We start from the raw sequence: 128,340 nt of genomic DNA, 5'->3' as shown, positions 1-128,340 counted from the left end.
ATGTGCAGTTTTTTGCGCTATTGGGGGTCTGGGGACCCAGAACCGGTCAGTATCTGGTGTGACCACCATTTGCCTCATGCAGTGCAACACATCGTCGCATGGAGTCTATCAGATTGTCAATTGTGGCCTGTGGAATGTTGGTCCACTCCACTTCAATGGCTGTGCGAGGTTGTTGGATATTCGTGGGAACTGGTACACGCTGTCGTATACGCCGGTCAAGCACATCCCGAACATGCTCAATGGGTGACATGTCCGGTGAGTATGCTGGCCATGCAAGAACTGGGACATTCTCAGCTGCCATCTGCCCTGAACAATGTGAACCATGATTCATCCGTGAAGCGCACACCTCTCCAACGTGCCAGACGCCATCAAATGTGAGCATTTGCCCACACAAGTCTGTTACGGCGACGAGCTGGAGTCAGGTCAAGACCCCGATGAGGACGACGGGCATGCAGTTGAGCGTCCCTGAGACGGTTTCTGACAGTTTGTGCAGAAATTGTTTGGTTGTGCAAACCAATTGTTCCAGCAGCTGTCTGGGTGGCTGGTCTCAGACGATCTTGGAGGTGAACCTGCTGGATGTGGAGGTCCTGGGCTGGTGTGGTTACACGAGGTCTGCGGTTGTGAGGCCGGTTGGATGTGCTGCCATATTCTCTGAAACGCCTGTGGAGACGGCTTATGGTTGAGAAATGAACATTCAATGCACGGGCGACAGATCTGGTTGACATTCCTGCTGTCAGCATGCCAATTGCACGCTCCCTCATTGCTTGTGGCATCTGTGGCATTTTGCTGTGAGACAAAACTGCACATTCCAGGGTGGCCTTTTGTTGTGGGCAGTCTGAGGTACACCTGTGCACTACTCATGATGTCAGATCAGCATCCTGATGTGGCACACCTGTGAGGTGGGATGGATTATCTCAATATAGCAGATGTGCCCACTACCACACATTTGGACTGATTTGTGACCACTGTTTGGGAGGGATGGTTATATTGTGTATCTGGGATGAATTTTAGGTCTCTACGTCCATCCCATGGGGAATGGGAGCAGTAACAAAGGTGTTGCGTTTATATTTTTGTTGAGTGTATATATACACTCTTGCAAAAATATCTACATTGTGCAGTTTTAATCAACTTATTGTCTTCTTCTTTGGCCCATTGCTCCATTATTACTGCAACAAGAGCATTAAAACTCCACCTGTGGTCAAAACCTCCCACAATATAGCTTCAATTGTTAAATTGGTATTTGTAGGTTTAAAAGGGCCCTGCTCGAGTAAACGAAAGGTCACCACAGTTATATAACACCAGTGTGTGTGTGTGAGAGAGAAAAACAGAGACACCTTGTACCTTGGGGTGGGACACCATCCGTAAAGTGATATGTGGAAGGAGAAAAGAAGAATGAGAAGGGATAAGGAAGGGGAGCAGAGAGGGAAGAAATGATAGCTAAGGAAAAAAGCAGGAAAAAAGGAAAACCAGAGTCAGGTGAAAGAAGCCTGGAGAGTAAGAGATCATTACATAACAAACTATTGTTTGAAATGGAACATAAAACAAACACAGAAATACCTGATGATAATCAGTGTGGTCCATTCTGAAGAGCACATGTCTCTTAACCTCCACCACACCCTTTGCAATGACCTCAATATGAACAATACATCACGTTTAAACACTGTCCTAAATCTGTGCTGATAATCCTCAGGGCCCCATGAAGTTCTGGTGAGTTATCATTTTCATGAAGGACAAATCCTCATTTGGGTTCAAAAACAATCCAAACAACACTGGAAATGTACTAAATTGCTGACCTGTTATATTCAGCTTTCGCTTTCTATCAATTATAAAGGCTGATGCGTATAAGGCAGTAGTCACTGCGTGGATAGGGGCCAAATCTGACTTGAGGTCTGGGGAGTGTACCCTCAAAAAACATTGTATTGTATTATAGTGCTCTGTTTGTTTGCAGTTTCAATGGCAGATTTTGTTTCAGATTGGTATGGGATTTTTGAATGCTGCAGTCTTAAATATGATCAATCTATCAAATTAATGGGCTGCATACCACAGGTCTTTAAACGTGTCAGTATTCCATTCCAGTGATCCATTACTTAGAAAAACATCACTTGACCCAGTTGTTTTAGGTAATTATAGGTCAATCTCCAAATTTCCTTTAATCTCAAAAAGTCTTAAGAGAGTCAGAAGAGGGATGGTTTATTTGAAGAGTTTCAGCTGGAATTCAGAGCACATCACAGTTCAGAAACAGCTTTAGTGAAGGTTACAAATGATCTTCTTATGGCCCCTGGCTGTGGACTCATCTATGTGCTTGTCCTGCTTGACCTCAGCACAGCACTCAGTACTGTTGACCATAACAGTTTATTAAAGACATTAGAGCATGCTGTAGAAATTGAAGGTATTTAACAGACTTATGACACGCTACGGTTAATTATGGCGTTCCACAGGGTTCTGTGCCGGGACCAATTCTATTTACGCTATACATGCTTCCCTTAGGCAGTATCAATAGAAGGCATAGTATACATTTTCACTGCTATGCAGATGATACCCAGCTTTATCTAACCATTAAGCCAGATAACACACATCAATTAGTTAAACTGCAAGAATTTCTTAAAGACATAAAGACTTGTTAACCTCTAATTTTCTGCTTCTAAATTCAGATAAAACTGAGGTTATTGTACTCAGGCCTAAAAGTCTTAGAACCATGGTGTGTAACCCAATGCTTACTCTGGATGACATTACTTTGGCCCTCAGTAATACTGTGGGGAATCTTGGAGTCGTTTATGACCAGGATATGTCCTTCAATGCACATATTAAACAAACGTGTAGCACTGCTTTCTTGCATTTGGACAATACCTCTAAAATTAGAAACATCCTGTCACAGAGAGATGCTAAAAACTAGTTCATGCATTTATGGGCTACTGAAATTTATTATTATAAGGTTGTCCTAAAAACAACCATCACAATCCATACAATAGCTGTAGAGACATCACACACAAAAACACTTTCACTAACGTCGGTCGGCTTTATTGTTATGCCAATTTAAAAGGCGTTTTGAGATATTTTTAGGTGAATCTAAATCATGGATGACCAAGCAGTCCATAGGGCATTTAACCATAACAACTACTACTACTACTACTGGTACTAATCCTACAAAACAGATGACATGCTGGGTTCACTTACAGTTTTTTCTGATTACTTAAGCCCTTTTTTTGCAACTATTGGCTAATTTTGCAAAACTCTTCACACAAATAAGAAAACCTGTCACCCAATCATCAAAACATTGTAGTTCTCTTGCAAAAGCAAACACAGCTGGATTACAGTTTTTTCTGAATGCTTAAACCCTAACTGTGATTCCTGTAGCACAATCTCTAAAACTATTCAGACTTATAGCAAAACCACTCACTGAGTTTGCAAAACTAAAAGCACAAAAACTGCTTTGCACTCAGTTTGCAATTTTGTAACACACACTTTGCAAAACTGTAGGCACAATTCACTGCACAACACTCAATTACCAAATTTCCAGCACACTCCTAGCAAAAGTATACACATGTATGGCTATCATTAACACTAATTTGCCAACTGTCTGGCACACTTTCACATGTCAAAACTTTCTTAGATAATTCGTTCACTTTGCAATCAGCCTAAGCACTATAATACAGGTAAGCTGTGTGTGCGGAGTACAATGGAGCGAGCAGAAAGAGTGAGAAGTAGAGGAGGCCGAGGAAGAGGACGTGGAGGTGAAGAAGTAGGATGAAGAGGACGACAAGGACAAGGAGGAGCAAGAGGAAGACGAGGAGGGGGGAGAGGAAGATGAGGAGGGGGGAGAGGAAGGGTAGGAAGAGTAAGAAATAGAATTGCTGATGACATCAGAGCTACAATAGTGGACCATGTCATCAACCGTGGAATGACCCTGAGGGTAGCTGGCCAACGGGTCCAGCCTAACTCGAGCCGCTACACTGTAGCAAGTACCATAAGGACATCTTGAAATGAGAATCGGTTAGTACAGTCACTTTGCACAAAGATTTGTAGCACTGCCATATGCCAATGAGAAACACACCAATACCATTGATGTAAAAATACTGAAATTGTTACTTTACAGAATTGCTAGATGACCAGATGCTGGGGGCAGAGGAAGCATGTTCACTGCAGACCAAGTAACCCATATAGTCATTATGGCGATTGCAAATAATCCTATACTTGGAAATAAACACTTGTGTTTGTTTTGATGTGTTTGAATAAACACCAGTACTTGAAGTTTGGATCCCTCTATGCTTATGGATCTATGACAGAAGTATGAGCTCAAACTGACATAGCCTACCTTGTGCACAGAGAAAGCAAAAGCCAGATGTGTTTTGTATTCATACCATCAGTGTGTAGTTGGCGCATTGTGTGCTTAGTAGATGATGGCTTGTGTGTACTGTTTGATATGGAAACACCATTTTTACGAAGGTGTGAAGAGTTAATCTAGCTGTGTTCGCTTTTGCAAGAGAACTACAATGTTTTGATGATTGGGTGACAGGTTTTCTTATTTGTGTGAAGAGTTTTGCAAAATTAGCCAATAGTTACAAAAAATGTGCTTAAGCAATCAGAAAAAACTGTAACTCTTCACACCTTTGTAAAAATGGTGTTTCCGTATCAAACAGTACACACAAGCCATCATCTACTAAGCACACAATGCGCCAACTGCACACTGATGGTATGAATACAAAACACATCTGGCGTTTGCTTTCCCTGTGCACAAGGTAGGCTATGTCAGTTTGAGCTCATACTTCTGTCATAGATCCATAAGCATAGAGGGATCCAAACTTCAAGTACTGGTGTTTATTCAAACACATCAAAACAAACACAAGTGTTTATTTCCAAGTATAGGATTATTTGCAATTGCCATAATGACTATATGGGTTACGTGGTCTGCAGTGAACATGCTTCCTCTGCCCCCTCCTCGTCTTCCTCTTGCTCCTCCTTGTCCTTGTCGTCCTCTTCATCCTACTTCTTCACCTCCACGTCCTCTTCCTCGGCCTCCTCTACTTCTCACTCTTTCTGCTCCCTCCATTGTACTCCGCACACACAGCGTACCTGTATTATAGTGCTTGGGCTGATTGCAAAGTGAACGAATTATCTAAGAAAGTTTTCACATGTGAAAGTGTGCCAGACAGTTGGCAAATTAGTGTTAATGATAGCCATACATGTGTATACTTTTGCCAGGAGTGTGTTGGAAATGTGGAAATTGAGTGTTGTGCAGTGAATTGTGCCTACAGTTTTGCAAAGTGTGTGTTACGAAATTGCAAACTGAGTGCAAAGCAGTTTTTGTGCTTTTGGTTTTGCAAACTCAGTGAGTGGTTTTGCTATAAGTCTGAATAGTTTTAGGAATTGTGCTACAGGAATCACAGTTTGGGTTTAGGCATTCGGAAAAAACTGTAAAATCTAGCCAGATCGTGGGACAGGTCGGAGTTGCAGCACACACACATTGTGCACCTCTGAAACAATGAACAGGGTTTCTCTTGCCATGCTGTATTTCAATCTGTGTCTTAGAGGAGAAACAATCTGGGACAGAATGAGAGGGATGAAATGAGACAGGCGAGCCTGAGCAATCATGGTGGAGTGAAGAGAAATATCTGTTTCATTCCCACTTTGTGTGTGTGTGTGTGTGTGTGTGTGTGTGTGTGTGTGTGTGTGTGTGTGTGTGTGTGTGTGTGTGTGTGTGTGTGTGTGTGTGTGTGTGTGATAGCCGCAGGGAGTATCTTGAGGTGTCAAAACAGTCTTTATAGTCACTTGTCTTTTTCCCAGTTTCATCTCCACAAAAATACACATTCTGAAAGATAGGCCTGAATCTCTGCATGTATTTCATGCTCAAAGATGTCTGCAGGTGGATCATATACTGTGTGTGCTGTTTGTTTATTGATACTGAAGCTGCGTATATTCACAGAACTTTCATGGATCTTAAAATAAGTGCATAATAACTCAGTTAGATGTAAATTGGGTAATATTACAGATTCTATTTAGTGAAAAGGATTTCACTTACTCTAGCTGGCCCTCTGGATCAGCCTGTTCAGTCTCTTCCTGTCCCCAGCAGAGATGCTGCCACCCCAGCAGACCACACTGTAAAATATAGCTGAGGCCACCACAAAATCATAGCAGATCGTCAGGAGTGGGCCCTTCACTCCAAAAGACCTGGGTCTCCGCAGCAGGTACAGCTTGCTCTGCCCTTTTCTGTAGCAGGCATCTGAATTATGAGTCCAGTCCAATTTATTGTTCAGATAAACAGGTACCTGTAGCTGTCCACAGCCTCAGTGTCCATACCTTGAATGTTTAGTGGTTGCAGTGGAGGATGTTTGTGCCTGCGGAAGTCTACCACCAGCTCCTTGGTTTTACTAGTGTTGATCTGGAGGTAGTTCTGCTGGCACCAGTCCACAAAGTCATGGGTAAGTTCTCTGTACTCCTTGTCGTCCCCATCAGTGATGAGGCCGACTATTGCAGAGTCACCAGAGAACTATATATATATATATGTATATATATGTATATATATATATTAGAGATGGACCGATCCGATATTACGTATCGGTATCGGTCCGATACTGACCTAAATTACTGGATCGGATATCGGAGAAAAATAAAAAATGTAATCCGATCCATTAAATATCACGAAAGCACCTCACAAAACTTGCAACACGCCGTAACTCACCTCAGAACGTTAGCACGTCGGAGCAGTATGCATCACGTGATAGAGCGGCTGTGGCATGCAGGACCTGTCGATGGTCTGGATAGCATTTGGAGCTTCGCTAGCAACCCGGCATTTCATCTCCGACAAAGTTATCCCGAGAGAAGTAAAGCAAGTGTGTAAGTCCATCTCTGAATGTTTGTAAAGCATTCCTGCGTTAAGCTTAACAAACGATATATGGAGCGACTGCCTCTTCTTGCTGCTACTTCAATCATGAAACTGCTTAACGATCAGCTGATCGGCTTTTCTGTCGCTAGTCCGTGTCTCTAGTTTGCTTTTGGCTCACTTTGCACCAGAAAGAGGAAACCAGCGGCTGAACAACAGCAGCACGTTTAAGCTTGATCAGCTGTTGTTAGAATGTATTTAATATTACTTTCTACTCGAGGATCTTTTTCTACGTAGCTGACGCTGGTAACTGTTAGTAGTTTTGTTTTTTGTTTTGTGTATTTTATGTTCAATATAGGTATTTGTTGTGCCTGAAAATGAATAAATAAATGAATGAATGAATGAATGAAACTGTGCAGGGGCGGATCTAGCAAAGTTTAGCCAGGGGGGCTGATAGGGCATTAACAGGGAAAAGGGGGCACAAAGACATACTTTTCTTTCTTATTCTCATTTAAAATGTCTAGCTTTTAATAAATAATTATCTGACACCCAAAGTTTTAATTTGATGTAAAATGAATAGAAGTCAATTACTGTATATAGTAACTATTAAGTCTAATATATATACCCTAGTAAGCTATAGTACTTTTTCCTTTGGGAAGGTACCATCTGTGCAGTCTGCAATTTTGTTGAAGAAAGATGTTGAATCTATTTAATATTTCTTGAAAAATAATTGATTTCTGTGCATTTTTTTTCACACTGCATCAAATTAAGGTTGATTACGTCGATTAAGCATCATGAGGTGGAGCGTGAGGGGTGGTTCCCTATTTTTTATTTATTTATTTTTGTTGTTGCTGGGAGTTGGAACCCTATTAGTTAGGTTGCTTAATATTTATGCTAAGTACTCTTTAAAATACCAGAATAGGGAGGATGGTGTAGGTTTAAGTTTATTAGATTGATCAGTATTGCTGAACTATGAAATATTTTTTTTTGCATACAGGTATAACAGAATAGCTTTAGTGTAGTTGTTGTTTTAAACTTGAGTATGAACTTATACAAAATGCAGCAAGATATTTAAAAAACAGTTTTGTTGATTAAAAAACACTATATCGGATTCATATCGGTATCGGCAGATATCCAAATTTATGATATCGGTATCGGTATCGGACATAAAAAAGTGGTATCGTGCCATCTCTAATATATATATATATATATATATATATATATATATATATATATATATATATATATATATATATATATATATATGTATATGTGTATATATATGTATGTATGTATGTATGTATGTATGTGTATATATATACATATATATATATATATATATATATATATATATATATATATATATATATATATATATATATATATATATATATATATCTCATCAGCAACATCAGGAAGAAGGAACACGAGAAGCTCGAGAAATACCAAAGCCTCAGAGAAGAGCTCGAGAGGATGTGGAGGGTGAAGGTAATGGTGGTCCCCGTGGTAATCGGAGCACTAGGTGCGGTGACTCCCAAGCTAGGCGAGTGGCTCCAGCAGATCCCGGGAATAACATCGGAGATCTCTGTCCAGAAGAGCGCAGTCCTGGGAACAGCTAAGATACTGCGCAGGACCCTCAAGCTCCCAGGACCCGAGCTTGAAGGATAAACCGCCCACAGGGGCGTGCTGGGTGTTGTTTTATATATATATATATATATATATATATATATATATATATATATATATATATATATATATATATATATATATATATATATATATATATATATATTGTGTGTGTGTGTGTACTTAATTACTGTGGTGTAGTATGTATGGCAACTGAGGAGGTCTTTATCAGTAGTAAAACTTTCACATTTTCTGCAGCCATCCAGTGGGCCAGATTGGAGTCTGTGTTGGGCCACTTCTGGACCCCAGACCTTATGTTTGACACCCCAGATCTAAAGCCCTAAATGGGTCGCGTAGTCTTCTTCTTTTCTTCCTTTTTGTTAATGAGCGAATAACAGACTACAACTTTGTTTTGTGGGCGCGTTCTTTTTTTTTTTTGGACGTCACGTGGGCGGGGCTTCTCTGAATATTCATCAGCGAGTGGCTGAGGCGGCGCACGCGAGGAGAGAGCTGGAAGAAGCGCCGACGTCTCAGCGACACGCAACTGGAGGAGGATGTGAAAATTTGACATTTGTCAGCGCTGAACAGTGAGAGAGAGAGAGAGCAGCAGCAGCTGGAGTCACACACAGGCGGCGCGAGGCCGTGTGAAAACAAACTGCCCGCTTTTTAATGGTCTGACTTAAAGACGCGCACAGCTGTCCATCCGTCCGGTGAGCTGCAGACAGACGCAGGCAGTCATGATGGACTCTATCTTAGACAGTTTAACAGCGGAGAAACTCTATCCGTCCGGAGGGACCAACCTGTTGGACCTGGAGGAACTCAGCGACGGAGATTTTCTCACTAATGTGGTGAGGCTTTTTTTTTTATTACATTTTTATCACCGCAAACTCTTAGTGCTCTTTCTCTTTCTATCTTTTTTTTTCTTGCCATCTACGTTAAAATCAAACGCACCTACACTGCCTGTTCCGCCCGGAGCCGGACCTCAGGAGGGCGGTGTAGCTGTTAGATCCTGACAGACATCCGGGGCTCGTAACCTGTGCTCATAACCCCATGTGTGTACGTGTGTAGGGGTGTGTGTGTGTGTGTTTAATTGTGTAAACTAATGTGTTTACGAGATCGGGAACACACACAGGCTGGGGTGTTACTGGTTAACTTGCGTGTGTGTGTGTTCAGCTGGCAGATGTTGCAGCATTCACCAGCACACCTGACTATTAATTTAGTTTGTGTGAGTGTGTCAGTGTACTAGCTCTTTCACTACAATCTCAAGTGTTTTTATTTCATTAAATCTGAATCATTTTATAAAGAAAAAAGAAAATAGTCTTTAATCCCTCCTTTATTGTAATCTACCTAATTATTGTATTTATCTCTTGATGGCTTCATCCGATTTCCAATCTGTCTTTTTATGCAACCTTGTGGAGTCATCAGTGATAACCCTAACCCCAATTCTGTGCTATCACTATATTTTTTACTTGTATTGTTATTTTATTTATTTAATTTTTTGGCAATCTTTCTGATTTAAAAAAAAAAAAACCCAAACAAACATTTTTTGCTTCTCAGAAACATGGGGTTAGGATTGGGGCTGGTCATCATCACTCATGGCGACTTAAACCCCCGCACACCTGCGAGTCCAACGGCACCTGTTTCCCTCGGTGCTCTGAGCACATCCCCATCCTTGCAGAGACACCTCGTCTGTCACTATTACAAACAACAGGATGTGGCTGTGTAGAATCATGGTTGTTCATCAGTAGCACCAACAGTAGATTTCTTGATATAGCAAAAGTGCTGCAACAGCAAGCCAGGATTTGATAAAGAATCAAGGGTTCAAATTGCTCCATGAATAGTGAGTCATTGTTATGTGGAGATTGTCTGTTTAACGCTGGCAGCCGAGCTCGTGTTTCTGGTTCTGCACTTTTTTTTTTAGCCACACTGTTGAATGTAAACACAGTCAGAGTTAATAGTGATGAGAGGATCGATAAAAGCCTGTGAGCATGGCGGGACGCGTTCATCCTCGCCAAGTACAGTGAATGTGCGCCGTGCTCCAGAGAGTTCCTGCACCCTTCTCTTTAGGGACTTAATTGCTGCAAACCACAGAGGGCAGACTCTGTTAAGAGCAGCATCTTTTGTCTTTGTTTCCCTTCATTCGCTCACTCTTTTTCCACTTTGTGTCATCCCCACTTTTCTTTTTTTAAACGCCACAGGTTTTTTAGGCAGACCTCTATTCTAGTCGGTGAGTCAGCCGAGCAGTCTGCTCGTGGTTTAAAACCCCACAACACTGTTCTAAATAAAGTAGTCCACTCTGCTGTGAAGCCACTAGGCTGGGCTGCACCACAGAGGACATGGGAAAGGATGGCTGATTAACTGAAATTTCAGTCTCTCTCAAGTCTGCAGCATGAGCTGAGAGTTCTGCATGCCGTTGGTTCATTTTTCCTTTTATTTATTTATTTTTTTTCAGGTGTATATAACTCTATTACTTTTCTGTAATAAATGAGTTCTTATTTAAACCCACAGTAATGTGCTTTTTTTGTTGTTGTTGTTTTTTTTTTTTTGCTTTCCTACTAACCATAGTAGGAAATTGCATATTTACTCCTTTTTGGCTCCATTTTAGTCTCAACCAACTTAGTTGCAGTTAACAAGTCTTTCATGTTACTTGTTGTCTTTTTATTCTCATTTAAAATAAAAATTACAATTCTTCTATGTTTATGTACAGAATTGTTTGAGATTGTGGTTTGTGCAGAGATGAGCAGAGAACTCTGTTTATATATATATATATATATATATATATATATATATATATATATATATATATATATATATATATATATATATATATATATATATATATATTTAAGTGGCATTTATTACCACAATGGACAAGTTTTTAATAATGTGTTAAAAGCTGGAAGGCTCACTGCTTGGATGCAGGGAGACCTCAGCTCTTTGGTTTTTAATAGGCTGTGCACTGTGGTCCAGTCCAGCAGGGGTTTAAACATTTTTTGTTCTGCTTTTTATTTACCTTTTTACAGTATATAGCTTTTCATAGCCAGTGGGTACAAGAAATAGGTGTGGGCAGCAAGACAAAACAAAAATCAATTGTCAGCTAATGGGACAATTTACTGCAAATTACTGCCCGTGAAATGAATTTGCCGGGCCTGACAAAGAGCAGAGTGCGACCAAATATGAGCACAGATGTGGAGTTTTATTGATTTATCATTTTGAACTCATATAATGCGATCGTGACGCAAGCAAATTCCTCAAATTTCCAAACATAAGGTGTTTGTACAAGAAACCCTCCTCAGCTCTTCGTCTGATGACTACTGAATAATAACAAGAAAGAAAAATTAAGACACACGTAAGCATTAAGCGCGAATCACTTTAAAAACACAAGAGGCACGGTTAAACGGGAGTGTCCTTCGGCTACTGTTAAACCTTTACAGATGCTTTGATCATGCGTAGAGAGCACCAAATTACCACCTGCCAGCAACTCATAAATGTTCTCCTTAATCCTAAAGGAAATGAGATTGGAGGCACAGCTAATTATTTTCTCAGAATGGATTAATGTGCCTTTTATTTTATTTCGTAGTCATATGACCCACAGCTACATAACGCAGGGGTAACGAAGTTGTAACTATGGCAACAACAATGCAGCCTGTTAACAACTTCAAGTATGAATAAAGAGAAGTAAAGCCATTGAAGTTTTTTTTTTTTTTTACTATGTCTGCTTAATAAAATAAAAATGATTGATTAATTTTTAAAATCTTTTGCTTATAAATTGTTCAAAAGGCAAGATGAAAAATTTCTAGTATACATCCTGGTTAATCCACTAACCCTAAACTCAAATGTATCCAGATTACTCTCACACATGTCAACAGAAGAAACAAGTGCTCACTTTGACGATGCTGTTTAACTTTATCACTTAAAATATTACAAAACTAAAATGAGTAATGGATAAACTGACATAGAAATCACTATATACACTACATGTGTGTGTGTGTATATATATATATATATATATATATATATATATATATATATATATATATATATATATATATATATATTATTAGTATGACATGCTGTTTTTTCAAGTTGAAAATCACACAAATTGAGCTCAAGCAGTAACACTGTTAAATATTTAGGCTGTAAAGCTTCTTTCTGCTCTAGTCTTTTCACCTTCCTCTCCATCCACACTCAATTCTTTTTTATTATTTATTTTATTTTATTCTATTCTACTCTCCATTCAGACCCTGTACTCCAGCTTTAAAAGGACACGCCCAACTTATTTGCGTACTGGCTGCCCATTGGCCGCTCAGCTGCCAGAAGGAATGTGTGCAGGCATGCAGCAAAGTGTGTGTGTTTGTGTGAGAAGAGAAGGAAAAATACTCTTCTGCTGTTTTATTGAGAACTATAGCTCATTTCATGTCTGTCTCACAGACAGACACACACACACACACACACACACACACACACACACACACACACACACACACACACACACACACACACACACACACACACACACACACAATAACCACAGCTCCCTTTTCTCTTGCTCACAAATGTAGTTCAAGTGAGGCCAAATCCAGCCAACCCACTGCAGCCACACATCACCACATGAAGCCAAATACAGTAGAGAACATTACCATTTTCTTATCTGCGGCAGCCAGCGTTACAGGATAATGACATGATGTTTCCAGGTCTCTCAAAAATGCAGTTTCATTTTACACACAAAAAAAAGGTCTAGGGCAGTCATTCAGTATTTTACTGAATTTTAAAACCTGTTTGAAAACTCTACCAGTGCAGTGAAGGATAATTTCACCTGTTTCGTGATAAAGATGGAAGAAATTCCTTTAATCTAGGAAATATCTCCTACAGACTGGAGCAACCAGGAATTTTTTGGTATTTCTTTTTTCTTTTTTTTTTAAGCATGCAAAATAATCCCTGCTTTTATGTAAGGGAAAAAAAATCAAGGCTTAAATCAGAGAAAGCTAAACATAGACTAGACACATGAAACACACGTGCGGCTCATATAACTCATTTATAGGAAACACTTTAAGCAAATGCATCAGGAAGAAATTTATTTCTTCACTTTGTCTGGATTTTTTTCTTATTTTTTTGAAGGCATAAGTCATGCGCATGGTCGGGTATGAGAACCAGATTTATTTCACTGTGGGATTCATTATAATGGACCTTAGTCCTGCAGGGTTTTGGACCTAAAACTGTCCAGGTTACTGCCAGCAATTATGTGAGCGTTTGAGCTAATGCTAACAACCGTTGCTGAGGCAGTGGCACAGAAGTGCATAATCAGAGAGGAGGTCTGCGTAATACAGGGAGTGCAGAATTATTAGGCAAGTTGTATTTTTGAGGAATAATTTTATTATTGAACAACAACCATGTTCTCAATGAATCCAAAAAACTCATTGATATCAAAGCTGAATGTTTGTGGAAGTAGTTTTTAGTTTGTTTTTAGTTTTAGCTATTTTAGGGGGATATCTGTGTGTGCAGGTGACTATTACTGTGCATAATTATTAGGCAACTTAACAAAAAACAAATATATACCCATTTCAATTATTTATTTTTACCAGTGAAACCAATATAACATCTCCACATTCACAAATATACATTTCTGACATTCAAAAACAAAACAAAAACAAATCAGCGACCAATATAGCCACCTTTCTTTGCAAGGACACTCAAAAGCCTGCCATCCATGGATTCTGTCAGTGTTTTGATCTGTTCACCATCAACATTGTGTGCAGCAGCAATCACAGCCTCCCAGACACTGTTCAGAGAGGTGTACTGTTTTCCCTCCTTGTAAATCTCACATTTGATGATGGACCACAGGTTCTCAATGGGGTTCAGATCAGGTGAACAAGGTGGCCATGTCATTAGTTTTTCTTCTTTTATACCCTTTCCTGCCAGCCACGCTGTGGAGTACTTGGACGCGTGTGATGGAGCATTGTCCTGCATGAAAATCATGTTTTTCTTGAAGGATGCAGACTTCTTCCTGTACCACTGCTTGAAGAAGGTGTCTTCCAGAAACTGGCAGTAGGACTGGGAGTTGAGCTTGACTCCATCCTCAACCCGAAAAGGCCCCACAAGCTCATCTTTGATGATACCAGCCCAAACCAGTACTCCACCTCCACCTTGCTGGCGTCTGAGTCGGACTGGAGCTCTCTGCCCTTTACCAATCCAGCCACGGGCCCATCCATCTGGCCCATCAAGACTCACTCTCATTTCATCAGTCCATAAAACCTTAGAAAAATCGGTCTTGAGATATTTCTTGGCCCAGTCTTGACGTTTCAGCTTGTGTGTCTTGTTCAGTGGTGGTCGTCTTTCAGCCTTTCTTACCTTGGCCATGTCTCTGAGTATTGCACACCTTGTGCTTTTGGGCACTCCAGTGATGTTGCAGCTCTGAAATATGGCCAAACTGGTGGCAAGTGGCATCTTGGCAGCTGCACGCTTGACTTTTCCCAGTTCATGGGCAGTTATTTTGCGCCTTGGTTTTTCCACACGCTTCTTGCGACCCTTTTGACTATTTTGAATGAAACGCTTGATTGTTCGATGATCACGCTTCAGAAGCTTTGCAATTTTGAGACTGCTGCATCCCTCTGCAAGATATCTCACTATTTTTGACTTTTCTGAGCCTGTCAAGTCCTTCTTTTGACCCGTTTTGCCAAAGGAAAGGACGTTGCCTAATAATTATGCACACCTGATATAGGGTGTTGATGTCATTAGACCACACCCCTTCTCATTACAGAGATGCACATCACCTAATATGCTTAATTGGTAGTAGGCTTTCGAGCCTATACAGCTTGGAGTAAGACAACATGCATGAAGAGGATGATGTGGACAAAATACTCATTTGCCTAATAATTCTGCACTCCCTGTATCCCTGCAGAATGCAGCAGGTTTGATACATTTAATAGTAGTTGTATTACTTCATGATTAGCTAAAGCATGGATTAATGAAGTCTGGAAGCTTTGATTACAAGTAGTCATTATGTTTTACCTATTAATTTACTTATGATACACAAGAAATACTTTCTTGCATAGGCCATTATAAACATTATTCATCAAATCCAAGTGCCAATTTTATATGTGTGTATGTATGAATTGATTGATTTGTTTATGGCTTGAGGACCCGAAGACAATTTTCCATTGATGTGGATAATAAAGTTATTCTATTCTATTCAAACCTCGAGACTTAAAAGTCGAGCCATCACAGATGGCCACTTGAGGTTGGTACAGGATGTGACTTTCCATAGACTTCCTTTTTAAAATGTCCAAATTTAGAGCAGAAATAAACATGTTTACAGTAAAAAATAAGATTTTTCTCTCTCTTGCTGAATTCCCCCTTCAGGACAACTGAATGGAAGTGAATTTCAATATAACATCCATCTATCTATCCATTCCATTCTGCCACTCATCTGGGTCTGGGTCGTGGGGGTTGCAGTCTAGGTAGAGACTCCCAGCCTTCCCTCTCCCCAGCCACCTTTTCCACCTTATCTGGGAGACACTAAGTTGTTCCCAGGAAAGCTAAGAGATATAATCCCCCCAGCGTGTTGTAGGTTTGCCCCGGGACCTCCTCCCAGTAAGACATGCCCCAACCACCTCGTCCAGGAAATGTCCATGTGAAATACCCAGACCACCTCAACTGGCTCCCTTCAATGTGGAGAAGCATCGACTTTCTCTCAATTGACCAAGTTCCTTACACTATCTCAGTCTTCATAAAAGTGTGGTCCGGCTCTCTCTGGTGGTATGTGGGAAATCTCCAATTTTTTTTAAGATGAAATAATATACCATTGTGAAGGTATGCAAAGACGACACGAGAGTTCCCGAGGCTCTTCTGGGAGCCGGAGTCAACTCCCTGAGCATGAGTTCTCTATGAAGAGTAGCCTTTCCTTATCCCCAGCGGTCACGGCCGCTACAGAGCGCTGGCGGACTAGTTTCCCTCGGCCTTAAAACTGCAAAGGCACGCTGGTGCCACCATCCCAGCCACCATCGATGAGTCGTTGAGAATCGGTGGGGGCGCGGGAGATGCCATCGGTGAGTCAGGAACTATTGCTTGGATGCCGAACCTCCTAGTAGCCAGGAGAATGCGATCCGCTTCTTCTGCAAGTGAGTGGTAATCCTTCACAGCCAGAAGCGGGGAGTTGGCGAGGCCAGCTCGCACCGGCAACTGTCGGAGGAAGACGTGTGAAGAGGAATCTGCCGTCATCCGTTCCTAGCAAGGACGGTGTGCTCTCCATAAGCTTGAGTGCGGTACCATCATCCAGGCACGAGAGAGGGATTCTCGGGCAGCTCTGCATTTGAGAGGGAGTAGCACAACAGCAGCAGCGCCTTGAGAGCGGTGTATTTCCTTTGGGTGGGGGGATCCTGGAGGAGGGTCATCACACAGCAGGTGGACAGCGGATCCAGCGAGGCCACCACATGATGATATTTCGTGTCGACGGCTGAATTATCAGCGCCGGAGAAACGCCCGATAAGACATCGTGAACGCTTCCTGGCCATCCGGTGAAACTGCTGGGAAGACAACGTTGGAGAAACGTTAACATTTTATTTGTACTGCATAATCTGCAGATTCTGACAGAAATCTGCAACTATCCTTTCATCAGGCCATCACTTAAAGACCGGATATCCCACCTGCTGTGAATGTTTTAATGCCGTACAGTTGTTATTATTATCACTTGAACCACTCCAGTGTGAGCTCACCACCTCTATATGACTTGTGCATTTAACTTAATGAGTAGCGTGGCCCACTTGATTGACAGGTGGCTGCAGTTGTGAGCTGTAGCTTCGCTAATTTGAATCAATGAACAGGACTACAGACTGTGGTGCTGGTGAATTTGAATGCAATTATCTAGTAAATTAAAGGGCTTAAGCTTTCAAAACATTCCTTTTATAAAGTAAGTAAATCTCCTTTGTCAACATTAATAGCAGGTATCAGTCTCTGTGTCTCTTGCACCTTGCTAAACAAGTTTACTAAAGTTAGCAGAAACGTAGCGCTCCACCATTTCATCTAAATTTCATGGTGACAGCCAGTATGCTTGATGGGAGGCCTCAACACAGTAGTCCACAAACCGCTGGGGGACGTCACAGCGGCTACATCCAACTTTTATTTGAAGCCTGTGATCAAATCCACATGATTGTCAGTGACAGTTTACAAGGCTACATGACTTCATAAAGATATTTTTCTTTCAGTGTATTTTCCTTTGGCCTTTTACATGTTGTTCTGAAGATTTTTACGATACTTTCCACTGCTGTATTCCCTCCATAATGACATACAGTTTTTGGCCTCAGTGATCCAAGTCTGTGCTTTCAGTCCTCGTAAAGATATAGGAGGTGGTTCTTCTTGCCTGTGAACTCTACTACCGCTGACTAGTGGCTAGGCAGTTTAGTCCATTTTTTTTCTGCCATCTTCACCTGAACCAGCGAGGTAGCTGAATGAAAGAGAGAAGAGAGAGATGTGTTAAGACTCCACACGGTTAATTACAGGCATAGCAGAGCTGCTCTCTACATTTATAATTACCCCATACCTCTGTCTTTCCCAGTTCTCTTTGTGTGGTTTATCTCTCAGCTTTGTCCCCTCTAATGACACATCAGCCCTGAAATGAGCTATAAAACTTGTCAACTGCTTTTTAACACTGTTTTCTTCTCTAAAGTGGATCTTTTCCCAGCAGAGAGGGGAAGCGTTTCAGGTAATAACAGGTTCAGACTTTGGCTCCTCCATTCACGGATGCAGATTTTTGAGGATCGAGTATCGAACCCGAAGACACTCTGTGTTTATTAAGCTCCCCAATAATAAAAGTATTCTTCTAGTGTGGCTGCGCTACACAGGGTGTTCTCGGTACAGATGATAAAACAGTTCATTGCGATAATAAATTAATTGCAAAGAAGGCAGTTCTAGGAATGGGAAATGTTGCCGGTGCGTTTGCCATTTGAATGTCAGGTAGTGCAGGTGTGATGCAGATTAGCATCGGTGCATTTAGCTCAGAGAAATTGTCAACTGAATATTGACCTTTAGTCTGAAAACGGATTGGTGGGGCACAAAAACATTGCTTTATCTGCGTGCATAAATTTACTTGTGGCCCACAAGTTAACTCTGTAGCTGCCACAACAACAGCTTGGCTTTCTCCATAGAGTCTTATTTGTGTCAGCAGCTCTTCACATGGTGGTGTGAGGGATGATTGATTGTAAAGGAGGTTGTTGCTGCTGCTGCTGTGTTGAGATGCAGGGACTTTTGGCAGCATCTGATTATTTCAGTTATTACATTTGGCTCAGTATTGTGGTGTATACATCTACACTCTACACAAACTGGAAAAACATTTATTAACATTAAAATGAAAGATTTCTTAAGTTGTCATCGCCACACCCCTCTTGCAGCATATTCCATTGCACGTGAAATTCACCCTCCAGGTTTTTTTTACCTTTAAGGTTTACCTGGAAGGATGAAACTTAGCCGAGTCTTGAAACTGCAGATTTCCCATTGTTTTTCTAGTGAAAGGAGTCTGCACATGTCCAGCCACAAGAGGAAAAAGGCTTATCAGCCAGAATACTTGAATGTGCAGGATGCAGGGGGGGAAAAAAGTCAGCGTGGCCGCGCATACATCAACCCAATGCCAGGTGATGGATAAGCAAAAGATTAACCTCACACAGGATTGTGCTTGTATTGGGTGAGAGCTGCATCGAAGGCTCCAGGTGTGTTGGAGGTAAGCAAGTGGAAAACAAACCAACCCCCCAAAAATAGAGTCGCTCTTCCAGCTGAATGCAAAACTGAAGCCAAATGTAGACAAATATGAAGTAAAACCCAACACAGTATAGCAGAATAAAGAGAAAACCACATATTGGCTGCACTGTTGAGCTAATGCAGCTACTAGAACTAATTTTAGATGCATAATGCTTCAATTATGGACCTTTCTCTGCTTTTTCTCTGTCCCTCTCTCTACATCACTCCCATTATGACCGCAATTAGGAAACTTTTCTCGATTTGTTTTTGAATAGGGTGGTTTTAAATGTGACCTATATTCCCTAATGGAGCGGTATTATAGGGGCAGTGTCGAGGTTACTTAAACGGATATTTTGATGGCATTTAGTGCAACAGGGCTTCTCTTGTCACGATGCATATGCTATTCCTGTATGTGTGTATGAATGGGCGAGTATGCACATGTGAAAGAGGATCACTGAGTGTATGCTAGACTGATACTAAGATATGAGCTAATATCTGGTCATTTTGGATTACTGTATACATGAGTTATATTCAAAAGGGAAAATGATGAGATGACTGCACCTTCTGCATTGTATTTCACCACTGAGTTAGGTTCACACTAGAGGGTGTTTTGGACCATCCATGTCAAAAGAGCAACCGCCAGGCCCTGCTAAACACAGTCCTTTACCGCAGGAGGTCTGCAGTGAAAGACTTTGCACCTCGGGAAAACTGCACAAAAGCCACAGGGAGGACGACGGGTGGCCAAGACCCCGCAGGTTCACTGCTACAGAAACCTTGACTTTACTTCTTGTTCATAGATGTTTTTGACCTGAGGCTTGGCTTATGCTGTCTTGGCTTCAACTGCACTAAGCAGCGACTGCGTTTTTATTGGAATTTGCATGACTATAAACAGAAGGAGTTTGCTGAGTTTATAATAGGCAGCACAGTCATGTAGTGGTTAGCACTGTCTCCCTGTAGCTAGAAGGTTCTGGGTTCATGTCTGCCTTTCTGGCAACCTGTCCAGGGTTTACCCAGTCGTTTGCCTTAGGATAGGGCAAACCCAGAGGTGGATAGGTAGTAAAGGAAGTGAAAGTATGGATGAATTCAAAACACAAGATTAAAAGAGAGCGACATTGAGAATGTGAATATGGAACAGAAAGCTTTTTATTTGATGGAGCCACCGTCCTGGACAAACTGCGCTGTTGTTTGCACGCTGATTTGGAACCAACTAAACTTTTCATATCATAGCGTGAGCTATATATCATTCGGGTTCTTGCGTATGTACACACTTCTTTTTTGCCTGGAGGTTCAGTGAGCCTTGAGGTTCAGGTACAAAAATTGATCTGGTTCATGGACTTCCTTTTATCTTTTTTTTTTTTACTCCAGCGGACCATGACTCACACATGCGTAGGTGGGTTTAAAAGATGCATGTGTTGATATAGGACAGAAATACATATAATTACAGTTGCCGTTGTGTGCAGGACTATTTCCTGGCTTACTGTCAAGGCCACCCGGAGCACCTCAGTGTAGCAGAGATCTTTAAAATTTTCATTTGCACCTGTACATCTGCTGCATGTCTGCTGAACCTCCAAATCCCGAACCTTCCTCCCTACTTCCAAACCTAACTGTCCCCCTGTGAAAAAAGTAACTTCCCTCATTGTTAAATCATGAATTAACAGTTATTAACCACATTTTTCTTAGAAACTTGAGTTTAATGTCACCAGTCACACTCCGTCCTGATTGCTGCCAGTCCTCTTGAGTCACGAAATCATTTAAATACAACATGTCTGATAAAGTGAAATAGGCTTGATCTAAAGAAACAGATAAGAAACAAAGTTATTGACATCTATCATTCTGAAAAGGCTTATAAAGTAATTTCTATGGCTTTGGGACTCCAGTGAACCACAGTGACAGCCATTATCCACAAATGGAGAATACCTGGATCAGTGGTGAACCTTCCCAGGAGATGACTGCTTAACAAAATGACTTCAAGAGTGCATCGACGACTCATCCAGGAGCTCACAAAAGAACCCAGAACAAGATCTAAGGAACTGCAGGTCTCACTTGCATCAGTTAAGGTCAAAGTTCATGATTCATCTTGAAAAAAATCCTGATCGTCTGAGAGACTATTCTGATGATTCAAAAGTTGGACTTTTTGAAAGGTTTGAGTCCCGTAACGTCTGCATAAAACTAACACAGCATTTCATAAAAGGAACACCATAACAACAGTTAAACATGGTGGTGGTAGTGTGATCGTCCACAGCTGCTTTGTTGCTTCCGGATGACTTGCTGTAATTGATGCAACCACGAATTCTGCGCTTTACCAGAAAATCCTGAAGGAGGATGTCCGTTCATCAGTACATACCCCGAAGTTCAAATACACTTGGTCAAAAGAGCTTGCAAAGAAAAGCGTCTGGACTTCTTTAAGTTGCTTGAAGACGTTTCACCTCTCATCCGAGAAGCTTCTTCAGTTCTAAGGTCAAATGGTGGAGAGTCCCAGATATAAACCTAGTGGGAGTGACCCCCCACAGAGGGACAAAAGGACCCCCTGATGATCCTCTAATCGCCTGAGCCAAGGTGTGAAACTGGGTGTGGGTCCCAATCAGCCAGAGTTTCGGGTGTGTTCATTGTGAAACCTGGCCCCACCTTATCATGCAAATTCCTGAGGTCAGATGGCCCAGGATGTGAGTGGGCGTTAAGGCGTCTGGGAAGGGATCTCAAAACTGGATTATAGATGGCAGAGAGTTGGTGTCGTAAACCCCCGCCTCTGTTCAAAGATGGTCGCTCACAGTGGACATAGATGACTTCTTTCACTCCTCTTTCAAACCATCTGTCCTCTCTGTCCAAAATGTGAACATTGGCATCCTCGAAAGAGTGTCCTTTATCCTTAACCCTTGTGTGGTGTTCGTATTTTTGTTACTCAGCCAGTGTTCATGGGTCTGGTGGACCCGCTAGAGTTTTGGCTTTCCAAATTAACACTATCAAACAATTTTATGTTAAATTACTCAACAGATGTTTACTTCATCCCAATTACAAGACATATGAACAGCAAACATGGTTAATTTTTTCCCTTTACCTTTGTTAGATCACATTTATGAATTAATGTGCTTCTCGTTTTTCTTTTATATAAAATGTTATAAATAAATCAGTTATAATCAAGTGGAGTGAGTGGAAAGACACAACACATTTACACGTGAAAAAATAATTAATTGTTTAATTTTTCTTTTGAAAAAAACTGAACACGGGTCTCACAGACCCGAACACCATACAAGGGTTAAGATGCAGATGGACTGCTGAGTCTTGTCCTGTGGAGGTGGCTCTTCTGTGTTGTGCCATGCGCTTGTGAAGTGGCTGTTTGGTCTCTCCAATGTAGAGGTCTGAGCATTCCTCGCTGCACTGTACAGCATACAGTTGTATGCTGTACAGTGCTGTACAGTGCAGTGCTGTACAGTGCAGCGAGGAATGCTCAGAACTGAAGAAGCTTCTCGGATGAGAGGTGAAACGTCTTCAAGCAACTTAAAGAAGTCCAGACGCTTTTCTTTGCAAGCTCCTTTGACTACGATGACCTGGATGACTGAGAACCTTCACAGACATTCAAATACACTTCCACCCCCACTTTCAAATGCAGTCATGGTTATTAAGCGAGCTCTGCAGAGTTTTTTTTTTTAATGTTTTTTGATGGATACATTCAGCAACATTTGAATAAAGCCAATTAATAAAAGTCAGATATACTTTTGAAGAGGTTAAATCTGTTAAAAGTAAATTGCTCATGTGAGCTCTATCTGATAGTATTAATTCACAGGGGGAAAAAAAATTCCCCCATAATAGACAGACACGGGAATCTAATCATAACAGGAACGCTTAGAAAGTAATGTTTACCTATCAAATTTAAAATGTGCTCTAAAACTTAGTGTTTATGTCAGCTCCGTTGGTAGCCCTCAGTCGGTTTCTTACAGTTCTTACAAGCCCTTTCCCTCCGTGCATATGATCCATTGTTAGTATTTGAAATATTGAGGTAAGCCTTGTATTTATTGTCCCAATCATGTCTTTATTGTTGCTCCTGGACTGATTTTATCTGTTGTGACACTTCTGGCAGTTCTGGGAGCCTCGCTTAAGCTAATTTCCAGGAATAAAACATGTAAATCAACTTTTGTGTTTCTTGCTAATTAAATCAAGTTATTTCTGTCACTGTGTCTGAAGAGCCTCCAAGCAGTGTGTTGATGGGTTTCCAACCAACCCATGTGTATGTGCGCATAGGCTTTGGTTCAGCTTTTCCCATGTTTTCTGAAGACCAGGGTGACTCATATCGTGTGTGTGTGTGTGTGTGTGTGTGTGTGCGTATTTATGTGTGCATAAACCAGTGAAATCAGAGCACCGTGCTGTCCCTTGCTTCCAGAACACCGTCTCTCTCTGCTCAGTGACTCATTCATCCAGACTAGAGGATTAATCTGTCAATGCTGTTTCCCATTGACTGACTCTTCGTGTCATCAACACAGCCTATGTTGTCTTGTTTCTGACACTGAGAGATAAGTCTGTCGTAGAACTGAAACTATAGGTCCATTATTTGATGAGTCGATTTGCAGAAAATGAAGTAATTTTCCAGCTATTTTCTTGTCCCAGCTTATCTAAGGTTGCCACTTTTGTCTTTTTTATATCACTGAAAGCTGGATGTTTTCAGATTTGCACTGTTGGTTGGAGAAAGAAAAGCATTTGAGCGCCATACCTTGAGCCCATCTTCCCTTGTCTTTATCCTTGTGCTTTTCATTGAACGTTGAATTGCATGAGGTTCATTGTACCAGAGTGGTTTTATAAAGTAACGTCAGCTAAATACTCCTTTGTCTGTGTCTGTTTCTGTATATGTTTTCCAGCCTTTCTCGGGTGACCAGATGGACGACTTCAGCAGTGAATTATTTAACAGTTTCTTCGACGACCATGTATTAGAGCGACCCCTACTGGCAGAAAGACCTTCATTTTTACACATTGACATGGACAGCAGCCCAGGTGAGCTCCTCTTGTTTTATTATGAGAGATAATCCAAATCCACCTGTCACACCCACCCACACACAGCTCCTTATGGCTGGGCTTTTTTTGCTCCGTATCATCCCTTTTAGTTGTTTAGTTCTCACTTGTTTTCCGTAATCACCAGTAATTCCAGGAGCACTGATTGATCCTTGGATCGAATACACATGGGTACAGCACCAGGTTGGACTTACGTATGCTGGTATGATGACAATAGCTATTGAACTGTAAGCTAAGGCCAGTTGCTGCAATTCATTTGCTGTGTGTTTCTATTCTTTGTACTCTTCTTTGGCGCAGTAATAACAGATGTCTGGAGCCGCGACTCAAGAGAGCACCGCAGTTCTTTTTTTGTTGGTCTTTGTTCATTGAGGGCAGCCCAGAACTGTACATTTACCTCTTTTTCACCAATGAAGCACCAATCCTGGTGCCTACTCTAGAACCAGTTTCATGCATTTTCACCAAATGACTGGCGCCAGGGCCAGAATTGCTGGGCACAAGTTAGAAAGTTGGAACCAGAGGTGGGACCAAGTCATTGTTTTGCAAGTCTCAAGTAAGTCTCAAGTCTTTATCCTCAAGTCTCAAGTCAAGTCTCAAGTAATGTCAGGCAAGTCAGAGTCGAGTCTCAAGTCACTGGTGTAAAAGTCCGAGTCAAGTCACAAGTCTGAAACTTTGAATTTCAAGTCCTTTCGAGTCATTAAAAAAAAAAACAACGAAAAAATAATGTTGCAGTTATGCTAAATGTAAATATTAGACCATGTAATTTTAAATCTGTGTTTTTCTCAACACATGACAAAAGTGAACGTAGAAAATATACACAAATTGTGAAATTGCACCTCTTTAAAATGCAGCTCAATTAAACCTAGCTCCAAGAATAATTTTCACCGACAGTTCTGAGATAAGCTGCATGTTATTCTTGGATGCGGTTGTAGGACCGGCTTTAAAATCGCATGACAAAAATATCATACACATTAAAAAAAACTGTTTCACCAACGTAGCCTGGAAAACATTTGCTAGTTAGATGAAGTCAGCTATCTCATCGTAGCATATTTATATGCATATTTATAATCATACGGTTCTTGGAGTGAGTGCATACACTCATGAAGTTTAGTAACTTCAGGTCACTGCAACAAGCCCAGGTACAGTTTACCGACGGATGGGTGCAGGACCTTGAAATGCACCGTGTAGAAAGTAAAGACCATCGTACGTATCATAAGTTTACCAGTCTCACAAATTGTCGTCATAAATACACATTCGTTAACCGTTTATTAATAGGACCTTTGAGCTCAACGGTAATTAATTAGCAGTGGAAATAATTTCTGGTAGCATCACAGAAATGTAGCAGTGACAATAATACTGTATGCTGTAATCGTACTGGGCAATTAGTGATACAAAACAACTGTTTTATCCTGTGAATAAAAGTATATGTTTTTGTCAATGTACCATAATAACAGAAGCGAAACGCAATATTGTGTCAGGACAATTCACTATTTATGCACAATAAATAAAGGAGCATAGCGCGACCATTTCTGTTCAGCGCCAGACTTGCTTGTAACCTATATCACCAATTATGTTATGAAAATGACGTATTAACTACTAAAAAACACTAAACACTGACCTTCGTGTAAATGCTTGGAGCAGACTAACCTGTGAGCTGGAGTGTTCTGGGACGTTATATTTGCTCTTTGAATGGCTGCAATCCAGTCGCGTCTTTGTTACTTCGGAAACATGGCTGAACAATTTCTCTTCAACCGATCTCTTTACCCGTCGGCTTCCCGTGGCTGTCATGCGACCGGCTATTGCAGTTAATAATACAACAGCTTCTTGCCATTTTTGTGTTTCTTTTTATCGCTGTGTAACTGATTTTAATTGAAAGCCTGCGTGCGCTAGTACCGCTTGCCACGAGTTCCCAGAATCCTTTGCGGTTCTACCCGTGAATGACGTCACATTTTCAATCTCTATATAATATGCATGTTAAATTTTATATTTGGGGTAAAATATCAAGTCTTTTCAAGTAAACCGGTTCAAGTCCAATTCAAGTCCCAAGTCATTGGTGTAAAAGTCCAAGTCAAGTCACAAGTCTTAGAACATTTTTTCAAGTCAAGTCTAAAGTCATAAAATTAATGACTCGAGTCTGACTCGAGTCCAAGTCATGTGACTCGAGTCCACACCTCTGGTTGGAACCAGTCACATCTGTGGTTATGGGAAAAGCCACTGTAAGAAGTTCACCGTTCAAACCTGTCTAAAGGTCAGAACTAGCTCAACTGTGGCAACCATATCATTGCTTTAGCCAACCTTTGGGGAGAAAAGTCCCCAGTCTCATTACTTGGGTTGAATCAAAAGCCTTCTCTGACATCAGCGCTGGCTCCTTCTGTGCCCAAGAGTTCAAATTTCATGATATGAGAGCCAGCTTTTGTTGCCAAAGTCTGACTTCCAGAACTCCTGCCTGCGGAACGGAACAGATTAAACTCACTTGTTACTGGATCTTGTTTATCAGCTCAAAATTATTGCAAAATAGGCGCTCACAGCCTGTGGAAGCTGTCATCAGCTCATCACTTGAGACAAATGAGTGTCACTGTTAGTCGTTGCCATTAGGGGTGGGTTTTTATAATCGATTCATTGATTAAAATCGATTCTGGCTTGGATAACGTAAAATCGATTAATTAAAATCCTGAATCGATTTTTTTAATATAAATTTATTTTGCCCGAAATGCCAGAATCTCTGGTGACATCTCACAAAATTTCAAGAACCACCAAACAGCTAAGACAGTAAATGAGAGCAGGAACACGGATTCTGCACAAAGACTTAAACACACAGCGCGACCCGCGGATCAGAATCATTTAGATGTCGCCTTTCTCACCCGACGGCACGGACACGGTCGGGGCTGAAAGCCGACAGCTCACTGATTCTGATCTGTCGGCGGGTCCGCGCTTTGTGTTCACGCCCTTTATGCGCTGATTCTAAAGCTGTTAGTTTGATCTCTTTCCAAACAATATTGACCGAACCAGCAGCAAAAGAAGATTCACATAAACATCGTCATGAATTCACTCTGACTTTTACTGTTTTGCTTCCACCGCGATGCACAGCTCTCTCTCTCTGTCTCTCTGTCTCTCTCTCTCGCCCTCTCTCTCTCTCTGTCTCTCTCTCTCTCGCCCTCTCTCTCTCTCTGTCTCTCTCTCTCTCTGTCTCTCTCTCGCCCTCTCTCTCTCTCTGTGTACTTCAAGAACAGTTTCCCTTTCTTCATTATTCGCTTGCTTGTTACGCACAAGTCTACCGTTGTTTACAGCGCTGTCGGCCGCTGTTTTTTTCCCTTTTACATTCTTCCGAAAAGAAAACCTCATTTCTGCTGTTCAATACTGAACAAATTTAAACTTTTTAAAATTATTCAAAATGCAAAACGCTTAACCATGTCTCTAATAAAACCGCTGTAACTTCAGAGGTAATGTTCATATGTTGATTAATGGTTTTCTTTCGTTTTTGATGTACTGCAGAATATTTTTATAAAATCCCAGGCCAGGAAAACCACCTTCATGTTTTTCTGTGTTTTATCTTCAGCTACTTTGACACAAAGGCATCTGCTGTGATGCTTACACCTTTGATAAAGTCTTGCGTGTGTCAGCTTCCTTTTTATTGATACAAAAATATGTAAATGTACTGATCTGAATTATAATATTTCTGACTGTCAAAATTTCCCAGATTTAAATCGAATCGAATCGAATTAAATCGAATCGTGGATCGAATCGATTCGGGACCTTGTGAATCGGAATTGAATCGATTCTAGAAATCAGTGACGATACCCAGCCCTAGTTGCCATAGTCACAAAGTCATTAGAATGATTAGAAGAAAGGACAAAAAGCAGGATGTTATGTTATTATCATGTCTCAAGAACGCCTGAGTCACTTTTACATTAAAGTCTTAACAGCACTCTCACTATGTATGGACATATGTATATGTACTACATGTGGATATGTACATAGCATCATGAATGTATACATTTATCCAGAAAATAGTACTTTTAGTACTCTGGAAAAGTTTATTCTAATGAGTTTGGTAGTCACTATTTGGCATGACCACCTTTATTCTGAACTCTTTTAGTCAGCTTTCCTTTAATTTCTTTAAGTAGTCTTCAGGAATAGTTCTCAAGGCTTGTTGAAGGACATTCAAACCTCTTCTTTGAACGTTGGCTGCCTTTTCCCTCTGTCCTCTGTCAAGATGTTCCCACACAGTTTCAGTAATGTTGAGGCCTGAGCTCTGGGGAGGTCAATCCATGACTGGTACTGTATGCTTTTACTGCATTGATAGTGTGTTTTGCATCATTGTCATACTGAACAATGAAGCTGTTCCTGATTAGTTGCTTTTCAGATGGTATTGCATTGTGAATCACAATCTGATGGTGCATTTCTGTGGTCATAATTGCATCAGTTTCGGCAGGAACTCCAGCACCACTGGTTGAAATTCAGCCCCAAACCATGATAGGGCCTCCACCGTGTTTTACAGATGACTGTAGACACTCACTGTTGTACCTCTCTCATAACCTCTTCCACATATCCTGACAATGATTCTAACCACATTTGAATTCATCACTCCATCAGACCTGTTGCCACTGATTTTCAGTCCAGTTCTTGTGTAATTTGGCATATGTCAGCCTTTTCTCCTCATTTCTCTTTCTTAAGAATGACTTCCTTGTTATCCTTCCACTGAGACAATTTGTAATGAGCCTTCGCTGAACAATAGCTGATCACCTAAAAGTTCAGTATCATCTCTCAGGTCCTGTGTCAGGTCTTTGCTGGATTTTTCCTGTTTCCTACGGACATGAGTTGCAGATACTGTTCATCCAAAGTGATTTTTTTTAGGTCTGCTTCTTCTTCTTTTGTTCTCAATTATTTCCTCAAGATTTTAAGGATACACTCAACTTCATGTTGAGATATGGCAAATTTTCAGCTAATACCTCTTTGGGAATCAGCTTGTTGGTGCAACAATACTTTTTTAATCCTGTGTTATTGTTGACATTCTTCATAGATTTAACTATGAAGAAATGGGAACAAATGATGTGTTTTTGTGACAGTCTCCTAGCAACAAAGTGCCTAAAGATACAATTTAAAATGGGTTCTTTGCTACATTTTTTTTTATTTGTAGGATCAACACTGGTTCATCCTTTGAGTTGTTACATGGCTTAATAAACAAAACATTCCTGTGACAATAGTCATGACTGGACTGATAATAGGTCAAAAGGGAGCCAAAGGGAAATTGTTGAAAGACCTTGGAGAACTATCGCTCCTTGGAAGCAAACTATAAAGAAATGATAGGTAGCTCGAGACTTATGCACAGCACTGGGAGTAATTGTGAGAGTCTTAAACCTTGGACATCATGAAGTTCCCAGCAGATTTTTCTGTCTAATTAAAGAAAATCATGAATATTGAGGGGCAGCATTCATGAGGAACCCGTGCTCTCATGATCATCATCGATTAAGGCCTTAATGACAAGATATGTCTTAATAGCTATCACTGATGCAGCCAAGAGACCGGAAGAGCACTGCAGTGACACCGCTCATTCATGAGGTGTCGGGCTCTGAACTGGCTTTGTGGCTTCCTTCTGTAATCGTGCTGTCATGTTATAACTTCGTATTTACATGACAGAGAGTGTGACTGAAATCTTTTTAAAAATTGGAACTGAAAACAATTGACTCAGAAGATGAGAAAGCTCTCAAATATGCACACACAGAGCTTGCACTGCTACATTTTCCATCCTTGTGAGACGGCCTTGTTAATCTCACAGATATTCAAGCAGAGCACAGCTACTCCTTGAGTGAAGACTCAGCCCCCCAGAGCCCAGCCCTGTCAGTCAAAATGGACCAAGACTCTGGTAAGTTTGATCTTTTCATTATTTCTTAGCCTTGGCTTCTTTTTAAACCGCTCAGAGCCAAGCAAAGCTCTCCTGCTGATGTTTAGTCTGGCTCTTTATCACGCTGGCTGTCCCCTGGTTATCTGGTTGGCTCAGGTTTCTGCCTGATATAACACATAGCAGGCAGCCTGACCCTCTCTGCTGCCTGTCAACTGTCGTGCACTTCGATTGGCTCAATCCTGTCATATATAATCAATGGCTTAATGATCCACTTGCACTTTGTGTGCAAGTTGAGGAGAAATGTTGCATATTCTGAGTCCTGCTTTCTTCACCTTCCTCTGTCTATTCCTGACTCATCTTCCTCATTATCCCTACCCTCCCTGTCTGCGTCTCTACCTGTCTCGCTCTCGCGCCGTCTGTCTGGGTGCTGTCTGTTCTCCGTTTGTCCCGGGGATCCTGCTGTATGAACCCAGTATGAGCAGCTTTCCTCCAGCTAAGCCCTGCCCACCTAACACACACAGACACACACACACACACACACACAGACACACGCACACACACACACAGACGCACACAACACTATGACAAGCGTATGGTTTTAAATCTGCAGCTTTAGCCGGAGCCAGCGGAAACTCTCTCTCTCTCTCTTCTGTCAGGTTATCTCTCTCGTTCTCTCTCCTTTTCTCTGTCTCTCTGATGCCTGTTTATCTTCTTTTGCTTCTCTGTCTCCTGTAATCCAATAAAATCCACTTCATTCGTATAAATATCAAATTATCTGCACTGCCAAAATGCCACAATTTCTTGAAAAAAAAAAGCACAATCCTTGATGGACAGATAATACTTTGCTCCTGAGAGAGAGAAAGAGAGAGGGACAAAGGATGAAGTCATATCAGGCTGAATAAATCAGTTTACAGTGACAGTCACTCCGGTCGGTCCAAACTTCAAACAAAATATGAATATCTGCACAGTGATTCAAACCCAAACAGGAAAATGGAAAAGAAATACAGCATTAAATATTTGATATTGCACAATTAAAAAAATTGCTTAGTTGTGATTTCATGGTACTTTGTGGATATTCTTTTCTTTATTTCTTCACTGTGCAGTTGGAGCACTATCAGTTCACATATGGTGCACACACACACACATTGACAAACCCACGTTGTATGCATTTGTTATTGGACATGTGCATGCATGCATTTTACAACCCGCATCTGCTGCATGGTGCCTTAATATTTCACTCTAGAGGCAGCGTTCGAAAGTTTTAAAGGGAAATGGTACAATATCGCTTAACCAACTGTGCCCTAACATGCCTTTTCCGCTTGTACACTGGCACAAAAATAAGACGCTGCAAGACTATGTTAATGTTGCTTTGCTTTTCTTTTAGGACGACAACATCTTGTCTTCTTCTCTGCTTTTGCATGAATGTTAAAAAGTTCTCCAAAGCGTCTCTGGCAAGCAAATGGCAAACCCAGCAATGTGTTATAAATAATCATAAAACGGATTTAGTCCCTGTTTTCCAGCATTTCCTTTTAACCTTAACGTGGTTATACTGGAGAGGATGACCAAAAGGGGTTTTACTGTGTGCAGCGGCGGTGAAAGAAAACTGTCTTGCATGCAGCTGGTTGTACATGTTGTCTCAGCGGTTTAAGAAGCTTTTAAGAAGTTTTTTTTTAGCATTAGCTACTATATTAGGCTCTGTTTTATGCACAGTGCTGTGCCTGTTGAATAAAGAGCTGCATGTCAGATTAGGCCACTTGTTGAATGCTCAATTTTCACTTCTAGATTTGACACTTTTCACAATGACAGATAAGTTGTGGCACTCCTGGACTATTAGCTGTCATATTGGCATGTAGCAGTGTTTTGACAAGACTGCTGCATCTGAGAAGTTCTGCGGTATCGCTGCATGAATGACTTTTCAGGGTTGGACTTCTGCGCACAGTTCCATTGCTGTGTGTTATTGCTTATGCAGTTTGGAGAAGGGGACTTTGATAATAATAATAAAAAAAATGCACATGTGGTCACAGCACATGTCTTGTGAGATTCCAGGCCATTTAGCGTGCATGCTAAAATGTTTCTGAGACGGCAAGTCTTGGTCATAAATCCTAGTATCTCAGTTCCCAGAATCAAACTCTAATCCTTGCAGCCTTGCCAAAGATGCGCACATCCTTGCAGGCCTTTCCAGCTTCAAACGAGAGCACGGCAGTAGAGCAGCTGCTTGTTTGTCACGATGAGTCAGGTTAATTAAGCACCAAGAGGTGTTAGACGTTTTTGACCTTTCAGAAAGCACGTCAGTTCTGAATGAAGGGATTTGTGGATCTTAGTGTGCTTTGTTGGACAAGAAGGTCCTGTCCAATTAGAATTACAATGATGGGTAAAACAGTGGATGCAAGGATCATGTAGCACTCACAGACAAGATCAGACTTATTTGACACCCACTGCTGGGCTGTTTATACGAGAAGCGTCCTGATAAACACCCAGAAAAAGTTGCCCCTATTGCCCCAGCAAGTATCACCCATGTTGCATTGCTTGAATTGCACAGTGGTTGATAAAAGTGAGATCAGATATTAGCCTGATGAACTGCATCCAGGCCACTTTTGTCTTAAAGTACCCATCACATACAGTGAACACAGCACACAATAGATGGAAGGTCATTACGGTTTATATGGAAATCAAGAAATCAGTTAGTGCTTACTTAGCCTCAGTCTACAACAGCAACGTATCACTGTAACAATAAAAGATTATGATGTCCTCCTATTTGGGCGGTTCCCAACAAATCAAGTCAGTTCAATCCTATTTTATTTATATAGCACCAAATTGCAACAGCAGTCACCTCAAACTCATTTTACATCACGGCCCACTTTGATTTTAGGTGAGGCACACTGGGGAAACTGCCCTCTCTATTAGTGTAAAGAAGTTTAACTTCAATTTAATCTCCCAGTTATCTCAATGTAAGAAACAGAAGTGCGATTTCACCAGCACATTTTTAGTTTTTGTGATAAAGAAATGTTGCTGTAGTAAACAAAAGAAATCTGTCAGCACGACTGTTTGGGCTTAAACTGTAAGAAATAAATGTGTAAAATTACAGCCAAAGTTTTGGCAGCTGACTGCCCAGACTGTTAATTCACAAAAATGTCCTGTTTTATTTATTTATTTATTTATTGCACTGTGAACACAGTGTAAAAATTCAAAATTTATGTAGCCCACGGTGAAAAAAAATCATTTTTTCTGTCATTTAATTGTTTATCTGAATGGCTGTGGTGGACAGAGAGGCAGAGATTAATAATAACTAATGATTAACTTATAAACACAGAGAGAGTTAAAAGAGGTGAGTGAAGAAGAACCACTCAATGCATCATGGGAAGTCTCCAGCAGCTTAGGGCTATTGGAACATCAATAAGGGAGGATTCAGGGTCACCTGATCCAGCCCTAACTACAAGCTTTGTCAAAAAGGAAAGTTTTAAGCCTAATCTTAAAAGTAGAGACGGTGTCTGTCTCCTGAATCTAAACTGGGAGTTGGTTCCATAGAAGAGGGGCCTGAAAGTTGAAGGCTCTGCTGCTTAAAATCAGTAGTGATCAAATGTGGTTTGGTGGTTTCTGGAGGTCTTCAAGGGTCACTTGGCTGCCTTGCTTTGTTGTTACTGCAGGACTCACACTGCTTCCAGCAGAACACAACAGCGTACAGATTGTCTGTGGTCATTTTAAACTTTCTTTCTTCCTCTCAGCGTGTGGTCTTTGTTGCTGTTGTTGTGCCTCTTATTCGGTTAAAGAGAAGCTGCGTGTTTTACTGCAGCTCCTTTTTGCGCTGATCCATTGAATGTTTTAATGCTACTGCTGCCCCGCTGAGATCAAACACAGCAACCACCTCGCCTCCATTAACCCCCCGTGGTGACTGCCAGGAGCCATTTGGTCATTAACGCCGGATTTCTTACCTGAGCTTACAGCAATTTACCCACACAGGAAGACCTTTAAAGCTTTCTTTCTTTTTTTTAATTAACAACATTCAACGAAATTCCAAAACGTGGAGAGTGAAACAATTGGTTTTACTTGTCCTAAACCTTACATTTACATTTAGACAAGTGTGTCACTGTGATGTCAGTGGAAATATCACAGTGGCCTCTCCGTGTTCAGGACCATTTTCTTATGCATTGGCTAACAGCTAAGAGCTTCTGGTATTCATTAAAAAAAACAGTGTTAGAGGACTTAACGAGGGCAGGAGGCTTAACGAGACTCAGGCGAGCAGCAGGACTGGCCTCATTAAGGAGAGGACTCTTTCTGATAGGCAGGATGTGTGGCATAGGTAAATGTCGGATCCACCCCCAAAACTGGATTCCTGTCTTCCTCCTGATGCCTTTTGTGCGCTCATTGATTTCCTAAAACATTTCAGGCTCACGTTGCTAATCAGCAACATTAGCGGCGAATGATATTTTTCACAGGTAGCTGAGCCGTAATGAGTGTGAGATCATGCAGGAGTCGGGGCAGCATGGAAAAAAATACTGAAGTGGGACTAATGAGCTGTTTGGGGTGGGGTCCTCGCACTGCCAGTGGAGGTTTTTATCCAGCTACATTATCATTATCATCACTTCTATGGCAGTTACGCTTGCTAAAGGGACGTCTATTACAGTGATGCCGTGGCGTGGAAAAATGCGATTAACTGATTAGGCATTTGCTTTTTGCTTCACTGCAGTCAGTTAAAAACCAAAAAATGTTAGGATTTCCTGCTTTTAACTGTTTTTTTCTGACTTTTGAGGAGTTGGGGGCCTGTTGATGGGACAAAACAAGATATTTTGAGATGTCACCTCAACCTTCAGGAAGTAATAACAGGGATGTTTTTCATCAATTCGCAGACCTAAGGACCTTTTTTGTGTAGAATAATTGAATAAATTAGGAATAAAAGCGCAGCGATTGTTAGCTGCAGCCTTGGACTTAAGCTCTTCCAGCTCAAGGGGGAAGTGCTGCGGTTGGACTTATTAAGCCCAATTTTCTACGCTCATGTACTACCTACTGATGTACAAACTCAGATAATGCACAGTCCATTGATGGCAATAATTCGTCCCTCTATTGCCTGCATCGCTTTGAACATTCAGTCAAGTATAGGCTAAAAGGCAGATTTTTATAGGGTTGAGAGACCCTTGTGATTTCAGAAGCAAATGGCTATCCATGTTTGTGCCCACTGTGATTGAACTATTGGGTTCAAATAATCAGCAGCAAGTAGATTTAGATATATTGTAGCTCATAATGCTTCTTATCATTGTTTTTCACTGCCCTGAGGTGTTTATTCCTCACATGGCTGCTGACTTTGGGCGTTACCCACACGCCCAAAGTCAGCAGCCATGTGATTTATTCTCTCTCTGCTGTAGTGATGGACAGGATACAGACACAAAAGCACGCAAGCAGCTGTCTGATTGGGAATACACCTCCGTCCCCCCTCTTTGCTCTCACCAATCACGCACACACTCACGGCTTGTAAACTTCAGTCCGTTTTTTACCAGCACAATGTTGCTAGGAAACCAGGATGTGATTAACGTGACGTTCACACACACAGACGCACGCACGAAAAAGCAAAAGCCCTCTTTCAATGCACCAGGGGAGCCTTTAGGATGCGTGTTTGATGCGACAAACATCAAAGTCACTGGCGTGGCGTTCGTGTGTCAGTGCTGACATAATGAAACATCCTCACTCCTCCCTGTCTGCGCGCAGTTAACTCTTTAAAAGTTGTGTCGTGGTTTCGCTTTTAACGTTGTAGGAAGAAAACTTTTAATGCGTGACTTTTGCCTAATTATGCCCCGTGGAGCAGCTCACCTTTAAAGGGCCTTAATTCAAAGCATGTGCAGCTGACCCTTTAATTCTGGTTAGACATACTCGTATGTCCCAGGGTTATAAGCGCTGTTCAAATAAACAGGACAGTTGTATTGAAAATTTCCATTTGAAAGCTCGCGGAGCCTTTTAGACTTTAACTTTTAGACCTTCACTCACTCTTAGGAGTAGATTCAGAAATAGGTACATTAGAGGGACAGTTCAGGTTTGAGCAGTTTGGAGACAAAGTTAAAGAGGCACAAGATGGTGCGGGCAGGTGCAGAGGTGAAGATAAAGGAAGAAGCCACAACTAGGACCTGTCTTCTAAGGCTAAGAAATACTTCCTAAGCACTGATCAGCCTCCTGAGAACTAGGGAGGCCAGGAGGTCGCTGTCACCAATGCATCCATTCTGAGACATTAGGTGAAATAAAAGGCGACAAAACTTTTCTTTCTTTCTTTCTTTCTTTCTTTCTTTCTTTCTTTCTTTCTTTCTTTCTTTCTTTCTTTCTTTCTTTCTTTCTTTCTTTCTTTCTTTCTCTCCTTCATAAGCTGAGGTGTGGCATTTGGCATGTGTAGTTGGCATTCTTCCAGTGACTGTGTGGGTTCTCTCCAGGTACTCTGCTTCCTCCCACAGTTCAAAGACATGCACTTAGTGGGGTTAGGTTAACTGGTGATTCTAAATTGCCCATAGGTGTTAATGTGAGTGCGAATGGTTGTTTGTCTCTCTGTGTTAGCATCAGATCGGCCATCTGTCGGGCGTGTACCTCGCCTCTCACCCTGTGTTAGCTGCCAACTTGCCATACAATTGTGAATGAGAGAAACAGAAGACAGTGGATTGATTGAGTGGCTCCATTTTTTTTTTTTCAATCTAAACATTCAATTGACGATTGGATTTCTCTTTCATCAACCACAGTGTCACATGACTTATAAATTATTGCACACCACTTTCAAGGACAGTTTCTTTTAACCAGTGCCTCAACTTGGCTTGACTCGGGTTTTGTTTGGTTTTCCGTTATATTTAAGTACCACCTCAATGTTTTCCATTTAAACGTTTGCCCACACACACACACACACACACACACACACACACACACACACACACACACACACACACACACACACACACACACACACACACACACACACACACACACTTCTGAGATGAATCTGGCACAATTGCCTCTAATGCAGAGTAAACTGAACTCCATGTGCAAAATTGGTGGAACGCTACTTTAAAGCCACCTATTTGGAAAGGTCAGAGTTGAGTTGCAAGAAATAGACCACCGAGTAATGTATCTATGGATTAGATGACGCTGTTGATTGCAGCATCTGGATTCTGACTCGCAAACAGGAATCTTGTTAGTTGGATAGAGCAGCTTGGAAAATCTGGAACCAACCAAATCTGTAACCAAACAAAACAGCTGTTTGAGGTTTTGTTCTGTGCAGTTATCCAGCTAACTTGGTCATTTTGTTTTGTGAGACAGGCTTCAGGAGACACGACACTTTCTTGTGGATTTTCCTCCGACCCTCTTTCAGGGACAAAATATCTCCAGAGGGCTACTGTGCTGTGTGGGAGTTAGCAGAACTTGTGCTTAGAAAAGGCTTTAAAAATAAAAGTCAACGTCTATTTTAGATCGTCTTGCTTCAGGTACCGGTAAGAATGTGAAATCTGGTCCCGGGGGTGCAAACGTGAGGAACAGGTCGATGAGGTTACAGCTGTTTATCTATTTATCCTTTCCACTCGTCGTTCTTCTCTTCCCAGGATCCTTCTGACTCAGCACCCCTCATGAGTCATGGCAGTATCTAACAAAGCTTCCAGTGAATTTTTTCTTGTCGTCTGAAGACAGTCTTGTCAAGCCCCTTTTCTTAAGATCACTCAAAATCTTCAATGTTTAGTTAAAACAGTCTCAGAGGTTTGAATGCTGCTTTCATGCCACTGTTTAAGAAGTTTTAGACAAAAGAAACAGTCCAGCAAAGATATGAGGCTTGTCAGAGTGGAAAGAAAGAAGTTCCTCATTAGCTGTCATCAGTCACTAACAAGCAGCACGATGTTAGTCAGGCTTTGTCAGCTTTGTCTTGCCTCAGGTCGTTTCAGGAGGTTGGATGCACTGGCATCTCTGCAGACACACTAAAACTTCCTAAAAATACTTTCTGGATTTCAAAGCAGACTAAACAACGATTTACCTGTGCTCCTCTAGAAATATACCCACATCGTGTTTAGGTGAACCCTCCTTTGAAATTGCACTCTCGCCTCATTGCCGGGTCACTCAATTATGCATATTTTCAGTGTTTAAAGGCGGCGACTGTTTCTCTTCCCAGGAAGCATAATGAGGGCGAGTTGCTGGTTCAGCCCATCTTTTATTTCAGGGTATATACACCAGCTGGAGGGAAATTATGCACCGCAGTTGCCAGAACGACATTGTCCAGCCTTGTCAGGAAGAGCTCAGATATTTTGAGCTCCTTCAAAGTGTGATTTGGAAGCTGTCAATTACTTCCCGTTGGAAGACCTACAGCAAAGCCTCCCTGAAGAGAAATAAGGTCAACTTTGCTCAAGTTTCTCAGTTAACTAGAACCTTCTTTTCTAAAGAATAGGAACACTTTTCTTGAATTCTTGAGACTTTTTGTTGTTGCTGGTGGTTTTTCATTATTGCCACTGGTATTTCATTTGATAGTTGAAAGAAGGAGTTAGCGATTGAACCTTAAGTTGGGATTGTCTGTTCCAATACACAATAACACTGTGGCCTTTAATTGTGAATGCAAAAGTCAGGGCCATATAGTCGGGGTACAATTGTGGTTGTATGTATATGGTTGTATTGGAGTCATGGGGGTTAGGGTTAGGGTTTGCCAGGGTTTGTGTAGATGGGACGGTGTTCCCATGTTGCACTGCTATGACATCAAAACAATGTGATTGCCCGTTCCCCCCTTCCCCTTGTGACACATGGAAAACATCTGCAGGTATTTCTGCAGTTTTTTGCTCTGCTTTAGCTTTTTCTTTGTGTTTTTGTTGTTCTCACACATCAAACCATTTGGTTCAGATTAAATACTTCAGTATAAGAAAGCTGAGGATGACTTTAGGGGAGCATGATCGTGTGGTGGTTAGCATCGTTCTTTCACAGGAAGACGGCCTTTCTGTGTGAAATATTCTCTCCAGGTACTCTGGCTTCCTCCCACAGTCCAAAGAGATGCCTTGGGTTTAGGTTAGTTGGTGATTCAGTATTGGCCGTAGGTGTTAATGGTTGCCTGTCACTATGTGTTCGCCTGCGACAGATTGGCAGTCTGTCCCGGGTGTATTCTACCTCTCACCATGTGATAAATGGGATAGACTCCAGCCCCTTGTGACCCTGCCTGTGTCTGTGGTGTCTTTTCTGTAGAGTTTGAGTGGAGCTTCAGCCAGGACCTGTCAGCTATCTTGGTGAAGCAGGAGGAGCCTGATGTTGGCCAAAGGTTAGATCCTCAGCCTTTGGAAGCCCCGCCTCTCATATTAAGCCCTGCCCCTCCACACAGAGGCTCACCATGGAAACACACGGTTAGCATCCATCTGTCCTTTGCCTCAGTGATGAAACATTTAAAAAAATAAAATGAGTGGTGTTTTTGATGTCAGGTACGTTTGTTGTTTCTACAGGAGTGCAGTCAAGAGGATATGAAGCTCATTGCTATAAAAGATGAACCCAGAGAGATTGGACAGTACCTCAGCCTGCCCAGCGGTAACAGACACACTCACAGTGCTATAGTGGTTTGTCTGACTCAGATTATTTTAATGTTAGAAGTGGCTTCCTAGTGTAGTGGTTAAGACATTTACCTAACATCCCTGGTTTGAAACCAGAAGGAGACACAAATCCCTGGGAGGGCTGAGTCAGGAAGGTCATCTGGTCTAAAAAATCTGTGCCAAATCAAATATGTGGATCCACCCATTGTGGTGACCCCTTGTGAAGGAAGTGAGCAGCTGAATGAGTTAGTTAGTGCACATTTTCACCTAAAGTATTACAAAATAAATTACCTCAAACATCTGTTGGAACAAAAGCCTTCACTTTAAATATGATGAGGGCTTAACCACCCCAGCGTTAGAGGCACTACTACCTTGCAGACCATAATCAGGGCAAAAATACTCGCCGAGCTGTCTCTGCATATGCCACAATAATCACAGCAGTATAATATTTGGGGTCTGGGAGAATGGACTTACATTAGCTATGAATATCTTCAGTGGTCATTTGTTTAAAGTAGAAGCACTGATTCCTTTCACGTGCTGTGCTCCTTTTTAGATGATGCTCTCCAGCTGCCGCCCACCCCTCCCAGCAGTAACCACGGCGACAGTGATGGCTCACTGCCCCCCTCCTCCCCACACCTCCCTCTGCCGCCGTCTTCCCCTCAACCACAACAGAGGCCAGGAGGTCGCGCCTCGTCCTCATCCTCATCTTCTTCGGCCATCTCCTCTTCGCCCCTCCTCACCGCGCCGCATGTGAGTTAAAGAGCCCCTACCCTCTGTGCCCTCTGTTGTTTTTTTCCCTCTCCGTGCCCGTTCTGCAGCGCATGTGGGGGATTTAATGTGTCAGTGGTTTGGTGTTTGCTATAAGAAATGTTCAAATGACTGTGTCCTTATATAGCGCTGTGAGTTTCATAGGCTGCCCTTCTGTTGTGAAAGCAGACACTGTAGAGTTGGGATTTTTGATCTGTAAATCAGCTTAATTTGGGGTTAAATACATCCCATAATTTGCTGAAAGAACAGAAAGTCAGAAAATCCGTCCGTCTGGAATGTTGTTTGTCTGATTCAGCAGCTTTTCTTAGAATAAATGAATCTTCAGTGGCCTTCTGAGGCCATCGTGACCCAATCTTGTTTACTCACAATTGTTCAGTGTCAGCAACATTTTTCTTTTTTCTTTTTTTCATTTTTATTAATGAAACACGTGAACAGCTAAACCATCGCACAAACTCCAACAGTGTTGTTCTCGGGTGTAATGCAATGTAAGAGAGATGTGAGATTTTGGTGTGCTCGCTGTCAACATGCAAATTAAAAGCAGACCGACATAAATAAGAGACTGAATTATGAGAGCTTATTAGCATTATGCGCTGATGAAGTGCTTGTTTCACTGTGCAGAAACTGCAGGGTTCGGGACCCCTCATGCTGACAGAAGAAGAGAAGAGGACCCTGGTTGCGGAGGGTTACCCGGTACCTAACAAACTTCCTCTCACGAAGAGTGAAGAGAAGGCACTGAAGAGAGTCAGACGAAAGATCAAAAATAAGGTAAGCAGGCACTGCACCTTTTTGTCTTCTGTTAGTGTGCACGGCTGAACTGAACATTTAATTAACCAAAAAAACAAAAACGTGAGCTATTCCCAGAATCTTGGACTGCCTTGTGTTACTATTTCAAACAGAAATAGTAACACATTTACCAAAAATTTTGCTCCAATTAGAAATGTGGTTTTGTGGTGGAGCAATGATTGGTTTTGTGCCCGTTTCTCCAGATCTCAGCTCAGGAGAGTCGGAGGAAGAAGAAAGAGTATGTGGAATGTCTGGAGAAAAAGTAAGGCTGGAAAAAATGTTATCTTTCCGCTCCATGCACATTTCTTTTGGTTTACATTCGTAACTGTCGTCTGTGCTTTCCAAAGCCTTTAAAAAATAATAAGAATTGTAGTTTCCTTAAAATTATATTAAGAGCATTGTTGTCATTGTTTAGAAGACTTTCACACCTTAAACTGCTGACTCGACTCAACTGCTGACTGCTGTTGTCATGCCAGCCCAGCAGCTGTGCATGACTCTCCTAGACTGGCTTAGCATGATTCACAGTTCAAAACAAGAGCACTCAGAGAGTGCAGCTTCCTTCGAAGGGCAAGGGCTTTACTAAAACTTTTATTTTTACAAAGTTTTTATTACAAAATGACGTCAGCCTGTTAAGGCGTCACTGTGAAATCACAGGGCGTCGTATTGAACTGCTCTCTCCATCCTCTTTAATATAATGTATTCTTATTTGACCTTGAGCCCTAACAATGAAGGTCAAACACTTAGCTAACCTACAGTAGGTACTCATATTCCCCAAGGCCTCGTTTATTGTTGTGAAGTTTGAAGACGATCCATAAGAAGCTGTGGCTAATACAAAGTTTTTAATGAGATTCACATGGTGTGACCTTGACCCGATTTTTACCACAATTAAATCAGCTCAAGCTGTTTTTGGTATCCACCATCACACAAAATTTGAAAATGATAACGTGAAAACTGTGCACGCTAGACTTCTAACAAACAGACAGGCAGACAAACAAATGGATACGATTACCTTCTACCTCCCTTTGGGGGAAGAATAATCCTTAGTAATGTTAAGCCAGCCCTTGGTGCAGCACCTCAATTCACTCTTTGAGTAAAACAAGACCTTTTACTTCTCTTTCCCCTTCTCTTTCTAATCATTGGCTTCCCCTTGTAAACAGAAGGTTTTAACGCCAGATGCACCAGGCTTCTGTGGCCATGGCTAGAGCTGTATGTGATCCCCTCTCTATGACATCGCAGAGAGCCGAGAAAAGAAAAAGCCATGTGAAACCAAAAGTTTTATTATTTGAAATGTTAGAATCGTGTAAATTACAGAAAATTAGCACAAGCACAATAGGCTCCCTTTGAACGGTTAGTTAGAGCAACATCTAACCAGAATCTTCCACGTCTTTCACCTTACAATGTATTTGAGAGTGTTAAAGAGCTTTGTAGGGTTTTATTCCCAAGATGACTCTCACCACATGTCTCTTTATGCAAAATCTTGTCTTTGGTCATTGCATGCATGACTGGCAAAGAAAAAAAACCCAGAAAAATTCAGGGGCCCAAAGAGAAAACACTGAAGTGAGCTTGGTAGTTGCAGTTTAGTCAAGAGCCAGATTTCTTTTTTTTCGCATTTAGAGGTTTCCCTAACTGCTTTGGAGCTGAGCGCAGTAACAGATGCAAGAGCTCTGCCAGTGAATGGGAGGCAAATGCAGGTCCTTGTGAGGTCAGAGATAGATAGATAGATAGATAGATAGATAGATAGATAGATAGATAGATAGATAGATAGATAGATAGATAGATAGATAGATAGATAGATAGATAGATAGAAAGATAGATAGATAGATAGATAGATAGAGAGAGAGAGATCTATCTATCTATATCTATATCTATATATATATATATATATATCTATATCTATATATATATATATATATATATATATATATATATATATATATATATATATCTTTGTGTCTGATAGAGAATTTAAAAAAAGCAAAACGCACAAAGCATTTCTTCAGCACTCGTCTCCTCCACTGTGATTCACTGAAGAACAGCAAAACTTAACAGAGACTGCTTTTCTCTCCTCTCTACTTTCCATTATTCCAGCCATTCCTTGCTATGGCAGGACTCCAATAACCTGCTTAACACATGGGCCAGATTCACTGACTTTCCTGACAGTGGCAGTGAAATAGAGTTGAAAATATGGGTTTTCTTTTACACAGCTTCCACTGCGACAAATACAAGTGCCAACAAAGATTTGTACAGGTATACAAAATGCCCCATTAATCCCATTAGAGCGAGGGGAGAGAGGTGTGTCAGAGTGCAGCCTCTTTTAACTGAATCAAAGCAACCAAAGCAGCAGAGACATAAGAGGACGTGCATAAAAACAGAAATCCATCTCCTTCTATTTTTTTTTTTTCGGACATGAGGAGGGGATTATTGGACGAACCTTTAAAAAAGAAAACAGCGGGATGCTTTCCTCAAAGGAGTGTGCATGAATGAGTTATATTCCAAGCAACACACAGCGGGACATCGGGAGGATTAAAGGAAGCGAGAGATTAGCGAGACGTTACCCTGATAATGGAGATCAGTAGGATTAGTAGAAGACAGACAGAGGAGGAAAACGGGGTAGGGAGAAACTCTTGCAAGTGAGGCATTTTTCTTAAACTTTGTAACAGATTTGTGTTCTCAAAGATGCTAGTTTGACACTGTGCAAAGTAAAAAAAAAATGGTGTTGACATTACTGGGACCCACGGAGTGGTTAAAGTACATCTGAGCCGAGCAAAGGATTCTTTTCTTGTGAAATGATGAGCTGGTTAAATGAATTTGAGAGGCTTTGTCAGTTACGATAAACTTATTGACCTCATAGTTCTGAATTAGGACCTTCATGTTTTGCATCATGTAGTTTTTTCAAAGATCCAGCTGTTAGCGCAGTAACTTAGAAAAGCTGGTATGAATCAGCAATCGGCTGTTCACCTCCTTTTAAGTCAGGTTAGCTGATTAGGCTAGGTTAAATCATGTCGTAGCTACAGACTGTACCTAAAAGATGACTGCCCATTGCTTTAATTGGGGCATATTTGGATCCAAGGATGGAGAGCCAAATTTATCAGATTACCAAGAGTTCAGTCACTAAAATGAGCAATGAAGGGAAGCTCAGGAGCTCAACAGCCATGGCTAGTAGGGGAACTGCAGCTTTTGGCACTTGTGCATTGCCTTCATTTGTCAGCTATGAAGTTTGTCACTTGATGATCCACAGTCACTCTTCCTACTACAACCTTCAACCACCTACAGAGGCCAAGCTGAGATGGTCTGGATAAACAGAGGCAGGATAGTGGCTATATTGCTCAAAGTATATTGAAGATAGAGATGCCAGGCAGGAGGAAAAGAGGAAACCCACATAGAAGATTCATGGTTGCATCTTCCATTGTCCTCCAGTGGAGCTAGTTTCACTCATTGTGCATGTACTGTTTAAAAGGTTGCAGAAACCTTCAGTCAGCTGAGACTGAAGACGTCACTAGGATGAGTGACAAAACATTTCTCCCAGTGAACACACTATGTCCAGGTGAACACAATTAACCTTTTAGGATCCATGGATGTAGTGTAGAAGGACATGCAGGGGGTTGGTGTGTCGGGATAGGGTTAAATGGAAGCAGCTGACCTGAAAGGGAGCAGTCTAGAGAAGAAAAAGAAGTTTTTCACTTGGCAGAAGATTTTAGTTTTTGTGCCTCCTCAACAATAACAGATAATTACCGGTCAAAATGTTGTGGATTAGTGGTCAAAATGTACCGTTCATGGTACTCCAGCCTTTGGGGATAACACTGTTTTTCATTAGAGCAACATATGCAGGGATAAGACAATAAAAACAATGTGTGTATCTCTGACTGTGTGTGTATCAGGGTGGAGAATTACACGTCAGAAAACAGCGACCTGTGGAGAAAAGTAGAACACCTGGAGACAGCCAACAGGTGAGGTTTTCACTCACATGCACGCACACGTGTGCCAGCATACTTTACTTTATCTTCCAGCTTTGAACAGACTGAAGCTGTTTTATGCTGGCTCCACACACCAGTAATACAAACCCACCATTCATGTAATGATGTTTGGATTGCGATCACTGAGAGCAGCAAGTGTGCAAAGAATGCAGCCTGGTAAACTGAGAGCCGGACGAGCTGCAGAAGGCCTTACGAAGATGGTTCTCATTTTTCACCCAGAGAGAATGAAGATGCAAAACTACAAACAGGACTGTAGCTTATACACAAGCGTATGCACACACACACACACACTCACACGCGCTCTGTGGGTAAAACCTTTACGGGATTTTAATATCTATGCAGCGTGAGAGAATTAAAGGGGTCTGAAGTGAAATTTATCTGTGCTCTATAAGCAAAGCGTAGACTCACCGAGGTGCCGCTGTCTCCTCTGTTATTATAACAATATGAAACCAATCTGCTATTATCCTGGAGTGGGTGGTTAGAAGGGTGGGTGGGTGTGGAGGGTTGGATGGCTGAGGAGGAGGGGGTAGGAGAGTCTGTCTGTCTGTCTGACTGTGGCACACTCAGCCTGTCATTAAAGTGGCGAGTTAACAGCAGCTTTCATCATGGAAGGCAGCCCCCTCCCTTCCAGCCACACACACACACACATGCACACCGATGAATATGTTAAACCACTGCAGGGAGGAACAATGAATTGGCGCAAACTGGGAAACGTGAGTCAACACGCAGCCCCGTTCACTCTCATAAGAGTAAATGTGAGTTTAAAAAAAGGCTTTAAACAAACGCACTAAATTTAAGCTCCCAGTTCCTAAAAGTGTCCCAGATGCAGTTATTAGTGGTCATTTTGTTCCCCTGTGCTGTTTTCTTTCCGTCTAGTCGGATCCACGCAGGACTTGGTTAGGACTACCGGTTTGTTAGTTGTGTAACTCACACTCGGGGTTGGATTTGGATTAGCGTCTGCATATCCACATCAGACAAACGTTTAGGATATGTTTCGTTTAGCTTAGCTTCCAGCACTGAATTTTAATTACCTGACAATCGTTTCCATTGTCCTTGTTGCTTTTTTCACACACGTTTACTCGCTCACTGCCGTGTATTTTAAGCTGCAATAACTTGAGGTTTTACATCAAAGACTCGTGCGAGTGATGCAGGTCAGCATCATTCCTACATGAGTTTACTACAGCTGACAGGTCGCGTTTCCCTGCTCTATTCTGGGGCCTGTCATTGATTTCAGCATGGAAATTTGAAACTATAAAAGCAGCAACAGATGACTAAGCGTCTGACTTTTTAAACGTTTAACTGACTTTCTGGTTTGCATTGCGCGCGTGTGTGTGTTTGTGTGTCAGAAACTTGATCTCTGTCTCCACTTAGTGGTCAGAGTGTGTCCTCACAGCCACAGACAGCTCATACCATCAGAGCCCTGCTCCCCAGATCCCACTAATGTGCTGTTTTCTAGTGGTTTTATTCATGCACTCTATTCATCTTAGCTTTGCTCTCTGCTTGTTTTGTTGGACACGGAAAACAAAAGTAAATCAGGTGGTTAGAGTTCTCTTTGATGTAGAATAAACCCGATAATGAGAGCCGTGCATCTTTCGGCTGAAACAAACTGTACGTCTGAGTTTGTGTGTGTGAGACCTTTGTTGTGGGTTGGGTGGAGATCGAAGCCATGCATGCACGTTGTGGGTGCAGCCATATACATATTATAGAGATTGAAATTCCCAAACGCTCTGAGGCCACAACCTGTGAGAGTCAAAGTCTTCTCTGTACACTAAATAATGACTACTGCCCTTCTTGTTCTTTAATCCCTGCCTCTGTTCCTGTCTCCAGGTCTCTCCTACAGCAGCTCCAGAAGCTTCAGTCGCTGATTTCAGGGAAGGTCATCCCCCGTTCGTGTAAAATGGCCTCAACTCAGACAGGAACATGCCTCATGGTAAATACTACTGCCGCTGTTGCTGTTCACACACATTTATGTTAATATTTTTGTTGTAATTGAGGTGATTTTATTTGCTTTTGGACAGCATTTGGATTTATTATAACTGTATAAATATTACAATTAATATGTCTCTATGATGTTAGCCTACCTGCCTCCCATTTGAAGTTTAGAAGATGCATTCTCGTTTGGCTAAATCATCTTAAAGCGGTCAATGATAATGATTGGCTCCTATCACTATATGTATGCTAAGCACAACTGTAGTGGTCATATTACTCATATCAAGCAAACTCATATTGATGATGGAGCAAGTATCTCACATGCATCTCCTCTTTTCCATCAGTCTCTGTTGAATGGATCCATTTTTCCTCCTTTTTCCTTTTGCCGTCTAAGAAGTTTAAAAAAATGTTTTTTGGTTCTTTTTTCTTTTCTTAATTTGGAATATGCACTGAAATTCAGAATTCAATAAGTTTGAAGTGTCTGCATGAGCCCAATACATCACGAGCATCACAGTCTGAGCGCTCTCGTGATTATTATTAACACGAGTGTTATGTTCCCCTCTCTCCGCAGATGATGGCCCTGTGTTTTGTCTTGGTGTTGGGCTCCTTCTCTCCCTGCATTTCTCCCCTCTCCCTGGTCAGTCACACCTCCTCTTTGCCCTCCTCCCCCGCTTCTTCTCAGTCCTCCCCCTCTTCTCATTCTTCTCCATCGGCGGACCTCTACACCACCAGTCAGGGTAGGTCTAGAAATATGTTCAGTATTTAGCATCTTAGTGTTTATGGCAGATTTGTCATCATCAAAAGGTGTCTATCCTTTGCTGAAGTTTCCTTTTGTAGCTCCAGTCTAATGCATTCAATGCATTTACAGTTATTAGACAGAGCAAAGAGCGGCATCACATTTTAGAAATATAATTTTCTCCATCTTCTCATATATACTGTTACAATTTTCTTCAAAATGAAAGCCCATTTGGAAAGTGGATACAGGTTTTGATTTTCCTTCCGAGCTGTTTTGCACTTCCCTATAAATTCACTTCCTTTAACAACTCACTCCTGGGAAAGCCCTACTGAAACCAGAAGTTAGGCTGTCATCAAATTAAGTGCAACTTCCTTCTGCCAGCAACCATCCTCTGAGTGGTGAGGTTTAATAAGCTCTAACCCCCTAAAATTGACCAGATTCCTCTGCAACTGTCCAGGGAGAGAAAGGCACAGTTATATGTTCCCCATACAAATAATTAAAAGTGGAAAACACATAAGTTAATAATTAAAAACAAAACTGGAGTCACAAGAATTCTGTATCTGGACTGTTTTCAATTCAGTGTTAAGAGTTGTGGTCATATTAGATTTTCTCCTCTGCTCCCTGTTTCACCACACGTGTGTAAGCCCCTCCCACCAAACACAGAACCGAGCAGTCAACCAATAGGAATCAGCTTTTAGCAAAAAATATGAGAAAAGCTCATCCAGTTGACTTTAAACTCAGCATAGAATTTCCTTTGTTTCACAGTTGTTGGAAAGTTTATATATGATCATTTCTGATGGGTCAGGGTCTTATAGTCAGGCCCTGACCCTTACTATGAGAAAGAACTAAAAAATGTAACTGGGATGTTGTTCGAAATGGGAGATATTTTGAAATATGTACAAAAAGCTTTTGGTTTCACATAATTAAAAGCAACGATGGCTCACAAGGGATGTCCAGTGAACGGTGCATGTTTCTGTGTCGTAGTCCGCTCCCGCAGCCTGCTCTTCTACAACGAAGAGGCTCCACTGGAGGAGAGTTTAGCGACATCAGAAGGAGAGAGGCTACAGTCAGAAGGCCACTCCCACAACCAGATCAGCCGATACACAGCTGACGGCCACAGCAACCAGACAAGCGGGTCCAAGATAGAGCAGAGGTACAAACAAACTCCACTGTATGCTGCAATATTTACACGCCACTTGTCAAACATTAACCAGCCGTCTCTGCCTTTCTCCTCTCCTCAGAGAAACAAAACCAGATGGAGACTCTGAGTTTTTCTGACACAGCTCAGCCTCTCCTCATCTAACTTCTCAGCCCTGAATCCCTCCAAAGGACCCCAATGCTCCAGGTTGCTGAAATCAACATCCAGCTGGACCAAAAAACGTTTTCTGTTAGTTTGTTAGAAAATCCATTATCATCATCTCCTCTAGTGAGCTTAGATTACGGCTCCCATCCTGCACCTCTGTTACCATGCCTTTATCTACAGCGTCACTTCTCTGCTTTGACAGACTCTGTTGTACTTGAACATTCTCGATTTTAAACAGACCTTCGTGCTGGAATCTCCATTGTTATGCACAAAAAAGAATCTTGCATCATTTTAAATACTCAACGAATCTTTTTTTATATGTAGTTATTAAAAAATAGTTTATAACTCACAAAACATTAAAAACACAGTCGCCTTACTAAACTTTAAAGAACCTGCAGTCAGAGCTTATAGATTTGACTGGCTTAAACAGGCCATGAGCACAAAATAGCCACAGCTGCCAAAATGAAAGGCATATATGAGTCACTTATGCTGTGATCACGCGTAAAGACCTTTTGTGTTACTTTGTTAGACAGCCCTAAAGATGACCATCTAAAACAGTTGTTTCCCGTTTCCAGAAATATATTTAATTCCTCCCCAAAACAAATGAAGTGTAGCGTTCCTGTTCAGAGCAAAGCAACGCGGTCTTTTTGCAAGAGCAAACAGAAAGAATTATGGGAATGTGGCTGAAAGAAATGTAAAAAAAAAGGCAGTGTGCATTTAAAAACAGTGAAAACGTGACGTCCACTGTGGGATTCTAGTTTTTATCATGTAGTTCTTGTACTTTTATTCCAAGATGCTCCTGATGTGCCACATTAGGTTGGTGAACAAAGCACGAAGGGCTGCATCTGCTTAATATGTCATCAATGTGTATTTTTTCCGCAGTATGAGCCTCTGTTGTGTTTTTAGGTCATCTCTCCTCTGCTCTCTGTTTCCCCGTATACGTGAAAGCCCTTCCTGTACACACAGAGTGGAGCAGAGCAGTTGACCTAATAGGAACATTTGTAACAGGAAACACTTTTAAGCCAAGTGTGAAATAGATAACAGCATGTGTAAGCACCAACACCAACTAGGCATCAACATATGCTTTTGGAAGCCGTGCCATTCTGAAAGTGCCTTCCACTTCGCTCAGTTGAATATGACCAACTTGGCCTTACACCTAAAGTCCCACATGGAAACACAGGCCTGAAAATGTTCCTCGAACTAAACGATTTGTTTATTCTGTTGCAGAAAATGGATGAATCATCTTTTTTTAAATCTGGGTGAAACCTTTTTATTTCACATTCCTTTACACATTTGAGATCACAACAGTCGCAACTTGTTTGACAAAGATCTCTCTTACAGATCCAAAAAAAGTTTCGCTTAGCGCAATCAACACAGGGTGTGGATCTTTTATCTGGCTTTAAGAAAAAAATTATTTCCATTACGCTTCAGCTTTTTTAATAATAATTATGAATAATTTTTTCCAGCTCTGACCAAAATTCTGCTCTGTTTCTTTTGGGAGGGAGATCATATTTTCATACCGAGGGATCATAAAGAGGTTGGGGAAACATGACAAAAGTATTTTTATGAAATTATAAAATGTATATGTAATATATTTGCAGCATTAAAAAAAGAGCATATTTAATTTATGCATCAAAAAAAAGTTACTTTATCTTATTGTCTCCATTTTTTTTAAAAATAACGTTTAAAAAAAGCATAAAAATACAACTTATAATATATTCTGAGCATCAAAAAAAGAGCATATTTATTTTATGCACAAAAAAAAGGAAACAAGGAAATAGTGCTACGTTGTGTTTTGGCATTTAGGATGATGTAACGTTTTACATGCTGATTCATCAGGTGTAAAGCTTTGACATGATCTGTTTCTGTCTTTTAACTGTAATACAGTGTTTATGTTCCACTGCTGTCGCATGAAAATCTCTGAGGGTTCCTCGCAGTAATTTGACCAAAAATAATCTCCAGAATATAAGAAAACAAAATATTTGGGAAAAAAGTTTAATTTCTATATATATTTTTTTGGTAATTAAATGTAAAAAGTAAACTTTGAATAAACTACACAAAAAGTATAGCAATCCTGATATAAAAATGTGGTCATGCGACAGCAGTGTATGTTGTATTTATTCCTGTTTGTAGAAAGTTTGTATATATTGATGAAGCCATTTAAATGACTAATACATTCCAGGCAGTAAAACACCACTAGTTTTGTTAATTACATAACTTGATTGAAAACTGACCAAAAAAAAACAAACACTTTTTGACAAGGTTCAAGAAACAGTGGGAAAAAAACACCCTTAATGACCGGTATTCCTTCAAAATAAAAGCCTTATTCATTATTTAAATCCTTTAAGAACGTTCTGCCACTTCAAAATCAATTTTAAGCGCCAAAAATTTAGCTACCACAGATTTTCTGCTTTTCTTACTCACGTCGTCTGTATCTGTTTCACGTTGTGACTGTTCCGTCATGCCGCACATGCTCCAAAAAAAAGAAAAAAAGAAGAAAATCATGTGACTGCAGCCTGTCATTTTCACCCGTGAGTCTTAATGCACCGATGTACATAAAAAAAAAAAGACAACTTAACTTGTGCAGTTGTTGTAAATAAGGGTCTTGTTTTTGTATTGTGACATAGTCCAAGATCTTAACCTGTGGAATCTAATGGGGAAAAGAAAATTAGAGGGGTGGGATTTAAAAAAATAAATAATGGGGTGGGTGATTTTTTTTTTCAACTTGTAAAGAAACCTGGATGACGAAGCAGCTGCACAGTTTGAATAGTTGTCAAACACCAGGAGGTGCTTGATTATTCCAACCACTCCATGAAGATTTGGAATCTATTTGAATGTCCTGAGGGAATAATCAAGCATTTCCAGGGAGTTCACTTATTTGAAATGTGTATGGATATGTCGCCTTGGTTTGTTGTATAGCGTCTTGCATGTTTCTCCATACATAAATATATCTATGTTATCTTAGTATAGTCAGTAGAGTAGAATCCAGCAAAATATTAAAAAACTGCATCAGCAACAGCGTGTCGGTGAACGTTCTTGCTTTAAATGTGTTTCTTGTGATATTGAGCTTTGCACTGGTCCCAATCTTCGTCCCCTTTAACCCCCACAGCTTCAGCTGAAGTGTTTGAATATGAGCTGCCTTCGAAGATCCTCTGCCTGGCTGTCACGGTCCTCGGGTCTCTGGTTGAGGCTCTTTGGCTGCTCGAGAGGCTCTGTTCTTTCCAGAGTCCAGGCGTCTAATCCAGACTGCAAGGAGGCGTTGTGGAGAACGCAGCAGGCCAGCAGGATGGATGAACTCCTCTCTGGAGAGTACTGTAAACAGGAGAGGAGGGGTAGCGGCTACAGATGCAAAAACCAACTCATTACTGGCAATACTACGCCAGATGCATTGCTATATTTCACTCACAAATAAGGTAAAGGTCTCATTTTCGGTTATGACCGTGGCCTGTTTGACTCTGGTACTGATGGTGTATCATTCTAATACCGTGAACTCAGCAGATTGTCAGATGTTATCAGCAGATATCACCTATTTGCCGATCTATCAGTATTGGCTTTTATGACATCTGATAAATAAAAAAAATAAAGAGGACACTGGAGAAACATCCTTCAGCTTTTTAGTTTGTCCACCAGAGGGCACTCTGCTGGGCAGAACGTGAACAAATAAATACACTGTTTGGAGGTTAAAAATGTCTCATGGTTTATTTCTACTAAAATGTTTGGGCCTGATTATTGGCTGTGACACATTTGCCATACCTGTAAGTATCCTTTGGTGCCATCTAAACATCTGAATCTGGTTTGGATGGCTCTGAAGGTTCGATCCACGATCTCACGTGTAGCCGCGTGGGCCAGATTGTATCGAAACTCTGCAGGGGATTCTGGGCAGTCAACTGGCGTCATCAGCCATTTCCTCAAAGGGTAACGGCTGTCACCTGAAAATCGGAAAACTTATAACCTCTGACTCCAACGCCACAAGCTAACTTCTAATAAGGAATAAAAAGTCCAGAGCTCACCCAGCAGCCAGCCCTGCTCTGTGTCCTGCAGCTGTTTGTAAAGAGCAGATCTTTCTAGAACAACAGTGTCTTGGAGTCCACCTGCCCAGTGCGTTTCTGCGCTAAGTAACAGTCCCCGGGGATCACAAACCAGCTGACAGGCCACAGAGTGAAAGCCCTTCTTATTCACATATGAGGAGTCTTCGCTGTTTGGTGCTTTGATGGCCACCTGGAAATTAAATTAAAGTAAGAGAGATGATTAGGTTACCCCTGTAAAAACAAATGAGTGCATGAGCGTGCATGCACATAAACACACACACTAATTACACAATGTCATATAATGAACCTGAACACAGTCCAGCACCCCCAGGACTCCAGGAAATCCTGCGACCCTCTGAAACTCCCGGAAGGACTGCTCTACGGTGGATAAATCTCTGTTTGGAAAACATCATTATTATTATTCAAGTGAGATTTTCTTTTACTTCTTTTGAAGTAAAAACAAGTTTCTGGGAACACAAAGTTACAGTTTCAAATTTTTTTGTCATTCCTGCCTGACATCAAGTGGCATAACATCATCGTACCTGTTGAACGTGATGAACTGAGGTGCTTTCTCCACCAGGGCTCTCGTCACATTGGACACACATCTCGACATTGACGCCTGGCTTATACCGATCGTATCCCCCATAGATGTCTGGAATGAACCTGATGTGTAGAAACCCAGTGCGGCCAGCACCTGGACCTCAGGACTGATGGCTCTGGAGCGCTGGGTTCGCCTGCATAGACCCTGGAACACAACAGAGTAGTGTTTGCATATTTCATAAAGACAAAGTTAAATTGATCTCTTAACATGACATGAAGGCCCACAAACCTCTCTGAGTAATTCCACCAGATACAAGATAAAGTCTCTGGGGAAGCCAAACTGCGTGATGAGGAAACTGTCTGAGACTGAGTCCAGGTCAAAGCGGTCAAGGGTCTTGTGGCCTCGACCATGCAGGAGTAGATCACAGTCCAAGATGGCTATAGGGATGGCCATGCTGAGGATAAGAAAACGTTTCCTTTTAATTGCTAATAAGTGCAACTCAATTTAAATACTTGCTATAGCCTTATTTCCTCAAACCTGGGAGGAATTTTACATACAGATTAATCTGCAGCATATATTATTCCACTAAACATTGCTACAATTATTAATGTGCTATTTTGCTGATATTATATTTTCGCTAATAAGGAAAACCACGTTCACGTTCTTTGTATACAAGAACCCATTAAATACCGAGAGTTTAATACTAGGCGGGAATGTCCTGATGTTTTAAACGTTATTATCAGCAAGCCATCATTAGCTTTAGGGATAGCTCCAGTACATGTGAGCCAAGTCAAGCCAGCGTGCTAACGTGCTACCCTAGCTTGCGTTTATTATTATTTTTTTTTTTCTTTGCTCACTTGAGATGACAACTTTGCTGTCATGTAGTAGTGGGACAGTTGCAAATCGAATTGAAAGCACTGATAAATAATTTTTGCACGATTAAGGACAATACTCTTACCTTCAGATAAAAAAATAAAGCATTTATGGACCCAAAAAACAAGTCATTGAAATAGCTAACGTTAACCTGCGGCTCTGAATTCGCAGATTCGCCACACAGACTGGCGTTTATGTTTTAGATATAAGTTCAGTGTGGTTATAATTTTTTTTCAAATCGCGTAAAAATACTTCCTGATTATTTTGTCAAAAACTTGTTTTTTTTACTCTAAATGTAGCAGTTTTGTATTTTAACGAAAACGCCGCGGTGAACACGCCGCTACACAAACACGTCGACATGGAGAAGATAAACAGAAAAGTGGCACAGCAGCTGCTGACGTTGTGTACATCTCAAATGGGCGTATAAAATGTCTGTGTGACACAGCTCTGGATCTCGCTTGCATTAAACTGGCTTGCATTTTATTGAAGCTCCGTTGTTAAGGTCACAGCTAATGTAAGTACTGTTGTTTCGCGATCAAGTTAAAGTACGTTATTGAGCTGGGCAGCTAGTGTTAGCTGCAGGCTAACGGCAGCTGCTCCGTGGGTCAGTATCCTCATGCTTCACAGATTCGGCTTTGCGAACCTTAAACCTTTCGTAGTTGTCCAAAAAAAGACGGTACTGTAGAATTTGAATTTACCATCGGTTGTTGTGTAAAGAGTAATAAGGCTGTCAGGCTTTTTTTGTTTTCTAACATGACCTCTAACTATAATTTGGACAATTTCAACGTGGAGGCCTAACCTGCTAGCCTGCTTTTATTATTATTATTTTGTAGTCCACTGTTGTTTGGAGGGCTAAGACCACGGTGATAGTTTTCCTTTTATTTATTACTATATTGTCCACGTTTTTCAGTTAAAACGCTAAACTGTTGCCAGTGTGGTGAAAAATGCTTATTTTGTTAAAGTAATTGAAATATTTTCTTAGGAACTGTAGTCCTGAAATGGGAAAGTGAAAACCCCCCAACACGTGGACAATGGGGAGATAATGGGGGTTGAATTCAGCTTTTCCCCAGTATTTAGGTTTTTCAGTCACTTTTACTTAAACACATGTAATTGCGCATGCACATGTATGTACATGAATAGTTTACGTTTTGTTTCTCACTCTTGTTTGGTTGAATGTATACACCATAAATCTGTTTTAAAAAGCTGTAAGAAGGTGTATTTTTGTATTTTACCCTCTTGCAGCTGTTTCTTAGATTTATAGTGCACATATTACTTATTAATTATTTTATTTGTTAATGTAATTTGCACTACTTGTGCAATTTCAGTCTTATCTTTTACTTTCTTTGTGTTTATCATTGTTTTACATGTAAAGGTTTTGCACTCCCACAGTTTAGGGCCCTCACTGTGCTTTTACACTTTTACTGTAACTATCCTCCTTATTTGTTGTGGGCTGTATTATTTTTATTGTGTTATAACACAATAATTTCCCTTGTTTCCTCAATAAGTTTCCATTGATCATCTATCTTGCAGGGTTGTAACAATATGGAGAGTGACCTGAAGCCCCAGGATCAAAAGGACTTAGACAAGTTTATTAAGTTCTTTGCACTTAAGGTGAGACACTAACATAACTTTTTCTATACATCTGTAATTGCAGGTTTCTAAATGGACATTTGAGGCTTCAGAAGTGAATAAATAAATAAACAATGGAAAGCCAGGTTTTTATTAGTGTGGCTCAAAGCACTGGAATTAAAACAATCTTTTCCAACATATGTCTCTTTCATAAAAGTGCCTGTTATATTTTGGACAGGCTTGTCAGCAATTTTCTATGGATTGTTTCTGTAAAACCAGCTCATTGTTTGAGCAGCCTGTTTCTGTATCTGTAGACTGTCCAGGTGATAGTCCAAGCCAGGCTGGGAGAGAAGATCTGCACTCGCTCGTCATCATCGCCTACTGGATCTGACTGGGTAAAACAACGTAGTCATTCTCTGTCATGATTGTTTGGCTTTCAAGTTAACTGTGGATCTTTTCATGGCATGGATTATGGATATTCAGGTTAATATTCCTTCTAGTTTAATTTGGCCATCAAAGACATCCCAGAGGTTACCCATGAAGCCAAAAAGGCACTGGCTGGCCAGCTTCCAGGCATCGGGCGCTCCATGTGTGTTGAGATCTCTCTGAAGACATCAGAGGTAAAAAAACAAAAAACAAAAAACCTGCATCCTGTTTTCTTGTTTTGTAAAAACTGGGCTTTGGGATTTATCATTGTTTTACACATTTGCAACACCAGCCAGACCACATCATTAACTAAATATGCAGCCTCTTTAATGTAACTGTGTTCGTTAGTTTTTCTTTGCTTTGTCTTCCTTCAGGGGGACTCGATGGAGTTAGAGACTTGGTGCCTGGAGATGAATGAAAAGTGAGTGAATTTTGTTTTTGCTTTAGTAAAAGTCTTCTGTAGGCCATGTGGTTCAGGGTTGCTGATTTTGCTTCTCCATGTTTGCACAGTATCAGCCAGCAGGACCACAAATCTTTTAACTATAGTATCTGAATCAGTACTGTTACTGATTTTCTCTGCCAAAACTTAGCTGTCAGACACCCGTACTAAACGTAGAGCTTTGTGAGCATCCAAGTCATGAAGAAGCTCAGAAATGCAGTAATAACCAGCAGTTTGAGTAAAATAATTTGTATATAAACAATTGGACATCACCCACTTTAATGGACAATGAGGTCCTATCCTCAAGCCTCAAGCTGAGAATTTTGACCCTCACCTTCTTGGTGTCTTGAAGCTTATTTCATTGTAGGAACTTGTAAATCAGAAGGGAGTTCTCTGTAAGTGTACTCTGGTCTATGGCTGTTTTTTTTTCTCTAATGAGAACCGTAATTTAAAATAAACGAGTGTCTTGCTGTATTCAGTGAGATGTGAAGTCAGTGATTGAGCCCATAAACACATCAGTAAAGTGGGTCAGTGACGAGTGGCATTAGCTTCTCTTAAACCTCTTTAAAATCAGACTTCTTTTAAAACTAGAAGAGTCGAATGATAATTTGACCTAACTGCTGAAGTGTTTCCGTTTGAAAACTGTGTCTGAACTATTTTGTTTCTGTAGGTGGTAAAGTGAGCCTGTCGGCACCCTGTCAGGTCCACCAGCACTGTACAAAACACTGTTTTAATTTTGGTATTACTCTGTGCACCTGTGCTTTTGAAAGTACAGTCAAAATGATCAGTAATGGTCTCCATTCCCCAAGCACCACACTGCTTTATTCATACAAGATAAATTTAGAGAGGGGTATCAAAGAAAGGTAGTCGGCGAGAAGCAGACCTGGAAACACGAAAACGAGCTGCCTTGCAGAGATATTTTTAAAATCCCCTTAAGCTGCTGTATTGTAACACATCACCGTGTTTTCTGTCTGCTGCAGGTGCGATAAGGAAATCAAGGTGTCATATGCAGTCTATAACCGTCTGTCTGTCCTCTTGAAGTCTCTGCTGGCCATCACCAGAGTCACGCCTGCTTATAAACTGTCCAGAAAGCAGGGACACGACTATGTCATACTCTACAGGTGATTTGTCCTCACTTCCAGAATGCATCATCTCACTCCTTTTTATCTTTGTGCTGTTTTCAGTCCATTCTTCTAAACTGCGTGTTGCTTCTTCTGTCTAGGATCTACTTCGGGGAGGTCCAGCTGAGTGGATTAGGAGAAGGTAAGTTTAAGACCTGATTTAAGCTTCTGTGAAAAAGCTTTGTAGAGCCTACAACTGTTAAATATTCCTTATATTGAGACAATGATTGCTGTTCTTTCTCTGATAAATTCAAAACTGCGTTGACAAAGTAGCTGTAAATGCCCCGGAGGAGTTGATGGTGCTAAACAGGCCATTCACAGTAGTTGTAGACTGCAACCTGATATGTAATGACCCTTTTTTCAGACTCATGTGATGAGGCACATGATCAATAGTGGGTCAGCGATCCTTTTAAGGGACAACAACATTAGGGCTTCAATACCTGGGACTAGAGCTGGGCGATATGAGATTTTTTCATATCACGATATGTTTTTTTCATTTCAGGCGATAACGATATCTATCACGATATAAGCCAAATAACTATATTTGTAAGATTTAAATGTGCCGTTGCTCACAAGTAAAATGTGAAATAATCAGCAGCTTGTTTTTATTTAAATATTTATTTCCCATAATAAGTTCAACATGGTAGATGTACTTAAGGAACATGAGACTTTTTCAGATAAATAAAGGCAAATATTGCAAACTACACAAAAGGCAGCCGCTAAAGCGTTTAAGTTTCAAAACAGAACAAACGAAACAGACTAAATTGTCAATTCCACTTAGAAACAAAATATAAATTCTAAAAATAAATCTTAGTTTGTTTTACAGAAGAACAGACAAAACTGACTAACTTTTGTCAATATCAAATAAACTGAGAACTAAAAGGAAATTCTCAATCTCTCCTTGTTGTATAGCTGAGCTTTTCAAACAGTTTTAACAGTTACTTTAGTCTGACAAAAGCCGAATGACGAATTAGCGCTTCCAGTCAGAGACTGAGGCTACGTCCACACGTACACGGGTATTTTTGAAAACGGAGATTTTCCGTTTTCGTTTTAAAAAATAATCCCGTCCACACATAAAGGCAGAAATGAAGGAAAACGCTGCTATGAACATGCCAAAGCAGCAGGTGGCGCTAGATTCCTAACCGTGTAGAGATGTTGGCCAATCAGAAGTCTAGAAGCCTCGGTGGGAAAAAGTAAACAAAGCTGGGGCATAGAAGCAGAACCGAGTCGTATGTGTGGACGGACAGTAACTGTGTGTATATGTAAGCATTTAAACACTGCAGAGAGTAGAATTAACAGTATTGTAGAAATTCATTTCACCGAAACAATAACGTGGCGCACAGTGTGACGCATGCACCAGTTTATTGTATTTCCAGACTTGCTTTCGGCACAATTTACAGTGCACGCTACTCTGTTTTTTGTCAGACTTGAAATAGCCGAAATACCTTCACACTACGGAACTTCTATGGCTCTTCCGTTCGACAATCTCTCCGGCGTTGGAACCATCATCTGTTTTCTCTTCGGTCACGCTCGGTTGATTTTTCTAGTCGGCACACTCATTTCCTCCATTACCCGCTGGCTGCTTCCCAAACAAACACACGTGCGGCTTGGCACTTGTGCTGTACGTAACAAGTCACGCGACGTGACGCTGCGGCTGTGATTGGTTCGGCTCTGCGCTACTTAATTTGGATTGGCTGACCTTTTCTTTTTTTTTTCTTTTTTTTAAAAGAGGACAAGAGCGGCGAGGTCTATCGCGATAGCTTAATTTCTCTATCGAGTAAAAGTTATATCGCGATACATATCGTTATCGTTCTATCGCCCAGCTCTACCTGGGACTCGCCACCGTTTGCTCTTAGAACTGAAGAAGCTTCTCGGATGAGAGGTGGAAACGTCTTCAAGAAACTTCAAGTCCAGTCGCTTTTCTTTCCAAGCTCCTTAGATTACTATGACCTGGATGACCGACAACCTGACATGTAGTTAAATTTCTAGGGAGGTGTGCGCCAGGTTATGTTGTACTTTCTGTTGTTCAGAGGTGTTTGTGGTTGTGCCATATGTCGCAGTGTTTTCCAACTGAAGCATCACCAATTTATGCTTCACTGGGAAATCTATGATGAAAACTGACGTGCACTTCCAGAGATACATAAGGAACAATAGTCACAGCGTCAACATAAGGACTCGTGGTAATTAACACGTAATGCACCCGCACAAGCATAAAAGTCTGCAACGACATCAGCCAGTCACATAGGTTGCGATGTGGGCTCTGCAATGGTGTACCACAGAAGTCTAAATCAGGACCAACTCGGCTCCATGACTGACATTTGTTAAATCAATACAGAAACACTGAACAACACACATCTCTCCATGTTTTCTGCTCCAGTTTGACACAGCAGTTTGATTTGCTTGTACTGTAAACATTTTTTCAAAAGTAAGCTTTCATCACTACTGTATTGCATTAAGTACTTTCACACTATAGGGCTGGTTTACATTTGCTTATGTTGTGCTTGTTTTTAAGGTTTCCAAACGGTGCGCGTTGGAGTTGTTGGCACCCCTATCGGTACAATCACGCTTTCGTGCGCCTACCGCACCAATCTGGCATTCATGTCTAACAGGTAACCAACAAATCAAAGCCACAACAGCTGTTCTTCAGAGAAGGTTCTTGTATATTTATTCCAATGGGAAACGCATCTTATGAGCAGTTTAACTGTCCTCCTCTTCAGGCAATTCGAAAGGTCGGCTCCCATCATGGGGATCATCGTGGATCACTTTGTGGATCCTCCCTGCAGCAGCCAGCGTCCGGCAAACATGGGCCATCCCTGCAACTACAGGTAGCTTCGCCACTCAGTCTGGTTTTGTCTCCCACAACTGCAGAGAAGTTTAAATGACCTCCAAGTGCAGAAGTTGAGTAGTCAGATTCAAGGTGATGCAATCCATCATTCTGAGGTCACACTTTATCTCCCTGTCCTTTATCTCCATGAGAGTCGAATCGGTGTATCAGAAGGAAAACATACAGTGTCTTAATCTAATATCACTCTGTGTCATTTGACCTCAGGCTTTCTGTTATCTTTCAGTAAAAGAAACAAATGTATACATGTCTGCCATCAGCTCAGAACTTCAACTACAAATATCTCTGTGTGTGCAGGGCTCCCGATGAAGAGGACGGAGGGCAGTTTGCAGGCGTTCAGGACTCACAGGAGGTCTGCGCCACCTCCTTCTCCACCTCCCCTCCCTCTCAGGTTAGCGTACGCTCCCTCACCCCTCGTCGTCATCTCTTTCTTTAACCTGTGGATTCTTCTCTCCATTTTCACTCCTGTTTTTCATTTCGCTTTCTCTTTTTCTCTCCTTGTCTTTTTTTTTCTCTTTTCCTGTTGTCTTGTTGTGTGTGTGTGTGTGTGTGTGTGTGTGTGTGTGTGTGTGTGTGTGTGTGTGTGTGTGTGTGTGTGCGCGCGCCTGCTTTGGCTCAGTGTGTGTGTACGCTGAGCCCGTCTCCCTCTAAACTGCCCAAGCCCCTCCCGCTGGATAGTCTGCAGCTCCCATTGGCTCCTGGACTTGTCACTCACACTGTGAGTCTATACTGACCATTGGGAGGGAGTGTGACTCTTTGTGTTTTTGTGAGACACATCCTGATTCTGCACTGAACAGATCTGTTTTCTCAGACTTAACATTTGCTTTTGGGCGTGTGTTCATCTAATCCTGTTCTTTCCATCTTCTGTTTAAATTTCCACTACTTTGTTCAGTGCACAGCTTCAGTTTGTTGCTGATCACTAGACATGTTTGATCATCCACATCACATGGCAGCACCTCAGTAAATCTATCATTGTGATTGCTCAGCATGTCCCTTAAAAGTCACACAGTATATGATAAACCTGAACTCCTCCATGCTTAATCGTTCCTCCTGTGTCTCTTCCTGTTCAGCTGTACGCCTCCAGGTTATCCTACCAGCCGACAGCTTTAACAGGAGCTGCAGAGTTTTGTCACCCTGCTTCCAATCCAAACCAGGTGATAACGCCATTCACACCATCAGCAGTTAATTATGTTTTATGCCCAGAGTTTATTTTTCTCTTCACAAGAACACAATAGGAAGACAGAAACAACAGAACTCAATTAAACAAGAATCACCAGCGGCTACAATGATCTGAAGAAGTGTCAGAAAATAAAGGTTTAAGATCCGAGGCAGCCGTGGAAAGACATCAAAGCTCTCAGCTCAGTAGTTTGTGATGGAAGAGGTCAGGCATACTTTTTACACTAAACAAAAAGCTGTGTTTTATTTTAAATTTTTGAGCCAGCTGTTGAACAAGAATCTTCCAACTTCATATTTGTAGGTCATAGTAAGAGGACCTTCTTGCTGCAAGGCTATCACCGCAACATTTTAAAACTATGATTAAAGTGTTAATAAGTTCATAAAATTAGTTCCACATAAAAAGAAAACTGACACTGAAACACTGACTAGAAATAAACATGATTAGAAAGAAACGGCAGTGGACTAAGAATCAAACCCTGTGGAACTCCATTTCTGAGGTGATTGCAGGAATGCATAAAACGTCCCACTTATGATGAGGACGATGCGATCAGTGAAGCAAAGACTTCTGACTGTTATAAATAATGATGTTATGGTGGTTTATTCTCATAGTTTGATATTCTGTTTTCCAGAAAGCCTAATGAAGGACTGCAGTTATGATTTCTTCTATTTACTGATTAACATTCTTATTTCCTAATTAGCTTCTTAAATAACTAAACAATGTCCATCAAGATTCTTGTTTATGTCCTCTCATAACCCTGCCATTGCTTCTTCTCTAGGTCTTGCATGCTGGGAAGGAAGGCGGGGCTCTGTTGATGCCTCCTCATGGAGCAGATGTTCATCTGACAGTAGAGCATGCCCCCAACACACCGAGCAGCAGGTGATTGTCCGCTGGCTTTGCATTAACCAGTGAAAACTGTAACCTATTTTTACTCCCTGAACTCCAGTGTTGGTCCGTAGTTCCGTTAAATCATTTTGAAATTTAAACTTCCTGTCTTGTCCCTCTCTCTCCTCTCAGTGGCGATGATGACGGCTTGTCGCAGAGCGGAGAAAGACGCAAAGAAGAAGGGCGGAGGAGCGTTTCTCCCTCGGACCCTGTGGAGTCGCTCAATGCATTCACAAGGAAGGTCGGAGCCTTTGTTAATAAACCCAGCACACAGGTACGTCATCTTAAGCTGCTTTTTACACCGATTTTAGTTTCTCACCCACCACACTGAACCCTGCTCTGTGTGTATCTATGTAGATAACAGCAGCCAGTCTGGACCTGCCATTTGCGGCGTTTGCTCCTCGAGGCCTGGACTCAGAGGAGAATGATCCTATGGTAACTTCAGTGTTATGGTGGACAAAAATAATGCTCCCAAATGTCTTGTCTTGCACAACAAGTACAGTTGAGGTTCACTTTAAGGCTGACGCCTTTTCTGCTGTGCGTGTGCGTTTGTGTTCAGGTTCACCCTCCAGATTCTCCTCCCTGCCCGTCTCCCCTGCAGGGCAGCCTTCATTCTCAGGGCTCAGAGGGGTCAGGGCAGCAGGACGACTTCGTCATGGTTGATTTTGTATGTAGTTATTTTTTTTATTAGGGGAAAAAAAAACAGTGCACAGCTGGGTTCAAACAAAAAAAAAAAGTCCAATTTAAAGCAAAACAAGATTCCAGGTGTTTTATTATGAAGCTGAAGTGGTTTCTCTTCCCGTCTACCTAGCGTCCGGCCTTCTCTAAAGACGACTTGCTGCCGATGGATCTGGGCACCTTCTACAGAGAGTTTCAGAATCCTCCACAACTGGCCAGTCTCTCACTTCACATCAGTTCCCAATCGATGGCCGACGACCTGGTAAATACCTTCTTATTTGCAATTGTGTTGACGGCGAAGCTTTCGGCGCCTACAGAATTGACAGCACGGAAATGAATCTCAGTAGTCACGTGAGTTTGCGTTCTCCCTCCGCAGGACTCGCTGCCGGAGAAGCTGCGCGTCTATGAGAAAAACATAGACGAGTTCGACGCCTTCGTGGACATGCTTCAGTAGGCGAGGAGTGAGGGGGGCGAAGGCTGAAAGTAGAGAAGGACTTCCTGAGGAGACAAAGACAAAGAAATGGACACTGAAAAATGAATGAAAGGGAGAAGCAGACTGGAGGCTCCTCTGGTTGTTTGTCCTGTGGAAATTACTCTGACTTAATCACCGTGTTTCAATGTGAAATTTCCCTCTCCTTCCTGTCAAGCACACTTAACAGCTTGTACATCTTCACTGTAAATACTATGTTATCTCCTGTGACACTGACACACACACCCCTTTGTGGTCCGGTAGGGTTGATCCAACTCAAAGGTCTTCATTTTCTCTGTGGCGTAAATCGGCTCTCATCTTCAGTGTTTAATCAAATCAGATGATCGTGGCGTTTTCAGTCACTTCAGACAACCACCCACATCCGAGGACAGGCTACCTGCATTCTTGAGAACTGTAGCTCACCGCCGAACACTAAAATCACCTTGCTGATCATATCTGAGCTGAAGCTGACGGATCTACAAGTCGAATGAGTACGTTTCACATTATGAGTTTTCTCTTTAAAGCCAGTCTGGACAAATAAAGTTGCACATGGCCTTGTAAGAGGATTTCTGTGCTCGGCTTTACAGCGAAGGCGGCGCTCGCTTCAATGTCCCTCAGCAGGTTTTCCCAGCTGGTCTGGGGATTTAAACTGCCAACTTCAGCATTTGCAAATGTCCCCAGTGGAATGTAAAGTGAATTAACTGCTGTACAGAAAACATTTCCACGCTTCAGTTTGCTTTGCAACAACACTCAGTTGCCAGTTAAACCACGTACTCCTAGCTGAAACTAATACAACATCCCACCCCTGCGATAACACGTCGGTTTTTGTTGAAACTTAACGATCATTTTGAAGGTTGGTAATTGTGAATCAAGGGGAATAATGACCCCCCCAGTTCAATAAAATTTACCACCATCTTAAATCGCAGCCTTGAAAATGACCATGAGGTTTAACCAGCCCCAGTTTAATCAAGAAGTCAACATAACCTGCGTGGATACTGGATTTTATTGCAGGATGTTAGTTTGAGCTTTCCAGTAGCCTGGTGTTTACCGTGCGCTCTTCGACATGCTTATGTTTATTTTGATCTTTTTTTGATTAAAAGAGGGAACCATTTCCAGTTGTCTTCAGAGGGTAACATCCATGACTGTTCAGTTTGGTTGAAAGCTTTAAACTTTTCTTTTGGTGTAGATGTCCCAATAAAGCTCTGTACAAACTACATGGCAAACCTGTGACTCGTGTCTTCAGTGGCTGGGATGTTTTACCAGGATCCAGAATTACCCAATAATTCATAATTTAAAACTTTATATATTTTTAAAAATATATACATGTATAAATATAAGTGCGTAATATAATAGACACTTAAAAAAAAATTCTTTTTAAGCGTAGCAGTTATATCTTGCCATTTTAGTGTAACAGTGTAAACACACTGCAAGAATTTGAGTTGTGACAAAGTATCCTGAATTTCCCAGAAGTACAACCTCAAGAGGAGCTTTCAAAACCTCTGAGACAAGATGGGGAGAAAATTTTAAAATTGATTTTTAGTTCTGCCATCCAGGAGGGGCTCAGAGTAGAGCAGCTGCTGCTCCACATCGAAAGGAGCCAGCTGAGGTGGTTCGGGCATCTGACAAGGATGCCCCCTGGGCGCCTCCTGGGTGAGATGTTCCAGGCATGTCCCACCGGGAGGAGGCCCCGGGGCAGACCCAGGACACGCTGGAGAGATGATATCTCTCGGCTGGCCTGGGAACGCCTTGGTATTCCCCCGGATAAGCTGGAGGAGGTGGCTGGGGAGAGGGAGGTCTGGGCCTCTTTGCTTAGGCTGCTTCCCCCGCGACCCGGCCTCGGATAAAGCGGATGAAGATGGATGGATGATTTTTTTATACAGAAACTACTTTCAGCTGTGCCACATGTTTGAACACTTTAATCCTGGCTGTAAACACTACTTTGGGTTAGAATTGAACTGAATTTCAGCTTACAGAACATGTTAATCAGGATGGCACTGGCAGAATCAACATCTTATGTGTTGCGAAATTAAAGCCAGTTTAGACAAAGCTTCAAAATATGCGCGTGTAGACATGTGATGACAGTTTCCCCTGGTTGTCCAAGATGCCGAATGACTGGAAGTTGCAAGCAGAAAATGAAGACCACTTTTTCAGAATTCTCAAATGTAGTTTTATTCTTGGTAGTTTCTGGATTTCCATCACATACCTGCAGGACTGCAAAGGGTCAGAACTGTAAAGTTAAGAGTAAGGTAGTACTTAAACAAATACATTTCATTCTACACTTCATATTTCACCAACGCGCCACAGGCTTTACAGCTGTGACCAACTTCTTAGAGAGCACCGAGTCGTTATGCTGCTACCTAAAAAGGGCCCTTAACCGTTCAAATGCTTCACTTCCTGTGAACAGCTGTCTGGAAGGCTATGGAGGAAAGCTGCTCAAGTCGATATCAACTCTCCCAGACAACAATGACGTAAATTTCCTAACGATGAATATTTTCTAGGGTTAGCCACTTAAACATGCCATTACTTTTGAAAGCTCTGAGCTGCAGTAGTCAGAGGACATTTCCCCCCAGGAAATGCTAGGGTGAAACGAGAAAAGAATAAAAATAAAAATACAAAAAAATAAAATAATAATTTCACAGGAGACAGGCAGTGATTGCCCAGTGTGCATTTCCACCTCGTTCAGTTGCTCAGTCCACTAGAATTGTCCTGTCCCCACGTCCCCCCCCCCCCACTGTAGCTCCTCCTGAGCCCGACTGTCCAATGAGTTTGTGTAGGGCGACTTGGTGATTGAGTCTGGGCGCGACGAGACCGGTCACATGTCTGGGAATGGTTGGGAAAAAAATAAAAACATCCGAGTAGAAGACGTGTAACGGTGATGAGACAAAACCTTTTACTCTTATCCCACTCCCGTCAATACAGGTAAAAAGTCTTTAAAGCAGATGGCCAGAGTCCTCCTTCGTCATTCATATCCAACCTGCTCCAAGTCAGTTGAATGTAGGTGGAGTAATGTAGTTGGTAGGGGGTTGTGGTTGGGGTGAAGCCAGCATCCATATGCACTACAGATCAGAGCAGGAGGAAGAAGAGGGAGTGTTTGGAGGAGGTTCAGGAGTTCAACTTTTCTTAATGGGCTTGATTTTTAATTTTTAAAGAGAAGGGAGGTGACGGAGGCGAGGTTCAGGCAGTACTCAGAAGGTCCTGTATGGCTTTCTGCTGCGTCTCATTGAGTGTCGATATGCACTGTGTCCACAATCCTGCTGAGGTCTGGAAGATATGACAAGAATATGTTTAAATGCTTTGCAGATTACCCAAAGTAGATTTGAGGGCTGTGTCTACATTTCTGGGCTTACCTGCACTTGACGGATCACGTTAGCGAGCCGCTTGCTGCACGCGTCTTCGCTCTTGATAGATTCATTTGAGACGCCGTCGGCTATGATGAAGAAAATTTTAGGAAGATTTGCGTTCTCTGGTCCGAGGACAATCGGGTTGTTGCTGTGGAGAAAGGATTGAGAGGTCAGGTGTGCAGGGTGGAGGTGGTTCATAGACAGTCAGGAAAATGAAGTCTCGGTACCCTACCTCTCAATGAGGTCACAGAGGAAGTCAAAAGTGTGGACCGCCTCCTCTTTGTCCTCTTTGAGCGGTAGCCAGCTGAGCCAGTGGGGAAGGACCTCGTTAACGTTGACGCACTCTGGTCGGAACCTCATGAGCTTTCCCACAGCAGAGACGCAGTTCTCTGTAGCGTTGACGTTTTCCTTTGAGCGCGAGTCAGCTGCCTGGATGACTCTGACCAGCAGGGGGAGGGCCTCTGTGACGAAGAAGAAAGACCAGAGCACATCATGTAGGTGTCGCTAAACAACTGAACTGCCAGCAGGTAAAGTAAAGACCAGGTCATACCTGTGCAGAAGGGGCGGTAGTTCTCGCCTCCGAACTGAGCCATGACGCCGACGCCGTAGGCAGCTGCCTGCCGGACCTCGGGGCTCGTGTCGCAGAGTGACTGGATCATCGGCCGCAAGAAATATTCTGCGTATTTGAACGAGGAGGGGCTGCAGTGCTCCACCACATCGTCAAAGATGCACAGACCCCACTGTCTGTCAGCCCAGGGCCTGTTAGGACACTGAAGACAAGTGAGACAGTTTAGTAGTATTCATTTCCAGTTTCCATGTACATATGATACTAAAAACAGTGCTCAACAATCACTCACTATTAGCTGGACAATGAGCTGCAGCAGCTGCTCAAACCAAGGCAGCACCTTCTCTTTGTAACTGCTGAACACCGAGTGCAGGATGTCAGATACTTTGGTCAGAATGTACACATCGTTCTCATCCTGGGAGAAGACAAACACCATGATGGCTTGGAGTGTCTTGCATCATCATCATCATCATTTTTGAAGGTTAACACACAAAGCAAAAATATTTACCTCATCTTGTAGTGTTTCCTCTACCTGCTCATCATAATCTTCATCCTGTCTCTTAGCTGGATAACACAAGTATGTGTTAGGATTTTGTACCAGCATTTAAAATAATCATGCCCTCATGGTATTTGTGATGTATCATTTGTCATGGGTAAAATATTTGTGTTTCTGAAGTCTCACCCTGCCTGAGCTCCTGGTTCTTAAAGTGCTCCTCCAGCTTCCCCTTCAGGATGCCCCCTAGCTCCTCAAAATGCTCGCTGTTCAGACAGCCGTCTCCCATCAGCTCTATGCACTTTAACAAACACACTTTTGTCAGTGCACAAAATAACATGGCTCACGGGGAGAGAAGGGAAAAAAAAAAAAAAAAAAAAAAAAAAGCCCAAAATGTAGCTACCTTGGCAAACGAATGCATGATTTCTGACAGGACATCCGAGTCTGGCTCTGTGCCGATGGCCTTGATGAGGGCGTCGCACATGAAGTGCCACATCTGGGTGAGGTATTCTGGTCCTCGAACCCGGGCACACTCAAGCAGCAGGGGCATGGACTCAGCTGCTGCCACCCGCACACGTGAGACAGTTAAGGCCAACGTCACCTGTATTTTCACTTAATCTGAACAGTGGAACCATCAGAGACGTTCATGCTGAAGTCTTTAACATCTAAACATGGAATCTGATCGTGCTGCCTCCTCCTGAATGTTTGAATCCAGCTAAACTATTTTAAAGGTTGAATGCCCCTGCCCCCCCAAAATCATGCAGCACTGAGTGCCCTGGAAGAATAGGAAATTGCTATATAAGAATCAGACCATTCAATTATACTGAAGTTTAAAATGTCATAACAAGAGGATATCATCATGAAAGTAGAACTTGAGCAGAGGAACCATGAGTTTCACCACCTGCTCTGTGTACTCAACAAAACCTTCCTTCAGCTCTTTGGCATAACACACCTGAGAAAAAGAAAGAAGAGGAAGAGTGAGTGATGACCACATCCACAGCTTCTCAGGACAGTCTTGAGTCTCATTTTCTTCTCACCAGCATCTGACAGGCAGTAGCCTTCTCCTCCAGGCCAGCTGTCTTGATTCCAAAACTCTGCTGGTCTCCCAGGTTGACAAACTCCCAGCCATCATCCTCTGATATGTTCTCCATGTCCTGGGCTTTAAAAGGAGAAAAGTGAAAGAGTTTTAAGTGAATCCTTTACATTACACATACAAGAATCACATATAGAAGTCCCAGCAGGCAGCACATTACTGCAATATTAAATATGAACACGTGACAGTGAGCAGATATTCTTCAGAGATTTGTGACTATTAATCTACGGACACTGATTCGTTGCAATATGGGTAAAGGTACATGGCTGCAGCCTTTATTCACCACTGGATTGATCAGGTTTAAAGCATGCTTTGGTAACTGATCATTTGAATGCCTGCAGACTTTCATTTCAGGCTTATAGAACAAACTGGACACGCATCAGAAGTCAGTGCAGGAGGCACAGGCGGCAGCTGTCTGTTACTTACTGTCAAGCAGGGCCACCTCAGGCTTGATGGAGGCAGTCTTCATCAGGGGGCCCATCACCACCGGCAGATACTGCTGGAACTCCTTCCCCAGAATCTTGCACATTCTCGCCCAGGCTGAGATCATGTAGGAGATCTAAACCGAGAACAAACCATAGCAGCTGACTGTGTGTGACCACCACCTTGAACTAGATAGTTTTAAGTTTTGTTCAAGTCGTCCTACCTGGGGATCATCATCCTCCAGATCGTTGAAGTCAGTCTGGGTCTTGAGGAGCAGCTGCATTACAGCCGATGCATCTGGCATGAACTAGAAGGGCAGAGAGAAAGATGTGCGAATATGAGGGTTAAAGCTTAATTTAAAGGGAATAACCTTGAATTAGGATCTTGGCACATGGTATGCTTTGATGGTCAAAGTATACCTTCTCCTTGCCGACAGCCAGGCCGATGAGACTGATGCACTCTATGGTCTTGCCGCGCAGCAGCCGGAGCTCCTTCTGCACGGCGTTTTCTACAATGTGTTTGAGCGAGGGCATGAACATGTCGTAATATGGCACAAACTTCTCCTCTGCGGTGTCGGCCACTGAGGCGATGGATGTCACCACCTGCTCCAGCACCAGCTTCGTGCCCTTCTGGATCAGCTGAAGGTTGAAGAAATGATTTGTATGAAACAGACCACACACACACACACACCGACTTTGTGAATGCACGGTCTCCTCGAACACTTTACTGTACCTCCTGCAGCTTGGCAACCATGATGACATGAAGGTGCTGCACCAAGTTGTCCAGATAAAGGATGAGCAGCGATTTAGGACAGTCCTCTGTAAAGTTTATGAGGGCGGCGGCGGCATGGGCCTGCACCCGAGGGTTACTCTGGTCCTCCATGGTCTGCAGCAGGGCTGAGATCACCTAAAACGAATAAACAAACTGTCTTTGTAGCCATGAAGAAAATGAAAATGCTTGCACAGCTGTTTAAGTCACTTCAGATACCTTATCATGGAATTTCTTTTGGAAGGTGGGGGCAAAGTCTGTGGCCATTTGTCCAATAGCATTGCAGGCGGCATACCGCACCCTTGGGTGCTAGGAAGGAGAGAAAAAAAAAAAAAAAAAAAAAAAAAAAAAAAAGTGTAAATGATTAAGAAATGGGAAATGATGCGACTAAACATTGATCAACCAACCATTAAGACAGTTAAGTAAACTGAGTGGCACTTTTGTACAACGGCTGCCGTTTCCTTACAGGGTCGGCGCAGAACAGGAGGACAAAGCTGACGATCTCTTGGAGGATGGCCTCCATCTGCTGGTGGCAACCCTCACCGATGGCCGACAGCGCCATTAACCCAGCATGGCGATACTTCCAGTCAGCTAGCAGGAAACACATAATTGACACAAATTTAAGCACTTTAGTACCAAAGCAGCTGTTAATTTTGCTGTATGAAAAAAAAAAAAAGGTAGCTTAATTAAAGTTAAATCAGTGCTGCAGTAATGTGCAGCTTTACTTACGATTCTGCAGCATCTGCATGATATGCTGTTTGATCATGGGAAGAATGATCTTCCCTCCCAGACCACAGGCAATTCGATCGAGCGCGCTCTCCCCAGCCACAGCGTTACTGGTGAAGCACAAGAAACATCCAGGAACTTATGGACACGCACACATCTACTGAACTTCAGAGTACTTTAAGAAGTAGGGGACGCAGATGCTGTACCGACCCTCAAAGATGGAAATAGGACGTACCTGTCAAAGTCTTCATCTTCCAGCTCATCTGCCATCGCCCACTCATCATCATCCTCGAGATCCACCATCATAGCCAGCATCTGAGGCACTAATAAACATAACAGACTTCTATCAAAACTACTCCACTCATCTTATTTGGGCACATCATTATAGAGGCCGCTGAATCAAGCTCTTACCACTCTGTGCTACAATGGCCGTGTGTTTTCTTAGCATGGCCGCTGCCGTCTCTGATAACGTGACGATGACTTCCAATGCCAGCTGCCGTTGCATATTTGTAAGGTTGGTATCAGCGCACAGCTGAGGAGACAGGACAATTGCACATGAAACGATGCCTCGAGTCTTGATCAGTGGTAAAGAGATATTCACCATTTAGAGGTTGCAGCTTACCCTCAGACAGAGCTGCAGTGTTTCCTCCAAGTTGGGTCTCAAGTATTTGGGTGCCGTGTCTGCAATTTCCACCAGAGACTTGAGCACAGAGTCATCTCCCTGGTAGCATGACTCATTCACTGCCTGATGGGTAAATCAAACAAACAGGTAGGTTTGTAATGCAAATATATTCAACAGGTGTGGCAAAGTTAATGCCACATTCTGTCCTGACTTCCTCTTCCACCTTTATGAGTCAAACACAAAATATGCTACTGCAATAGAAGATTTGCTACAGGATCCAAGATGCCCAATATTTCATAATGATGCTGCATTATTATAACCTGCAGGAACAAACGCTACCAAACACTTGCATGTGTATTTGCTTTCACATGACTTCAATAACCTCTCAATGCAGAGACTGTCGTCAGAATCGATCATAACAGTATGAAAACATCATGTCACTCCGAGTAAGCAGTAGACCATTTACTTTGAAGTTCCAGCCTCCATTTGCAGATATCCAACATTAAACTTTAATTAATAGATCTTAAATGACTGATGCTCTTAGTGCTCAGAAGCCATTACCGGTGCAAAAACATAAGTACTGACGGGTTCCGTATCTACAGTACAAAGTGATCCGATCTGAAATCACAAACACACCAATGTGTTATAGCTTACCTGCAGGATTCCCGGCAGGAGATCAGCAAAGTGTTTCAGCAGAGCTGTGTTGCTTTCATTGGACAGAACAAAAGATGCTGCAGCCCGAGCCGCCAGGGTACGAATCTGTGAGATTAATTTAAATACATAAAAGCAGCTAAGAAAGGGAACTGAGAGGTGTGTGATATGAAAGAAAGATCCACACAAAGTTAAATGACATCACGTTTCAGCTACCAGGCCATGCCCCATCCTAAAACCTTACCTGTGGGTTTGCCTGGTCCTGCATGCACTGAACAAGCATGCGCTTGATAACTTCCATATAATGCTGCTGCTGGTTGCCAAAGATTCCTGGAAAGTTCCTAGAAAGATATCATTGGAAGACATCAGTCAGCCATCAGTGCATCCGCCTGAGTAAGAGTTTGAATTCATCATGCAACATGAGCTCACCAGAATATGTGCAAGGCAGCTTCTCGGAGGCCGACATTCTCAGCGTTGACAGAATCAAACAGAAACTTGAGCACCTCTGGCCACTGGTTATTCCCATCGTCATCTACATTAAACAAAAACACCAAACATTCCTCAGTAATTTCCACTTTGAATGTTATTTGATCAACATCTGAGAATTTCATTAATGACCCATGAGAATGTTTGCCCATTATTCCTGCATAACATGGGAAATACTGAGTCATGGCTTATCCATAGCGTTTAATTAACAGCCACCAGAAGAGAGTGAGAGAGAAAAAATAAATAAATATAAAAATCACCGATCAGGTTCCGGGACAGCTCGGCTGCAATGTCGCAGATCTTCTTGCGGATGGTTGGGGAAGTCTCTTGTTGGATGCCCGTCAGCAGCTCTGTTTTGATGGCTGTCTGCATCTCCACGGTCAGGCCTGGGTAGATCTCCTCAAAAGAGGAAGACAGCAGCCGCCGCAGCAGCACTGCTGCCATCTGTTTGACCTGTGGGGGCAAAAAAAATTATTAAATACAATGCTGCTTTCAACATGACGTCATACCTAAACAGTCATGTCAGACACCCATACACAAGTGTTCCTTTTTCAGTTTAGTTGGGCAGTTGGCTTACTGGACCAGCTAGTTTTATAGTTTATGCTCTCTATTTAACAAGTGTTGTGAAACAAATCGTTTCCTTCTGCAAAGACATGTTACGGTTTTGGTTTACCAAACGGGTAACCAAAACCTTTAGAGTGAGTGGTCATTAAGGGGAATAAAAAAAAAAACAAAAACAAAACCAGACCGAGTGTCTTAGAATGGCAGAGTCACTCTCCCTGGGCCAAGCACCTCTCTGCCTGCTCCCATTTCAAGCCTCTAAAAATATCAGCCTTGAGGTAAAGTAAAGCAGAGGAAGCATGAGGACCCAAGCAGCTGGTGGATTCAGAGTAAACATGACTGCCTGAATGCCAGAACTGACTCACAACAAGCCGTAGTCAGGCAGCGCCGAGGCCTCACATGTGATAGCCGGACTACATACTTGAAATGCCAGCAATGTTGCATCTTTTAGAGATAAAAGGTATTGCAGGCTTCAGTGTCACGCATTGCATCACTCTTTCCCATGTGTACTGCCATCTGAATGGGTAATAATTACGACAGATAGACATATATAAGAATATTTGGATTTAATATTTCACCATCCTTTTATTAGATTCTGACAGAGGCTGGAGCGCATCCCTGATTACTTTGGATGATGTTTTTCCAAGTTATTGTGTGTATTAAAACCCACTCAGTACATTATTCATATAGGGCAAAAATGCACATAATCCATTTATTTAGCATGTAATGTCTCATATTAACTGTGACACAGCACCCGAAAAACCCACGGAGATGTGAACGAGTGAAAAACAAATTTCATACACAACATTTGTTGACAACTTAAGATTTTAAAGGTGAAAGAATTACGTCAACTTTGTCTGACCTTTGGCCTAAATGGTCCGTTTTTGGGTGTGTCAAGACTTTATTGAGCACAATACAACAGATCATAAATGTCTCAGATGGGCTCTTAAGTGGCCAAGTTTTTGAAGTTCCCCTGCTTCAGGCTGAAAAAATTCACCATGTCATGCCACAGATATGTTCACAATCCGTGTACAAACCTCCTCTGCAGCAGACGCATCTCTGACAGCTTGTAGCAAGAATGTGATCTTATTCTGGCCTGGAATATTGTCGTAGGTCTCCTGAAAAGAAAATGAAAGCACCGCGGTTAGGATCAGACAGGCCATGCACAACATGAATTTCTACTGCTAATACAGCATCATGTTCCCTTTACTGCAGTTACAAAGAAAACCAAAAAAAAAAAACCCAAAACAAAACACTCAAGCTTAAACAGATGCTGTGGTCAAAATAATAAGGACTGTCCAGTGAGGTCATATCAGGGATTACCTGAAATATAAAGGCAGGACTGAATATTCACTTTTCCCATTTTTACTGAGGGTTAAGCTACAGAAGCATGAATATATTTTCCTTATAAAAATGGCAAAAAAAAAAAAAAAAAAAAAAAAAAAACCCACAGGAAAATACATAGACATCTGTCAGGTAAGGTAACACTCTGCCTCAACTCACATTGTGTTTCTTTGCATAATCGCACCCCAAATGTCCAGTTCTGAGCCAGGAAAAACCCTGTACATCACTGATGTTTGCTATAAAGACAATCAGTATTTTAATGAGCAGTAAAAGTGTGACATTTGTGCAAGTGTACCGAATATGGCTATAAACTGAACATGAGCCCTAATGGGCTCATACACAAGAGCCACCCATTTATTTTACCACTGTTATGCTGGTTTACCCAAGTTAAATGAGACTCCACAGGGATACAGTGAAACCTCTGGTGTGCGCTCTGGTAAAAGTCACTATGTGCATGTAGTTTCAGCATCCCCATCATGTGGAAGGATCGAATACAAACTCTTAACACAACTGCACGGGAGAGCCACCTTCAATGATTCCCAAACTGACAAAATGAGACAGGGAGGAGCACAGATGTGCCAACGGCTGGGCTAAAATCAAATCCCAAACAATTAGAATCAGAATGACCAAGCGCTCAGGTTGAGCAACCCTTGAATTACCTGCAAATCAATCTGCAAAGTCCACTCCTCTTATAACCTGACTTGAACTACTGCACTAATCCATTTGTCCACCTAAAGCCTAAATGAGTTTGGTTGCCACACAAATTCAAATGCACTTCATGGCTTCTCACAATACCACCACTTGGATGAACTAGTGATGGGATTAACTACAAAAAAATTAAAATAAAATAAAGGGTGACTAACTGTATCTTTCAACTGTTAAAATGTGAGTTTAGGTCCCATACAGGTGGATCAATTCCTATTATGCGAGTAAAAGAGAACGGGAGGAGTTCCTATAAAGGATGAATTCCAGTGAGCTTAGCATCCCGGCAGACAGTCTGAGTTTATCAAAGAAAAACGCTGACTGGTAGAGAGAGGCGGTGTGTGATAAGATTCAACCACCTCATCCAAAAGTCGGGGTGCCGGAGAGGGAGGGGGACGCTGGTAACAATGCTCTGCGGCGACAAGAGGCTAATAATGGTGGTTGTGAGGGGGGGGAGAGTGAATAGACGAGCTAGACACAGCCTAAACAAATCCTCTGAGAGAAACTAATCCGAGGAGACGAGCCTAGCTACTGACGTGTCTGAAACTGAGATGATCAACTTCACGAAGGGAAACACGGCTGCTAGTTTAAAACTGTCTGGTTAAGACTTGACTTTTAGTTAACACGACCGGAGGCCATTGCATAAGTAATCGCCCCTTTGAATGAACTACCTCACCATCTACAGCCTATCCCTTTGATGGTTTGTTTATCACCGCAGCAGTAACTCAGCATATGTGCCACGTTCAGTCTCAATATTCCGCTTTAATATTTTAGCAAGCCAATGTGCTGAACCCTAGCGTGCTAGCTAACAAACCTAGCAGCACTGTGGGTAGCTCATTAGCTTGCTGCTACTTCCTGTACTCTACAGGCGCCACTGTCAGCTGGAGGTTTGGAGGCTGGTTCCGACAAACGGGTCCGTTCACTTTTTACCGAACAGCCCGAGCTTTGCCGAGACACGTACGGCTACATGGTGTCATGACAGCGCTGGTATCTGTGACATCGAAATTATGTCCACGTATAACTACGCAACATGGTGATAGTTAGCGTTAGCTGACTAGTACTCGGCTTCACAGCGCACGTGGGCTACCGAGCTTGACGTGAGAGGCTGCGCGCGGCCAGGATGGACAGCTAAGTGGTTAGCTTCTGCTAACTTGGCCACACGACTTCCAGCATTCGCCGAACTTGTCAGCCACTAAAAACTGTTTTTTTCCTCGTCTTACCTCTGCCTGTTTCCTGACGTTGTTGTCAGGGCTCATCAAGTTACCCAGCAAGAGGTAGAACTGCTGCTGTTCCGCCATTGCAGTGAGATCCAAAAAGAGCAGCCGGGTGGAGGAGCGGCGAAATGAACCCGGCAGACCCTGCCTCGGTCACACAATACTGCTAGCGTCTTATTGGCTAGCTTTATCGACCTTACTCAGGGGTCATTGGATCGAAGACCTTAGGCATGCGCTCGCCATTGGCTGGCACGCACTCTCTGTGTCTATTGGTTGAAATCGACACAGGGAACGTGAATGCGTTGTTTCTATTAGCTACCGGTGAATTACTAAAGCGCGGGAGTTTATTGCGTCATGGCTGAGAAAATAGAAACAATCAGAGCAACAGTTCATCAACACGTTATCACAGCTAAAAAAGCAAACAGGTTTACTCAGTTGGATATACTAAAAACTGCGATTAGATAGGACTGAACGATGAATCAATTCCCCTTTATTTTCTAAATAACAAGATTGAAGTAGAGCTTTGAGTGAAGACTTTAGAAATGGCATGATTTGGTAATTTTACAAAAGAAATTAAACTTAATGCTTTCTCAGTCACTGCATATTGTTAGAATTAACCACATGAAGCCAAATGCATCATAGTTCATACAGGAGTTTTTGAGACCTGTGATTTTTTTCTTCTTCATGAAAGCCTAAATAAATTGCACAACAATGCCAGATGCAGATTATAACTCATAAATGCAAAGTAATATTTAATTCATTTTTTTTATTAGTCAGAAGGTTCAAGGAACAGTCCAGTTTTTTTTAAAAAAAATACCATAAACAAATAAATAATTTTCTGGCAATTATTTTATGGTTCAGGCTTTATTTATTACGTTGTAATTTCAGGAAAAAAGTGCTATAATATGATGATGATGATGATTAGTATTATATGCAGATCATAAAGAATGAGAAGAAGAAGAGGCAGAAAAACAATACACTTGTTGCCCTATTAGATTTGTAGCTGATTTGTCGTTGTTTAGTTTTTTGTTCTGTCATGTTTCCCAACATTCATTCATTCATTTAGTTATGTCATATGCTCACATGCTTTTTTATGTTGAACATCTACCATTACAAGTCCAAAAGCATTCACATCTTGCAAGTAGAAATAGGTAAGAAAGAAATAATTCTAGATTTAAAGCCAAACTATGGTTGAAAATTGCATTTTTATATTTATAGTGTATATAGAAGAAACACCTGAATACAGATTGCAAGGTAAATTGTCTCATTTTTTTAATCTTACATTAACTGTATTATATGTTGAACTTGTTCTATTTCTGACTGAGTTTTTATGTGTTTATGTTTTCAAATCAAATCAAATCACTTTTATTGTCACATCACATGTGCAGGTACACTGGTACAGCACATGTGAGTGAAATTCTTGTGTACAAGCTTCACAAGCAACAGAGGCGTGCAAAATACAATACAATAACGTAAGAACAAACAAAATATAAGAATGGGTAAATCTGAGGATTATAACAATAAATATATGTACAAATATAAAGTGTATGCACATTACTGAATATGTATAGTATATATGTATATCTACGTGTGTGCATGTACATACATATATATATAAAATTAAATAAAAATAAAATACACAGAGGTCGTAATTGATTATTTTAATTGAAAAACGTGTTTGAGGCTTTTGGAAATATTCATAACTTATCTGAAATGCAAACTGCAGTGCTTTAGATACAGTCATTGTTTACATAGAGTACATGATTAGGTTAATGTTTTGCAGTGGGATTGCGTAATGTTCTCCCGCTAGGTGGCAGCCAAGCTTTGCTCAGTGGTTTCTTGATTGTATTTTTCTTTTTCTCAATGAGCTCATCCATGTGCCAGTAATAAGTGGCACATGCCTTCTATCAAGAAAGAGAAGGCAACCCTTGGACAATCCATAGCCAAGACTAATTTTAGCACAACCTTCCTGACTAAGTGGATCCACTTTTTTTGTAAAGTTTTTAAAGTTTCTTTAAAAAGCGAGGTTTGTCTTACTGGAGAAAATGTTCTGCAATACAGTGTCACAGACTCACACTGGCTATCGGCTCTGGGAAGTCATAATGACTCAATACGGGCCTGAGACTGACTTTTATAAAAAACAAAAAAGCAACATAACTTCTTGTTTTCTTTCTCTTTTTGTTTTCCGTCATGCATAAAGACGCCTGTCAAATCACACTTATTGCGGTATTAAACGTAGAAACCACTCAGTTTATCACACAGCGCCCCTAGTGGTCTGAGCCTGCCTCGCCCTGCCATCACAGGGCTGCAGCAGAGTGCACAGCTGTGGACGGCGGGTCTGCAGCGAGTCCTGCATCTGTCTCTGAGCCCGCATAACTCCCCTCACCGTGAATCCTGTGATGACCCAAAGGTGAGAGGTAAGCTCGCGCTTCCATTAACATTGTTTTCTTTTTTTGTTCCATTTTTAAACTTTATTTCATAGACAAGCTCGTGGAATTCATCAGCCCGTCTGTGGTTAATGCGTTGAACGAATTAGCGCCGAACTCCATTTACAAATGTAAAATTTGTATTGCCTGGAAAGCTGGAAAGCATATTTCAGTTTAAAACCGTGAAGTATCCTTTAGTTGGAGTTCCCCCTCAAATTCGGCTCTAATATTTTCTTATTTAAATCACATGTTGGAAGCATTAAGTACTAAAGCTTTGAAGTTGACAGTTTGATGAAATTATTTGTTCTGTAAGTCAGAACTTCTTAACACTGCATCACGTGCTGTGAATGCATTTTAATATCTTTAGAAAGATTAGTAAAATTAGACAGTGTCGTCGGTGCAGGATTTATTTGTAACCGGTTAACCAAACTTTAGAAGTAGACTACATTCCTGGTGGACTGATGTGCAACGGTAAAGCTACAGTGACTGTACTGCAAGTGGATAACATGATGGATTGGCTTCACATCAGCCCGTAATTTTCCTCCAGGTGTTCAGTCAGTATACACCTCGGACTGTGAACCTGGTGCCTGTAGATGATATAGTGAGTGAATATTTTCCTTTTAGGACACTGACAAATGGGTTTTGCTTCAGAGTGTATCCAGCTTTCTGAAAGTAGTTGATTTGTGCAAAAGTACCCGCCAAACAAACTGCAGACAACTGCAAACCACTGCAAAGATACATTAAAACAACTTTTGTAGCACCGTCTTGGGCGGAGAGCACACCATGACTTCCGTCTTCCCTGCACTATTGCTGTTGTTGTTGTTGTTGCTGTCATTGAAGATGGGGCAGAAACACAAGGTGGTTATTGTATTGTTATTGTTATAAGGTCAGGTTATAGGACTGCTTTTTTAAAAAAATTTGCACAGTATCTCTAAAACTTCTGTTTCAGAGTGATGCTGAAAAACTTGTTCATGTGCCTGATTCTGCCAATGGTTTCTTCCTGTTAAAAGGGAGTTTTTGCTTCCCACTGTCACCAAGCGTTTGCTCCTAGGGGGTTGTCTGATTGTTGGGGTTTTCTCTGTGTTATTGTAGGGTCTTTACCTTACAATACAAAGCACGTTGAGGCAACTGTTGTTGTGATTTGGAGCTATGAATAAAACTGAATTGAACTGAATTGAAGAGATCCATGTGATAGAAGAAGGAAAAAAGGCCGAGAACTTAACAGATATTTCCTTCAGACAGACTGTTCAGACTCTAAGTTTACCATACTTTAACTGGTAAACATGAACGTGCTGCTATCATTATTATGATTATTCCTCGGTTAAATGTGTGACTGACAGCAGGCAGTGGAGTCAAACATGTCAAATCTATGACAAGCTTTACAGTTAGACTGTGCAGGAAGTATTAAATGTGTTTATTCCTATATAATACTCAAATAAATAACAGTTTTAGTTGCAATTAATTTTTCTTTCTGCCTCAGCACTAAATAGAGACAGGGCTTCTCAGAGCCCTGACTATATGCAACAGCCCTTCTGCTGCTAATGTATAACCCCTGAAATGGAAGTGGCATTCAGTCATTAAACTGGATTCCTGAATGTGTTACCCACAGACCTCCACAGTGTCATGAGGTTGGGCTGGAGTGGAAAAAGAGCAAATGAGCAAGTTTATTCCCGAGGCCCTGATGGACAGACTGAGACTGTGTCTGTGTGCCTAACCTTTATTTATTTAAATAACCTTGGTACAAATCTCTGCATTTTGTGCCTTGCATTGTAGGACAATGGTGGTAATTATGAGGAAGAGCAGAAAGCTTTCTGGAAATGAAAAGCAGCGACCTTCGGATGGCATGTGAATTTTGGTAAGAGATTTCGTGCTGCTGTGCGAGATGCTTACCCTCCCGAAGTTTACCCGATAAACAGCAAAAAAAAAGTTTGCAGCTGCTAAAACCATCTCTCATTTTTGCATTTCTATTTCTGCACAAGTAAATAAACAAGATATGAAGAGTAAACATGATATTTTAAAAGCTGCCAGACTCTAGTTTTGACAGAACAAGACCAGCTGCATGCTATAGGTTGGACCCAAACATGACTTATGCAAATCTACATGTTTGAGATCTGATTTTAGCAAATTTCCCAGAATGTTGCTCAGTGACTCACCGTAAGTGTCTGTGGGCTTCTTCTCTAACCTCTAAACTGGACCTAGCCCCTGTTTCTTCTTGTGTGTGTGAGTCTTTTTTTTATAGCTCCAGTAGAAAGGTAAACCTCAGTGACTGCAGGGTTTTCGAAAATCAACACAGCCAGTGTTTAAAGCAGAACGAACTGAATGTTTGAAGTGTTTAACATCAATATTTCTTTGTGACACGCAGACGTGCTTCACAGTGGAGCCCTATGTGCTGCACAAGGAGTCCATTGAAGGCGGTGACGTGGGTGGTGGTGGCGCTGGTTTTGGGGGTTAAGAGTTGTTGGGCTACCACTGTAGCCCTCCTCTGCAGCTGGTCTGTGATTAATGGAGCCCATTGGGGATTGGCTGGTGTGTTTGGATTAATTGATTGTGACAATATTAGAGTGTTGATATTGTGATATTCAGTAATAATATTTGCTAATAAGTTTGGAGGAAATGTGATCATAGGCAAATTTAGTTTTGCTCCGTGATAGATTTCTTATCAACAAAATGGTCAATAAGTTGATTTTGAACATAACTCGCAGTTTAATTGACACTGAAAATAATGCTTTCTAATACCTCAGACAAGCTGCGGGACAGATGTCAGTGTGCATGACTGGAAAATAAGTTTGCTAGTTCAAGTCTGAGCTGCTGAAGTTGATTTTACTAAATGTAACCAACGCCAAGATCTAATTTCCAAGAGTTCATCTACAAGTGCCACAAGTCACATAAACACAGGAGTGGATAACGAGTGCATAAAAGCAAATTGATTCAGAAACACAAGTTTAAAAAAGTTGTGTAATATTTAAACAAAAACTTACATTTTCTGAGATTAACTTCGCAAATTCACAAAGAAAAAAAGTCCTGGAGCTGCCCTGATATTAATGTGGTGCAAAAATGTAATATTGTCTAATATTATGAAGTTAAAATATGAGCAAATAATACAAAATCAATTTGTAAGAAGAGAATCTGAAAATATTCTGAGATTAAAGACACAAAAACATGGAAAAAATTGGTTTTTTATTTTGTTATCGAACCATTTTTCTTGACTTCACAAGCGCAGATGACGCCTCTAAAAGGGGACGTCAGAAATATTTTGACATGATGATGCCAGAATTTCCAAATATGGGATAAATAAAGTACTTCTAAACTTATGAGCGCATATTTATCCAACAGTAAACAGAGTGGCACTTATATCCTACTCAGTTTGAGCATTCAAAGTCTCATTCACCCAAGCTTTTATCGAACATTCACACACGCACACGCACACACACACACACACACACACACACACACACACACACACACACACACACACACTCAGATGGATGCATCTAGGGCAGGGGTAGGCAACTCCTGGCCTCAAGTGCCGGTGTCCTGCATGTTTTAGATATCACCCTGTGTCCACATACCTGAATCAAATCATTAGTTCATTCCCAGGTCTCTGGAGAACTTCAAGACATGTTGAGGAGGTAATTTAGCCGTTTGAATCAGCTGTGTTGGATCAAGGACACATCTAAAACCTGCAGGACACTGGCCCTCGAGGCTGGAGTTCAACACCTGTGGTCTATGGTAATGTAATAAATTGTATAAGCCTGTATCTCGTATTAAGTGAACAGTTATGTATACTCTCCGGTAGGGCAGGGCAATATGGCCAAAAATATTTATCATGATATATATTATCATTACTCTATAATGTTCCGAGCTGGTTGTTTTTCACCGGTGCTGCTTCGGCTTGCGCTGAGGCTCCCCTGCCGCCTCACCGTGCCTGCAATCTTTCAGCCTCAGCGCTGACAGGAGGGGCAGCAAAAACACAGCCGGAGGAGGTCATCCTGAAGTTTGCACAGGAGCGAGCCATTCATCCTCTCAGGGGGTGGGGTGGTGGTGGTGGTGGTAGTGGTGGGGGGTTTGGTTCTCCGCTGTGGTGAGACTGAGGCTGGGAGAGATGAATATCCTGCCCTGTTAAAGTTGGGGATGAGACTGGACAGTGTTATTTGTCTCTTAGGCTCCGCCGGGCCCACGAGAAGCTAAACGAGCCTGTCGTTTTTCAGTGTGTTTGATTTATCGGTGCCATTAATTTCTGAACAGGAGGTCACCCCTTCGCCTTATCAGATTGGCAGCCACTTGTACAGCCGCGCCTGGCTGCTGTTTCTGTCAACAGTGTGAGGAGCTGTCATATTTCCTGCTTGCTGGCTTGACAGATATGATGGTGTGCATCCATAGGAGAGCTATTTGATCTTAGTCCGTCATACAGCCCGCTGATCAGGCTCATTACAGCCAGAAGATTTCTGTATTTATCATTTTAACGACAGAAACAGTATTTGCGATCATTTATGCCTTTTTGCATTCCATTTATTAGTCCTTAAATTTCATGATGCACTTAGATATGCCCAGAATTCTTATGGTGGGTGAGTTTCGGCCTTTCCTGTACTCAGCAGTGGTCAGTGGCAGCACGGTGCAAGCTGTCCATAGCATGCCAGCAGCTGTGTTCGCTTGCTTAAGCAAATATCACACATGTATAAGGAAGCAAAAAACCTTTCAGGAATGACAGAAAGAATGTGATTATGCTTCTAAGTTTGAAGGAACCTGGACGGGCAAAGATCATAAAGCACACAGCGGTGGAGAGTGGAACATCAAAGATATTAGATGTAAATTAATACAACAGAAAGATTGGACTGCATTGCCATTTCTAAGGTTGTAATTTAAAGACGCCGCGTGTTGAATTGGAAAATGTATATCTTATTTCCTGCACTGGATGTAGATTTCTGCATTTTTATTCAAACAAATACCCTTACCTCTTTTTATTTCTTTGAGTATTTCCCAGTAAAGACACAAGCAAATACACACACACACGCAGCATACTGATTTTCCCCATTCAAAAATGCCATTAAAATGCCGGGATCTCTCAAATATATTGAGTCTCATATCACCGAGAAGCCTCAGTCTCTCTAGATGCAACATATTTACAATTCTTCCCATCCAAAGCTCAAATGTGAGTGCAGAGTCTTTTTTTTCTCACCCGACTGTCGTACTATTAACTTTCTTGCAATTGCCATTCCAAAGTGGATTGCAATCTGTTCATACTTATTAACACACGTCAAATCACTGGTCACCCCAAGGATAGCTGTAAATGCGTCTGGTTCCCAGCTCTTTCCAAATGCTTCAGAGTAACAGTAAAAATGCTCTTCCAATAACTACATGACCAGAAAGAATAAGTCAAATTACCAGTGGTGGATTTGCATTGATGACAGACAGGTGGAATATCAGGGGAGAGAGTGTGTAGCTGATAGTCTATGGCAGGGGTGTCGAACTCCAGGCCTCGAGGGCCGGTGTCCTGCAGGTTTTAGATCTCACCCTGGGTCAACACACCTGAATCACATGATTAGTTAATTACCAGCCCTCTGGAGAACTTCAAGACATGTTGAGGAGGTAATTTAGCCATTTAAATCAGCTGTGATGGATCAAGGACACATCTAAAACCTGCAGGACACTGGCCCTCGAGGCTGGAGTTCAACACCTGTGGTCTATGGTAATGTAATAAATGGTATAAGCCTGTATCTCGTATTAAGTGAACAGTTATGTATACTCTCCGGTAGGGCAGGGCAATATGGCCAAAAATATTTATCATGATATATATTTAAAAATTTGTGATAACAAGATAACTGACGATACAATTGACTTCTCTTTCCACATGCTGAATGAGCATCATATCCCTGGCTAAACAATGCATCACTGCATTAGTTAGTTCCTCCCAGCGTTTACTACTTTTGTCATTAGAGATGCAGTAGGACTGGGCGATATGACCCAAAATTCATATCTCGATATTCTTTAGCTGGATGGCGATATACGATATATATCTCGATATTTTTTAAAGCCATAAAGTAAGAACAAAAAGAGAGTTCTTAGTCACACTGTGTCCCAAATCTCACACAGGCACTTTTATTAACATACAGCATAGATGTACAAGAAAAAATTACTCAGAAATAAATGATCAGCATTTATTAAATAATAATGCTCCATAAATAAAATAAAACAATGTTGTTTTTGTGCATAACAAAAAGCTCACAATTGTGCAGTCAAAATGTAAACTAACAGACGCTGAGCATAATAACAAGCAGCTGCTCTGTTCCCAGGTTCTACTGCGTGACTGACAGCCTGGAGTTTGAAATCCTCTTTGTAACCGTGTCTCTGAACAGGTGCCATTTATGGTCCTTATACACACAGTAAGGTAATATTACGTTGAAGCAGAGTACGTATCACTCCGCGAGGCTCCTTGGTAGCTATAATGCTCCAACAGTCCTTTAAGCAGTGCAGCTTTCGTAGCTTACCAAAGTCGTACCAAAACACTTTTTGAAAGGTTTCTGAGCACTGTGTACCACATAAAATCGGTTTGCGGTCAGTAAGCACAACAAGAATTCATACATAAGGCACACTGTCGACATTTTGAGAAAATGAAAGGATTTTAGGTGTCAACGCGTTAGCCCGGTTAGCTTGTTAACACGTTGACGCCGTTCAGCCTCATGCACGGGGCGATGCGCGGTAACTCGTTAACAGATATTTGCCCCGTTAATGTAGTTATGGCGTTAACGTCACGCTGACAGCACTAAAATAGTAATCTCCAAATGTTTTCTTTTTACCGACCAGCTCCTCTGTGATAGCTGCCGTGTCCATCTTGTCGTTGCCTGCAGGTGAAGCGATGGGGGCGGAGGAGCTGTGTTCAGTGAAGGAGAGAGGCGAGGCAGAGTAACGTTGCGTAGAGACACAGTGGACGAAAGAGAGGAAAACTTGCGGCTCCACAAGTATAGTTATAACGTAACGTAGACTACATCGATATATAAACGATATTGTCACATCTCATATCTCGTATAAAACTGTGTCGATATATTTAAAAACTCGATATATTGCCCAGTCCTAGCGTGCAGCTATTTAAAGCTACTCCAATTGTTTGTTGAGTCAGCTTCTTTGGTCTCACCACCGTGCTAGTTGAAGCGGACGTTTCTTCACGTGCTGAAACAGCTTTGCTGTACTCCAACAAGTGCTTCTGGTTCGAATGATGAAATAGGTTTGTGGTGTTTCCTCCCTTTGCCCCCATGGACCGCTTCCATGTTCTACAAAATTTTTTGCTTTGGTGGGTGTCTGACGGATGAAAACCAAACCAGTTCCAAACCACTGAAGTTGCAGCATTTTTACAAACCAATTTTGGTTCATCTGATTCATTCGACAATCCGCTTTCGCCCTTCTCATTCTCCGTCGCCGCCATGCCTGTTCGCCATGTGCATATAAGCGTATGAAAACAAAGGCACTGCGCATGCATGTTTTACCCATATTCTAGCATGATATTTCATTTTCTTATCGTTGCCTAACATTATACCGGTATTACCGTGAAAGGTATAATATGGCCCAGCCCTACTCTCCGGACATTCCTCCCACCCCTCATTGCTTACTTCCATGTTCATTTGATCTGCCAAAGGCATGTGTAATTACCAGGTATCCACTAGTGATACTCTGGTATTGATCTGATACCAAGTTACTGTCTAACTAACAAGTAACTAACAAAAAAGGTTCAGATATTTTTCACAGAGTGTGTTCAGGGTATGATAAGCATCAATCTAATCGCACTGGTATCAATCTGATACCAGTGACAACAAGATACCAGTGGTATCGACTAGGGCTGGGCTATATCATACCATTCACGCTAATACCGGTGTAATTTTGGGCAACGATAAGAAAATGAAATATCGCGATAGAATATGGGTAAAACGTGCATGCGCAGTGCCTGTGTTTACATACGCACATGGCGGTGACGCAGAATGAGAAGAGCGAAAGCGGATCGTTAAATGAAACGGATGAACCAGAATTGGTTTGTAAAAATGCTGCAACTTCAGTTTGGCTTTCGTCCGTCAGATACACAACAAAGCACTATTTTTGGTAGAGCATGCTAGCGGGCCGTTGTTATTACCATGTTTTTTGGAAAATACGGCACACTTAAAATCAATCCTTTGATTTTTCTGAAAATTGACAGTGGTTGTAAATAGAAAATAAAAGTCTAATGATACTGTAAAGATACTGCTTTCTATAATCCTGTGTGCCTTATGTATGAATTCTGGTTGTGTTTACTGACCTCGAAACAATTTTATGTACACGGCGCTCGAAAATCTGTCAAATGTTTTAGTACGACTTTGCTGAGCTACGAAGCCGCACCGCTTGATGGATTGTTGGAGCATTACGGCTATCGTAGGCAGGCGCCTCGCGGAGTGATACGTACTGTGCTTCAACATAATATTACCGTATTGTGTGTGTATAACCTCTTTTTAAGTTTAGTGGATATTATACATGGTTATGCTGAGGATATGTCGGCCAATTTCCACTGGAAATGACTTTTGGTTAAACTGTCAGCGAGGAATTTGCACTGTTACGTTTTTATATAACTTTAATGCACATAAAAAACAGCTGCTTGTTTAAGTGAAAATACATTGATGGGGTTTTTTGCACTAATAAACTTGTGGAGTTGTAAAGTATTTTGTCTAGTGTCAATTATATCGTCAGTTATATCGTTATCGCAAATTTTCAAATGTATATCGTGATAAATATTTTTGGTCATATCGCCCTGCTCTAGTATCGACTATCAATATTTGGATTGATCCACCCGCCTCTAACATCCACTGGATGAAGTTTCTGTAAAGCCTGATGGGAAAACCAGGCTGGCTCACAGCTGTCAATATTAAATTTATTCACTGCATCAAGAGTTAAAGAGTTAGACTCATGTTTTCTGACATGATCTCTAATTATTCTACAGCTAACACAAAAATCCACAGCTAGTTTCTTTAGGGTATTTAAAGTATTCGTATTCAGTTGTAAAAGTACTCGTGCTTGTGTTTGAACTTTTTTGCCCTTAATGGGTCACAGTCAGTTAAATTTATTAGCGGATGTTATCACAGTTTTCTGCTGGGCATCGGGTCTCTCAAGAGGGAAGTCTGAATTTCTTTGTTTAGGCAAACGAAATGTTTGTCTGAACTAATGGAATTTGGTGTTGACTCTGTCTCCTGATTCATTTACACATCGGTGCTACTGCAGCTGTGTTCAACCAACACCAAGTCTTACTTTAGTATCCAGATGATTTCAGATGTAGCTGAGAGCACTTAACCTCTTTTTTGTCTGCCTTTGTGCCTGCTGATTAAAGCGTAAATAGTTAGTTTGAGAGTTCGTGCATCACTGTGTTTTAATTCTTAGCACTAATGTTAAAGGTTTTGCCATAAACACAACATTTTCTTTTACTTCAGAATGCTTCTCAGATAGAAGTGACATTTTCCTATCATCCATTATCTATCTGCTGCTGATTGTTTTTGCCACACTATATAATATAGCAAACCCAGCAACACTTGGTGCGTGTTTAAGGTGGTTTCAAACCATGTTAAAATGCTCAAATTTACAGCAATAAAAGGGCATTTTTTAAATAACTTATCCACCTTCATAACTGAGTTACGGGTGTGGTCACTGGAAGTCTCACTCCATCTGTCTTGTAACTCAAGCTTCGCTGTTAGCGTTTTGGTAGTACCAGGGACGTGTTAGTCCCTCCCTGTGGTGGCCTTTCTCATGGTTATAAGAGTGTGAAAGAGAAAGCGAAAGTTAAATGTTAAACCACCCCTCCACCTCCGCCAAAAAAAACAAATAATTCAGTACACAATCCTTTTTTTATATTGTTTTTTGTCAATTGCCTTTATTTGATAATGATAGTAGCGACAGACAGGAAAGTGAAGAAAGTGGCAGGGCAAAGCTCCACAGGTTAGATTGGAACCTAGGTTGCTGCCGTCTGGAAATTGAGCACTTGGTTACCTGCTCACCCTTTATGTGCAGCTTTTTCATCTGATTTCCGTGCTTATGTTTTGCTGCTCTCCTCTGCTCGCTGTTTCACCACGTGTATCTCCTCTGCTCCACTGAGCACACATGAAAGAGGGCAAAGGAGAGAAGTGCAACTTATCTCTTGAGCACTCCTAGTGTTTTAAGTGCTCAAAAGGGCTTTGAGTGCTCAGTTAAAGGAAAGAAGAGCTTTGTAAGTACCAGTCCATTTACTATTGATCACGATGGTGGGCTCACGCACAGCTTTCTCATTGCTTGTTTTGTCCTTTTAATGTATTTTTCCAATACTAACTGGGAATCATGATTTTCACCAGCTTTTGAGTTATTTGTGCTTGTGTGATAAGATGATCGATTGATTTGGCGTATGGCTGCTTTGATCCAAAGCCAGCCCCTTTAGCTCAAGATTAAAGGTGTCCCCTTAAATGCCATTTGCTTTAGCTTGAGATTATAGACTGAATAAAACATGCACGTAGCTTCCAAGTCTGAAAAGTGAAGCCAAAGTGGAATCTGCCTTAAAACCAGAGGACAGTGTTTCTGGTTGGTCCACTGCTGAACAAAACATCAAGTACATTTAGTAAATTATGGTTATTACTAGAGCCAGAAAGGAGGTTTATCCCGGGCATGCTCATTGGCTAACGACGTGCCCATCGCAACTCAAGCGGCGTTTTCATTTTCACAGTCAGCTTCAAAAAGCTTAAACACTCCCCGCTGTTGTTAATCAACAGGTGACACCACAGTGATGATGTCTATATTTTATATACACTCTATGCTCAAGATGCTAGCTCTGATTATTCTTTAGGACTCATAAAAAGGTGTCGGTCAGCAGTTACTTTGCCTGCTAATCAGCTACTCTTCATCAGTGCATCAGTCTGAGGTGACTATAAGTGAATAACAGGACATGTCGATAAGTCATCAGTCTTAAATGCAGTGCAAAAGCACAGCAATACTGAGCTTGTAACAAACCACAACTAATTCAAACGCTCAAGCTGGCTCCCGCCATACTGTGACCTAATTCTTTAACAGAATCTAAAACTGGATCTCACACAGGGCAGAACATCTCTGTCTATTGAGTTAACAGTTTGCTCTGCACAGATAGAAATTCTTTGCCCCCCTCCCTTATTTTCCCCATCACAAACACACACACACACTCACACACCCCTTTACCTCCCCTCACCTCCCTGCACACTCTCTGGTCAGCGTACCACTGTGTGCCGATGTGTAACAAGTTCTCCCTCTCTTGTTTTTCATACCTTCCTTTCTCTCTCTCTCTCTCTGTCTCTCTGTCTCGCTCTCTCCCACCATGTGAAGCGCCGGGATCTGTGCCACGCTCGTTCATCTGCCGAATCTGTCTGGTGCTGATGGTGAACTAGTAAGTTTATTTTCTTCTGTGTGATATTTGTGCGGCGTGTGTGCGTTGCTTTCACATATCCCATGCGGAGATTGGCTGCATCAGTGCAACTGCTTATTCTTTTGTGTTGTCCTGTCCATTCTGTCTTTGTGTCTACTTTTTTCTGCCTGTTTTTTTCCTTCTGCCTGCCTGTCAGTTTTCGTGTCACTGCAGGCTCATTTCTTCTCTAATCATCTATAATATGACCCTTCACCTACCCCTCCTCTTTTTCCCCCTCGCTCGTCTTCAGCGTACATCACCCTAGCTGTGACTTTGGAGACTACATGTGGGGATGTGTTTGTGTAACGTGTAGTGGATGTTTCCTTTGTTCTGGTTAAAGCATAAGTGCTAAAACTGACAGAGGAATGGGGTGGAGAGAAGCATGGGAGACAGAGGAAACTCCCAGCCCTGGATCAATACTCCTAGTCTGGGTTATTATGTCTGAATGTGTGCGTGGGTTTTTTTTTTTCCCCACTTAAGTAATGAAGCCTTTCTGAAGCAAAAGCCACATGTTGCACGTGTGCAAGTGTAATGTTCCTGTTTGATGTTTTCCCACAGAGCAGCATGCTTATTTATTTCTATTTTTAAAATTGCAAAGAGTCGCCTTTTACTCTTCAATTAATTACTGACATCATGCTGTAATCTAGTTAATCACAGCACCAACAGTTTGCTGATTAATGTCTTCGGGGTGTTTTTACACTATGAGCATGATTTATGGAAATTAGTCGTTGGTGGAAAATAGTAGCCATGATCATTTTTTCTGGTGGGTTATAAGGACCAGGTCTTATGAGATTTTTCATGACAGCAGCATCGGTTATGTGCAGTGGATTAGTAATTAAAATGCTCAGACTGTCAGCCACCCAAGAAATTCAAAACCCAAGACAATCATATTTGGAATGATAATATTAACTCAGTTTGTATTTGCCGTGCACAGTTTTGGGGAGTAAGACATTTACGAGTCATTTTAATCAGTTACTATGAATGAAATTAAAGCTGATAATCGGAAGGTTGCCCATTCGGACAGTCTCGGCCGTTGTGTTCTTGGGCAAGACACTTCACCTACCGCCTACTGGTGTTGGCCAGAGGGGCCGATGGCGCGATATGGCAGCCTCGCTTCTGTCAGTCTGCCCCAGGGCAGCTGTGGCTACAACTGTAGCTGCCTCCACCAGTGTATGAATGTGAGAGTGAATGAATAGTGGCATTGTAAAGTGCTTTATTATTAGTAGTAAAGGGCTTATATGTAGAACACAGTAGCCTTGACAATATAGGGCTTTTAGGACCAATATCAGAAGTTGGTGATTTAAAAGTCAGATATAACAGGCAATTCTGTAGGTCACATGAAACACAAACAGATTTCCCTAAAATTATTGTGTAGTTATTTATTTACTCGTTTAGGAGTTCAGCATGTCTCTCTGCAGACTGTAGGGAGTTACAGGCTGCCCGTCTACCTGCAGAGATCGTCTCTTCTCAGATGGAGGCAGTGTCCCAAGTTTGTGGTACAACAAGGGCTACTCTTGCTTGTGCTGTTGTTGTACCATTGGTCAGCCATGGAGAAGAGCAAGGTTATAACGAACAAAGTCAAACCCGTCTTTGATGTTTTTTCACGCTTCTCCTGTCACTCCTTTGGCTTGTCAACCAATCAGCTTTTGACTGACATAGAGTTGAGCTACTCAAGCGTTACACTCTGCCCAACTCTGGTCAGATGATCTGGTTATTGTGTTTGTGGCGTTCCAATCACGTGTGTTACCAACAGGGTAGTTCTCAGAGTGCCCTCTGGTGGACAAACTATGCAACATCAATCCTCATAATATGGTTAAAGTTTCTTATATCTCTTCTTTACTTTTTAAATTTCATTTCATTTGTTGGCTAATATCGGCCCATTCATTCAAGACATAAAATTAATTTCGTTATTTTACATCTTTTGACCATAAAGGCTGGCTGTCCTTTGGTATTTCGTGACAGCATGAATAAGAATTTTTTTGGGGAAAAATTTGAGTGGATTGGGATTTTTATTAGTTTGCCAACATATCGTTGTGCACCATCTGTCGTCTACCAGTCAAATCACTAGGCATTGCTTGGAAGAGTCTGACAGTAGTTTGTTTTGACTGCACTTATGGCCATGTCTTGATGCATTCTCAATCATCCAGGAAAGTAAATCTCCAAAAGTTGATTCTGTTCATCCGGACGTAGCGTTTTCGTCACTCATCCAGGTGACTTCTTCAGTCTCAGCTGACTGCAGGTTTCCCCAATCTTATAAACAGTACGTTTGCATAATGACTGAAATCAGCCCACTGAACAATGGCCTGGGAGGTCAGTTCCTTAATCTTGATTATGCAAATCGTCATGACCATTGATCAACAACCACTGATCAAAGACCACTGATCAATGGCCATGAGCACCATTCACAGATAGTTGGGGAATGGCTACAATCACAGCATTGTAAGATGGCGAAAGATGTACCCTTAGGCCCGTCCTCGATTCAGAGATGGTCTTTCCCTTTTCACGTAAGTCAACTTTTGGAGACTTATGGCCATGGTGTCTACAATTCCTACTACTACTACCAGTACTGTACAAATCTCCTCCAACCAGGCCAGAAATAGTATAATAACAACAACTATAGCTCTGTGACCAGCAGTCTGCTTCAGTCCTGGTAGACCTGTTGGGCAAGATTGGTTTTCAGTGCTGGAAGTTCACCAAAAAATGTTCTTTCTGAAATTCTTTCTGAATTTTTTCTATGCCTGAATACTGCTCTTTGTTCCTTCACATACTGTTCAGTATGTGAAGGAACTCTTAATACAGATTAGAGAGGTGTGGATTGATCTCTATGATTTGTTTTGGCAGCTGCACTTTGTAATCTAAACCGTGTTAGCACTTGAGTTTAAAGTTCATCTTGGCGGATCAGATCAAAAGTGGACAGTGGTCAATACAAATGTAAACAAGCGCTAAGACTCTTTAATACCAAATGTTAAAACACTCATAAAGGATGTGTACAATTTAACACATCGGCGTTGTCTGCGCTCTTATAACATGTGAATTAATGTATTTCTGTTCTTTATGGGAGGACTTTTGTTGAATGCATCCATCTTCTGCCTTCCAAATTCAGGGTGTCCCAGAGGTCACAGAGCAAGAGGCAGGGTACACCCTGGCCAGCTCACCACTTTGTCACAGGCCTAACAAAGACGCCCACATTCAAGCCTAGATGTAATTTAGAATCACAAATTGACTTAACATGCAGCTGAATACCCCAGTTGTGCGGTGGTTAGCACTCATGGCACAGTTTGGCACCTTTGTAAACCATCTCCTCCATATCAAGAGTGTTTGTAGCTTCTGCACAGCTCCTTAAATATTGATTATCAGTCTTGCCTTGAAGTGAAACACAACTACTGTCTTTTAAAAATTTTAGATCAATGCAAGCATTAGAGCGCAGCTCGGTCTCTGCATCATCCACTCTGAGATAATCATTAGCAGTCATGCATACTACATGAACTGTTACTAACGTTTTTGCCATTCAGAGCTAAGTAAGTAAAAATACATCTGTTGATAGAGCAGATGACATTAGGGTTGGCATTAAAGTAGCTATAGGCTGTAAATTAACCAATTATTGATATAAACATCTTGATCAGTGACACCACAACTCTTCAACAACTGCTTAATGGATAAAACTAAAAGTTTGATGCATAAAAATGTTAAATAAATTGTTGTTGTGGTACCGTTCAAGCGTAGCTAAGGCCATTGGATGTTTGTTTTTTGTGATTTTTCCATCACCCTGGCTTCACATTGAAATTCATGTTACAGGGAATGAGCTGTCCAACCAGTAATCTTCAATCATGTCTACTGACAGAGCGGCTCCCTTCAAGTGGGGCAGCGGGTATTGACAGAGAGTGATTGCAGCTGTACGTGTTTGGTTATACATCCCAGTCGTGTCATCTGGCAAAAAAGCAAAGCGAAAGAAATGGAGATCATGATAAGAGGACGGAGGGAGACGGGGAGGAGCGAGGAGAGAGATAGGAAGAGAGGGATCAGTGCAGCTGTGTGCCTCTTTAGGATTCCTGCTCTCTACCTCCTCTCGCCCGGGCCAAACCGGCATCATTAGGTTTGGCAAATTACCCGGGCGGCCATTGTGGCGCAGCCATGGCACGTTAGTGTGTCTTTTTAACTGTGGCTAAACTCAGTCTATTCACTTGTAAAAGAGAGCAGCCATTGGCAGATAGTTGGCAGGTTGCACAGAGAGGCCATTCACCCCGGTAGGAAGGAGCTGAGAACACTGCCTCGGAAATGGTCCTCTCTGAATATTTTGATGGAGGGACTTTGGGTGCCCTCTCAGTGTCCATTTGCTCCAGCTAACAAATCTCCATCAACTGACTTCATTGGTAATCAATATCAGTGCTCCTTATAGGTGAGGGCGAGCAGGAGCTGCGGTCAGAAAGAGAATTTTAGCAATTTGATTCAGTGTTGTTTTGATGTTGTCTTTTCTTCCTTTTTTTACTCAAGGAGGAATTTGGAGTTTGGAATCCAGTTTTTTTTGTAGTGGGGTGTAGTGGGGTGGGGGGTTGGTGTTCACTCTGTCTTTTCATGATAGTTGGACGCTGTCCAAAAACTCGGGTGGAGAGAGTTTAGACAAGAGGCTGATATACAAGGGTCAGATGCTGGACTCCCTCCTTTTATTTTTGATGCCACGCAGGAACAAATTATAGGGCTTCTGAATGAAGAAATAATTACTCGTTATTAATTTCGCTGTCATAGAGTTCCTCCGTGAAGAGGACATGTCTGGATTTTAATGAAGCACACTTAACACGCGCACCCAGTGTTGTCGGGTGCTCGGTTTGTAGCTGGTGTGGCGGAAGTGCTAAAAAGCAGTTTCAAGGTCTTCTGTAGTGCGTCTTTTTGTAGGCAGATCACGACATGGATAATTACCTATAATAGCTGTTTTGCAAGAAATGAGGGAAGAGGTTACTCATGCTGACAGAAAAGGAAACGGCCCCTTCACAGTTGCCGAGCTGACGTATTAAAGCTTAATAACCTGCCGGTCACATGGCTCACAAAAGAGGTTCATCCATGCCTTTTTTTTTTACTTAGAGTCAACTCAAGCCCTCGGACCACACTCCATAAAGGGGCCATCTCTTTGGCCTCTATCAGAGTCCTCCTAAGTTCTCTGGGATATGCTTGTTTAGTTCTTCTAAGAGGAAAAAGTCAAAGTGAGCTTGCATGGTTCCTCAAATAGAGGCGGGGGGAAGTTCCATGTTTCTTAAATTTTGCATGAACATCACTGTGAATCACTCTGGCATCAGCAGAAGTAGTTGACACTCAGAGACAGAAAAAAAGTTGTTGTCAAGAAATCTCACAAACTTGAAGGAAAAAAAAAAGCAGCAGGGAAAGAGTCCAGAAAGAAAAATGGAGGATTTGACAAAGGCCTCTGCTGTGTGAAGTTTGTACAACTGTGACAAAGTGCTGCAGAGGCACTGCTGCTCTGTCCAAACACTTGTCAGTGTGTCACTACACACATTTCCACTTAAATGTTAAACCAGGGGAGAAACGTCAGCGGCTTCTACTTGTGTAGCTGTAGCGTGTAAGGGGAAGGAGAACAGGGGGGGAAAAAGCTTTTTTTTTTATACTTTTCCTGACTTTTCTAAGGAGTCGATGGATCATTTTTACATGTTCAAACAACCAACAACGAAAGAAAACAAACTGTCTGGCTTCTGAAGACATGACACAGCCTCTTTTTGAAGGTTTGTAATAATGCCCTGTGTGGGTCACTTCTGCAAAGTTGTTGATCCCCCCCCCTTCTCATGGCTTACAGGTTGCATTTATGCAAGTACCTGTTGCAGTAAATGAAAGAAATCTGTCAACACAACACTTTGATGTTAAATTACTTTACTTAATTGGGGGGAGGGGTGTCTTTATCAGTAGGAAAACTTAAAAAAAAAGCATAGTCAAAGTCTGAAATTTAGCCTCCTTCACATTTAGAAGGAATTTATTTCCAACATTTTTCACTCTGAACATGGCATGGTCATTCTGAGTATGAGTGGGAGGTCTCTGGGTGAAAATGCCTTGCTGATGTCAGAGGTCAGAGGAGAGTAGCCAGACTGCTTTAACCTGAAAGGAAAGCAACAGTAACTCAAATAACCTAGAGCTGCGCGATTGTGATTATCACTATTATTCTGATTGATATTAAGATTACAGTTAAGTTTAGTTATTTATCCTTTCATTTTAATGACAGAAATGTTTTAATTGTACTGTTATGTAAACACTGCTTTCACATTCATGTTCCTCTACGATCCTGCTGATGTACAATACCAAAATTATGTAAATACAATTAACTTTACTAAAACTTAACATGAAATTAAATCAGCAAGGCACTACTTTCATTTTTACATTGTGCTGCACTTCTTGGTTAGTCAGTTAGTTAAAACACCTTCACAAAATCCCATTTTTACTTGACCTGCACTGATGATTGAGTGCATCCTAGAAGCAAAATATAAAGTCTTCCACTCCATTTTTTTTCCAAACCATTATGATAGTTTGTGTACAATGTCGGTTTTGCCAATTTAGAAAATTAATTGCATGAGGGGAAAACATCTTTTGTCCACGATGATCCTTCATTACTCACCATGTTTAGTGGACACATATCTTTGGCCAAAAAGCATGCGATTGCCTCGATGATTTCAATAGGTCTTTGTGTGCTGGACGGATATGCAGACACGCATACAGGCTCGCTTTTATGGACGCCTGAGTGCACGGCGGATGATTCACTTTTGCAAATATTGCGTTGTTTCTCTTGTCCTTCATGCGTTAATAATCCTGCAGTTTGTGGTGCGTTTTCAAGCAGTTGTAATAAATTATCGTGCAGACGCTGTAACTTATTATTAGTTAACATCACTTGCCCTAAATCCAAAGTATTTCCAAACGTGTGATGATTTGCTCTGAGGGACAAGCTCTTGGTCTTCTGCTGTGCCAGACATTTGATTTTTGTTGTGTATCTGTCTGTTAATGTTGCGGTACTCATCTAGACTACAGCAGAAGAAAAGGAAACTGAGGCTACAGTTTGCACGGTCTCACCAGAATTGGACAACAGAAGATTGGAAAAATGTTGCTTGGTCTGCTTTGACATTTGGACGGTAGACTCAAACAAACGAAAGCATGGATCCATCCTTCTATCAGTGCTGTAATGGTGCATGGGCACACTCTAACCGAGCACTGTTTATCCACCACAACCTGTTTGAGTATTGTTGCTGATCATCACTTTATGACCACAGGGTACCCATCTTCTGATGGCTGGAAGCACCTCAAAAGCTCAAATCACCTGTTGAACATGACAATGAGTTCACTGCACATCAATGGCCTTCATACTCCTGACACACACCAGCTCTCAATCCAGTAGAGCACCTTTTGGATGTGGTAGAATGGGGGATTCCCATCATGGACGTGCAGCCAACAAATAAGCAGCACCTGTGTGATGCTGCTGTGTTAATATGGAGTGTTTCCAGCACCTTGTTGAATCTGTGCCGTGAAGAATTAAGTTTGTTCTGGAACCAACAGTGGTAAGAGTGTGGCTCCAACCAAGATATACCGATTAAAGTGGCCTGCATATATCATGATAGATTTTAATATAAGAATCAAACTATCTGTACTGCAGGAAAAGTTCAAGCACATTTAAGCTCTGTATTGACTCTGAGTGCCATTTGGTGTGAATGTGTAAGGGGAATTAGTTTAACCTTTTTTGCCAAGTAAAGCTGTTTTTTTTTTTTTAGCTTAAGAAACTTCTACAACTCAAGTGCGGCAATAAATGTCAAAGTAAATTACAATGGCAGATAAAGAGTCTATATATGGGCACAGATGTGAAAGTGGAAGGTAGCCATGAGCTGATTCTGTTTGCAGGGTTGGTTTACATCGCAGGACGTGATGGACAACAGACCCGTCTCCCAGGCTAGTGCTGCTAATGACTCTGAGGCCACTTGTAGTGACTACTTTGGTCAGGAGAAGTTACTTTCAAAGTCACATTTGCTAGTAACGAGCACAATCCTTAACCGCTTGTTTGGATCCATATAGATGCTCACGTGATAACACAGTAAATGCTTAATTGCATTGCTGTGTATCTCCTTTAAATATTTAACAGATGCAATTTCATTCAGTCTTGCCTCAACAAGCTGCAGAACAATCAATACAGTAGTTTGCAATTGTGAAACAATTCCAGAGCAAATCTAATCTACCAAAACATCTATGTTTAAAAGGCATCCCAATAAAATGAAAAGCATACAGAAAAAATATTCAGCCTTAAATACTGCTGCAAAATTTGAGTAGAGGTTACAGTTTAATGTCTTTGTGTGAGGTTTTGGAGTTGCTGCAGGAACATGAAGTTATCTTCATGTTTCAGCAGACGCACAAGCATCTTAGATTTGTAGTGTGTAGTTTTGTCTGCAAGATGTTTGAATCAGCTTTCGCTGTTGCAGAGGAATCACATGGAGAGGCACCAGTGAAGTAGGAGAGACAAATTGGCAGGCAGCAGGGGTTTGAGTATACACCTGTCATGCTTAGCTGTGTTGATACAGGGCGGCCCAGTCCTCAGCTTTATTTACTGACATGGCCCTGCCTTAAAATCTTGGCCGTGTTGCTCCAGTGTGGTGGTCACATGTTCACTTTGTGTTCCCGGGTGATTTTTTTTCCCCACACAGTCCAAACACGGACCAGTCACATGAATTGCAGACTCTGTCTTTCTAATCCCATCACAAGTTGTTATTTCTTTAAGGTGTTTTTCTATCGCAGCCAGCTACACGAGTGAATGAATGTTCAGACACGCTCCGTCTCTGGGAAAACAGCTCTCTGATTTTATTTTTGAAGCAATTTATTTCCAACTTTCTATAACAAATTCAAAGACTGTAGCTCAGGTCCGTCTGCCACTGTCGGGTCCATAATATTACATCGAATCACTCAAGCCACATTTAGAAGCATCACACGACCATCTACTTATTTTATGTGTAACATATGTCCTCTGTACTGATGCGGTCATTTGCTTACTTCAGATTTCAATTAAATTCAGCTAATCCAATGTTTTTTATATACTGCCAAATCACAACAGTCTCCTTAAGGCGCTTTATATTTATAAGGTAAAGACCCTGAAACAATACAGAAAAAACACCAACAGTCAGAGCACCCCCTATGAGCAAGCACTTGGCGACAGTGGGAAGGAAAACTACCATTTAAACAGGAAACCTCCTGCAGAACCAGGCTCAGGGAGGGGCAGCAATCTGCCCTACCTTTTTTTTCAGATTATATTAAATTCATATGACTTATGTTGAAACATTTCAGGAAAAAAAGTATTTTTTGTTTGTTTAGATACAGTATTGAATAAAAGCCTTTAGCCACCCCTCATTTCTACTCATTCCTTTATATTTTTCAGGAAAATTGGGGAAGAGGTGCCCTGATTTACTAAATATTACAGTATACATTTACAGTATATAAGACACAGAAGGAATCTGTACAGTCAATATTTGGTATGGCCACCTTTTGTAGCTGTCAAAATGTTGGTGCAGCAACAGTCTGTAACCTGGCAGTGCAAGGAATATAAGTTTCATTAGCAATGTGTTGTTATAGTTCACAAAGACGGTTGGACACACAGCAATGATGTTGGAGATTGCAATACTCAAATAAGACTAATGAAAGTCAACCAGCTGACAGCATCATACTGTAAAGCTTATATTCTACACAGTACTAAAAGTTTTGTTGTGGATACCAGCTTACTGTAAAACCTTCAGGGTATTTCTGGAAAGAACTTATCAAATTTCCCTGTTACAGGGTAAGATGTGTGAAAAGGACAAGTATAAAGGCACAGCCATACAGCTTTGGGAGGCAGTACTTAGAAATAGCGTTGGCGACAAGTGAACTTTCATGGTCATATTAGAGGTGACTACCTTCTCTCAGAAGCAAAGAAGGGAGCACAATGCTTTTGTTAATGCACAGTTAAAAACATTCAAGAAAAACATCAGTGCAGATAGTTGGGCTCACAGTGTGTCTAAAGAGTTTGTGTGTTACTTGACTAAACTTAACCAAACCATAAAGAGGTCCTAGCACACTTTGTCATGTAGACAGAGGATGATGAATATGCGCTCTTTGTCTTTAACTAACGCTAATCACCAAGGGAGAGCCTGCGTCCACACATTTCCTACTGCCCCCGAAGAATCTGACTGACGTCCACTGTCGCTCCCCCTCGTTGGGCTGAATAGACAAATCCCAGAACATTAGGCCTCTCACTGGCCAGCCTTTGCGCGGTGAGAGGACCGTGGCCCCGTAACAAAGGCGAGGCCAGCGGTGGAGGCTCTGCTCCTGTCGCTTCATTAAGCAGCAATGTAAGACCCAGCAGGCTGAAAAACCTCTGCCTCCACACGTATTCAGTCCTCCCAGTGAGCAGTAGACAGGCAGACATTCACCGCCTCCATTCTTTGTAGTGCGTAGCAGCTGCACTGAAACTGGTTTAAGGGTTAAAGAAAAAGACGCCGCTGTGAATGGGCAAGAAATATGCTGCCCTGTAGTGTTGAGGATGTTCAAGTTTTCAATACATAGTTGGAACATTATGGCCTTTTCCATAAACTCATTTATCACTCAGCTCAGACATTTTCAGAGTCAAATTTGTGCTCTAGTCCCGCCTAACCCTCAGGCGACAGTGTAGCTAGATTCAGGCATTTCACGTGCTCTCATGGTGAAGGTGTCTCCTGTAGTTAGTCTTCAGCTACTTAAACGCTTGCTCACATCTGAATGGTTCACTGGCCAGTACAGGAGTGGAGCTTAAAACAGAAATTTATTAGATGATTCAAAAGACATTTTTTTCCATTTCAGAGCTCATACATAGAGTCATTTCACATGCAAAAACATTTAAAGGTCTTTATCCTTGTTTGCATCCACATTTTTTTTAATTTAGCAAACTTTAAATATCTTGGTGAATGCATGCAGCCAATGAAAAGTGATAGTAACATCCTTTATTGGTGGGTGTCACTCTGTCCTGTCCTGCTCTGTTTCCAGTCTGTGAATTTCTAAATAAATGAGAAAATGTAGCCCCACAGAAGTGTGCGTGAAAACACAAAGACCCAACACATTTGGATTAGACGTTAGCCTGTAACTAACTTGCCAGCGTCAGTATGTATGCTACAGCTAGTATGTGGCTGCATTTACTCTACCAAACAGAGTATCTTGAACGCTGCCTCCCTCTGTGTGCTGCACGTGAGAAAGCAAAAGTCTGATACTTGTCTGACGCAGCTGGATGGAAATTTGTAAACTACATAAAAGAGCCTTTGATCTTTGTGCCTAAAGTCACCATCAGATCATCACCTTTGAGCAGATTCTGATTCATATAAAATGAATTCGACCCTTCATGTGGCACACCCTCCTGTTTGGCTCTGTGCCCGGGGCTCATCTCTGAATGGATCCCCTCAGTCAGAAAGAGGCACCCAAAGTTTGAGAGCTGGCGTTAGTGAAGATTGGCGGCTCTGGCCTTTTGAGGTGAATTAGCCATGACCGAGTCCTGCTGACACTGAGGCGATGGACACCAAAAGCAGACAGACTGAAAGTGAGGAGGGACAGCGGGGCCGGTCGACTGGCAAAATTAATTTAGATGAATGGGCAGGAGGACGGAGAGAAGAGAGTGTGTGCAAGTGTGAGCTATTACTGAGTGGATATGGATTTTTAGAGTCCAGCACTGATGTATTGAGTTTTCTAGAGTGATTATCTAAATGCCAAAAAATATAAGGATATTTATTTGTCACAAGGCTGATTGGTTTACTCTCCCTGCCATTACTGTCTGGTTGATTGACAGATATCACTTCTGCTCCGACAGGTGATTCCTGAGGACCTGATAGAAGACTGGATGTGGTTGTAACTATGGTAACATCAGGGTGGGGGGTATGGGCCCTCTCCCCCTGTGGCCTTGTGCTGGTCATCTGTTTATCCATGTGTCTGTCAGAGGAGCCTCACATCAAGCCTGCCGACTGCAGCAGAAAGGAACATCCTGTTGTTTCCTACCAAGGTGAGCAAAGAAACACACCACTGATAGAGTGGGGAGGAGGGCCACGAATGAAGTTAGGGCTCAAAAATGAAGGCACGCTTGCAAGATCAGGAACTTTGTACATTTTAATCACTTTAGTTTAGGCCCACCCCATCGTAGCAACTTATGTGCACATGCCAAACTGAACAAAGGCTCCAACCTAGCACCAAAGTTCATGCTGAAGGGAGACACTTTTTTAGCTGAAATAAGAGACTGTGTTGCTTGCACATTTACCCATTGTGAAAAGAGGACAACGTATTTATTTTCCACAAGACAATTTCTGTTTTCAAACAACATAATTTGTGTTGTTTTTTTTATGTAAGAGTACACACACAAATATATGAGAAAGTCGGCGAATTTAAAAGAGTCACGCACACAAAGGCCGTGTTTCTTTGAGCCCACTTTCAAAGTGATGATTTTCACATGCAGCCGGTTAGTCCACGTACCCAACATCAAGATCAGAGATCTTAACCTTGTCACACAACGATCGGGTTGTCATGCTGATGTTGACAATTAGGCAAACTTGTAGACATGCATGCGTTTCCTAGACTGTCTACAGTTCTCAAATTCAGGCTCTTTAAGCAGGTTGTTGTGAGCGAGCAGTGTGGTAGCCTTATTGTAAAATGGTAATCAAAATGCATCTTTTGCTTGAATAAGTGACGTAAAGGCTTTGGATTAAGGGTTGTATGAGGACCAACTGTATGCAAAAGGCTACATAAGATATACATTTTCGATTTAAATTAAAGTATAAAAAAACTGTATATGTCTGCCCCTTCTGATTTTATCACCCTACATTTTGATCATACTCTCATGTCAAACCATGGCTGCTAAACAGTGCTTTACTCCAGTGCTTCACTGAATAAGAACGTACATGGTATCTTTGTGAAGGAGCTTTGGTTGGGTCACAAACATTTTATGGTCCTTTGTAAAGTTAAATAACGATTGCATAATTGTATAACAATCTTCACTTATCCACCAACTTTAAATCAATGCCATCTCTCAACATTTCATTCGCCGCTCTTTAAAAACTGATTTTCGTTGGGTTTGTATATTCAGCTATAACCACCACAGCAACAGCGATTGATTAGTTTGCATTCAAAAAATGCTCTCATGAAAATTTATCAGCACAGCAACCTGGGTGCTTGCACAAAAGTCTTGTCCAAATCCATAAAAGCTTTAAACGTTTAGAATGTCATTTCATCTACTTTTGTTGCTCTAATCACTGCTGTCTAAACGCTGTTGCACGGCTTGTTCTATTGCTCTCACAGCCATATTGTAACCAACCATAAAACCCACAACAGTCTACAGCTTTTGAGAAATTATGTTTGTTAAATGCCACTGGAAATGGAAATAGACAAGGAACAGCAATAATAAATAATAATTATTTTTATCCTGGACAAGTTATGTTTCCGTCTGAAAAGAAGAGAAAAACACAGGACACAGAATGAAGATGATATAACAAGCAAAAGGTGAGTTTTAACTGATATAGAAATTGTAAAAATCATTAAAGAAACCAAAAAGGAACAACTGACAAAGGGAGACACAAAAAGCCACCATGTATAGCAAGGTAAAACGATAACAGCTGGAAGCAATCAGGGCATTGTAGTGGTGGAAAAAGACAAAGACAAGAGGTAAATAGAACACAAGAAAACAACAAACAATAAAATAAAGCAGGAAATGACACAAGAGCAGACAAGGAAGCACAGAATACACAGGAAATACACAGTAAATCTGAAGAAACGGACCAAAGAAACCAAGCATCTGAATTGGGAAGAAAGATGATTGAGAAAGATGATTATTTCAGAAACTGCTGATCTGCTGGATTTTCCCAAATAGGTATGCAGAACAGCATCTTTGCACCCTTGGAAGCACTCAGCTCTGCTGCAGCAGCAGAAGACCACACTGGGCAGTCAGCTAAGAACAGGAAACTGAGGTTACAATTATCACCAAAGTTAACAATGGGTCAGACTGGTGGTGGTATAATGGTGTGGCACACTTAATACCAGTCGATTGTTTAAACTCCGCAGCCTACCTGAGTCTTGCTGCTCACCATGTCTGTCCTTGTATAACCACAGTAGACCCATCGTCTGATGGCTGCTCCCAGCAGGATAAAGCTCATATCATCTGACACTGACTTCAAATCTAGCAACTGCGTGACTCTATCACATCCAAAATCTGCGAGGAACGTTTCCAGCATCTTGTTCAATTTATGCCATTAAGAATTCAAGTTCTTCTGGTGCCAAGAGCAGGTCTGACCTGACATCAGCAAGGTATCCCTAATATAGGATCCAGGTCCAGTAATAACAATGATCATTGCTGTAATCTTATTTTCTTTCCTGTGCTCATTTTGTTAAATAAAATTGCTAAAATGCAAAGAAGTTTACAAGCAGCAGACGGCAACTTACATAATGCAAAGTGTAGACAGTTCTGCAATCTGAAATGAAACTAGACGCTCTTAGTTAATTGGCTCTTTTGTTGCAAGAATGAGTGTCGATTTCTGATTCCCTGTAGTTAACTAATTTCTTCTTAAAAGAGAAAGTCCAAGAAACAAGTCGCTTCTCCTTGTCAGCTGTCAGATTGGTATTTTGAATGAGAGACTTAGACTGCCTGCCCTTGTCCGCTTTGCAGCAGCTCATTATGTACACAGGGAAGTGCACAAAAGCAATTTGGATTCAATAGCTCTCCGAAAATCACTGCTGTTCAAGTGATGGTTTGTATTCATGTTGTTTTGTTGCCCTCTTTCAGAGCTATTCAAAGCAGAACTGAGACCAGACAAGAATGATAGTTCAGTTTCTAATAAGCATCTTGACACGCTGGTGCTCATAACCTTTCAATTTGTTGTTTTATGTGACATTAATTGAGATTAACCAATACAAAGTGTGAAGCGTGACTTTAATATAAGGTTGTGAAATCTGGCAGCACTATGAACTCTTAGTTGGAATTAATTTGCATTCATAAGGATTTGTTGGAATTGTGTTTATCTCATGCATCGAGGCTTACAAAAGACACGTTGAAAGTTGAAACTGTGCTTGGCAATTTCTGCAAAAAAATTGAATGTAAAGATTTATGTGAAATTAATAAAGGTGTTGATGTTGTGTCTGCAGCATGGCCTCATTAAATGCTCTTCTTCAGCTGTCTAATGACTGTGAAAGGGCCTTTGATGTCATTATTTTGACTGGATGTCAGTTTACATTCAGCTCAAAGTGTTTGCCTGGCAAACCGTGCTGCTTTTGTTGTTGATACATTTTTTTTCCCACAAGCTGGCTATCAAATGAGAGGAACAGGCATTTAGTCCTGAGAGGCAGCAGTAATTTGCTCTGAAACATTGCGGGAAGCATTCATTTGTATGTGGTTTGTTCGCCCTCCCCGAAGCTCATGTAAAACAGCTAAAGCAACTTTATTTACCGTTCAGTTCTGATTGGCTGTCATACTGCTCAGGTGGTGGTTTTCAATTAAGGGCATGTAATATCAACCATGATAGACTAAAGTTATAAAGAAACTTTCAAAACAAAGTTCTTGATAAGATGGAAAAGTCTTAAGCCACCCCTCATTTCTTTATATTTTGCTTAAAGGGAGGCAGACATACTTATCTTTTAAATTGGTTTTGAGCAATGTTTCTTCAGGATTGGATGTTGTCTTTTTCACATGTTTTTAGCCCAGTCCTTGTACTTGACCTGGCAAAAAAGGCACCTTACTCAAGCGATGAACCAGTGTTGGGTCTACACACAATGGACAACTTAGGAAAGATCAAAATTTTAATTGGTTCTTTGTGTATCTTTAGGCACTTTGCGACTAGCAACCCGTTACAAAACAAATAATTTGTTCCCATTTGTTTAATAGAAAGACATAAAATTGTAGGTGTGTCCCAAAGAGCTACAATGTAAAGGTCTGTAATATCTCAGTATGGTATGCAATGTGTCCTTAAAAAAATCTGAGACAACTGCACAAGTTGAGAGAAAAAAGTAAAGACCTGACAGATATACCTTACTTATCTTATTACTTTGACATTGAACAGTCTTATGTAATGGTAAATTTATGTTGTTGAATTCAAGATAAATTATTTCAAGAGATTGCTAATTAATTAGAACAAGTAATATAATATGAAAATTGGGAGACTTCCAGATCTTTATTTCCTACCCTATAATTTTGGAAAATAAATCAGTACTTTCAGTCTGTTTAAAAGCCTCCTTTCTGGTCTTAGGCCCTACGATTAAAGATGAGTTGTAAAGTTGGCAAAAGGCAAACACTGGATAATGGATCTTTTTCATCTTCTTCTCTTGTCTCTCATATTTCATGTTATCATCTCCTGCTTTTCCTTTCACTTACTTTTATACTCTTTCTTCTTATTTTTTTCCCCTCACTCCTTATCATTTGATTATTTGTGCATCCAGCACTGAGGTCTTGGGTGTCTGAGTTCTCACATCCAGGTGCAAAGGACTTCTCCCAACTTGCTTTGGACCTGAGACGAAACCAGCTTGTTGTAGGAGCAAGGTACCAAATAGCATGCATTACTCAAACAGTAATCATACAGCATGTTACTAGCATACAGTGGTGTAAAGTGGATACATGATGTGTCATCATAGAAGCGTGCCAGCGTTCATATCCTGGACAAGCCCCCAATTCTTACATGATGATATTTCTGGACATAAACACGGGAAATACACACAACATTTATTTTTTTAAATTAAAACACAAAGTCCCGAAAGCCCAAAGACAGCACTAAAGGGTAAAGACAGCTCTTAAATGGAGTAAAAAGACCCAAAAGGAAGAAGAAAAAAATCCAGCAACACAAGCTATACAGTTATTTTGCCCAGGCGGCACAAATGTGTTTTGATCAAACTGTGTCTGGACAGAAGTTGGGAGATACTAGAGGATAACATTTATATGCTGTACACTGCTACTGTGAGCAGTCTGTTGTTTTAGCTCTAAAATAAAATATCTTTTACAGAAATTTCCTCTTCAGACTGAGTTTGAATAATACCTCCCTCATACAGGTAAGGTTAAGACTACACAAAAATGAACTACTGTCAAAGACATTTTATTTTTAAACATTTTAACAGTATCTCTTATTAAATATAAAAGGTCCAATATAAAAAAAAAACATTCTACAATTGAACATTTCTCCTCAGGCAACAGAATGGGCATCCGATGAAGACACAAAGCGCTCATGTCAGAGCAAAGGCAAATCTGAGGTATTGTGCTGTGACTGAAATACAGATATTTGTCTGTGTATTCAGAAACATATTACGTTAGACTGGATTATGTTATTATATGATTATATTATATTGGACATTTTGATGACAAAACTGAGTTCTGGCGTATTTGTCTGCAGGGTGAATGCCAAAACTATGTACGGGTTTTGCTGATAAGCGGAAGGACGCTCTTCACATGTGGGACCAATGCTTTTACCCCGGTCTGCATAACCAGACAGGTTAGTAAAATGGCAGTTTTTGCACTTAAGTAGAATTAATGAAACTATATGACAAGAAAATACATATTTTATAGTCTAAAATCCTTTTGGGGTAATTAAAAGAAAGGCAATTATAAGTTGCTAGAGCTCAATGTAAAATGGAAAAAGGACATGGAATTTAAAAAGGATAAAATCAAGAAATCTGACAATAAAAGTCATTTTCTTCTAGTCACTTTGATTAGCTAATTTATCTTTTCTCTATATATTTTGTAATTATATTTAGTAATTATAAATAGTTTTGGTGCCTTTGTGATCCTCAGATGTCTTCAGCAGCTTTGTGCATTTGGGAAATGATAGAAACTGAAGATTACATTATTAAAAGTTTTGAAATTCATTAAAAGTTTTGAAATAATGTGAATAAAGCGATAAAAACAGAAAGAACAAATCGCTTGTCAACCCACTAAAATAGCAGGAAATGCTTAGTTCAGTTTTCCCTTCTTTTCGTCAGATTTCTAACCTCAGCCAGGTGTTAGACACTGTGAACGGTGTTGCCCGATGTCCCTACGACCCGCGTCACAACTCCACTGCCATGATCACAGAAAAGGGCGAGCTGTATGCTGCCACAGTGATTGATTTCTCTGGACGTGACCCAGTGATCTACAGGAGCCTGGGCAACATGCCGCCCCTGCGCACCGCCCAGTACAACTCTAAATGGCTCAACGGTTAACAAAGCACCACAAAGTTTGTCCTTTTCATCACTCTTTCGTTGGTCCATCACGCTGACCTGTGTCTCTGCCTCTTCTATTCTTCTAGAGCCTCATTTTGTGTCTGTTTATGAGATTGGTCGTTTTGCGTACTTCTTCTTGAGGGAAACTGCGGTGGAAAATGACTGTGGGAAAATGGTGTTCTCTCGAGTGGCTCGGGTCTGTAAGAATGATATGGGTGGACGCTTTCTATTGGAGGACACCTGGACCACCTTCATGAAGGCTCGCCTCAACTGCTCACGCTCAGGAGAAATCCCCTTTTACTACAACGAGCTCCAGAGCACCTTCTACTTACCTGAGCAAGATCTGATTTATGGCATTTTTACCACTAATGTGTGAGTTCTGTTTGTTAATAATGTCATTTCATAGACTTTATGTCACAGTCTGGCGAGGGCAGACTGTATGAATTGACAAGAAGGACCCAAAATGCAGACTCCAAGGAACAGGGAACAACACTTGAATGTTAACAAAAAGCAAGCCGTTTAATATGGCTGGTAAAAAAGGAACAAACAAAGGGCAAGGCAGACTGAAGTAAAACTAACATTACCCTAAACTGGGAGAACTAAACAAACAACAAGAAAAACCTAGACATGAAACTTGGAAACATGGCGTGGCCAACAGACGACCTGACAAAGAATGACCAGAACACACCGACTAAATACACACAGGAGGATAATGAGGGAAATGGAAACACATGGAGAAACAGCTGACACACATGAACATAACAACGTCACAAGAGGAGAGTAAAACTAAAAACATTGAACATAGGAACACCGGACCCCTTCAAAATAAAACAGGAAACATAATGCAGACATGACAATATGAGACTCACAGACATGAAACACATGAAGGGCAAGGGAGACTTCACAGGGGTTGAAAACACAAGGGGGAACTGATAAGCAAATGAACATAGGAAACCTAATGAGCTTAAACATATAAACATCAAAATGAACTAAAACTCAAAACACTGGGTCACTGTGTCATAGAGTATATCCTCCTGAGAACCAGTCTGTTCATTTATGTCCTCTTTAATGGACGTTTGTTTTTGGTCAATATATTTTGACTTATTTGAGCTACCCTAATAAGTCCTGTTGTTTTCAAAAGTGTGTTTGGGTGGCCTCTTTCAGCTCCAAATAGGCAGGACATCACAAAAAAGTTACAATGAAAGAAACTTTCCTCTGTTCTCAGGAGGATATGAAAGAAAGATGCACTCACTGTAGCCTCACCAACAAATTTTGTGTTTTTGCTGTTACCAGCTTGCTTAACGTGGCTAAATATAGACACAAGGATGGAGTGCTAAGCTAGCTATTGAAAGCTAGCTAGGTTAGCAAATTGTGTTCCACTGACACACATGCTGCCACACTGACACACTGTCAGTGTCTGTATATAAGCATGTGTTTTGCTATGTTCAATTTTAAACTTGCATTTATTTAATATAAATTAACACTGTCGCTAATAGTCCTTTTGCAACAGTAGTCATTAGCCAATTTGTCCTAAATACAATCAATAATGCATAGAATTGACTCAAAAGAGTTAGACAGCCTGTTAGTACAATGAACTACCCAGAAGGCAATACTGTCTGTCACATAATTTCACAAAATTGGTGGAAAATATGGGCATGAATTAGCTGAGGTGAGACTATAGCTAGCAGCTACAGTTGTCTGTGCACCTACAGGTCACTCCAGGTCTACACAACCTTAATTACACATAGCTTTAAAGCATTTGTTCCTGGACAGCTGCCATGTACTTTGTCATTGTCTATAAAAACCAAGACAGGTTATTATACTGTGCTAGAAATGTGCTTTTTTCTTCTTTAAAGTCGTAAATGTTAACACATTGGCCATTAAAGGAACTGGATTATTTTGGCACTTGTACATTGCCTTATTTAAAGCCAAGTAAAAAACACTTGGTTTGGTAAGTTACAGTGATATTGTGTACATTAGTCTTTTTCTGGCTAATATACCTAGACAGCATTTTGAGGCTTTTTAATAAAACTTTGACCAAAAGTACTAACTATTAATATCTCTTATCATGTTTGTATGAAAGGTAATTTATTTTGGCAAATGTGTCCTCTCGCATATCAGCTGTGCCATTGGGGCTTGCTTTAAGACTACACACTAATGTTTATTCCATAGAGTAGTTTCAACTGAGGCAACTAAAAGGTTATGTTTGTATTTTACTGTTAAAATAGAAATATGTGCTTTTCTGTAGAGATGTGCTCAAGAATGTTTGCTTTCCTTCACATTCATTAGCTAAGACCTGAGCATTGTAATTTCCTGTGCTTCTCTAGAAACAGCATATCAGCTTCTGCTGTCTGTGCTTTTAATCTGAGCGCCATCACCCAAGCCTTCAATGGCCCATTTCGATACCAGGAGAACCCGCGCACTGCTTGGCTGGCCACTCCAAACCCTATACCCAACTTTCAGGTAACTCATTTCAAAACATGGACAATGACAAAGAATTCAGACCTCTTCATACATATGTATTTTTCTCTGAGAACATGAGGTTGGTGAGGACACTAAAGCAAACAGCTTTATCTTGCCACAGTTGCCCAGCAATTCCACGAAGGCTTGTAAAGAAATTTTCAAAAGATTGACATCCACTTCATCACTCTGTGCTGATTGCAGATATCTAAATGCAGTGCAGCAGAGAAGTTTTGCTCAGCTCCAACAAATACATGTCCCCAAAATAAATGCTTGGCAAATTTCCCAATGCATCTGCAAAGTGCTGTTCAGTTTGAGCTACAGGGAAACTGTAGTCACATTTCCTGTTGTATAATGTCTGTATATAAGCTTGTGTTTTGCTATGTGCAATTTTAACCTTGCATTTATTTAATATAAATTAACACTGTCGCTAACAGTCCTTTAGCAACAGTAATGATCTTGCCTGAAATTTTGTCCTTAAATATAAAACAAAAAAGCTTAACAATTTTTTCATGAAGCATTTGTTGCCTGTAAGATTGCCATTAAGCTAGCATGCACAAAACTATTTACATGCCTAACGATAATAAGATATCCATCATCGGACTTTACCCTTTTTCTTTTTTTTTTTACTGTGGACACTGTAAAAACCAGGAACTTTTCTGTCATTTAATTGTTTATAACTTCATTACTTTGGTGTAGCATGCATAGCTGCAGGGGAGGTCTTTATCAGTTGAAAAAGATATAAAACTTGTGAAAATACAGTTAAAAGTACCAAATATCTCTCCTCCACATTTTCTAGCGCCTTCCAGTGGGCCAAATTTTAATCTTTACTGGGCCAGTAAAGATTAAGGCCTTATGTTTAACACCCCTGCCTTATGTGGAGGTGCAGTGCACAAACACTGAATGAGGAGCAGCATCAGAAGAAAATGGGCTTTTGAGGTGGAGAATCTTAAGAGACGTGTGTTTAAATGCATGTTTCAGCTAGACGAAGAACTAAGAGACTGCATAATTGGCCAGTATATTACAAATAAGACTTTTCTGGATTATGAATTATGCAGACTGTCTATAATAACACAGTATAAGAAGTCTAAGGAGCTTGGAAAGAAAAGCGTCTGGACTTCAAGTTGCTTGAAGACGTTTCACCTCTCATCCGAGAAGCTTCTTCAGTTCTAGGGTCAAATGGTGGAGAGTCCCAGATTAAACCCTGTGGGAGTTTCCCCCCAAGAGGGACAAAAGGACCCCCTAATGATCCTCTACCTAATCACATGAGCCAAGGTGTGAAAACGGGCTTCTTTCCAAGCTCCTTAGACTACGATGACCTGGAGGACTAAGAACCTTCACAGACACAATATGAGAAGCTTCCCTTTCACTAAACGCCCTTCTGCTGCCTCCTTCTTGACTGCTCAGTGTGGCACGTTAGAGGAGGGCGCCAATGGGGGAAACCTGACAGAGCGCAGCCTCCAGGACGCCCAGCGGCTCTTCCTCATGAATGACGTGGTCCAGCCAGTAACCGTCAACCCCCTGCTCACCCAGGACAACCTACGTTTCTCTAAGCTGGTGGTGGATATCGTGCAGGGCCGACACTCTCTCTACCACGTCATGTACATCGGCACGGGTGAGACATGTTCTAATTAAAAATTAGAAAATAATCACTCGAACCGTTTTTTTATCTGCTATCCTGGAGCTTGCTCTTATTACTATTATCTTAAAAGAATATGGCACCATTCTGAAGGCTCTCTCCACAACCAATAAAAGCCTGCATGACTGCTACCTGGAGGAGCTCAGGATCCTGCCCGAAGGGAAAGTGGGGCCAATAAAGAGTCTGCAAATTCTCCACAATGACAGATCACTGTTTGTGGGCCTCAATGACAGATTGGTGAAGATCCCATTAGAGCGCTGCTCCAGCTACCCAACTGAACGGTTTGGTCCAAGATTTTCTACAATGCTTTTAGTCTTTATACCAAATAGAAACAAATATACCTACAGATTAATGAACATAAGAACCATAAATATGACCGAGTATAAATATTTAGCATAAGAAAAATGAAAAATTGTAGCCTTTAGTCTGTGTGAGCCTGCACATATATTGATTTTCTGGTGCTGGTGATGAGTGGGCAAATCTACTAAGAAACACACGCGGGTGTCCAAGTCTTAAGGGCCTGCGAACAAATGCTGACAAAGATGATTCTGTTAAGAGCCCTATTTATCTTCCCTACAAAGAGACACATTTTGGACTGTCAGGGTACAGTTCTGCAAGACTCAGAGCAGACATATCAAGCAGGCTTTTATGAATTTTGTTGACAATGAGTACACTGCTGGAATAGTTGACAGCTTTCTCACTCAAAACACAACAGGAGATCTTTTATGAGCAGAAACACAACAATCAGTAGATTGTCCGACTTTGTGTCAGCTTAAAAATCTGCAAACTGCTAAAGAAAGGCATCTACAGACACTGATAGTCTATCTAAATACCTGTTAGCTCCTGCATGGAGGCCCGGGACCCTTACTGTGGCTGGGATCATAAACAGAAGCGGTGCACCACCATCGAGGAGAGCTCCAACATGAACCAGTGGACGCAGAACATCACTGAATGCCCTGTAAGACACTGGGTTTGTCTGTTGTATAGATCTTTCCTGTCTCACTTCTACGGTAATAAGAATTTCATCACAAGTTCCCTGTTTGATAATAAAAAACAAAAACTCATTATCACTAGCCTAATATAGCATGCTAATTATCATATGTGATTCTCTAATCCTCTCTGGAGGTGAGGAACCTGACTCAGGATGGTGGTTTTGGTCCGTGGAAGCCTTGGCAGCCTTGTAACCACGATGATGGTGATGGCTCCATCAGCAGCTGTTTGTGTCGGTCGCGCTTTTGCAATGGACCGGTGGCCAGATGTGGAGGGATTGAATGCAAGGGCCCGACGATCCAGGTGGCAAACTGCTCCAGGTATATTTCTTTTCATGCAGACATCCATTATTCCCATACTAATCCTTTGAAATCAATCTTTGAAAAAATGCACTGTTATGTAAGTAAATCTAAAAATAGTCCTTTATGTTCAACTATATTCTAACAACTAATACACTCATAAAAGGAGACAGTTTGCTTAAAAAACACATTCGTTTTAAAACATCAGGCTCAGTCACATCCCTTCTTATGTTCTCTTTCTCAGGAATGGCGGCTGGACTCCCTGGTCATCGTGGGGCCAGTGTAGCAGCAGCTGCGGCATTGGGTTTGAGGTGAGGCAGCGCTCCTGCAATAACCCCGCACCTCGCCACGGCGGTAGAGTCTGTGTCGGCCAGGGACGGGAGGAGAGGTGAGGAGGTTACTTCAGAATTTAGCGATCAGGCCCGATTACTGCATTACAAAGCTCTGTGTGTGAGTGAGTGTGCATTCCTCTTTGTATTTCCAGGCTGTGCAATGAGAAAAAGCCATGCCCACTTCCCATAGTGTGGACTGCGTGGGGACCCTGGGCTCACTGCAGTGCTGACTGTGGTGGGGGGGTCCACTCCAGGACGAGAAGCTGTGAGAACGGAAACAGCTGTCCTGGATGTGCTACGGTATTTTTGCTCTATATGTGAAGAGAAGAGAGTAGGCAAAATAATATCCGAGTTGATTTGCAGACATGAGTGACCTACTTGTCTGTTTTTATTACACAACAAGATTAAGGACGTTTGTTTTCCCCACAAGTACCTCAGATTGTACAGCAGGTACACACAGTCCCCGCTCTTTCTGCTCAGTCTCAGTCTGCTAGACTTGGGGGAAAACATCTGTCTATCTGTCCACATCATAGGCCACTTTATTAGGTATACATTTGAACTCTGAAGCCCTGCCATTTTTTGGAAACACTTGGGAAATCTGAGCCAACCCAGTCTATCTGCTCTGCTATTCTATTTCTAGAAAGCTTCTACATTTTTTTTCATTTTGTATTGTCAGAATTATTTATTTATACTTACTAACAATATTTATACTTACTTTTTTGAGGGCAAAAAAAAAAAGTCAAAGTTAGCTGTTGTAGAGAAAAACTTTCCGAGCACTACCCAATTAAAGGGCTGGAAGTCCTTCTGCATTAAACTTTAATGTCTGTACCTGGGGAAAACTCACATCTAAAAAGGGTTTTGTTCTTCATTGCATTCAATAAAGCTCAAGTTTATGTCCTATTAAATACAGTAAGTTGCTGCATGATTGAGCCCTCTCCCAGGAAAACTGTAATGTTTGTGTTGTTTGGCAGGATATAATAAGGCAGCAGGCTCTCTCTGCAATCATTTGGGAGATGTAGCTGTGATAGGATAGACAGCAGTAGCTGTAGCCTGCTGGGATTTGCCTTTTCATTAGCTCTAAAGTTGATGAGCTGTTTCCATCCTGTTCTGCAGGAGTACAAAGCCTGTAACCTGGAGGCTTGCCCTGAAGTTCGTCGTAACACCCCCTGGACCCAGTGGATGCCCGTCAATGTAAGCCAAGACGGGTCACGGCAGGAGCAGAGATTCAGGTACACATGCCGGGCACTTCTGCCGGACCCCCAGCAGCTCCAGCTGGGCAGGAAGAAGGTGGAGACCCGTTTCTGCCCCAACGACGGGTCTGGAGCTTGCCAGACTGACTGTGAGTACTGGAAATAAGCTGGGAGATGTGGAAAAGCGAGTTTAACAACTTAGGGAAACTAGAAATGTTGCCATATTTTCTGTTTGTAAGTCACAGCAGATGTGCTTGATTGTAAATGTGCAAACACAGCTGTTGCTGTGATTACCTGCTAGAATGCAGGTGTACCTGGATTCCACAGGGAGGGTAAGCGGGGGTAAATTTTTTAAGGTTTGAATCATTTTTGTGAAGTTTTTCGACTCCATACAGTAGTCGTACACACGCTATCTGCCTAGAGCTGTATCTGTCTGAGCTTTTATCAGCACTGCTGGTGGCATATCTCCCAGTATGCCACGCTAAACACAGCTGGTTTCCTGTCTGTGGACATCAGTCAGCAGATTGATTAAACATCATTGAACTGTTGTGGGGAAGCAGATGTCCTCTTCCTTCATCCCTCAGAGTCATCTAAGCTTTTGTTTTTTTTCTCTTCTCCCTCATAGAATCTGGATTGTATCACCCTTTGGGTATTTACTCCAAAATAAGTAAAGCTGAGGAAGTGGGAAATGTCATTGTTTTTCGCAGCTTGTGTGACTGCTCTCAAGTTGTCATCCTCAGAAAAGAAAATCTTAATGAAATGTTTCTGGTGGCCTCATTTAAAAGCCTCAGGAAGCGCTTCTGATTCATATGTAAATAATTTGCAATTGTGGGTATACCAACTGTATGTGTGTGTCAGCGTACAGGGAAATCTAGCTCATTTTGTGCCTGCATTGTACCTCGCTAATTGTTGTTTCATAACAGGCTGGCTGCTGAGCTTAGCAATAAAACCATACAATAGCGTGTCTCCGATTTGAATTCAGAGAAAATTTCTGACTCGTTCAGCAGATTGTGGCAGATGTTGTGATCGACTTGTATATTTTTTTAGTGTAATTTGTTTCCCTTGTTTGGATTCTAAGATAGAGAACAAAATGTGTTTTATATTTGTTGCCAGCTTTGGTTGAAGACTTAATGAAGACAAGTGTCCGAACTTCATCCCAGCCACAAGGTGCCCGATGGGGATCCTGGGAAACGTGGTCCAGCTGTTCCCAGCAGTGCTCCAGAGGCTTCCGAACTCGGAAACGCAGCTGCTTGACGATAGAAGGGAGGATCAACCCCAGCGCCTGTGTGGGATCGCCGGTGGAGTATCAGGACTGCAACACTCAACCGTGTCCAGGTAACAGAGAGCTTCTAGTGCACTGTACCTCACAGACTGTATATAAATGGTGGACACAACCACAGTGACATTACCAGCTGGACACTGAGGTCCCATTAAGCATTAAGCCTAGAGCTGATGTTGATTGGGTGGTGGATCTGACTGCAGAACTGTGGTCACTGCATGCTCACGTGTTAGCGGCTAACAATCATTAGGTACCCACATCCTAAAGCATGCATACATTAATTTCCTGTCTGTCTTTATTCTAGTGGGGACGATCGTTTACAAGATGAATGTATGTTGTATGTCTCATTTATTGTTGTGTTTCATTAAATAATCAATCATTAAATCATTAATTCAGTATATAAATAATTGAATATTCATTCATTTAATTGAATTTAATAATTCTTTTTTTCCAATTTTAATTTATTAATGGCACATTTGATTTATTATTTAATGATATATTTATTTAATTCGTTTTGGTACTCATGGCCCTCCGCAATAGACCTCTGCACAGTTAGACTTTTTGCTACTATATGAATCTCCCCCTGGTGGCCAGTGGAAAAAAATGCCAATTAAAAACACTTGTGCACTGAGGTCACAGCTACATGAAACTGTTATATACCATCATTAGCTTGCATTACATTGTGTTACATTATTATGGGGTTTTCTTCTAAATCTAGTGAATGGAGCCTGGTCTTGCTGGTCTGCCTGGTCCCAGTGCACGTCCAGCTGTGGAGGCGGGCACTACCAGAGGACTCGGACATGCAGCAGCCCACCCCCTGCCAACGGAGGAGATATCTGCATAGGCCTGCATACTGAAGAGGCCCTTTGTAATATACACGCCTGTGAGGGTATGAAGGGATATGTGAAGCCGCACTATGGAAGGTTTCAGACAAACCAAAGATGTGTAATGGTCACAGATGGATCAGTTGAACATATTACATCACTAGCAGATTTTGTCTGTGTCTAGGTTTGAAGACAAAAGCTTTCTAACTGAAGTGAAGATGAGTAAATTATGGTACAGATATTATCAGCAGTTATAATATGAATTTCTGTGTCTTAGGGGGGGGGGATTCACTACAAAGGACTGCAGTTAATCTGATTTGAACATTAATGTTGTGAAGTTAAAGATAAAAGTCAGCTTATAACTTTCTTACAAACAACCCCTTTATCCAAATTTCTAAATTTTTAAAAATTCATTACAATTATTACACCATTAAAAACACTCTCTAGATTCTCTCAGTCTATCTAGATTAAATAACGGCTTCTTCTTTGGCCACTGATGGGAAATCTCCCCCACACGGGCCAATCAATATTTGTGATGAGAAGGAAAACAATGTGGCCGTTGGAGCCTCTCCCAGCATGCGTCGTCTGAAGGTCGGAGAAGGAACGGAAAAACAGTTAATGAAATAGCTCCAAATTTCCCTATCGACGTGAATTTGGATGCGAGCAGCTTCTTGTATATCTTTATTCCCTTGGACTTTGAAAAGAAGAAAAAAAATGCAGAGACACGGGAGGCAAATCGGTGTAATCAACTCCTCGTCCATTTTAGGCTTTTGTTCGCGAAACAAAGCGATCCCGGGAGGCACACAAGGTTGCTGACTGATGATGATGACCATTGCACTGATGCACTGTGGCCAGAACTCGTCAGGCTGCACTCTTGGTGACTTACCACACAGTTCCTCTCCTTGCAGAGGAGGTTGAGTTTGTTGGTGATTGGAAAAATGCTCATTTATTTTCCCGTTTCTCATTTGGACGTTTGTCGTTTTCCCTGATTCCTGTGTTTGCAGGTTGGGGTGAATGGACAGAGTGGGGGGACTGTGACGACGAGGGCCTGCAGCATCGCACCCGCCGCTGCGATGAGAACCAAGAGGCTGAGGTCAGTCTCTGCCAGGGCAACGTCACCCAGTCTAGGCCGTGCCAGCCTCACGAGGTGCCGGGTAAGCGCATGATCGCACATGTAAACAGGACCGCTGCAGACTGTTGCAGATATAAGCTGGAAAAATTAACTTGAATGAAAAGTTTAATCAGGCACGCTAAATGCTGACTTGTTCACTCTGCATTTGGAGAAAATTAAAAAGATGAATTAGCGGAGATGTCAGCAGCGTGCCTACCTCGAGAACAGGGAAGGCTTTGTGAGAAATTAACTACTTTTGTCTTGTTTGATCTCTCGGAGCTGCTGTGATTTTCTTTTTTCTTCTTCTCTACATTGATGGCTTTTTTTTTTTTCATTTCTCTTTCTCTGCAGTCATTTTGCCCGGTCAGGAGGACCAGAGCTGTGGAAGTGAGTGAAAACAACTGATGTCTTTCTGTTCACTCTCCCCCAAATAATTACACATTGTTCCCAGCTTACACACATACACACCTCCTGCGCTCTTCAATTCCCAGCATGAAATATCTGCAGGGTTTCCTGCTTTTCTTCCAGCGTTGCATCCAAACCAAATCAGTATCTCCTCGGTTTAATTGGAGGATGTAGCAACAACTAGCCATTCTTGTAAAAGTTATTGGCTTTCTTCTTCTCCTGATGTGTACCACACAGTTGGTACCATATTGACTTTTGTTTGTGACTTCGGCCCCGCGTGGCACGGGATTGGCCGAAAATGTGGAATCGATATTGGTCCCATTCAGGTAGTGACATGAACTTTGAGTTGCTTTTAGTTCCTCGCTTTCTTTCCCTTCTAACAAAAGCTCAAATTTTTTACACCACCTTCTAGACAGACTATTTTCTATTACAGTGAAAATTTTACCTCAAAAGTGTTGCAAATGCATACGACATGACCCACGAGCACGAGAAATTTCACACTGCCAGCTCTTCACAGATCCACAAATATAAGCTGCGTTCAAGTGGAAGTGGAAAACTAGGAAATATAAATTCTGTATATTTTGAATATCAATATAATCCTGGTCAATGTGTTCTCGAATTTGGAAGGAAGGAAGCTTTTTTGCAAGAGAAAATGATACACAGCTGTTTGATCCTGTGTGGTCAAACAGCTTATTTGCGTCTGGATCAGACGCAAATAAGCTGTGCACACAAATAGTTACACACAAATTGCACACATTCGTAAACTTAGTTTATGCTTGCGGATCATATCGTGTGCATTTGTAACATTTTGAGGCAAACTTCACTTAAAACTTCATCAGTGTTATTTAGTGTCCTCGATTGTTTGTCATCTCAGCCTATCATTACCCATCCCCTTACAAGGCTACATTTCTCACTGGTTTAACAATGGCTCTGTTTCTGTGCTCTTCCTTCCCCGCCTCCCTGTGTACAGCCTTTACCTTGTTCCAGCTGGCAGCTGTGGGCTTAGCCAGTTTCTTTGCAGCAGCCCTCCTGTCAGCTCTGGCCTTCACATACTGTCACCACCTGAACCGACCATCGGCAGAGTCAGCGGTAATCCACCCGAGCACACCAAACCACCTCACTTACAACAAGCAGGGCAACGCCACGCCAAAGAATGAGAAGTACATCCCCATGGAGTTCAAGGTGGGCTTGTAATTACTTTAAATACATTTCTAAATGGTTGATAGACTCTAAAGGTTTTTAAGTGAGGATTTTTATAAAACACGGTTTGCCATTTTGTAGATGCTGAACAAGAACAACATTCATGTCAACGATGAGACATGCAACCATTTCCCCTCTCCGGTGCCCTCAGGCAATATGTTTGCCACCACCTACTACCCTTCCAGTTTGAGCAAGTACGACTTCCATCCAGACTCGCCCTGCAGGACCTACATGCACAGCTGAGAGGAGGCCGGGCTTCAGCCAACAAACTCATCCACCACAATGTGCTCATCATTCAGAAATCAGAGCAAAGTCTTAAATAGTCTTAAGGTAAATACCAAAATGATTTCTATTAGAGTTATTCATGAAATACCCAAATATTTGGCCATGCAAGTCATTTTGGTTTTGGACTATTTCTTTGCTTTAAAGCAGTTCCAGCTGTGTGTCACAACTCAATATCATTTTTGACCACAGCGCTGAGATTATAAAGATTTCGAGTATAAATCACTCAGATGTAAAATTCCTGTTTAAAAAATCTGACCCGTCTGCGCACCATCTCCCTGCACGATTTGTCATTTTACCCTAACAAGAATAAATGTCTGCCAGCCCAAAAACCCCGCAGTCAGTCAACGTGGACTGTGTGGTGCTGTAACTAGGGAAGATTGAATTTATTAATCCCAGATTTGGGGACTAATAATCTTCAAAATAAGGTCAATTGTGTAAATATAAAGGAAGAAGCAAAACAAAGGTGATCCCAAATTACAGTTCACATATAAAGAAGCGCTACTGAGAGCACATCGTGAGTGTCTTTTTAGTTTTCCGCATCTATAGGAAGTTCTTTAAATTCTTATATTTTGACGGTACTTTCAGTATCCCACAAAAGCCGGCAGCCTTTTCGTTTCCTCCCTTTCTTCACCATGTAGCTGCCTGTTTTCTTAGAGCCAGAATGAGAGGTGACTGGTTTACTGATTGCAGAGACTATGAGCCAGTAACCAAGAACGAGCTGTGGGTGGTCCGATCGATCCGGCCCTTGTTTCAGATGTTGTGCGTGCATCTGTTCGTGAGCCACAGTGCATCAACTTTTACCTCCCAGAGGAGGACTTGTTTTGTTTTGTTTTTTAAGGCTCGTTTGTTCTCTGATGAAACCACCATCTACAGGGATCCCCCCCGTCTACTCACTTCACCCTCCCTGAAGTGCCCTGGTCATGCTCAGGGTGCCAGAAAGCAGAACCCAAACCTCCAGGGCTTGAACTCCGCTGACATTGTGTGTAACTGGATCCACTGGACTCTTTTGCAAAGACTGATTTCCATGATAAAAAAACAGATCCATGAAATGATGGGTATTAAGGAACATCTCCACTCTGAATAAAGCTAAGAAATAAACAGACTCGCAGCTTATTCGCTTTAATTTTCATACTTAGCTGGCAAAACGATGGACAGCAATCCTGAAGAGGACATTTTTGACACGCTTGACTTCGTACTGTACATTGGTAAAAAAAAAGAAAAGAAGAAAATGCATGTTTGCCAACTTTTCTATCAGCAGAATGAACAAATTATTTTAGGGGTGTTCACAGATTCATGCTGATTCAGCTATGGAAAAATATGGGGGCGTACCGCCCCGATTTTACAAGGCTACTGTTCAAAAATCACCAAAAACAATACAGCTGTTCATGTATATTTCAACAGAATGTGAATAATTCATTATCAGTGTTAGACTTTTCAAATGAATATTAATTTCATGCAACAAAATGTAACTTTTTTGTGATTAACTTGCTTATGGTGGCTACAATTTTTGTTTTTATTTAATAGCACATACTGAAGTGACTGGGAAACAACTGCTGCCCCCAAAAAATACAAAAATGTTTTGGTTTATGTTTTGGTTCTGCACAAATTTAAAATGTAAAACTTTAAGATGATAAAATGTGCTTAAACGTTGGTGTTTTCCATTGAGGAAGACAACGTAGAAAATAACTGGTTTCTCCCTGCACGTCTCTTAATTCAAAATTGATCAAATTTTGAAGCTGCTGAAGTTCAAACTGAGCAACAGAATGATGAAGAACGATGAAGACAACAGTAACTCAAACCAAGTACGCAGATGAGCATAGGCTACAGCAGCAGAATACCACACTGGATGTCAGTCCTGTCAGCTAAGAACAGAAAACTGAGGCTACAATTAACACAAGCTCACCAAAATTGGGTAATAGATGGGAAAAATGTTGCCTGATCTGACAAATCTCAATTTGTATTGTAACATTCAGACGGCAGGGTCAGAATTTACCTTTAATCAAACCTCAGCAGGTAGCAGAATTGTGTGGGGAACATTTTTTTAATATAGTCTTTTGCTTAAACTCCGCCTGAGTAATGTTGCTGACCATGTTCATCCCTTCATCGCTACACTGTACCCATCAATCTCTGAAGAATGCTTCCAGCTCCTTTGTGAGTCTATGCCACAAGGAATTATGACAGTTATGAAGGCAAAAGGGAGTCAAAGTTATTACTAGTAAGGTGTATCTAATGAAGTGGCCGGTGAGTGTAACTTAAGTTTCGTCTCCTGATGGCGTGTCTCATTACTTGGACAACATTGCACACACTTGTATAAATGTGTTTTTCAGCTATTTGTTGCTTATTTCTTCAAATGGTGGGTAATTTTTCTTACAATGTGCCATTTTTTACATAATATAAAATATAATGTAATACATTTCCTGGGGAAATTATTAGGTAAATAAATAGGGGCATCTTTGGCACGGTTACTCGGTTAATTTTCCACTGTTAGGAACATGGAAACAAAATCGTTGCTTTTAGCTGAAAAAGCTGTTAATGTAACTGGATTGGAGGTGCACTGGTTGATCACTGGCTCTAGTTTCCTGATGATTTGTGCCAGATTCTGTTTTGATTTGCCGAAAAAGCCCAACCTCAAACTCTACTGCTGAAAATTTCCCACATAAAAGTCACTGTGAGAGGAAATTGAAAAATGTGTTGGCTTCTAGTAATACCAAAAACACTTTGCACCCTTAACCTCTAAATCATAACAAATTTGAACCGAATTGTATATTTTTATTTTAAAACAAATAAACTTTACAATAAAGTAAAGTGATTTTTTTTGGTGTTAAATCCAAGCCCTGTGTTGTTAATGATAAAACGTATATTGCATATTTTGTGTCTCTAATTTGTAAATACCAAGAAGTGAATGCACCAGTTTCTCAGCATTTTTACACAGCATGAAACAAAAAGCCCCGATAGTACAATATGTGTGTTTATATACATGTAACTGCATGTACTGACATTCTTTCATGAATATACAGTCCATGTTTGTGTAAAGTGTACAAATGTTTGAATGTATTTAACCAAGAAAGTGGAAATGTCTTTTTAAAAACGGTGTTCCTACCCTGTCTGCGGCAGAGAAAGTGAGTTTTGTATTTAAAGGCCACTTTGGTGTCAAATCTGATTCACACTGGACACAATTTATCCTCATATTTTAAGAAAAATCCCCAAAATGGATTTGTTTTGCTCCCAAAAACGCTTGTGTTAAATATGATTGATGTGACTTAACACTGCCTTTTGGACACTGTGAACTTTTGCTACTCTATATTTTTCTATAATGTACACTGAAAAAAAACAATGAAGATGACAAAAATACATTTTGGTGCCAATAGTTTGATTGTCATTGCTTTTTTTCCCCTCACATCACCAGCAGGTAAAAATTGAATAACAGTACTGCTATATGGTGACGACCACACCATTTATTGAAAAATATATCAAATAAGTGCAAAAAATCTTTCAAATTCATGATGAAATCTGCTCGTTTTGGACTACAAATGTCTTCTTTTAAAACGGAGACAATGGATTTTAGGATTTTTAAGGATGAGGAAGTAAAAATTGCAAATGCCTAGTACGCCTTGCAGACAACAAGATCAGGAATGTGCAGTTTTAAGACTCTTTATGCCGTTCTATTCAGTTCAAAAAGATCAAATGAACTATTTTATTCAATCGATCTTTCTGATTGATTTAATATCTTGGATGTCTCTACACCACTCTACAGTATGCTGACTTTACAGCTATCTGCAAATAGACTAAAGACTGAGCTGATACAGCAAAGTTGAATAGAGCACAAGGCAACATAGGCTGGAGCTTTAAGTTTAGAGGTTAGAGGATGTGCTGAATGCCCAACAGATCAGGAGAAATATGATGCCCACACTAGCCTTGCTTCTGAGTAAGATTACGTCCAGGCAGTTGTACCCGAGGATACGAGGTCAAACTGGAGAAACTGACCATGATGATGACATATTTTGCAATTTTAAATCACAGATATTGGAATTTGGGGGGGAAAAACTGCACAAAGGATTTAACTGTAATAAGATTTATTTTGTGTATTAAACCAAAATCAATATTTCCAGCTGAGGTGAGGAGAACCACTGAAATGTCAGCACTTTGGTTTCTAAAAATGATTGTTTCTTCAGCTGTGAATGTTATTAGGAAAAATGCTGCTGTCAGAGTGCCAGGCCAAACGCTGAGAAAGCAGAACCAGGCAGTCTCTATGTGTCCCGCTGTATTAGACCCTCTGAAGTGGTTGATTTTGGTAAATTTTGGTACCTAAAAAGAGTCATGCACCCCCGCCCACCCCCTCACACTTTACCTCATTTGCAGAGACAAACTGGGGCCACAGCCCTGCACAGTTAGAGGTAAGACTAAGTGATGAGCAAGCACAGCTACTTTGTTTTCTTTCTGATGTCACACAAAATCACTCCAACTCCAAGCATGGGCTTGAGCAAATAAATATAAGCTTAAATAAGAGAGGACAGTCATGAAAACAGTGTGACATCACTATCCAGCCCCCAAAATAGACTAGAAATAAAACAAATGGGCTCAAAGGCATAAAAATAATTGCTGATATAGCTTTTCTGTGCACTCAGGTGTTATTCCCTGCAAGTCGTTTGACTGCAAAAGGTCACAAGGTGTTCTTCTTTTAGCGACTTCACTGCCTCCACTTCCCTCATGTCTTTAATATTTGACGTTGTTTGAGAGCAGACGAGCTTACAGGTAAGTCAAAATGGCAACTTTACCATTTTTTTTTTTTTTTTTTTTTTGTTTTTTGTTTTTTACTTCTAACCTTTTTTTTTTTTTTTTTTTGGCCTGTCCCGTTTGGCTCTTTTGCCATCAGAATTGTTGTCTAAAGGCAAAGAAAGATGCCCAACGGATTTACTTTACCAAACTGACCATCCCAGCCTTGCCGTAATGGTCCATTTGATTCACCTTTTATTGTTTATTTTATTTTCACTTACTGAATACGGGACAGACTTGACTGGGGGAAAGAAGGGGAGAAAGAAAGAGGGAAAGAGAAACAGCTGAGAAGAGGGACGGGGGAGAAGGGCAAAAGACAAAAACCAACAGAACGGGCAGAGAAAAAAATGCATATATCAATCACCTGGATCACCTGCTGAGAAAGAAAAAAGAAAGCAAGCAGAAGAGAACAAGAGTAATAGAATAAACAACATCACAATGATATATGGGAATATGACAGTAAATACTAAATGTTAAACATTATTGTGCAGCACATAAGATCAACAGAACACAGTGTGCTTTGAGGTAGGAGCCAAAAAGGGTGTAGTTTGTGGGTGTGATCACCCGTGTGTACACCTGTGAGCATGGACGCGCTTGTTTTTTGTTTTTTTAAAAGGTTCCTTCATGTAATAATCTGCTAGAGGGTGTGGGGGGGCCACAGCCCCGTCCTCCAGGGCGTGAAGCAGGTGTGGAGGAGATCAAAACTCCAGACATCCAGAGGCCCGCAGAACACAAGAGACCAAGGAAGACCAACAGAGGGGCAGCTGCGCCACTGTCCCGGAAAGAGCTGAGGAGAGTCCCAGATGAGGGCTCACTCAGCAGCCGCGGAGCAGAAGCCAGGGGGAGTTGCAGTGACGCGCCCGTGAGCTCCGCCGGCAGCCAGCTGCGCCTGAGTGACCGAGCCCCAGGCCGAGAGGCCGGGGGCACCCCACCTCCGAAGTGGCCCGAGCGAGCCCCAGGCTCCAGGCCCCGATAAGCGGCCGCCAAGGAGTGAGCCGGTGTGTACCTGGACGCCCATCCCCGGACACAAAGAACCACCAACGCACCGATGTCTGAGGGGGTCCGCCACTGGCAGGGGAAGTGGTGGTAGGGGGAGATAGGCCTCCAAACCTTGGAGGGCCTGAGATGTCCCCAGAGAGGTGGCGCCTGACACCCAACCTGACATATAGACACAGACATACAGGCACACACAGATACAAACATCCATTCCCACCCTCATGCTCTCATATGCACTTACTCCACACTCAACCAACGTGGAGACAGACATAAAGAGACGCTGTACACACGATCACACTCCCCAAGCGTACTCTACAAACCGGGTCTAGGTACCCTTGCCCCTGGAGGGGGGAACTGCACCCAGACCCAGGTGGTGTTACCCTTTTCCCTGCGGTGGGGGGAGGCAGACCGCCCCGACTCCGCAGCAGCAGGAAGGCTCCACACTCCAGACCGCAGTCGGACGGCCAACTCCTCCTCCTAGTCCTAGCCCCCCTGCTCCAGCAGGTCGCAGAGAACGGGGGTGAGAGAAGACTCCGAACCTCCCTCCACCCGCTCATTGTAATGTTGATGCATGTGTGTTCTAAGGTGCATTTAAAACCCAGGAGGGCTTGGAGCTACCTGCCAGAGAGCAGCAGGTAAGCGCATGGTCCCTCCTGCTAGCCCTCAATGTCTACGTGTATTTAAAATTGAGAGGTGGGCAACGATGCCAGGGGTGGGGTGTACACCCTGATGGTACTTTGGACTCCGTGTATCGTGCCCACCCCCAAGATCCTATATGTATGTGTAATGAGAGTGTGAGTAATGTGAATGTCTAAGTTGTGGGATAAAATTGAGGCAGAGGCAGCCAGAAGGGGACAGAGGGGGGGGGTAGCCTCCTCTGCACCCTGGTGACATACCCCTACTCCAAGGCCCTGCATGTGTGGGTGGTTGTGGTGGAGCGGGAAGAGGGAGGCAGCTGGAGATGGGGAGGGAAGGAAGGGAGGGGCAAGTGACCCCTCCCTGGGGCCAGCTCCCCCGCTGACCCCAGTAGGCACCCCCATACTCCGCGACCCGCCAGGGAAAGGGGGCCCAGGCCCATCCAGACCGGGCCCAGTGCAGCAGCGCCGCCCGGCCCCACAGAGCCCGGGACAGTCCACCCAACCCCACCACAGAGAAAACTGCACCCACCCCACCATCCACTCATCTTCCAGACTACATAAGACAATAAACACCCAGGCTGAGATCTTCCTCCACCTCTCCTGTATCTCCCCCTCCTGCAGAGGGAGCTCCTGAGGAGAGGAAAGCTCCTGCAAGATGTGACAATCTCCCCCACCAGTTGAAGAGCCCCCCAGGTGGCTCGACGCACCGGCGGCACCCTGCTCCAGGGCTGGGCCCCCATGCACCCACCCGCCCACAACCCCGGCAACACACCAACCAGGACCCAAGCCCCCGAGGCCCGGTCCGGGTCCCAGCCCAGAGACGGAGCGCCCCCAGAACCTCACGCCCATCCCGGACCCACCCAGGGGCAGCCAGGCTACCAGGTCAGTAACCCAC

The 128,340-nt window shown here is 41.7% G+C and overlaps 5 protein-coding genes across 17 annotated transcripts; 3 read left to right on the top strand and 2 right to left on the bottom strand.

The window, feature by feature from the left end:
- Positions 1-8,938: 8,938 nt before the first annotated feature.
- creb3l1 (cAMP responsive element binding protein 3-like 1) lies at positions 8,939-50,444 on the top strand. Of its 2 annotated transcripts, XM_085397328.1 has the most exons (13): positions 8,939-9,291; positions 24,016-24,148; positions 29,940-30,026; positions 39,171-39,325; positions 39,422-39,503; positions 40,059-40,255; positions 40,892-41,038; positions 41,260-41,318; positions 44,935-45,003; positions 46,858-46,960; positions 47,531-47,696; positions 48,680-48,848; positions 48,937-50,444. In XM_085397328.1, the coding sequence occupies exons 1-13, from the start codon at positions 9,181-9,183 to the stop codon at positions 48,971-48,973; spliced, it is 1,515 nt and encodes a 504-aa protein (XP_085253454.1). In that variant the 5' UTR covers positions 8,939-9,180; the 3' UTR covers positions 48,974-50,444. The 2 variants fall into 2 exon arrangements, with proteins under 2 accessions (XP_085253454.1, XP_085253455.1); XM_085397329.1 differs by lacking the exon at positions 29,940-30,026.
- Positions 50,445-51,670: 1,226 nt separating this feature from the next.
- Positions 51,671-54,670, bottom strand: harbi1 (harbinger transposase derived 1). Its single transcript, XM_085397330.1, has 7 exons — positions 54,526-54,670; positions 53,856-54,021; positions 53,569-53,771; positions 53,334-53,421; positions 53,009-53,216; positions 52,752-52,927; positions 51,671-52,310 (listed from the first exon to the last, which is right to left on the bottom strand). The coding sequence occupies exons 2-7, from the start codon at positions 54,018-54,020 to the stop codon at positions 52,110-52,112; spliced, it is 1,041 nt and encodes a 346-aa protein (XP_085253456.1). The 5' UTR covers position 54,021; positions 54,526-54,670; the 3' UTR covers positions 51,671-52,109.
- Positions 54,671-54,802: 132 nt separating this feature from the next.
- atg13 (ATG13 autophagy related 13 homolog (S. cerevisiae)) lies at positions 54,803-65,257 on the top strand. 2 transcript variants are annotated; one of them, XM_085397326.1, is made up of 18 exons: positions 54,803-54,954; positions 55,971-56,051; positions 56,324-56,404; positions 56,510-56,629; positions 56,810-56,856; positions 57,855-57,995; positions 58,097-58,137; positions 60,508-60,604; positions 60,713-60,820; positions 61,135-61,228; positions 61,457-61,555; positions 61,908-61,991; positions 62,790-62,890; positions 63,029-63,170; positions 63,254-63,331; positions 63,456-63,563; positions 63,708-63,836; positions 63,951-65,257. In XM_085397326.1, exons 2-18 carry the CDS (start codon positions 55,983-55,985, stop codon positions 64,026-64,028), a joined length of 1,617 nt encoding a protein of 538 aa, XP_085253452.1. In that variant the 5' UTR covers positions 54,803-54,954; positions 55,971-55,982; the 3' UTR covers positions 64,029-65,257. The 2 variants fall into 2 exon arrangements, with proteins under 2 accessions (XP_085253452.1, XP_085253453.1); XM_085397327.1 differs by lacking the exon at positions 61,457-61,555 and having other exon boundaries at positions 54,804-54,954.
- Positions 65,258-66,186: 929 nt separating this feature from the next.
- On the bottom strand, positions 66,187-77,198 carry ipo5 (importin 5). The gene is made up of 26 exons (XM_085397820.1): positions 77,039-77,198; positions 74,810-74,890; positions 73,472-73,664; positions 73,155-73,257; positions 72,970-73,066; positions 72,729-72,833; positions 72,075-72,197; positions 71,864-71,984; positions 71,688-71,775; positions 71,456-71,562; positions 71,193-71,317; positions 70,946-71,035; positions 70,691-70,864; positions 70,378-70,596; positions 70,182-70,265; positions 69,962-70,094; positions 69,480-69,601; positions 69,298-69,394; positions 68,846-69,018; positions 68,632-68,743; positions 68,458-68,513; positions 68,242-68,364; positions 67,935-68,154; positions 67,617-67,845; positions 67,391-67,532; positions 66,187-67,304 (listed from the first exon to the last, which is right to left on the bottom strand). Exons 1-26 carry the CDS (start codon positions 77,114-77,116, stop codon positions 67,218-67,220), a joined length of 3,282 nt encoding a protein of 1,093 aa, XP_085253946.1. The 5' UTR covers positions 77,117-77,198; the 3' UTR covers positions 66,187-67,217.
- A 2,132-nt stretch (positions 77,199-79,330) lies between these two features.
- On the top strand, positions 79,331-122,555 carry LOC146642665 (semaphorin-5B-like). 11 transcript variants are annotated; one of them, XM_085398303.1, is made up of 24 exons: positions 79,344-79,449; positions 81,232-81,313; positions 90,781-90,841; positions 102,681-102,869; positions 107,279-107,378; positions 107,836-107,881; positions 108,017-108,079; positions 108,220-108,318; positions 108,806-109,019; positions 109,111-109,396; positions 111,352-111,487; positions 112,892-113,099; positions 113,197-113,404; positions 113,964-114,081; positions 114,249-114,433; positions 114,657-114,800; positions 114,897-115,044; positions 115,858-116,083; positions 117,048-117,269; positions 117,932-118,102; positions 119,042-119,191; positions 119,500-119,535; positions 120,524-120,735; positions 120,835-122,555. In XM_085398303.1, the coding sequence occupies exons 4-24, from the start codon at positions 102,725-102,727 to the stop codon at positions 120,994-120,996; spliced, it is 3,279 nt and encodes a 1,092-aa protein (XP_085254429.1). In that variant the 5' UTR covers positions 79,344-79,449; positions 81,232-81,313; positions 90,781-90,841; positions 102,681-102,724; the 3' UTR covers positions 120,997-122,555. The 11 variants fall into 11 exon arrangements, with proteins under 11 accessions (XP_085254435.1, XP_085254428.1, XP_085254436.1 ...); XM_085398309.1 differs by lacking the exon at positions 81,232-81,313 and having other exon boundaries at positions 79,331-79,449; positions 117,932-118,096; XM_085398302.1 differs by lacking the exon at positions 81,232-81,313 and having other exon boundaries at positions 79,331-79,449.
- The last annotated feature ends 5,785 nt before the right edge of the window (positions 122,556-128,340 follow it).

Source organism: Rhamphochromis longiceps, linkage group LG23, assembly GCF_057381845.1.
Source record: "Rhamphochromis longiceps isolate RC_006_pf linkage group LG23, R_longiceps_female_GT1.1, whole genome shotgun sequence".
NCBI lineage: Eukaryota > Metazoa > Chordata > Actinopteri > Cichliformes > Cichlidae > Rhamphochromis > Rhamphochromis longiceps.
The sequence above is the reverse complement of the archived record's forward strand: the minus strand, read 5'-3'. Positions and strand labels throughout refer to the sequence as shown.

Excerpts from the sequence above, each read along its gene's own strand:
- creb3l1 (XM_085397328.1), top strand. The coding sequence starts at position 9,181 with ATGATGGACTCTATCTTAGACAGTTTAACAGCGGAGAAACTCTATCCG. Across the intron at positions 39,326-39,421 it reads GCTCACCATGGAAACACACG|GAGTGCAGTCAAGAGGATAT; the intron begins GTTAGCATCCAT and ends TTGTTTCTACAG. Across the intron at positions 45,004-46,857 it reads CACCTGGAGACAGCCAACAG|GTCTCTCCTACAGCAGCTCC; the intron begins GTGAGGTTTTCA and ends TCCTGTCTCCAG.
- harbi1 (XM_085397330.1), bottom strand. The coding sequence starts at position 54,020 with ATGGCCATCCCTATAGCCATCTTGGACTGTGATCTACTCCTGCATGGT. Across the intron at positions 52,928-53,008 it reads AGAGCAGGGCTGGCTGCTGG|GTGACAGCCGTTACCCTTTG; the intron begins GTGAGCTCTGGA and ends TCCGATTTTCAG. Across the intron at positions 52,311-52,751 it reads GCACCAAAGGATACTTACAG|TACTCTCCAGAGAGGAGTTC; the intron begins GTATGGCAAATG and ends TCCTGTTTACAG.
- atg13 (XM_085397326.1), top strand. The coding sequence starts at position 55,983 with ATGGAGAGTGACCTGAAGCCCCAGGATCAAAAGGACTTAGACAAGTTT. Across the intron at positions 58,138-60,507 it reads GCTGAGTGGATTAGGAGAAG|GTTTCCAAACGGTGCGCGTT; the intron begins GTAAGTTTAAGA and ends CTTGTTTTTAAG. Across the intron at positions 62,891-63,028 it reads CCCAACACACCGAGCAGCAG|TGGCGATGATGACGGCTTGT; the intron begins GTGATTGTCCGC and ends CTCTCCTCTCAG.
- ipo5 (XM_085397820.1), bottom strand. The coding sequence starts at position 77,116 with ATGGCGGAACAGCAGCAGTTCTACCTCTTGCTGGGTAACTTGATGAGC. Across the intron at positions 73,665-74,809 it reads ATGCGTCTGCTGCAGAGGAG|GTCAAACAGATGGCAGCAGT; the intron begins GTTTGTACACGG and ends TTGCCCCCACAG. Across the intron at positions 70,597-70,690 it reads TGGTTGCCAAGCTGCAGGAG|CTGATCCAGAAGGGCACGAA; the intron begins GTACAGTAAAGT and ends TTCAACCTTCAG.
- LOC146642665 (XM_085398302.1), top strand. The coding sequence starts at position 102,725 with ATGGTAACATCAGGGTGGGGGGTATGGGCCCTCTCCCCCTGTGGCCTT. Across the intron at positions 114,082-114,248 it reads AGAACATCACTGAATGCCCT|GTGAGGAACCTGACTCAGGA; the intron begins GTAAGACACTGG and ends TCCTCTCTGGAG. Across the intron at positions 114,434-114,656 it reads CAGGTGGCAAACTGCTCCAG|GAATGGCGGCTGGACTCCCT; the intron begins GTATATTTCTTT and ends TCTCTTTCTCAG.